We start from the raw sequence: 144,179 nt of genomic DNA on the forward strand, positions 1-144,179 counted from the left end.
CTTGTTGTTTGTTATTCTTATCATGAATTTAATTATAATTTAAAAGTTTGAATTGTGATTCATGTCTTAGTGAGAAAGATGTAACATTAAAAAAAAATGAAATACTCAAATTCATATTTATTGCTCGAATGTCTCAATTTTTTTTATTATAATCCTCTGCAATGACTTCAAACCAAAAAAAATTGAAATAAGGACAATTACATTACAAAAGATTTGTTTCAAATGTGAAGCATGTCTAAGCCCTGTGACGGCTGTGGAATTAAGAATCGTTTGCTATCCTTTAAGGCACATGTAGATGGAAAAAAGATATTTCAGCCTCTAGACAAATAATGATCTATGTCTTACATTGTACAAATTTCTTAATCAATGTATGAAGTTTCTACGATTTATATTGGTATGTTTGTTATTTTTCTAGATTTGTTTGTGTGAGTTTTTACATTGACAACATTTTAGATCAAACACCATGATTCATCATCAGAGCAAAAGAAAGTAAGAGAACAAAAGACCTATCCTCTATATGAAATGCACAGTCTAACTTTTGAAATCTACATGAATAAAACAAATGCAAGACAATCAGGAATATATTGCCCGTTGATCGCTTTGCCACAGACTTCCACTATTTTTGTTTTCTGTCACTTTTTCGCTTTCTCTAGAGTTGGCATCCCCTTACATACGGTCATTTTACATTTCCAATGCATTTATATACAATCTTTACTACTTTGAGATAATACTATAATAGCGAGTGTACATAATTATAATATAATTACAATAATATCTATAACTAATTCAAACCTTAATAATAACCTAATCATTATGATAATTTTTTTAGAATTATAATATAAATAAGAATTAAGATTAAAGTTATAATATAGTTAAGAATTATAAATTAAATTATAATCATTTATTTACATTATAACTGTAAAATTAATAATAATAATAATCTTAATTTCAATTTTAATATAATTATTAATAATAGATTATTATATTTTAGGTAATGTTATTATTAATAAATTATTTATTCACACCTTAATCTCAAACCTTAGTCACAATTTTTTTTTTTTTTTAATAAGTTAATATATTTAACCTTACTAATATATTATTATATATAATTTTATTATTCATTGATTATATATAACAAACATGTTTAGTTTTTATTTTCCTTTAATATAAAAAATGTATTTAATTCTTATATAATAATTTTAATTATATTATTGCACACACACACACACACACAATTAAAATTATTTATTTATTTTTTATTAATATTTAATTTAATTATATATTATATAGAAAATATATATTAATAATATTTATCAAAGATATATATTTATATTATCGAATTTTATGAGGATAACTAAAATAAATCTTTAAAAGATTTAAATATTTAAATAAAAAATTAAATAATTTAAAAAAAAATTAAAACATACTAAACATGATCCCGGAAATTTGTGCAAATCATTTGAGTCAATGAGATTGAGATGAAAAATGCAAATCATTTGAGCCAATGAGATGAAAAAAAATCAACCTATTGTAATAGTACTATCTAATGACAATGCATTGACCCTCCACATTCACCTAAGTTTTCCTTCAAAAGGGAGTCTATCACATTTTATCTTTCAATAATTATGTATTATATAATTAAAAATATTAGAAATCATGAATAGATAATACTAGCACTTGCACCAAAATGAAGTGCAAGGGGTAGGTAGATACTAAAATATATTTTGAATAATATATTAGACAATACAAAATAGCTTGGTGCATTTTTTCACAATTCAAATAAAAACAATGACAATGGAAGATAAATCACACAGAAATTTCTAAAAGATAAATGAATCTTTTCGCAATTTAGAGTCATTTCATTTCAATATTTGATTGATAAAATAGTTTATTAACATGTGTTTTTTTAGTCTAACAATTGTTGTATTGCTAAGAAAATTTATCCAATTGTAGGGTCAAGGAGAAATAGTAAATTATAAACCTTGAACCTTAATTATAAATGTGAAACATTCACATATAAACCTTACTTATAGCCAAACCCATAGATTCAATAAACAATGCATATACCACAAGTGTTAATTGTAAACCTTGAATCTTGTCTTCCATATAACTTAAACAATACATCATAGGATATAAACTTCCCCCTCTCTCTGTGTATATATAAGCTTAAACAATATGTAAATTCACTCTAACCTTAATTAATTTGTAATTTTATTTTAAACCTAATACTTACCCTTTATTCACCCTAGCATTGACCTTAAGAATAACCTTAATAAATTTAAATGTAACTCTAAAAATCATAATTGATAATTTCCAATTAATCGCAACATGCTAGGTACTATCATTTTAATCTTGATATTACTGCTAAATTATATTATTATTTAAGGATTATAATATTATTATATTATAATTAGTATTATTTTATTCTTATATTATTTTATAATATTATCTTAATATATTTATATTTTATATCATCATATATTAATTATATATTACTATACTAAACATATTGATGCTCAAATATTAGTTAAATATTAGGTAAAGTAATAATTTAATAAATTGCAATTTATTTTTTATATGAAAATATGTTATTCATCATTAAAAAATTAACAAATAAATATTTTTAAAAATTAACATGAAAATTAAAAGAATTAATTAAGATGACAATCTTTTGAAATTAAAATAGAATAACTATTTAATTAATGAATATTTTCTTTTTCTTTTTATTCAATAACATTTTAAAATTTATGAAAAAATTACATAATTAATATTTTTGTAAAACTTTTAATAAAATGAAAATTGATACTATTATTTTACATACTTATAACCTCTTTGCATGGCCTTCAAGATTTGTGCTTGTGTAGATAAAATCAAGATTAAGGTTTTCCTTTTTTTTCGCTTTTGGAAGAAGCAAACATTTGGCTTGTTGCTTGCATTTTTGAGCTCATTATGTCAAAAACTCACATGTCTTTTGTCTATTTAATAAAAAATATAATATATTTTATAAAATTAATATAAAATAAAAAAATTAAATAAGAATAAAACATAATGTGAACATTTTATGAATACAATGTAAAAACATTTGGATGCATGCAAAACCTAAATCATTTTGTTTTAGTTTATTTAATAAATAATTAAATACAATAATATCAATAAATTTATATTTTAGTAATCATTAAAATATATTAAATATAATAATACTTCAAATAATAATAATTCTTATCTCTCATACATATTTGTATCATTGAATTTTATATTTAGCAACAAATTTAATTTATTTATGTAGTATCTTTGCCCTAATCAGATTCTAATCTCGGTTTGACCTTGGTTAGTTTACCATGTTATGATGTTATAGTAAGATGTTATGATTATTGTGTGTACCTCTTAATGTGGTTTTTGCATCAATTCTTATGTAAGTTTATTTTCTCTCCTGATTCGTGTTATTAATCTCGGGCTAACACTTTCATTATATATATATATATATATATATATATATATATATATATATATATATATATTATGCATGTATGACTCTTGATTGCAGGATATTGCAGGTACAGTACCGCATAGGTACAAGGTTCGTCTCCACCTGGATTCGCAAGTTTGAGTGTCCTCTTTGGTCCTTATAAATTGGATTAGGTGGTTGTAAGACCCTCGTTTGACCCTAGTCATGCTCCAGTGAGTGTCATCAGTTGTCCGTCAGTATCCCCTTTGGTGGGGTATGCAGGTCGTCTGTCTGTTTGTCTTCCTTGGGTTACGTGTTTTGTGTGTGGTTAAATTGAGTACTTAATCCTTTATTTAATTTGATTAAATGTTGTTTACACATTAGTAATTAAGGGACTAAATTAAATAGGTTCCCTTTATGCGATTTATTGTTAATTAGAATTGTTCAATTCAAGTTGGTACCAAGTTCGATTAAATGGTTAAATTCTTTGACATTTTGGAAATAGAAAGGGTAATTTCAATTATTTGAGAAAATCAATTTTAATTAGAAAAGCAAGTTTAATATATATTTGATATAGTTTGAAAGAATGATTTTTGGGAATTAATTTTAAATGAAAATATTTTAAATCCCAAAAATGATATTTTGGTCAAACTTTTCCCATTTAACCTAGGTTTGGGAAATAATTTTGAGGGGTTTATTATTTTTGGAGGGCATTTTGGGGGAAAATATTTTGGGAGAAGATTTGGGCATTTTGGGGAAGAATGATTTCTTGAGCTACAGGTTGGGCTCTTCATCGGATCTTGCCAAGAATGCTAAATGAGGTAAGATTCTGGTTCATCTCTTTGATTTCTTGTTTTATTGAGATTGTATGGTGTTTGGAATGAAATCTGGTTGTGTTTGTAAATAATCTCTTATATTTTGTGGAAAATGGAAGAGTTGTCTTGAGATCACAAACTCAAACCCTCCTTGCTTTCTTATCAAATGTCCAGTTTAAAATCTTGGTTGTTCTCAATAAACTTTGTTAAAACTCCATGAATGTTCTCAGATTTAAGTTTTAATTTGGAGAAATTAGTTTGTTTTGGGCAAGATTGGTTGAATGAATTGGATAAATGGTGTAAATCCATCTTAGTTTGCCAAATCTGGTTTTCTGGTTGAGAAGATTTGCCTATTCTAGTTCTAGTTTTTTTTCTTCTAAATTTCAATATTTGTGAAAACCATGTAATTCTGAAAATTCCATTTTATTGCTAAGTCTCAGTCTGCGACTATATTTTTTTTACTGAGGTTTTTTTTATCTTTTCACAGTTTAAAAAATATATATATATAAATAAATAAATAAATAAAATATCCTACCCCACGTGGCAGGGAAACCCCCACCACGCAGGGAGGTAGCAGGCTACCAAAGCTAGCGGCTGCTACCAGTTGGTAGCAGCGCTACCAATGGTAGTGTGGGCTACCAAGAGGCCACGTGGGTACCCCCCCCTTTGGGTTTGTTTTTTTTGTATTTTTTTTAATTGTTAAAAAAAATATTATTATAATAATAAATATATTTTAAATAAAGTTTTAATTATTATTTAATTTAATCATTAAATAATAATTTATGATTAGTTTGTTATTAATTAATTGTATAATGGTAAATATACATTAATTAATATTCAAATTCTATTTTGTTAATTAATGTATATTTTTCTAAATATATACTAATTGTTGTTAAATTATGAATTTATTAGTTAAGGTATATATAGTTAGAGATATATATACTAATTAATATCTTAGATTTGTGGATTTGTTTAAATATACGCAAGGAAATATTTTTTTAATTTGAGAAATGTTTATCTATTTTTGGTTTTCTTGAATTTTTTTTGGATTCGATTGTGCGTATTTTTTTCCCATCAATGTTTTGAATCACACTCTGTGATTCATCATCAGGATGAAAAGAATTCCATAGACATGAAAGATGTTGAGTTGTAGATTTGAGACAAAATATAAAGAGATGAGAGGTATGGGAGGGCACGAGGATCGAGGAAAAAGAAAAAGAAAAAAGACCACCTAAAGTTTGGAAGACAAAAAACCCTAGGAATAACCACCTAGAGAAAAAAAGGAAATCCTAGCAACACAAACACACCTATTAAAAACAAGAAACAATAAAAGAAATAAAAACAATATATATATAAACACACACACACACACACACACACACACACACACATGTATGTGTGTGTGTGTGTGTGTGTGTGTAAAAATACATAAAACTAATACAAAAATGCAAATAAACCAAAAGAGGAAGCAGGAGATGCTCAAAGGAAAAAGATAAAAGAAAGAGGGAGAAGTCACGATGCGTGGCAGGGATGATACTGGAGGACAGAAAGCAATGGGTGCCACGAGATACTAAGGTTTAACCCATCATCGCGATTAAGATTGGAGGGGTGATGAAAAATAGCAATGGCATCTTGTTCTTTCCTTTTGAAAAAGTTGTTCTCCCTACACAATATCTTAGTATCCTCCAAACAAATATGATGCTTGGTGGTTGATGAATGCTCAAATAAGGCTGATTTGAGGGCACGTTCATGCTTAATGTTGGCACTATGCTCTTTTATTCTAGTCATGAACGAACAACCTGTTTCTCCAATGTATGGGGTTCCACATGAGCATACAATCTTGTAGACACCTTACTCTAAAAAGGCATCCCTAGTGTCCTTAAGTGTGGGAGCATGCCTCTTAATGGTGGAAACAGGTTTGAAGGCACAACGAAGACCTTTTTTCCGAAGGATTTTTGAAATCTTGTGTGATATGCCTTCAACATAAGGGAGAGAGACAAACTGGGCCAGAGAAGGAGGAGAGGGCAAGGGGTTAGAGATGGAGAGGAAATAAGATTTGGCTTGGAGGAAGGCCCTGGTGATCTGTTTGTTCGAATAGCCATTCCATCTGAAGACTTGATGAAGATGGCAGAGCTCTTGGTTTAAGTTATCCTCATCACAAATCCAATGGGCTCTTAAAGCAAGGGTTTTGAGGATCCCAACTTTCTGGCTAGGGTGGTGATGAGAATCCGAATGAAAATATAAGTCAATTTGGGTAGTTTTGCGAAACACCCGACGACCAAGGGATCCATCAGGTTTTTTACAGATTAAGACATCGAGAAAAGATAATTGGTTGTTAGATTCAAGCTCTTTGGTGAAGGCGATAGAAGGAGAAACGTTGTTGAGGTGAGCATGAAACTCCTCTAGCATGTCCAATTCGGGCAGCCAACAAATATTGGTGTCATCCATATATCGTTTCCACCACTTTGGCTTGAGGAGGAAAGAATGTAAGGCCACTTCCTCAAAATGTTCCATGAATAAGTTGGCTATAACCGGCGAGAGAGGGGAGCCCATGGCTACTCCATCAACCTGTTCATAAATAACGCCTTGGAAGGAGAAAAAGGTTGACCTTAAGCAAAGTTCCACCAAAGAAGTGATCTCCTCATTGACCTTATGCTTGACAATCTCAATGGAGTCAAGAATAGGGACCTTGGTGAAGAGGGACACCACATCGAGGCTCAAAAGAGTGTCTTAAGAGTCCAACTTGGTGTCCTTGATAAACTGGACAAAATGGTTGGAATCTTTGATGAATGAGTTGGAGTTACCAACAAGCGGAGAGATTAATTTGGCAAGAAAAGAGGCTAATTTGTAAGTCAGCGACCCAATGGTATCAACAATGGGTCTCAAAGGAATATTTTACTTGTGAATTTTTGGGATCCTATATATATGGAAACGATATATGGATGACACCAATATTTGTTGGCCGCATGGCTTGGACATGCTAGAGGAGTTTCATGCTCACCTCAACAACGTTTCTCCTTCTATCGCCTTCACCAAAGAGCTTGAATCTAACAACCGATTACCTTTTCTCGATGTCTTAATCTATAAAAAACTTGATGGATTCCTTGGTCATCGGGTGTTTCGCAAAACTATCCACACTGACTTATATCTTCATTTGGCTTCTCATCACCACCCTAGCCAGAAAGTTGGGATCCTCAAAACCCTTGCTTTAAGAGCCCATCGGATTTGTGACGAGGATAACTTAAACCAAGATCTCTCCCATCTTCGTCAAGTCTTCAAATGGAATGGCTATTCGAACAAACAGATCACCAGGGCCTTCCTCTAAGCCAAATCTTATTTCCTCTCCATCTCTAACCCCTCACCCTCTCCTCCTTCTCTGGCCCAATTTGTCTCTCTCCCTTATGTTGAAGGCATATCATATAAGATTTCAAAAATCCTTCGAAAAAAAGGTCCCCGTTGTGCCTTCAAACCTGTTTCCACCATTAAGAGGCATGCTCCCACGCTTAAGGACACTAGGGATGCCTTTTTAGAGTAAGGTGTCTACAAGATTGTATGCTCATGTGGAACCCCATACATTGGAAAAATAGGTTATTCGTTCATGACTAGAATAAAAGAGCATAGCGCCAATATTAAGCAAAAACGTGCCCTCAAATCAGCCTTAGCTGAGCATTCGTCAACCACCAAGCATCATATTTGTTTGGAGGATACTAAGATATTGTGTAGGGAGAACAACTTTTTCAAAAGGAAAGTTAAAGAGGCCATTGCTATTTTTCATCACCCCTCCAATCTTAATAGCGATGATGGGTTAAACCTTAGTATCTCGTGGCACCCATTGCTTTCTGTCCTCCAGTATCATCCCTACCACATGCCGTGACTTCTCCCTCTTTCTTTTATCTTTTTCCTTTGTGTTAGGGTTTCAAGCAGATCCGAAGCAAATATGAACTAACAATTATATGCAGATTTAAATACAAAAGATAAAGAAATAAAACAGGACACAGATAACACAGAGATTTAACGTGGTTCACCCAGAATGGGTTACATCCACCATACAGTCGTCCAGTCTTTCTTATTATCCAGCAAAAATAGTACATCGGCATTACAATGCCTTAAGCATCCCAGCCGCTTATAACATGCGTTTTTAGGGCAACAAATAAAGTCGGCCTTTTTAGGGTTTTATTACAATGTCAGTTTTCATCAACAAAAAAATGGCAAGGATACGTGCTGAGTGTATAGTACTTTGCTGATTAGTCGCCACATTTCAACAATCTCCCACTTGGAGAGTGATCAGGCTCCACACCGAACAATCTCCTACTTGGAGATTGAAACTACACGACACCACTGTACATGCAACATCTACTGGATAAAACACTAGGATTCGACTGGTATAAATTCCACAATTATCAATCAAGAAGACCAACAAAAACTGATGAAGAAATCAGCTTCTCCTGTGGAACTGCCTTTGTGAACATATCGGCAAGATTCTCACTTGTGTGAATCTTCTCAAGCCGTAACTGACCCTCCTCCAAAACAGTCTGAATGAAGTGGTACCTGAGCTGAATGTGCTTTGTCCTTGAATGAAAAGAAGAGTTATTTGCAAGATGAATGGCACTCTAGCTATCAGTATACAATGGGCTATCCTCTTGTGTCTAACCCAATTTCTTTAGAAAACATTGCAACCAAATCATCTCTTTGCTGGCTTCTGTAGTAGCAACATACTCAGCTTCAGTGGTTGAAAGTGCAACAACCTTTTGCAGCCTAGAAATCCAACTGACTGCAGTTCCCCCTATAGTAAAAACATACCCTGTAGTACTCCTCTGTGAATCAATATCACCCACCAGATCAGAGTCAACAAATCCACTCAAAGCAGCATTAGATCCTTTGAAACATAATGCCTTCATAGTAGTTCCTTTCAAATATCGAAGAATCCATTTCATAGCATTCCAATGTTCCATAATCGGATTACTCATAAACCTGCTCACAACTCCCACTGCATGTGCAATATCTGGCCTTGTGCATACCATTTCATACATCAGACTGCCAACAGCTGATGAATATGGGATGTTAGACATTTTATTAACGTCTTCCTATGCCTTTGGGCACATCTCCTTAGTCAATTTGAAATGACTAGCCAAAGGTGTACTAACTACTTTTGCATCCCGCATGTTAAATCTTTTCAACACCTTCTTTATATACTCACTTTGGGACAAATTCAAGGTTCTATTTTTCCTATCCCGTGTAATCCTCATACTGAGAATTTACTTAGCTGCACCCAAATCCTTCATAGCAAATGACCTGGCTAATTTCTATTTAAGATCATTTATATGTTGTATGTTAGACCTAGCAACAAGCATGTCATCAACATAAAGCAACAGGATAATATAACTACCATTATCAAATCTCTTAAAATATACACAATGATCAGAATGACATCTATGATAATCGTGTTCAGCCATGAAACTATCAAATTTTAAATACCATTGTCGGGGTGCTTGCTTTAGGCCATACATACTTTTCTTCAACCTGCACACCAAGTTCTCCTTACCTTTGACCTCATATCCCTATGGTTGCAACATGTAAATTTCCTCCTCCAAATCTCCATGGAGAAAAGTTGTTTTGACATCTAATTGTTCAAGATGTAAATCATCTGTAGCCACAAGACTAAGTACAGTTCTAATTGAAGTCATTTTTACAACTGGAGAAAATATTTCATCATAATCTATACCCTTTTTCTGTGCAAAACCTTTTACCACAAGTCTGGCCTTTTATCTTTTCTGACCTCCTTCCTCCTCCTTTAGTCGATAAACCCATTTGTTAGGCAAGGCTCTTTTTTCTACAGGTAAAGGGACTAAGTCCCAAGTCTTATTTTTCATCAAGGAGTCCATCTCCTCTTTCATGCCTAGCTCCCACTATTGTTTGGCATCTACCTGCATTGCTTCTTCATATTCTTCTGGTTCACCAGAATCCGTTAATAAAATAGAATAAAAAGAAGGAGAAAATATTTCAGGGGGTCCACTTGTCCTCGTAGAACATCTAACACTTGCAGGAGTTTGTGGGATAATTTGTTGTTGTTGAGCATCAGGTACCTGTGGTATTTCATTTTTAGGAATCTCATCCAACACCACATATTCTTGTTTGTCCTGTTCATGCTTCTTTTCCTACATTTGTTCTTTATACATAACCTTCTCATTGAATATAACATTTCTACTTCTAATTATTTTTTTATTTTCAAAATCCCATAACCGACAGCCATATTCATCTATCCCATATCCAATGAAGGTACATTTCTGAGATTTAGCATCAAGCTTGGTTCTGTTTTCTTTATCAACATGGACAAAAGCTTCACAACCAAAAGTTTTTAGAAAAGAATAATTTACCTTTTTACCAGTCCATGCCTCCTCTAGAATACCACCATCCAAAGGGGTTGAAGGTCCTCTATTTATCAAATAGATAGTAGTATGTACAACATCTGCCCAAAAATGTAAGGGCAATCCAGCATGCAATCTCATGCTCCTCGCACGTTCCATGATAGTCCTATTCATTCTCTCTGACACACCATTTTCCTGTGGAGTTCCTGGAACTATCTTCTGCTTTCGAATCCCATTTAAGGAATAGTAATCTTCAAATGCTTTGCTGCAATACTCACCTCCATTATCCGATCTGAGACACTTCAACTTTTTTCCTGTCTCATTCTCAACCAAAGCTTTCCATTTCTTAAAAGTTTCAAAAACATCTTATTTTTGTTTTAGGAAATATACACATGTTTTTCTGGTTGAGTCATCAATAAAAATAACATAATAACAAGAGCCACCAAGAGATGATACCTGAGCCAATCCCCATACATCTGAATGTACAAGCTCTAACTTCTCACTCTTCTTCTCTTTCCCAACCTTAAGAAATCTGACTCTTTTCTGTTTACCATAAACACAGTTTTCACAGAACTCTAAATCAATCTTCTTTAATCCTGGCAATAGATTTTTGGAGTGAAGGATTTTCATCCCTTTCTCACTCATGTGCCCAAGCCTATGGTGCCACATTATCGAATCTGTTCTTGCAATATTTATTGTTGTTGTCCCTAAAGTAACTTTATCTTTAGCAGTTAAGGTAGAGTAAGTGTTACCAATACATAGATATAATGTGCCTACCTTCGCACCTTTAGCTACTACTAATGATCCTTTAGTGACCTTCCACATACTGTCTGAGAAGGTAACTATGCAACCTTCACTACCTAGTTGCCCTGCAGAAATTAAATTTCTTCTTAAATTAGGAACATGTCTTACCTCCTGCAGAAACCAATCATTACCATTCTGCAACTTGATCTTTATCTTTCCTTTTCCAACAATTTGACAGGGCTCATCATCACCCAAATATACCTATCCAAAATCACCTTGAACATAATCTAGAAAATATTTTCTATGGGGTGTAGCATGAAATGAAGCCCCAAAATCTATTACCCAGGAATCATTAACATTATCCAAACATAAGATTAACGCATCTTGTAAAGTATTACTTGCAATATTAGCTTCCTTACTGTCATTTTCATTTTTGTCTCCTTCTTTGTTTTTCCGAGACCAACAGTCTTTCTTTAGATGACCAGGCCTTCCGCAGTACCAACAATCTTTCTTTCCTCTAGATTGAGAGTGTCCTTTCTTTGACTTCCCTCTTGACTTCTCATTCCCAGGGCCTTTTCCTCTTTCCTTTGATCTTCCTCTGTTCTCCACATTCAAAACACTACTCGATGATGTTGAAGTCTCACCTGTGCTTTTCCTTCGCATTTCCTCGCTTAGGATAACACCAACAATATCATCAAATACCAAAGTATTTTTACCAGAGACAGAGTTACTTACAGCCATAACCAAGCTACTCCAGCTTTCTGGCAAAGAACATAAAATCAAGAAAGCCCTAACCTCTTCTACAAAGGTAATTTTTAATGAAGACAATTGACTGGTAATTGTATTAAATTCATTTAAGTGCTCCGCTACAGATCCTCCCTCACTCATTTTCAAATTAAACAAATGCTTCATAAGAAATACTTTATTCGAAGCCGAGGGTTTCTCATACAACTTAGCCAATGTTGCCATCAAATCTATAGCCATTTTTTCTTCTGTTATATTGAATGCTACAGACGGTGCAAGGCACAATCGAATGGATCCCAGTGCCTTTCTATCGAAAATGTCCCACTCTTCATCTGACAATGTGGTCGGTTTCTTTGCCTTTCCTTCCAATGGCCGCCACAAATCCTTTTGATACAGGTAATCCCCCATCTGCATTTTCCATAACTGATAATTTTGGCCGTTAAACTTTTTGACCTTGAATTTGGAATCCTCCATTGCTCCCACTCAAATCTGAAAGTCCTGCCAATTTACAAAAAACCTCGCTCTGATACCAATTGTTAGGGTTTCAAGTAGATCCGAAGCAAATATGAACTAACAATTATATGCAGATTTAAATACAAAAGATAAAGAAATAAAACAGGACACATATAACACAGAGATTGAACGTGGTTCACCCAGAATGGGTTACGTCCACCATACACAACCGTCCAATCTTTCTTATTATCCAGCAAAAATAGTACATCAACATTACAATGCCTTAAGCATCCCAGCCGCTTATAACATGCATTTTTAGGGCAACAAACAAAGTCAGCCTTTTTAGGGTTTTATTACAATGTCGGTTTTCATCAACGAAAAAACAGCAAAAAAAAATTTCTCGAAGGTTTTCGCCCCAAACCCCCGCTTTTCTCGGGGGCTGCCGCCCCCGAACCCCTGCCCAGGGCCCAACCCAGCCCCGGACCCTAGCAAGGATACGTGCTGAGTGTACAGTACTTTGCTGATCAGTCGCCACATTTCAACACTTTGAGCATCTCCCACTTCCTCTTTTGGTTTATTTGCATTTTTGTATTATTTTTATGTATTTTTACATATATATGCATATGTGTGTGTGTATTTATATATATATTGTTTTTATTTCTTTTATTGTTTCTTGTTTTTAATAGGTGTGTTTGTGTTGCTAGGCTTTCCTTTTTTTCTTTGGGTGGTTATTCCTAGGGCTTTTTGCCTTCCAAACTTTAGGTGGTCTTTTTTCTTTTTCTTTTTTCCTCGATCCTCGTGCCCTCCCATACCCCTCATCTCTTTATATTTTGTCTCAAATCTGCAACTCAACATCTTTCATGTCTTTGGAATTCTTTTCATCCTGATGATGAATCATGGAGTGTGATTTGAAACGTTGATGGGAAAAAAATACACACAATCGAATCCAGAAAAAATTCAAGAATATAAGATGGATTGTGGAAATCTCATAGCTTTAATATTTTTGGTTTCTTTAAATATATATATCCTTAATTTGAAAAGTGTAACTTGGTTCTTAAAAAGATGGATTTTGAGAAATTATTTTCGAACCAGTATGAGAATGATGTTTTATTTGAAGAATAAATATCATATTTAGTTGGTTAATGTTTATTTAACTTTATTCATGTGAATTTGGTTTAAAAACTCATGATGATGTATTTATGTTATGTTTTGATGCAAACGAACTTAGTGAGTTAGAAAACCATGAATGACCTGTACCTAGATGAGGTAGGCAAACTGCAATCAAACTTAGATCCATTAGAAACTGGAATCATTTGTTGTGTGTAAACAATATGCAAGAAGATTGTCCTTTTCCAATCTATGCCTATGCATGTTTAATTTTCTATATTCGCATTTGCTTAAGAAATGGAAAGTCTTTGATTTTGTTTGTTGGACCCTATCGTATGATTGATTTGGGTACCTGCTTCTATCCTTGATCTCAATTTTTGACTATTTTCTTGTTATGGTGTTGTAACCGGTCATGTCCTTTAGGCGGGTGTCGAATGTTGGTATGTGGTTGACTATAGTTGGTCGGGTCTCGAGTTAGAGTACCATCAATCAGTGCATCTCGTATGAAGTCTTGTTTGACCAAGTGGATATTTCTACCATATTGAACTCCGTATGCTTGACCTTGTGTATTCCTAGGTTTTAGGAGTTTGTTGGTTTATGGTCTAGTGTCATATGGGAAAGTGTCTTTCGATTGGGGGCCGCGCCCAAAGTGGTTGCTAGGTAACCCATCGAAAGTGTGTCTAAATAAGTGATAACCTAATAGCATATTAGAGAGTTAACCTAATAGCATATTAGAGAGTTAGTTATTGAATCACTAATTAAGTTAATTGTGTCTCACATATGGGATGAGTGCTAGTGCAGACTCGACATGCAATGAGAAGGCCTGAAATGGAAAACCATAATCCTTGTCTTCACGAAAGGATGTGTGGGTCCACATGAGGTTTGGATGGGCCAGAGGTTCGGATTAGGTTGCCAGGGTAACCCAGTGGATGGGTTCGGAGCCTATGAAGACCTGTCATGGTAACCATACCAAGTTATGTGATGACACTTGTCCCTTATGTTCGCTAGTGTGTTGTTGAGTTGTCTTGATAGAAGCACTGTTGTGGAGTCGTCATGTTGCTTATGCCCTTATGAGAACCTGATATTCATGTTAGACCTTGGGTTACAAAGATTTAGTTTCACGGATGCTCCAATGGATCTTTTGTATTTGCTTCTTATTATGTTCAGTTGGATCCTTTCCTATTCAGGGATCATTCATGTATTTATTTGACCAATGTGGTCGCATGTATTATTGGTTATGATCGCCTTGATTGCAGGATTGTAAATGATGTGGACCTTATGTGTACTTCACTATTTTTAATTATCAAAGGGGTCTTGCAGTTGAGCAGACCCGAAGATGTAGCCCTCTAGGGGTGAACTTCGATATCATTTTGGTGTTATGTGATGTTTATGTTCTTATGTTTTATTTTTAACTTAGCATGTATGGATGGTATTATGTTAGAACGTATAATGTGGATTAGATGAAGGTAATCCTAAATACATGTATGTAGTCATCTTATTAAATGTAGTAATTTGGATCATGAAAGAATGTAGATTAGAATAATGGAATCTATTCAGTTATTGATAATGCAATTAAGTATGAATGGAAAGTATTCATTAGTTTATAATGAAATTAAAGTAGGTTATGAAATTAGATGCATGACATATGTTTAATGAAAAGTTTGAACGTAATGTATGGTTAAATTTTATTGGATGAACCTTATCATGTTATCTATATTTTTATCTTACCGAAAGAAATTATCCTTCGTTTAAGTATTATCTTGTCATTAAATTAATCATCTTAATTGGATTAATTAGTGTGAGTTGAGTTTAATGTTGAATTAAGTAATCACATTGGGAAACTCTTTAGGTGTTATTTAAGTCGTCCGTTGTGATATCTGAGCTTATGATAACTCGTTGTATCATTGTGTCGTGTTTAATTTTTTAAAAAAAATTATTTGCACTCTATTCTTGTGTTTTAGCTTAATCCCTTCAGAGTTTTCTACATAACATTACAATTTAATAATAACATCACTCCTCTCATAAATCTTAAACTTTTATTAAAATCATAAATAAACTATAATCAACAATATTTTCTTTTTATTAAAAATATTAAATACAATAATATCAATAAATTTATATTTTATTTATCATCAAAAGATATTAAATATAAGTACTATATTATTAATAATAGTCATAATAATCACATGAAAATTTTTAAATTGTAACTTACATTAAATTTAATAAATATTAAATATGAAATATAATTAAGATCTAATTTTAAATGAAATTGAAAGAAATATTCATTAACAAATATTAATTTTAAATATAGATAATTATTTAAATAATATATTCTAATTGAATACAGGAAATAAAAAGTTTATATTCTCCTATTCTTTCAACGTGAGTCCAACCTAGCTATGGTATTAACGTTGCCGTAAATGGGACGTGAAACGACAATCATGAACAAGACTCGCCACGAAACGAGAACGGAACGGAGAATGTGCCCTACACGGAAATCTGAATGGGGTTAAGGAAAGGCAACGGGAATCGGGAAATGCAGGTTAAATGGGCCCACACAGACACAACCATCTAAGCAGTGAGATGCTTAGTGTGCCCCGTTTAAAGCTGGCCGGTCATAGCATTGTTTTTTTTTATAATACAACCAATTTCTGGATGGACTTACCAGTTGCTCAGGCTGGACAGTTTGTTGTTTATTCTGTGTATATGTGAAGAGCATAAATAAACGTCTGTCATTGTAAAGTTTCTGTAATTATATCAAATATCGATTTGGTAAGGCCTGGCAGGATTGTAAAGTTTCTATAATTCAATGCATAAGTTTTTACAGTGGATTTGTTTGTGTGAGTTTTTAATGGTAAATATTTTGGATCAAATACTATGATTTATTATCAAATAAAAAAAAATTATTGCAATCAATTGCATATGATTTTTAAGTTTTCAAATTATTGAAATTGTTTTTCTTCAATCTAATTGTTTTTCTACCTGAATTGTTTTTCTTTTCAAATAATTTAGAATTGTTTCTAAATCTTCAAATCTTTTAAAACTTTATTTTAGTTATCTCATGTAATTTAATAATAAATCTAATTAATTGATCATTTAGAATTATTTCTAAATCTTTAAATCTTTTAAAACTTTATTTTACTTATCCTCATGCAATTTAATAATAAATCTAAACTTTTTTAATTTGATATATGTTACAACTACCATGACAAAAAAAAATTACCTTTTACATTAACAATATTTAGTATGTTTTAACTTTTTTTTTTAAATCATTTAGAATATAATATTGATAATAATATAATAAGTTAACAATATAATATATTAGTAATTAGAAATAATAAGTGATAATAATATAATAATTTTAACATTAATAATATAAAATTAACATTTCTATAATACAAATAAATTATAAGATTGGATCATGTTTAAAAAAATAATACAATGAATATTAGTGAAAAAATAATATAATGAATATTAATGCAATGTAATATAAATAAAAATCATTCTCACTTCCATCTCTTTTGCTAAATATTTAAATTGAAAATAAATAAATATTGTTTACATAAATTTATAAAATTAATAGGTTTACTAAGTCTCTCATTCATTATAACTAGCATATATGTCTTAAATTTTAATTTAATCTATATAACATATGCCGAGAGATATCCTTCTTGAGACACCTATTTTTAAACAATTTTGAACCCTAAATTGAAATAGGTGCCTCAAGAAGGATATCTCTCGGCGTATGTTATATGTGCGGCGCAAAATGGAAAACATAAAATAAATTAATATATAATTATATAGTATCTTTTTATTAAAACAAATTATATTATAGTATTATTATATTATTATATTATTTTATCGTTACAAATTTATATATCTATTTAGACTATTTTTATTAATATATATGTGTTGCAAGATCAAAGCAAATACTAAAAGATCTAAGATATATTAAACTTTGTTTAATGGCATGTATTGTGGTTATGGTTAGCGTTTGGGTTAAGGTTAGTGTTATGGTCGAGGATAAGGTTTGCATCATGGTTTGGATTAGGGTTATGATAATGGTTTGGGTTTATATCATTGTTAGGGTTAGCATGGTTAGGTTTAGGGCTAGCATAGTTTAGGGTTTATATCATGGTTAGGTTTAGGGCTAAGGATTATTGTTAGGGTTAGGATTTATGGTTATGGTTAGGTTAGGGTTAAGGTCTATAGTTATGGTTAGGATTATGGTTAGGGTTATGGTTTACATCATGGTTGGTGTTGAAGTTAGGGTTACAGTTATGGTTAGGATTATGGCTAGGGTTAGGGTTTACATCATGGTTAGGGTTAGGATTAAGGGTTAGTGTTAGGATTAATATTAGTATTTATATCATGGTTATGGCTAGGGTTAAGATTTACATCATGGTTAGTGTTAGGTTATTGCTTGGGTTAGGGTTTACGGTTTGGGTTATAGTTAAGTTTAGGATTATAATTATGGTTATGGTTATGGTTATGGTTAGGGTTAGGGTTAGGATTTACATCATGCTTAGGATTAGGGTTTACATCGTGGTTAGAATTATTGATAGGGTTAGGGTGTACACCATGGTTAGGGTTAGGTTTAAATTTATTTTTAGGCAAACAACTATCCAACCCTTTAGATGCAGCAAGATATTAATACCCTTCATATATTATTAATATATTATAATAGATGATTGGTGCATCCTAAGGATTGTAGAGCCATTCCCCATTTTTAGGGTTAGGGTTTAGGGTTATGATTAGTTTAGGTTGGGGTTAGGGTTATGATAAGGGTAATGGTTTAGAGTTGTGGTTAGGACTATGGTAAAGGTTATGGTTTACATCATGGTTCAATTACATTCAAGTTAGGGTTAAATTACAATTAAAGTTCAATTAGGATTAGGGTTTGGGCTAGATTAAGGTTAGGAATATATTAGAATTAAGGTTCAATTTGGGTTAGAGTTAAATTTAGGGTAAGATTATTGTTAATGTAAGGGTTTAGGATTATGGTTAGGTTAGCATAATGATTAGGGTTAGGGCAAGGATTATGATTAGGGTTATGGTTTGGGGTTCTGGTAAGTTTATTGTTTAGATAATGGTTGGGGTTAGGGTCATAGTTAGGATTATGTCTAGGGTGAGGGTTTACATCATAGTTAGGGTTAGGCTTAGGTTTGGGGTCATGATCAACATCTTTGTTTAAGGTTCTAGGGCCAGGGCTAATGATTATTATTAGGGTTAGGGTTTATGGTAATGGTTAGGTTAGGGTTAAGGTTTAGAGTTATGGTAATAATTATGGTTAGGGTTATGGTTTACATCATGGTTGGGTTTGGAGTTAAGGTTAGGCTTATGGTTAACCTTAGGGTTACATTTATGGTTAGGATTATGGCTAGGGTTAAGGTTTACATCATGGTTAGGGTTGGAGGTTAAGGGTTACTGTTAGGATTAATGTTGGTGTTTATATCATGGTTATTGCTAGGGTTAGGATTTACTTCATGGTTAGGGTTAGGTTTATTGCTTAGGTTAGGGTTTAGGGTCTAGGTGATAGTTAGGTTTATTAGTTAGGTCAAGGTTTATATCATGGTTAAGGTTAGGGTAACGATTATGGTTTAATATTAAAGTTATGGTCATGGTTAGGGTTTAATGTCATGGTTACAATTATGTTTAGGGTTTACATCAAAGGTAGGGTTAGGGTAAGCACAATCATAGTTACAGTTAGTATTAGAATTATAATTGGGGATATGGTTAGGATTGGGATTTGGTTTATGGTTGTGTTTTGGATTAAATTTAAGGTTAGCATTATGGTCAAGGTTAAGGTTTACATCATGGTTAGGGTTATGATTAGGGTTAGGGTTTAAGGTTAGGCTTATGATAATGGTTAGGGTGTATATCATGGTTAGGGTTTGGCTTTGGTTTAGGATTATGGTTAGGGTTAGGGTTTAGTTGTAAGGTTAAGTTTATGGCTTGGGTATAATGTCAAGGTTACAATTGCGTTTAGGGTTACATCAAAGTTAGGGTTAGAATTGGGGTTATGGTTCAATTACATTGAAGTTAGGATTAAATTAGTATTAAAGTTCAATCATGATTAGGGTTTGGGCTAGATTAAGGTTAGGAATAAATTAGGATTAAGGTTTAATTCAGGTTAGGGTAGGATTATTGTTAGGGTTAGGGTTTAGGATTATGATTAGGTTAGTGTTATGATTAGGGTTAGGGTAAGGATTATGATTAGGGTCATGGTTTGTGTTATGGTTAGGTTTATTATTTACATCATGGTTGGGGTTAGGGTCATAGTTAGGATGATGGCTAGGGTTAGGGTTAGGGTTATGGATAGGATTAGGTTTAGAGTTAGGGATAAGGATTATTGTTAGGGTTAGGGTTTATTTGTATGGTTAGATTAGGTTTAATGTTTAGAGTTATGGTAAGGATTATGGCTAGGGTTATGGTTTACATCATGGTTGGGGTTGGAGTTAGGGTTAGGTTTATGGTTAGGCTTAGGGTTACATTTATGGTTAAGATTATAGCTAGGGTTAAGGTTTACTTCATGGTTAGGTTTAGGGTTAAGGGTCATTATTAGGATTAATGTTCGTGTTTATATCATGGTTATTGTTAGGGTTAGGATTTACATCATGGTTAGTGTTAGGTTTATTACTTGGGTTAGGGTTTAGGGTTTGGGTTATTGTTAGGTTTAGAGTTATAAATATTGTTATAGTTATGATTAAGATTCACATCATGGTTAGGATTAGGGTTTACGTCTTGCTTAGAATTATGAATAGGCTTAGGGTGTACAACATCGTTAGGTTTAGGGTTGCTTTTAGGGAAACAACTATCCAACCCTTAGGATGCATCAAGATATCAATACCCTTCATATATTATTAATACATTGTAATATATGATTAATGCATCCTAAGGGCAGTAGAGCCATTCCATATTTTTAGAGTTAGGGTTTAGGGTTATGATTAGTTTAGGTTAGGATTAGTGTTACGGTAAGGGTTAGGGTTAAGGTTATGATTAAGGTAATGGTTTAGAGTTGTGGTTAGGACTATGGTAAAGGTTATGGTTTACATCATGGCTTGGGTTAGGGTTAGGGTTAACATTAGTATTATAGCTCTAGGGTTATGTTTTACATCATGGTTGGGGTTAAGGGTTAGTGTTAAGATTAATGGTAATGTTTACATCATGGTTAGGGTTAAGATTATAGTTAGCGTACACCATTATTAGTGTTATTGTTGGGATTATGGATAGAGTTAGGGCATAGGACTATTGTTAGGTTTAGGGTTTGAATCATGGTTAGGGTTAGGGTAATGGTTTTTGATAGGGTTTAAGATTAGGATTAGGATGATAGTTAGGGTTTACATCATTATTAGGATTACCTAGGTTAGTTTAGGGTTAGGTTATGGTCAGGGAATTGAGTCTAGATTAAGAATATTGGCAAGGCCAGGGTTTGATTATGATAAGTGGTTGATCATAGTTATGATTAGTATTAAATTTCAATTAGGGTTAGAATTATGATTATGATTCAATTACTTTAGGCTTATGGTTAAATTAGGGTAAGATTAAGTTTAGGGTTAAGATTATGCTACAATTAGGGTTAATATTGTAGGATTATGCATTCATAAAACTTATTATATACTTCTAATGAAATATTAATAAAATCTTTATTATTATTTACATTTATTCAATAATTCTATAAAATGAATCTCATTTGCTGGGATCATTGGATAGTCCAGGGATCAAAAATTTCTCTAACCCATTTCTCTTTATTTTTTTATCCATCTGGAATCACATTTAGCCATTACTTTTTCTTACCTGGAATAAGCTTTGAACAAGAAAGATATAAAACAAAATAGCACTAACTCTATATTAAAGGGAAAAAATACATAATGAAGTGGTTTTAAAGACTATGATCTGCTTTACATGGTCAGAAAACTAAAAACAGTTTTAAACTACTGTAGTCACATAAATCTGTCCATTTTAATTAAATGAATATTTCGTATTTATTTGATTAAAAATCCACTAGCCACCAGTTAATTAAATTAATATTTAATTAATTCATCCCCAAAACATTCTTCTATTAATTAAATAAATTATTCAATTTATTTTAATTCATTCATTAAATCCAATTCCAATCAATTAAATAAATAAAATCAATTTATTTAATTAAAATCCCCTTTTCCTCTTTTAAATAAATTAAATAAAACATTTATTTAAATCATTATCCCCACCCCACTTGCATTTTCCTACAAATGCAACTTGCACATATTTATTGAAATAAATGAATTTTTATTTTAAATAAAATCCTATTTTCCCTCACCCACCAAATCCACTTGCAAAATCTAATCCCCTTCTAGATTCTTCTAACCCCTTCCTAATTAGCCTAATCCATCCCCTAATTATTGTCACATTCCTAAGCAAAATGGAGTCACTTCTCAAAGTCTAAAAGTCTTTGATAACCATTAAAGGCTTTCAACCTTCAACCACTTAATTCCTCAAAGTCTTTGATAACCATTGAAGGCTTCCAACTTTCAACCACTTAATCCCCAAAGTCTCCAAAAACCATTAATGGTTAACCCAAACCCTTCCACATGGTTAAAACATTTGTTTTGACTCAACCTCTACCCAACCCAAGGGTCTCATAAAGCTTTTAATGCTTTGACCATGATTATCTCTTAATCATTTGCACAAAGGTTTATCCTTGGATTAACTCCTAAACCAGTGGGTAATCCTAATTTAGGCTTGACCCTTAGCCTTTAGATAACCATGAGGTCTTCTCAGGCCTTTAATGCCTCCAACCTCTTCTTTCAACCCAACCCTATGTTGACACTTGTCATCATTTCATTGGTGTCAATTATGCACATGGATCCCCAACTTTCAAGCTTGACCCTTGATTAAACCTTTCAATCCTGGCCATCCATTGCTCCATTTTTCCTATAAATAGAGCCCATTCCTTCATAATCCAGATCCTGAAAACTTGTATGCATTTAGACTATAGACATTTTAGAGAGCATTTTTAGCATAAACAATCTAACATCTTATCATTTTGGTTAAAATACATCATTTTAGCATTAGTATTAGCTTTTTATTCCACATTTAGAGCTATACTACAATCTCAATCCTCCATAAGCATCCATAGTGCAAAAAGCTGCTGAGAGCTACACTATTTTGGAACTTGGAGAGTAGAGGAACAAGGGAGAAGAAGCTAAGGCCATGCTAAGAGGCAGTTGGAGATGCCTCATAATCTTAGTTTTGTTTATTAGATATATTAGCATGTCTCTTTGTGTCTCTTTTGGTATGCCTTCATAGTTTAGTTTTAGATTGACTAACGCTAATGCTTTGTGTGTTTTTGTGTTCTTTGATCTTAGACTAACCTTGTGCCATTTAGGAGGGCATCATTTGGTGAACCCGACGTGAATCGAACACGCAACCTTCTGATCCTTTTTTTTGAAAATTAACATTTTTGCTTGTTGAAACTGCCACATAGGTCGCGCTTCGGCGCTAATGAACACGTTTTAGCGCTATCGAAACAATTTATTTTAGCGCTATTGTCCCTAAAATAGCGCTATTGAAAACATTTTAGCGCTACTAATTCTATTCTGGCGCTTTTGTCACAGTTCTAGCGCTATTGCAACTATTCTAGCGCTTTTGACCTCTCGGATTTTCCTATTATTTCAGCGCTACTGTGTAAATTAGCACTTCTGTAGCCCAGACTAGCGCTATTGTATAAATTAGCGCTTTTGTTTAAAAAGCAGAATAGCGCTATTGCGACAGAATGTTGTCCAATTCGCTTTGTAACCAAAATCAGAATTTAGGCTTGTGTAAGCCCACACTAACATTTGACCATTGACTGTGTGCAGGTTCTAATCTTTTTTGTGTGCAGGGGAAGGAGTTAGTTTAGATACCTTAAAAGAAAAAATTTTACTTTCTTTCAAAAGTTGGTTAAAAAGAATCCATTTTTCCTTCTTGCACAAGTTAAAATCAACCTCACATTTTATTTTGGAGTGCATAAAATGAACCTCAAACTTGTTTTTGGTGCTTAAAACAAAAATTCATCTTTCTTTATTGCAAGGTAAAAAGAACAACAACTTCAAACATTTGTTTTCTTGCAAGTTAGGAAACACACTTTATTTGGTGCTTAAAAACCAAACAATTCCATTTTCTTGCATCAAATCTAAAAATCACAAGCCACACTTCGAATTTTGGTGCAGTTAAAAACTTACAAAACCACTTGTTTTGATTTTTGCAAACAAAATTTCCTTCAAGCAAAACGTGTTTTTCATTAAGTTGACCAGGATTTCCAAATTCTAGATTACAAAACACATTGACTTTGAAGTTAAAACGAACACCATGACTGTTGGAGCAACATCTCCAAATAGTTAAATCATCTTTGCAAATGCTGGATTAAAAAGAACAAGTGTTTTATGTATCTAGCACGCTTGTGCACAAAAGTCAGTCGAGTGGACCTACTTCTAACACACACTATCCTCTCCCTTGGCTCTCGTGGTCTTAGGTGCAAGAGAAAAGTGTTAGTAACACTCAAATTTTATCTTTTTAAGAGAGGCCTGCCAAGGGATCGATACTCTTGGGAACGACCTCGAGCGGTAAATCCTTCGAGCCGCTATAGAAATCAGGTGAGAGCGAAAGCTGTAGCCTTGGGTATAGCTTTGTTTTCTTGTCAAAGAAAAATCAGAAAATCAATCCCAAAAACACAGTATTCATCCAACATTTCTCAAAAACAAACAAAAATACCAAAAACACAGTGCAAACAAAAAAAGAATCACATTTTATGACCATTCTTCACATCTTGCGAAAGAAGAAATGTCATCAGAATATCACCTTGAAAAGGAGACCACTAAGCTCAAAGGCTTTAATCAAAAGGAGGAAATTCTTCTATCTCAATAGACAAATTTTTGTCTCACATAGAGTCTTTCTACATCGCATGCGTCTATACCTTCAAGGAAAAACAAACAAGTTTGATTCAGAATCATTGAACCGCAGAGCTTTTATGCAATATAGAGCTCTGAGTTATCACAAAAATCAAGGAGGAAAGATTAATCCCAACTTCTTCCCAAACGTCTGTATCACCTACAACATAGCTCGAGAAGTGCCACCAACACCTGAAAGGGAAGAGGTAGAGTTTGTTCCCTTTGTAACACAAAATTTTTATTGAAGTTGAAAACAAAACATCCATCATCTTACTCATACATCATCATTTCATCATCAATCCATCCCAAAACTCTCAGAACATTAAGAGGTTCTTGTCCCAAATTCTCTTTTTAGATATTGCTTGAAATCAAAACACATCACATCACTTTTTAGATTGTTTCTACATCTAGGATAAGCTCATCCTAAGAGACACATCTACGCAGGTTAAAACTAGTTCATGAGTGAATCCTCTCATTACTAGGTAGTCAAAATCTGTAACACATCTCAGATTTCTCTACACCTTATCACATCCAAAAATCATCAAAACAAACAAGCAATTCAAAGAAGGAATTCTGGTTACATCTACCTTTAGAGTACTAGAGATCTACATACCATACAATCCACTAATCATCAATCTTTCATCAAACAAACTCATCATCATCTTCAATCAACTTCAAACAAACTTGCAAACAAAATGGCTCAAACCCGATCGCGATCAAGGCAACGAGAAATAGAAATTGAGAAAGAAGAGGACAACCTCAATGAATTTCAAGAAGCACTTGGAGGAACTGTAACTGATGAAAACCCAAGTACTCCCACTCCTTCAACAATCGAAAGGGCTCAGCATAACCCTCACTTCAACAGATTATTTGATGAAATACTAAGGAGCAATGCGGATGCTCACTTCTTAAAACTCGCTCAAGAAGGAGCCAAACTCCCCTCTGACTTTGATCTTGCCCAATTAAGGAAAGCATCAGAAAGACAAGGTCGCCATGAGGAGGAAAGAGGTAGAAATCACATCAGATATAACATTCCTCGAGGTAATCCACCACCTCCTCCTCCAAATGAAATGGAGATATTGCGGCAACAAGTCGAGAATCTCGTCCAACAACTTCATAGTGGTGTTAAGACCAATCAATTTTCACTTAACGACATCTGTCCCTATCCTTTTGATAGGAATCTTTATATGCCACCCTTTCCACGTGGGTTCGAAACACCAAAATTCAAAAAATATAGAGGAAAGGGAGATCCTCGTGATCATGTCCGAGAATTTCATTCCGCTTGTCTTGAAGTGGCTTATGAGGACACATACCTAATGTGCCTCTTTCCCCAAAGCTTGGGAGGAACAACCACATCATGGTTTTCCCGACTTCCAAGTGGCATTAGAACATTTGAGGAACTCATCCAGAAGTTCCTATCTCATTACTCTTATAACATTGAACGCGACATCACCATGGCTGATCTATGCAATACCAAACAAAAACCAGGTGAATTATTCTCAGTATTCCTGCAACGATGGCGCCAAATGTCTAGCAGACATTCTCTTCAGTTACCTAAACGAGAACTAGTGGAAATTTTCATTTCCAACTTAAACGAAGAAATGGAATTTCAGCTGGATGTCAAAGACACAGACTCTTTTAACGATATGATCACCAAGGGTATAAAATGTGAAAGGGCACTCATCAAAAAAGGACTCATCAAAATCTTTAATGAACCCAAAGATGGTCCTCGCCCGTGCTTCAATAGTGATAAACCAAACTTCTGGAACAAGAATAAGAATATCGTCAACGATGGGGTTGTGGATGCTCGAACTATCCAAAATGCACACCTGTGGTTCGATTTGCAGGACAAAATCCTCCGCCTCAAAATAACACAAATGTTCCTCCTAATCAAGGTCGCATCACATCTCATGATGAACCAAGACCTCATCCACAAAAACAAAAACGCACATACACTCCCTTAGGGGAACCCATTGAAACAGTGATGCGACAACTCATTTCTCAGAATTTGATCACTCTACCTAAGTTATCGAATTATGAGCCTCAAGTCAAACCAGCATGGTGGAGAGATATTGAACACTGTGAGTTCCATCAAGGAAGAGGACACAAGACAAGTAATTGTCACCGATTGAAAGATCTCATTCAAGATCTTATTGATCGAGGAGAAATTGAGATTGAAGGACATGACCCAAAAACAACAAATAATGATCATCTGATGTTCAAGAATCCACTTCCATCACAAGATCAAAGGGGTCCTTCCACTTCCCGGCGAGGCACTGATACCACTGATTATATGCAGGCTACGTATAACTACACTGTAAATCACCTATATGATGCCAGTGAACAAATTGCAACTATAACCTTCAAAAATCCCACCTCCAATTGCAATGTTGTTATGCGTCGCGGCAAAGTCACCATCAAGGCAGCTCCACAAGGCACCACCTCCGCCCCAAAGCAATATAATCTTGTGGAACAATTAGATAAAATGCCTGCGCTCATATCCATTTTAGAGCTATTACGCCTATCACCATCTCATAAAACAATCTTGGATCAAGCACTCCAAGAGGCGTCAGTCCCTGCAAACCTTAATACGGACCAGTTTCAAGCCATGGTTGGAAATCTAAAGTCATCACCTTGTCTCACTTTTTCCGAAAGTGACAACTCTTCTTTCCAACAACCTCATAATGCTTCGCTACACATTGAAGGCTTTATCAACCAACACAGGATCAAGCGAGTCTTGATAGATAATGGAGCAGTCCTAAACATCTGTACACTACAGTTGGTCACAGCATTGGGATATGCAATAGAATCAGTGGATCCTCGCAAGAAGATCACCATCAAGGCCTATGATGATGCAGAGCGTTCATCCAAAGGCGCTGTGGTACTACCAATCCGAGTGGGCCCTATGGTAAAACACATAATTTGTCAGGTTCTGGACCTTCCTCTGCCATATAATCTATTATTAGGGAGACCTTGGATACATGCCATGCAAGCCATTCCATCTACCTACCATCAATGTATCAAGTTCCCACATAACGGTGCAGAGATCACAATCCTGGGCGATGCAAATCCCTTCGCATTTTGCCATAATATCAGCCATCAACCGAAGATTACTATTCCTAATAATAGGGAAGCCATTTCCTCCACATCATATGTAAATCCCGCCTCTCTTACCAGTTCGAACACCCCTATACCCAAGCAAGAAAAGCTTAAGATGAAAGTCGCAGAGGAAGGTCCTGGAGAATACAACTTGAGTCAACTCTTTTGTGTAGGACAGATGCCCACTTCTCCTAGAACACATGGTAAACCACAGCAGTTACTCCAGCAACCACTAGTCATGCCCGCATGTCCTTTGACGCCTTTCATCCTTGGAAAAAGTCAAGAGGAAGAAACACAAGATGAGGACCTAGCGGAATGGATCTATAAAGATCCCATCACCACTGACAAACCACAAGTTACACTTCCTACGGAACAGTATGGTAAAGGCCTCCTCATTATGCAAAGAATGGGATATGATGGTCAGAGTGCTTTGGGATCCTGCCAACAAGGACGACATGAACCGCTACTGCCAGAGTTCAAGCCCAAAGGTAATACAGGCCTAGGCTTTGAAAAAGAGATCCTTCCTAAACTCAGATTCAAAGGAAAACCCAGCAAACCATTTTGCCCACCTACTACAAAGAGGACACCTTTCATAATCAAAGCACCATCAAGCATTATCCCCACTGCCCCATCAAGGCTCACAACTCCACCGCAACCATCACCAATGCCAAACATCCCACCAATCGAACCAGTAATCCCATCCACGACAGCCATCACATCAATAAAACCATTCGCAGCAACAACTGTATCCGAACTCGCAGCAACATCTATGGCACCAGTCGTTCCAATAGAAGCCACTAAGTCAACACTGCCGATACTTCCAGTAACAAATCCTTTAATCCCCATCAAAATTCCTGCAGCACCAATCACTACAAAGGTACATAAACCAATCATGCCTGCAGTATTCAACTCCAGCGACATCCCAGTATGGTATAGCAATCGGATGCTGGAAAGTGATTCAGAGACCGACTCACATGACTGGGAATTTGATTCTGTACAGCTTAACACTTCAGATGAGGAAGGCACATCACCACCTCCACCACGCAAAGACATCCCTATTTACGGAGAAGCATAGATAAAGACCACTTGGGTACCTAAGCTGGAAACATCTTCCACAGACCCTACGTCTCATCCTACGCCGGATTCTGACAGGGAGAGTACCATCAAGGACCTTCACCACACTGTCTTAACCCTCACTAATACATCTCCCGCACTAAACTTAATCGATGAAGTAATGCCCATTATCCACCCTGAACTCATCGAATGGAACCAACCAAATCCCCCATGTCTTGACCTCTTCCAAAACGATGAGGCTATCATTGACTTTTTGGAATTAAGGGATAATCTACCAAGCGGGGATCACAAAGCTGGATTCGCCATTCAACTTAATAGCGCAGCATACTTCGGGGCGGATGCCAAACCCTTCAGCTGCAAAAATATAACATTAAAACATGGATCTTCCAGTGAAAACCACACTGTGGCACTGTTTGATCCAACAAAAGTAAAAAGAAAGAGCGTATCCAACAGTGAAAACCTCTCTGAGGCACTTGAGGATGAAGGGTTTGACATTCTCCCTGCTAATACACAACAGGAACGATCAACAATTCTTATCGAGGAAACCAAAGAATACAATGTGGGGACTCCTGAAAACCCTCATATCGTACATCTGGCATCTCTTCTCACTCCAGAGGAACAGCCTCAATTCATAGAGTTCTTCCAGCAGCGTCAGATCAACTTTGCATGGTCATATGCAGACATGCCTGGGCTTGATCTGGATTTAGTTATGCATCATCTCACAGTAGCAAAAGGAGCCAAACCTGTCAAACAGAAGCTTCGTAAAATGCATCCTCAGATTGCCATGCTAGTCAAAACAGAACTCAAGAAACTCCTGGATGTTGGTTTCATTAGACCAATTGATTATGCAAAATGGATCTCCAACATTGTGCTTGTCGGCAAACCAAAAGGGGGCATCCGCATTTGTACAGACTTCAGAGATCTGAATAAAGCATGTCCTAAGGATGACTTCCCCTTACCAAATATCGACATCATAGTGGATTTGACAGCAGGACATGCCATGCTTTCACTCATGGATGGCTTTTCAAGATACAATCAAATAAAGATTGCACCAGAGGACCAACATAAGACAGCCTTCACATGTCCATGGGGCACATACTGCTAGAATGTAATGCCTTTTGGTCTAAAGAATGCAGGAGCGACCTATCAAAGAGCAATGACCACCATCTTCCATGACATGATGCATACTATGATGGAAGATTATGTGGATGATTTACTAGCAAAATCACTTACTAGAGAAGGACATCTTCACATCTTAGATAAAATCTTTGATAGACTGGAACAATACCATGTTCGACTCAACCCAAAGAAATGTGTCTTTGGAGTGACCTCCGGAAACTTCTAGGATACATTGTCTCAAGCAAAGGTATTGAGGTCGATCCAGCAAAGGTTAAGGCAATCATGGACATGCCACCTCCAAGGAATATCAGTCAGCTAAGGACACTACAAGGATGGCTTCAATCCATCCGAAGATTCATTGCACAATTGGCTGATAAGTGTCACCCATTCACACACCTGCTACACAAGAACATCTACTTTCAGTGGGATGACAAATGCCAACAAGCATTTCAAGCACTTAAAAACTATCTCATGAATCCACCCTTGTTGATGCCACCAGATCCAAGTAGACCGTTGTTACTTTATATCTCAGCAACAAGTACAGCACTGGGTGTGCTACTGGCACAACATAATGCAGAAGGTAAAGAGTGTGTTGTATACTACATCTCTCACACACTGGTTGGCTATGAACTCAGTTACACACCTATTGAGCGAGCTTGCCTAGCAGTAATCTTAGCAGCCACTAAATTGCGACACTATCTGTTGACACACAAGGTACAACTCATCGCAAAGATTGATCCACTCAATTACTTACTCAGCAAAGCAGCATTGACAGGTCGTTTGGCCAAATGGGTGATGATTCTAAGTGAATTTGACATTGAGTATGTAGATCGTAAAGCTATCAAAGGGCAAGTCATTGCAGATCAGTTGGCCGATGCACCACTCATAGGCGATCATCCTCTCATTTCCAATTTTCCAGATGAAGAGATATTCATGATCACAGAAGCACAACCATGGAAACTATATTTTGATGGTTCATACACTAGGCATGGCTCGGGGGCAGGCATTCTGTTTATCACACCTCAAGGTGATAGCATCCCGAAGTCTTACAGGCTCACATTTCCATGCACAAACAACATAGCAGAATATGAGGCTTTGATCACAGGACTCAGATTAGCCATACAATGGAAATTAAAAGAACTTCAAGTATATGGTGACTCACAACTGGTCATTCGACAAGTGACTGATGAATATCAGACCAAAGATGATAAACTCATGCCATACAAGCAAATGGTGGACAATTTGAAGACATCATTTACTACTATCACTTTTGAGCAGATACCAAGAGATCAAAATCAAGCTGCTGATGCTATGGCTACCATCGCATCTCTCCTAGATCTTCCACAGAATTCAACATGCTACGAGTTCTTGGTAGAACAGCTTTGGATCCCCGCTTATGATATCCCCGAATCCGAAATGATATGTCACCTTGTCGGTTCTGAATCCCCATGGTATGGTGAATTCTACACCTATCTCCGCGATCATACCCTTCCTCCCAACCAATCAAATAACCAACGAAAAACATTCATTTGCCAAACTGCTCGATATACCATTATTGCCGAAACCCTATACCGATGCAGTCTTGATGGTACTCTCCTTCGATGTCTGGAACAAGGTGAGATAACAAAGGTTTTGGAAGAGGTACATGAAGGAATTTGCGGGACTCACTCAAGTGGTCCATCACTAGCCAAGAAGATCATGCGAGCTGGATACTATTGGCCATCTATGGAAAAGGATTCCTACTACTTTGTCAGGAAATGCAAGAAATGTCAAATTCATGGTGACCTGATACATGCACCAGCCCAGGAACTGCAACCAATCACAACACCATGGCCTTTTTGTCAATGGGGCCTTGACCTTGTGGGTAAGATTCATCCATCTTCATCCAATGGCCATAAATTCATTATTACCGCTACCGAATATTTCACCAAGTGGATCGAAGCTGTTCCACTTACCCAAGTCACCGGCAAGCAGATCGCCTCATTCATCCTCAACTACATCATCTGCCGGTATGGTGTGCCCATGTCCATTGTCACAGATAACGGTCTTCCTTTCAAAAATTAGGATGTTCGTGAGCTTTGTGAGAAATTTAATATCCAACACCACTTTTCCACCCCCTATTACCCACAAGGCAATGGTCAGGTCGAAGCATCTAATAAAAACATATTGAGAATCCTAAAGAAGATAGTCAATGATGCCGGTCGTGATTGGCATGTTCAATTGAATCCAGCATTATGGGCATATCGAACTAGTATTCAAACCCCTACAGGTGCAACTCCTTATTCATTGGTCTATGGTGCTGAAGCTATCTTACCTATTGAGGTCGAGATACCATCCTTACGGGTGTCATTGCACAATCTCATCGATGATGAATCATACAGAGTATCCCATCTTCAGGACTTAGAATTACTTGATGAGAAGCGACAAGCTGCATACAATCATCTCAAAGCCTATCAGCAGCGCATGAGTAGAAACTACAATCACCGAGTTAGATCTCGTACATTTGAGGTAGGTGATCTTGTTCTTCGAGAAAATTCTCGCAACCAACCAAACAAAGAACATCAAGGCAAGTTTGAATCAAACTTGTTGGGCCCATATGTTGTCACTGCTGTATTTGGGTCCGGGGCATATCAGTTGGCTACATCAGATGGAGAACCACTCGCAGATCCAATCAATAGCATGCACCTCAAACGGTTTTATACTTAAGGTGTACAAAGCATCAGGCTCCCCTACATATCAGAAAAATACCAAAAACATTCAGAAAATGTCCTGAAGAAAATACAAAAACATTCAAAAAAGTAAAGAAAAATCATGCATCCAAACGGTGAACAACCACTCCGGTGGCACCTTGGGTAAGTACGATGGTGAAAACCTGGCAAACAGGCGCCACTCGTAAAGGCAATGGCTCCAGTATCTTTCAGGCTCGTTGCAATCACATTCATGCACACATACATCCATCCATCCCAACCATGGCTTGTTATTTGATCTACAATTAAGAAAGTACTCTATGTGTCTAGCATCCCACCTTTTTATAGTCAGGTCTACAAACTGGGGGCAATACCCTTATCCTAGTGATGGAAGTGGATTCTACATTGTCTTATGTGTCATTACGCTCTTCATTCAGACAATCATCGCAAAATCCAAAAACATTCAAAAAAGTCTCACAAAAATCCAAACAAACATTCAAAATCATTCCACAAAATCCAAAAACATCGAAAAACCACCAAAAATCACACAAAAACATGGCAACACCTTGTACATATTTATCCGATCAGATACAAAATAAACATTGACAACTACTCACACACTGACCATTTACCAATTAAACCAACACAATCGACTTCAACAATCCAAACCTGTCTTTAAACAAGGATGCATCCTTCCTTACCAAAACAAAGACAAGATGACATTTTCTTTGACAAGAAAATTCTGTTAGGCTATCAAATACTTGGTTGATTTGTGAGTACAATTGTTTGTTTATCTATATCGGAATCTTTTAGCATTGTTTTGTATCGTTTGCGCATTATTTCTGATGAAGTTCTGGGGCATGTACTAATGGTGTCTACGTGGGAAGTTCACCAAGCTACGTGATCTTATGCAAAATGCAGTCATAGATCACTACGGCTTGCTGACTACAGTGTATGCCTCGACCATATGGGCATGAATCATTACCAAGGTTTCTTATTCTTTATTCTTTATGTATATATACTGTTTGGTTGCAGATACAATGCTCATTCTTTGGTTCCTCTTCCTCCAAATTGGATAAAGGTTTTTATTTCTTAGTACGGTATGCACTTGTCTCAGGATGTGATCAGCCTAAGATCAAGGAGGACGATCCAAGTCATGCACGAAAGGAGATAATCCTTGTCTGTTCCGCAAGCAATACTCTGGTCGACTTGACCCTTATATCAAGTCGTTTGTATTAACTTGCTATATTAAAATCCATGAAAGAAATACTCAGGTCATCTTGAATCATTGTGTCAAGATGCTTGTATTTTCTTCCAACATTTTAAAGCTCAATGATGAAAATAGAGCACTATGGATCGTTATTTCACCTCATCTGTTTCTATCTTGCATTCCGTTGCATATCACCCATCCATTCATTCATTCATATGTAGGCTTTTACATGAATGACTAATAAAAGCTGGTCTTGGATACAAATCACGACCGAGTACTCTGATACATCATCAATGCATCATGCAAAGTCTTAAAAACCTTGCATTCCTCATGGTCATATCATCATTGCATTTAGGTGCATCTTGCATTGTGACCATTCATGTCATTTTTAAACTTAAAAATTGCATATAGTTCATTATTGACATTAGTTTTCATTAACAAAATCATTTTCATCATTGCATCAATCATAAATAATTAGATTCATTCATGGGATCAAATTGTCTTTGGTTGTTTTAAATCATTTACTAAGCATTTCATCCAGTGTAAATTATCCATTATTATTTTATTAAAAACTTTTCATCATTTATCATTTGCATTCATTTCTTTATAGTTAAAAGATGCATTCATTCATTACTAAGTATCTTATTATGCTCATTTTAGGATTCATTTCACATCGCATTCATTATCCTCTTTTTAATTGTATTAAGGTATAGTTATTACAAATATTAGTTATAGTATCATCCCACTTTCATATTTAATGCATTTTAGATTCATAAGACCATTTGTTTACAAAACATTGGTTCATACCATCTCATATATCCATTTTACGTATGCATTCATTTAAAACACATTATCATATAAACACTTGTACTTTACATTTGTTTATCCGTATGCATTCATTCTACACATTATCATGTAAACATTTGTACTTTACATTTGTTTATCCATTTGCGTTCATTGAGGCATCATCATATAAACATGTGTACTTTACATTTTGTTTATCCATATTACATTCATTTAAAAACATCTAGATGCATACTCATACATAACATCATTCATTTGACCATTGCATTAACATTATCTTATCATTACATCGCAATAGGAAACACCAAAAATCCTGTTCATAAATCATCATAAGCATATATCATCATGGCATTACATACATGAAGCATTACATCAAAAATCAAAAACAAATCATACATATATAAACCTGCATTCATATGTCAGTATCCAACATCATAAATCATCATAAAAACATGCATAGAAGAAACATCTCATCAAATGCATACATGTACACATATCCATCTACGCAAGTAAACATAATCATGCATAAACATCCATACATCATCACATGCATAATCATCACAAATATGGGATCTCCTCATATATATCAACTCATATATCAGAGTACAATGAAGTCTACAAAATCGGCTGCCAAGAGCCATCCAAGATACAGTCCAAAAATAGACAATGATACAATACATATATGCAAAAAATTCTCTCTCAAATGCCGCTCTGGCCAGATGCTGTACCACCACCACCACCCCTACCTACTCCACCGCTGGTACCTGCCCCACCTGATCCATCTCTCCGTGGAGGCCTCATCGAACCCCCACTCCCTCCTGCATCTCCTGATCTATCCCGCCTCAAAGGACCCATCACTCCCCCACTGCTCTGCATCCTCTGTGATCGCTCGGATCTCGTCTGCCGCATCTGGGATAACTGAGAGCTCGCTGATTGAGTGGCACCACCTGCTCATATAAACCTCGCCAGTACTCTATCTCAGCCTGTGCTTGCCCAAACTGCCTCATAATCTCCCCTGTAGGACCCTGTGCTCCTACTCCCACTCGGACTCTCTCCTGCAGCTCCGCCAATCTCTCCACCGCAGTATCTCTCTCCCGCAGCACCACTGTTAGCTCTGACTCACGTGCAAATAGCTGCACATCCCTAGCTGCTATCTCCTCCTCTAATCTCTCCACCCGGGTCTGCAAATAACCTATCATATGATCCCGCAGATCCTCAGTAGCTCCCTCCCCCATGTCCATGGCTGCCGCACCTGTCTCACCCCCTCCAGTAGGTCCCTCCCCTGCACCACCCTCTCCTGCACCTGTATCCATCGGGATCTCTCTCTCCATCTCCCTCCCACTCAGCTGCACTCCTCCCTGCATCAAAGGTCCCTGTGATATCTGAAGAGGTAGTCCACCTCTCCCTCTCCGCTGCCTCGGCATCCCCAAACCACCTCCACCTCCTCCACCACCTCCTCCTCCTCCACCCCCACCCCCACCCCCACCTCCTCCTCCTCCTCCTCCTCCTCCACCTCCACCTCCTCCTCCATCTCCTCCTCCTCCTCCTCCTCAGCCTCCTGCTCTCCGTCCTCGTCCTCGTCCTCTCTCCTCCTCAAAAGATGGGATCGGCTCTGCCGGGTCTGATATCCGTAGGATCGGGTGCGCCGCCCGATACTGTGTATACTCTGCTGTCACACCTGCATCAACGACCCTCGGTCGTAAGTCCCATGGCCTTGCCTGCAGTGTCTGAAACTCTGCCGGTGCCTAATCATATGGTAGCACTGGACCCCATGCATACCGCCCTCGGATCACTCGTGCATACTCCCCTGATCCACTAGGCAATCCCTGCTGCCGTCCAAACTGCCTCATCACCCGTCCCAGCACCTGTCTCTCTACATGATAAGAGGTCCTCCCAATGAGGAATCAGGTCATGAAGCAATACGGTAGTGCCTCTACATCATCCTCCCATGGCTCACACTCCAAGTATGGCCGCCAGATCACTGCATCCAGGTCATCCAATGCTCGCTGCCACCACTCTAACTTCCCCAAGTGGGGCTGACTCATCATGCCACTGTACATAAACATGTATGGCTGGTCCACGGCTTGGAATCTGAGACTCACTGGTCGAGTCACTGGTAAGTGCTCCCATGCCCACACATGCAGCAGCGTCATGCCCACTGCAAGAGAACCTCTCCCCCGGTACACTACCTCGTGTAGCTCCTGATACATGTGCGCTAACACGCACGGCCCCCAGGCAAATCGGGTCCCCTCAGTCATCATCATCTCTATAACCTGTCCCCATCCCACCGCCAATCCATGTGACCGCCTGTCTGGACACAGAAGTCCTCCCATGATCCCTGACAACACTGCTGGAAGGGGCTCATATAGTGCCGCTATATCCTCCCATGCGATCAAGCCATCATCAATGTATACATCCTCCTCAAAAATCCTCTGACAAGACATCGTCCCCCAGGATCTATCATATGTCACCAGCTCCCCTCGAATTGGAATCCAAAGGATACGCCACACGTCCTCTAAGGTCACCGTCATCTCTCCCTGGGCTAGATGAAACGTGCACGTCTCACTGTGCCATCGCTCTGCCAAGGTTGTAATCAGGCCGTGATTCATCCGAATCACGGGCATGTGCATCACCTCGTACAACCCAGTCGCGGCTATACAATCAACCTCTATCTGCGTCAACCGGTCCCGCAACCCCTGTGTCGCAGGGTGGCGCTCACGTAACTGTAACACGCGCAGATCCTCCTGCACATCGACATTCATCAAATCACCATCAGTTGTTTTGTTATCAAACTTTCTTAAGTTTAAACCTAGACTATCATCAGATACTTTGATCAAGTATCTTTGGGTCTCAACAGGTAAGCAATCATGGCCACGTAGACTTCAACAGGCATTTATCCTAACAAATGACCTAAGTCTCATCGGGCTGCTATGGTTCAAAACAACTCCCACTTCACCTCGCCATCCATCAATCATTAGCATCAGGAGATTTATTTTGTCCAAAACTGGGGCATCTTGTTATCCTAAGGCAAAAGCGCTATTTTATCTTCAATAGCGCTAATTCTACACAATAGCGCTACAACCACAGCAAAAGTGCTCAAAAAGCTCTACAATAGCGCTACAAAAACAAAAGCGCTAAACCCGCTATACAATAGCGCTATTACACAACAATAGCGCTCAATTAACCCTACCATAGCGCTACTTAATCTATAGCGCTAAAACTTGCCTACATTAGCGCTAATGAATACAAAAGCGCTCAAACCAGACCACAATAGCGCTATTGCGGCACAATAGCGCTAATTCATGGAGAAAAAACGCTAAAACCATAGTTTCAGCGCTCTTGCTCCGACTTGACTTCGACTCAGCTAAAAACCTATCAAAAATGCATCAAAAGTAAGTTTTTGAATTTGCGTACCGCTGGTCCGTAGTCGGCTGGGCGCTGGAACCGGCGGACTCGCTCGAATCTATGTTTGGTGATCAGAATCGGCATCGTAGCTCCTCCTTGCTCCTCCAAAAGTCACTGTCAGAGCTCTCGTTTTCAACTGGTCACGGTCACAAATGATCCTATTTTCCCCCCTTTCACCCCATTTATACCCCCCGCCGTCACCGTAACTTCGCCCCGCTCATCGTCGTGGTCCCCGTGAACTTCCCAAGCCCCCCATTTCTCCATGTTTCCCCCGTTTTCTTCTATTTTTCCCCAGTATGCCTAACTTCTTCTCTTCTACCACCCTGCCAATTTTCATTCTTTTTCGAGAGATCGCCCGATTTTTCGAAATTTTGTGGCCCATCTCTCGAGGGGGCATACCACCCATTAAATTTACATTTTATGGGGCATTTCTTCACACCAGTTTTTCTTTCTTTGAAACGATGCGATAAACTGCACCGTCTCAAAGAGGGGCAAATGTAGTCACATAAATCTGTCCATTTTAATTAAATGAATATTTCATATTTATTTGATTAAAAATCCACTAGCCACCAGTTAATTAAATTAATATTTAATTAATTCATCCCCAAAACATTCTTCTATTAATTAAATAAATTATTTAATTTATTTTAATTAATTCATTAAATCCAATTCCAATCAATTAAATAAATAAAATCAATTTATTTAATTAAAATCCCCTTTTCCTCTTTTAAATAAATTAAATAAAACATTTATTTAAATCATTATCCCCACCCCACTTGCATTTTCCTACAAATGCAACTTGCACATATTTATTGAAATAAATGAATTTTTATTTTAAATAAAATCCTATTTTCCCTCACCCACCAAATCCACTTGCAAAATCTAATCCCCTTCTAGATTCTTCTAACCCCTTCCTAATTAGCCTAATCCATCTCCTAATTATTGTCACATTCCTAAGCAAAATGGAGTCACTTCTCAAAGTCTAAAAGTCTTTGATAACCATTAAAGGCTTTCAACCTTCAACCACTTAATTCCTCAAAGTCTTTGATAACCATTGAAGGCTTCCAACTTTCAACCACTTAATCCCCAAAGTCTCCAAAAACCATTAATGGTTAACCCAAACCCTTCCACATGGTTAAAACATTTGTTTTGACTCAACCTCTACCCAACCCAAGGATCTCATCAAGCTTTTAATGCTTTGACCATGATTATCTCTTAATCATTTGCACAAAGGTTTATCCTTGGATTAACTCCTAAACCAGTGGGTAATCCTAATTTAGGCTTGACCCTTAGCCTTTAGATAACCATGAGGTCTTCCCAGGCCTTTAATGCCTCCAACCTCTTCTTTCAACCCAACCCTATGTTGACACTTGTCATCATTTCATTGGTGTCAATTATGCACATGGATCCCCAACTTTCAAGCTTGACCCTTGATTAAACCTTTCAATCCTGGCCATCCATTGCTCCATTTTTCCTATAAATAGAGCCCATTCCTTCATAATCTAGATCCTGAAAACTTGTATGCATTTAGACTATAGACATTTTAGAGAGCATTTTTAGCATAAACAATCTAACATCTTATCATTTTGGTTAAAATACATCATTTTAGCATTAGTATTAGCTTTTTATTCCACATTTAGAGCTATACTACAATCTCAATCCTCCATAAGCATCCATAGTGCAAAAAGCTGCTGAGAGCTACACTATTTTGGAACTTGGAGAGTAGAGGAACAAGGGAGAAGAAGCTAAGGCCATGCTAAGAGGCAGTTGGAGATGCCTCATAATCTTAGTTTTGTTTATTAGATATATTAGCATGTCTCTTTGTGTCTCTTTTGGTATGCCTTCATAGTTTAGTTTTAGATTGACTAACGCTAATGCTTTGTGTGTTTTTGTGTTCTTTGATCTTAGACTAACCTTGTGCCATTTAGGAGGGCATCAACTACAGTTTTTACAATACAACTACTACTGAGTCTAGGATGGGAGAATAGCGGGGAGTTTTGAAACCATTATCTTCAAAAGATGAACATTATGGAAGACAATTAATCTGTGAGGGATAGCAATGCCTGTACATTCAAAACTGCAAATGGTTATGGCATTGGAAACTTCTGATACAAAGGCATTAGAAGAGTAGATAATATGCGTGCGGTGAAGGTTTATTGTTTTCCAATCCTACACGCATGAAAAAGATAGATTAGATGGACACACGAAGATCACATGATTTTAGGGGCCAAGTGAACCAGTTCTTCTTCGTCGTCGGCTCTCTCTACCTTCCCTTGTGCGGGCGTTTAATGTCAGGCAATGGATGACTCTTCCGGAGGCGCTGCAAAAACCAACACCGATACCCCATTTAAAATGAAATCCTTCAAAGATGCGGTCACTTTGTCTTCTCCCACTATCGTCGAAGGTGCGAGGTTTGTCATGAACCCTAATGGTAGCTTCTGTGGAGAAGGTAAGGACCCTCACTTGACCCGGGAGTCTATCTCCATATCTCCTAATGAATTAATGTGTAAAGAAATCAATTTGGAAAAGGATAGACTTAGGGACACTGCAATTTTCTTTGCCACTGTGGATTTGGATAAATGCCCTGCTTGTAAATTCATTGATGATTGGATTAGGAATGTGTGGAATACTAAATTAGGGTATTTGGTTTCATTCTGTAGACTCATTCAAAAAGGATTGTTTGTTATTTTTTTTAAAGATCATAAAATGCAGAAAGAAGTGCTTAGTGAACAATACTGGTCTGTCAGGAAATGCACATTTCGTGCCCTAGAATGGACACTAGAGGCGGTTAATGAAGAAATTCTTGCACTCTCGTGCCCTAGATGGGTTTTAATTTGAGAAGTGCCTCCGCTATTATGGAAATTCTTACCCCAAGTTCTAGAACCAATAGGCAAAACTATTCGGATGGACAACTCATCCTCACTTATACCTCATTTAGATGCTAGAGTTTTGTTATCACTTAATCCTGGGCATGACTTCCCCAAAATGATTAATATTAATCTTGAAACTGGAATTGTGGTTTGCCCTATTGAAATCCTCGGTGGGGTGAACACGTTCTTTCTCTGCAGGAAAGAAGGGCATATCCGTAGGAATTGCCTGATTATTAATAAATCTAAGGGCTCAGATAGACCTTGCAGTCAATCCGATAACCCACTGCCTGTTAATGAAATGATCCCAAACATGGATAAACTTAACGACACTAGCAATAAAATCAAGAACTTGTTAAAAGGGGAAAATTCTAAAACCTTGGAGGGGGGGGAAGGTCTCGACTCTGAGAGATCTAGTGTTCCCCAAACCCCCCATTCTGCAATCTCAATTGCTCTTAAACAAATGAATGAAAATCCGCAAGAGGAATTTTAGAGTGTAGGGAAAAACCCGAAGAAGAGAAGGAGGAAAAATGCTCAGCAACTAGCATTGGAAAAAATTAGGGCAAATGGTCCTAGTAATTTAACTAATAAGACTAATCTGGACTGCGTGTTAACATCTCCTATGGAGGATGATGGTCTTGAGGTCCCCCTGGAGATGAAATTATCTAACCTAGTCCCTAATGGTGGTAATCCTAGTGCTCTTAACCCTAAGGATAGAGTCAAAGTGAGTAGTGTGTTGAGCTTGGGAGGGAGCCAGGTTGGGTTAGTGAATGCTACTTCTCACAGAAGCTCGGCAGACATGGATGTCTCATTTGAGGAGACTCTAACAAAGGATCCTCCTTTCACTACCGAGGCTGAACTCCCCTCTCAAACTGAACTCACTCCTGACTCGAGTTCTGTCATCCCCCCTAAGAAGTTTGTAGAACTTGAAGAGTCCTATGTTATTGAGGTCATTGTTGTTGACCCTAAGGCTGGTAGATCCAATCCAATATCTAGTGTTGGTGCTACTTTAGACCGTTCAGATAGTTTGATGACTTTGGCATCCTGTGCTGAGACCCCGGAGCCCCCTCAGGGGATTGCTAGGAAAGAGTCTGAGCTAGATGAAGAAGACCAGGGAGAGGAATGTCTAGGAGAAGAAGGAGATTGGACTTCAGATACTGAAAATCTCGAGGCAATCCCTAGAAGAAGAAGGGGTAGGCCTTTGGGATCCAAAAACAAGGGCACCATTAACAGAAAGAATAATGAGGAGAAGAAAGACCTCCCGAGATGCTTTAACAAGTTTAAAGCGTCCAAAGAATAAATCAATAATCTAAACCTATATGAAGTGCATCTCTTGGAATATCAAGGGTTTGGAATCTCCAGATAGGAAGCAAATGATTAGAAGGTTTGTTAACCAACATAAGAATGCAGACTTTATTATGCTTCAAGAACTCAAGGCTGTAAAATTTACCCTGGAAGTCACCCTAGAATTCATATGGAAAGATTCTATTAAAATCTCCTCAAACCATGACAGAGGTAGAGAAGGTGTTGGGATTCTTATCAACCCCATATGGAAAGAGTGTATTGTAAGCCAAGGATGCTCACCCTGTAATAGAGCAGTATGGGTATCCCTAGATGATAATGGATCCAGATTTGGAATTTGCTCCATTTATGCCCCTAACGATTACAGGGATAGAACTGCACTATGGGACTGGATCGTCACATTGCTAGACATCCCCTAGTTGGTGGGAGGTGATTTTAACATGATTGAAAACTGGGAGGACAAGTATGGAGGTATACCATTGGAATGGAAAGGGATGGAGAAAATTCACTGGGAAAGACTGAATAACCAGAAGAGACTGTTTGACCCTCTATTTTGCAAAAAGAAAGATGTCTCTGATATTTGGTACACATGGTGCAATTTCTAGAGTGGGAAACAAAGGATCTTTTGTAGGTTGGATAGGTTCTATGCTAATAAGGACCATTTCACCTTCAACCTAGGTGATAATGGCAGTCTTGTATCAGTTCTTCTGACCACTCTTTCAAACCACCATCCTATCATATGTCAAGTTATACTCAGGGACTACCCAGAGAAGCAGGGGACCCCAAAGGATAAATTCCTTCTGAATTCCAGCCTTCTCTTAGATAAAAATGTGTTGAGTGCGGTCAAGATTGTCAAAATGTTTAACAGAAGGAATAGATTATTGAACTCTTGTGTGGAAACATGGAACCAGAATGTGGATAGCTGGCAAGTGTTTCTCCAAACCATAGGACAAAAGAAAGAAAGGGATTTTAGATGGAAAGAAAAAACTCTAGCTAAAAATTTCCACTTGTGCGAAGCTAAGATTCAAGACAACCCAAGTAGTATTGAACTTACCCATGAAGTAGCCTTGGCTAGGGATAGACTCAGAAAACATCAGTAGGCTAAGACCAGAGGGGCCATAATCAGGGCTCGAGCACATAGGATGCAAGTTGGAGACAAAGGATCCAAATTTTTCTTTAATATGCCAAAACAGAAACAGTGTAGAGAGAAGATTGGTAGGATTTGGGTAGAAAATAGAGAAGTTAAAGAATTGGAGGATATCAAAGAGGCATTCTTCCATTTCTATAAAAGTCTCTTTGCATCTGAAGAATCTGCTACCTCCCGGGAAGCAAGAGAAAAGTGTAGAAAGATTATTCCTCCTAAAATCTCAGAGGTAGATGCTCAAACATTAAGAGGACCTATCACTCTACAAGAGGTAAAGAATGCCATCAAGACCCTGAATAATGACAAAGCTCCAGGCCCAGATGGGCTGACAATAGAATTCTACAAAGCCAATGAGGATTGGGTGAGTCATGACCTACATGAACTCTACACTGAAGCTTTTAACACTGGCTCTCTAGGAGAAAGAATTAACAGTGGGACTATCAAATTACTTCCCAAAGATGGGGACAAATCCCTAATCAAAAAATGGAGACTGATAACACTTCTTAATGTGTCCTACAAAATTTTGGCCAAAGCTCTAGCGATCAAACTGGAAAACATTCTCCCCAAATTCATCTGTTCTACACAAACAGGCTTCATCAAAGGAAGATATATACTAGAAAATTTAATTACCAGTTGGGAGGCCATGGAATGGGTGAGGACCTCGAAACAAAACGCAACCATGTTCCTCCTAGATTTCGAAAAAGCATATGACAGGGTAGAATGGGGCTTTATCATGACTATGTTAGAAGCTTTTGGTTTCCCAACAAAATTTTGCAAATGGATTATGGTCTTGCTCAAAGACGCCTCAGCTCAGGTTGAAGTTAACGGATCCTTGACTCAAAATATCTCTCTAGGTAGGTCCATTAGACAAGGATGCCCCTTAGCCCCTACTCTCTTCATTATTGCAGTCGATGCCCTATTCTACATTCTTAGAGACTCTACTATCTCTCCTAAAGTTCAGGGGATCCAACTTCCAAATGGAGAAGAGTTTATCAATGCACAACTTGCTGATGACACAACACTCTTTCTAGATATCAGTAAGCACAACTTGAATGCTTTAGAAGGAAAAATCAAGTTTCTAGGGGAGATTTCAGGAGCTAAAATCTCACAAAGCAAATCTATCATGCTTGGATGGGAGGAATAGCCTCCGGGTTTGTTGCAACGGTTGGGGATCCAATGGGGAGGACCTAACAAGATAGTTAGGTACTTAGGAATTCCATTTGCAATATCCCCTTCTCTTAAAGATATGTGGCAATGGGTTACAACCAAAATAGAAAATAAGGTCAACAGATGGGATAATAAATATCTTTCACTTGCCAAGAGAATGCAGGTTTGTCAGAAAATTCTTTCTTCCTACAATATTTATTACTCTTCAGTATGGATGTTCTCTAATTACCAAATCCTAGAAATACAGAAAACCATCAGGAACTTCCTGTGGTCTGATGGAAAAGGTAAAAAGAAAATGCACTCTGTTAAATGGGAGTGGTGCCATAAGGATAAGAGCCTGGGATGCCTTGGACTTAAGGACTTGAGACTCCAAGGAATTGCTCTTGCAGCAAAGTGGATTTTATAGGCTATAGATGGGAATGAACCGTGGAAAGTGCTGGTTAGGAATAATATTCTGAAAGTCGTGCCAAAGAAGGCCAAAACTTGGAAATCCCTCCCTTTCTGTGACCTTGTGGCTAGAGACTTTGAGGTCTCAGTTCAGGGGTCCAACATCTTCAAATCTATCTAGAAGGCCTGGAGTAGTGTGAAGCCCTTTATCATGAATTATAGAGTCAGCAACAATGATTTTATTTACGGGTCTAGATCCATTTGGTGGAACCTCCTACACTCATCCAAACCCTTGGCGCTTACTCAAGGGTGCTCTGCCGAAGCATGGGTGGCAAAAGGCATCTGTTGCTTTAAAGATATCATTGAGAATGATACGCTGCTAGATTGGGACACCCTTAGAGCTAAATTCAACCTGCTGAGTTCCCATAAGCACACATATACTTTGTTACAGAAAGCTTGTGAGAAGCTTTTGCCCAAAAAATGTAATAATGATGCAAACTACTGTAAGGACCTTTTGTGGAATAATACCATCCCAGTGTGTAATGTTAAAACTAGCGTTATTTATAAGACCCTAACTTATGATGAATCAATAATTTCCCATGCTAACAAGTTGTGGTTTGCAGATTTTACAGTTAAACGGTGGCAGAAGGTGTTCAATAGGCTCTGGAGTAGTCCTGTCGCTCCTAAGGAAAAATGTTTTAAATGGTTGCTGATTTTAAACAGGTTACCAATCAGAAAAGATCATAACAGCAATGACATCTGTAACATTTGTAGGGTTCCTGAATCAATTAGACATTTTTTTTTTGAGTGTAGCATTGCTAAAGAAATCTGGTTATTATTTGGTATTCAATTTCCTGTTCAATTTACTGTTTTAGATGTTATAATTGGATACATTAAAGATCTAAAAAATGACACTAACCTTTTCTGGTATGTTCTTACATCTAAGATTTTATGACACATTTGGAAATTAAGAAATGAAGATAAATTTTAGGGCTCAAGTAGGGCCCTTACTGAGTCTTTTCGTGGACTCACCCTTCATCGAATTCTCTTGCAGGTAGCAGTAAAAATGAATGTGGAAAAGAAAAAATTCTTCAGATTCATAAAGGATGGAAATGCAAGGATGTTCCTTCATGCGATGGAGAACGGGTATAAATGGAAAAAGACACTCAAAGGGAAGAAAGAAGTGGACCTGGCTTTGGAGACCTTGCAAGCAGAGGTAGCCAGAGCAAGAGACCCTATCAGAGACTAGATCCAGATTCTTACAGCGCTCCTTAACGGAAAACAAGTTGTTTGGATGGAGGGCCCCAGGGGTTGGACCGCATGGATGGAAGCTCCGCAGGATCAAATCCTTCAAGGATAAGTGACATGGATGGATGCACCCTTTTGTACCTCATGGATGGTTGTTCCATTTTTGGCATAAATACTATCGTACTATATGTATAAACTTCTATATCTCTGTTTATATTTTAGGTAAAACTGTTAAACTGGTGATGGCTGGACCTGCTGTCCAGATTGAGATATACTGGTGAATCTGTAACTGTTTTTTTGTAATAGTCTTATCCCCTTATATGCAATAAAAAATAATAATTCTATAAAATGAATCTTTTTAAACTTTGTTCTAATAAAATTAAGACATTTTTAAATAGCTTAAAGCTTTTTTTTAATTAAAATTATTTTCTTTTAACCTTTTAAATTTTTGATAAATTATTTTTGAGATTTCTAAATCAATCATAATATGTTATTTTTGAAATATTTTTAACTCAACTAAAATAGAAAAATCACATCTATATGATAAATAAGAAACTTTTAATAATAAATATTTTTATATCTTAAATATTATATAGTATTTTTAAAATATTTGTGCATGCACATAACTTTGATTTTTTGAATATAGAAAAATTATATTTTTATGATTGAAATTTAGAAACATATAAATTCTTTTTAATCTTTCCAAATTGAAAATTAAGATTTTTTCTTCTTCTTTTTTCATAAAAATATTACTTCTATTCAATATTCCAAGCCTTTTTAACCTTTCAAAATTGGATATTAGATTCTTTCCTTTCTTTTTAATATTTCTATCAAACATTCTATGTAGCCATTATAAACTTAAGAAGTTAAAATATAAATAGAATCTTTTAGAATTTTTTTGTAGATATATAAATTATATTTCTATTATATTTTTGCTTTCTCCATGCAAATCATTTCATGTTCTCTAGTAAAACTAAATTTTATTTATTTTTAATTTTTAATTGAATCACTAATCAATTTTAGAATAAATTAATTTTACAATTAATTTTTGAGATTTACAAATAATATTTAAAAAAATTTAAATAAATAAATTTGCATGGATTCTTATTTGGTAATAATTATTATAATATATTTAAATAACATGTATAAGTATAATTATGGTTAGGGTAACAAATACTAATCAGCCATACTATAATTATTATCTTAATATATTAGAGTATACTTAGGGTAATACATGCAAACTGACCTTTCGCCTTCATTGTGATTTATTTTTCAAAAAATCTCTAGACACTTCCATACTTTTGAGGATTCAAGATTACCTAGGTTAGTTTAGGGTTAGGTTATGGTCAGGGAATTGAGTTGAGATTAAGAATATTGGCAAGGTCAGGTTTTGATTATGATAAGTGGTTGATCATAGTTATGATTAGTATTAAATTTCAATTAGGGTTAGAATTATGATTATGATTCAATTACTTTAAGCTTATGGTTAAATTAGGGTAGGATTAAGTTTAGGGTTAAGATTATGCTACAATTAGGGTTAATATTGTTGGATTATGCATTCATAAAACTTATTATCTATTTTTTATGAAATATTAATAAAATCTTTATTATTATGTACATTTATTCAATAATTTTATAAAATCCTTTAAAAAGAGAAAACAGAAGATGAAATTGGTCTGCGAATAATACATGCGAATGACTGCGAAAGACTGTGAATGACTGCGAAAGACAGTGAATAGATGCGAATGACTGCGAATGACTACGAAAGACTGTGAATAACTATGAATGACTACAAATTTTTGGAGGATGCGGAACACTACAATTTAGGAGTCTGCAAAACTAGGTCAACGACGATTCTCAACTCGCCCCTGTCAATGTGGACACCCCCTACGCACGTAGACCAGTGAAGGTGGTGGAGGAGACCGCTCTCCTCCACGTGGTTTGAGCCTCCTAACTTAAATATCTTCTTTATTTCAGTTGCATTTTTTTGCTTACTAGATGTTTTACTAGCTGCTTGCGATCACATTTAAGACTGTACCGCCCTCACGTGAGCACTGCGCTCAGCCTTTAATGGAGCCTGAGGATGTTATTGTCCCAGACCCACCGCCTAACCCTAAACTTTCACCGCTAAAACCTAAGAGATCCTTCTTGGACGTCGTCGCAGGTCCTAGGGATGGCGTTACCTGCGATAGGAACGCTAAGTTCATGGTTGGCTTCACTCGACCTGACGGAGAAGGTAAGACCTCGGCCATCTCCATCGATCTCTCCTCAATTTTGCCTAATGATGCTATGTCTAAAGAAATCTTGAATGAGAAGAATAGATTAAGACATAGCAATTTTCTTTGCCGATGTAGATATTGAAAAATGCCCCCCCCCCCCCCCCGGCAAATTTTTGGAATTTAAAACTTGGATTCAGATTTTCGTTTTGTAGGCAAATTCAGAAGGGTTTATTTATCATTTTTTTCACCTCACTAGAAACACAGGCTGAGGTCCTTAAAAAACAATATTGGGCCATAGGAAACACTTCCTTTCGTGCCTTTGCTTGGTCGCCCGAAGCCATCAATGAGGAAATTATGGCTCTCTCATGCCCTAGGTAGCTCCTACTTAAAGATGTCCCACCATTCCTATGGTGCTTCCTACCCCAAATCATCGAACCTATGGGCAAGTTCGTCAGGATGGATGATTCTAACATACTTATCCCACATCTTGATGCACGAATGTTGGTTTCAATCAAACTAGGAATTGATATACCTGATACCCTAAATCTTAAGATAGAAAACAAGGTGTATTCATGCCCTTTAGAAACCCTAGGAGGGCTAAATGCTTGTTTTCTATGTAAAAAAGAAGGGCATCAGCATAAAAATTGTTCTATTATTAAAAAAAGAACTGCTAAAAACAAGGTCGATCCTTCCAAAGGTGACCCCCGTAATCCTAAAAACATTGACTCAATGTCATCGATGAATGGAATCGATACCAAACCTTTGCCTATTAACAACCCCCCTATAAATAGTATGAACAATCCACTTAATGCAATGGTTGGTTGTGGAAACTCTGCCTCGGGCCTGAGCAACGAATACCCTAGCTTGGGTTGCACCAATGTAAACCCCCTCCAACCTGTGCCCACCCCCCTATTGCCTTTGACATGGACACCACTAAAGCCCCCTCCGATGATGGCTTCCAATTAGCTATCAGCAAAAAATGACAAAGGAAAAATATGCAAGAATTGACAACCTTTAAAATGCGATCTGGAATTAAATAGAGCAACGCTAGGAAGAATACCTCCTCCCAGTCTTTGGACCACCCAAACATCAAATCTATGATTAAAAACCTTGAGGGCACCATCCTTTTTTGCACTGCTACAGACTCTGGTTCTGGTTCTGGTTCTGCTGAATTGACTGATAGACCTGGAAATCCTCTATGATTCCCACTCCAGCACCTCCCCTAGATCTTGATAACACTACTGACAAGTGTGGTGTCCCCAAGGTGTTTAATGAAATCGATGACTCTTGCGCGATCCAAATCATTCCTTCTAACACTACAACTGCCCCTGAGATGTTCCCTAGTGTGCTTTCCTCCTTCAAATTGACATCTGAGTCCTGCACAGGATACAGTAAATTGAGTCTTCTAGGACAGAATGGGGAAGGGATCTTGGATCCCCTAACTGGTTCCTCCCCAAGTGAGGAGCAGGAAGACTAGTTGGATCATGGCTCCATGACCAAGAAAAAAGGAAGGCCCTTTGGCTCAAAGATTAAGAAAAAGGGGACAATCCCCCCACACAATCCCCCCACAACTCCTGACACCCCTATGAATCCTTCCAGCTCTAAGGCTGGCAACTACTCCTTAACCCCCTCTCAGTAATGATGAAATTTATTTCTTGGAATGTGCGAGGGTTGGAGTCACCCGACAGAAAGTTTATCGTGAAAAGACTCCTTGACTTACATAAGGATACGGATTTTCTACTATTACAAGAACTAAAAGCTACTGAATTTACCCTTGAAACTACACTCAACTTTGTCTGGAAGGATGCCATTAAAATCTTCTCTAATCATCCTAGAGGCAAGGGAGGTGTTGGACTCCTTATCAACCCCAAATGGTCCAAACTCATTGCTGATAAGGGCATCTCCCCCTACAATAGGGCTATCTAGACCTCCATCAATCTGAAGGGCACTCACTTTGGGGTCTGCTCTGTGTATGCTGCTAATGATTATAGAGATAGGATTGTCCTATGGGATTGGCTTAGATCCCTCCCAGACATCCCCTAGATAATTGCAGGGGATTTCAATATGGTTGAAAATAGTTTTGACAAAACTGGTGGCCTACCCTTTACGTGGAATAGTTTGGAAAGGGAGCACTGGAATGGGCTGAAACTGCATAAATCCATGTTTGATCAATTGGAGGATCTTGGACATTCCCCCCTCGACCTCTGGCATACCTGGTACAACTATCAAAAGGGAGAGAGTAGGATCTACTCCAGGCTAGACCGATTCTACGCTAATAAAGAGAGTTTATCCTTCTCGCTTGATGCCCAAGGTAGGCCTATTTCTGTTTTCCCTACGGCCCTATCCGACCATCACCCTGTTATGGCTCTTATTAATATTAGAAATTCTATGAGTACCCAGGTCAACAAACCCTGTAAGTTTATGCTTAACACCTCCCTCCTCAAGGATCAGGATGTCCTGATCATCCTGCATCTCATAAGACTACTTAACTGTCGAAATAATCTCCTCTCCTCTCATATTGATAGATGGAACCTTAATGTGAACTCCTAGCAAAAAACCCTACAGACTATAGGGAAAAAAAAGGCAAAAGACTTCAGATTTGCTAAAAAATCACTTACTAGCTAGCTCCTTTCCTTAGAACTTGATGCCCAAAACAACTCTAGTTGCATTCATAGGGCTGCTAGTGTCACGCTTGCTAGAGAAGCTCTCAGAAAACACCAGCAAGTTAAGATCCATGGGGCTATGGCGAGGACTCACACCCACTAGCTACAATTTGGAGACAAGGGCTCCAAATTCTTCTTTAACCTTCTCAAGCACAAACAAGCCAAGGAAAAGATTCATAGGCTAATTATCGACAATAAAGAAATTATTGACTTCCCCAATATCAAAGATGCTTTTGAACTATTCTACAAAAACCTGTTCACCTCTGAAGACAATGCCAAGGCTAAGGACATTAGGGACAAGTGCAAAACCATGATCCCCACTAGGATATCCCTTGAGGACTCCATCCTCCTCAACCAAAGGGTATCTTTTGAGGAAATCACTGCTGCTATCAACTCCCTGAAACCTGACAAAGCACGGGGCCCGGATGGCCTCCCCATTGAATTCTACAAGGCCAATCTAGAATGGATTGCCATTGACCTACATGGTGTTTATTCTGAAGCTTTTTACAATGGCACCCTTGGTGCTAACATTAATAAGGGGACCATCAAACTGATACCCAAGGATGGGGATAAGGCCTTAATAAAGAACTGGAGGCCTATCACCCTCCTCAATGTCTCCTATAAAATTTTGGCCAAATTTATAGCCCTTCGACTTGAAAAGCTCCTCTTGAAGTTCATCTACCCCACCCAAATAGGCTTTATCAAGGGCAGATATATCCTCAAAAATCTCATTACAAGTTGGGAAGCCATGGATTAGGCTAGAGCCTCTAACCAAGACACTACTATGTTCCTACTAGACTTTGAAAAAGTATATGACCGGGTGGAATGGGACTTTGTCATCATGATGCTACAAGCCTTTGGGTTTTCGATTAACTTCTACAAATATGTTAAGGTCCTTCTCCAGGATGCCTCGGCTCAGATTGAGGTCAATGGATCCTTATCCCAGAACTTTCAACTTAGTAGATCTATCAGGCAAGGTTGCCCGCTTGCTCCTGCTCTATTTGTCATTGTGTCTAATGCTCTTTACTATCTTCTCAGGGACAACTCTCTATCCCCCTGTGTCAAAGGAATTAAGCTCCCTGACGACTCTAGCCTCCTCAACATCCAGTTTGTGGATGATACTACCCTTTTCCTTGAACTTTCACCCTAGAATATAGATAACCTTGTCCAAAAGCTTAAAAAATGTGGTATCATGTTCGGAGCTAAAATCTCCCTTGCCAAATCCACGCTCCTTGGCTAGAAAGAAAAACCCCCTGACTGGCTTATTCCCTACGGGTTTCAATGGGGGGGCCCCAACAAAATCATCTGGTACCTCGGCATCCCTTTCTCTATTTCTCCCTCTCTTAAAGATATGTGGCAATGGATAAAGAATAAGATCGACAAAAAGCTACATAGGTGGGATAATAGATTCCTCTCACTTGCTAGAAGAATCCAAGTTTGTCAGAAAATCCTCTCCTCTTACAGTGTCTACTACTCCTCTGCCTAGATGATCAATAACTACCAAATCCTTGATATCCAGAAAGCTATAAGGCAATACCTTTGGTCTGATGGCAAAGGTGGGAGAAAAATGCATGTGGTTAAGTGGAAATGGTGTCACATGACTAAAAAAAGGGGTGGCCTTGGGCTAAAGGATCTCAAGATCCAAGGTATTGCCCTTGCTGTGAAATGGATATTTCATGCCTTAGATGGCATGGAGCCCTAGAAATTCCTGATTAGAAACAATATTGAGAGAGGCATCCCTAAGAATGCTAAGTCCTGGAAAGCCCTTCCCTTGGTTGACCTAGTGACAGGTCATTTTCCTATTTCCATGCAAGGCTCATATGTTTTTAAATCCATTTGGAGGGCCTCGGAGCACATTAGACATCTTATTGACAACCCTAGTGTTAGCAGCAATGGAACCATCCATGAGGAAAGGTTGATTTAGTGGAATCTCTTCCATGCTAGTAAACCCTTAACCCTCACTCAAGGCTACTTGACCAAACTTTGGGCCAAATCTGACATTAGGGTATTTGAGGACTTATTTGAGAATGGTGTCCTAATGAACTGCAAAGAGCTCAACGTTACCTACAATCTCTCTCCCACCTAGAAAAGAACCTATCATATGATAAAGAATGCGTGCGCTTCTCTTGCCCTGCCCTCTTGTACTAATCTAGATTCCCACCGATTCTTGACCCTCAAATGGAAAGATGGCTCCCTCCTCCCCAATACTAATTGCCACACCATTTATGACCTGATCTCCAATGATGACTCCATTATTAATCATGTTAACATGTTGTCGTACTTGGATCTGCCTGACAACTCCTGGTATAAATGCTTTACTTGACTATGGAAAATCCTGATTCCCCCTAAAATACAATGCTTTAAATGGTAGCTTATTATTGATAGACTCCCAATAAGGAGAAACCCCTTTAGTACTAATATGTGTTCCATTTGCAGATTACCTGAGACCGGCAGACACATTCTTTTTTAGTGCTCCTTCGCTAGGGAGGTTTGGCTAATGTTTGGTTTTTGCATCCCTAATCATGTGGATACCCTTAACATTATTTATGGTTATATTGATGGATTAAAAAAGGATGCTAACTTATTCTGGTTTATCTTATCTTCTTATATCCTTTGGTTCATTTGGAAGATGCAAAATGAGGACAAGTTTAATGGCAATGGCAAGTGTCTTACTAAGTCTCTTTGTAGACTCACCTTTTTTGAAATTGCCTCGTAGGTCTCCTTTGTGATGAATTTCAAAAGGCATAAGCTCCTCCAGTTCTTGCAAGATGGGCACACAACTATGTTCGTACATGAGATGAAGGATGGCTACGAGTGGAGGAGGCTCGTGAAAAACCAGTCTTCCTTTGAAGAGGCTCTAAAGAAGCTGATTAAAGAGATCAACAACAATAGGATGCCCAAGGCTGATCACATTGTCATGCTGTCCCAGATCTAGGACTGAAAGAAGGTGATTTGGATGGAAGAGACCCAAGGGTGGACCACTTGGATCGATCCTTTTGATCACATCTTCCAGTAGTGCCTAGACTTCCTTTTTTTGCACTGTTCCTTTTTTTTTTGACATTGGACTACTCTCTAGTAATGTAACATAGATCCTCAGTGGTTTTGGTGGTTGAGGCGCAATCTCCCCTGTCTATAGTTGATTGTACTTTATTTACTCTCGATCTTTAAAAAAAAAAAATCTATAAAATGAATGACTTTAAACTTGATAGTTCTGATACTTAATATAGGTACAGATCTAATAGCCAACAAGATGAGAGGGGGGGGTGAATCATACAAACTTAATCATCAATGAAAACATCAGATTCAACCTCGATAACATATATCAATCATAGAATAAAAACTATCAAACATGCAAACTCAAAAGCATATGAACAATATAGGTCTCATAACACCAAATTTAACATGGAAACCCAAATAGGGAAAAACCACTATGGGATTTCAGACCCACTAAGAAATATACTCTTCTAGAGTATGCTTGGTTAAAAGCCAATCCTATTAAGATTACAAAACACATTGCTAGATGTGACCCGGTTAAGGGATTTCCCTCAGATCTGTTAGGATCTTCACTTCGTTAGAAGTGACCCTGTCAAAGGATTTCAAACACTCATTTAGAATGTCACCTTGTTAGAGGATTTACTTATAAGACTGTTAAGTCCACTCGGTTAAGAGATTTCTTGTTACTTTCACAAGCTAACAGTAATACAATCTATCTACAACTTTACATCTAAAATGCTAAAGTGGATTCTTATTTGTTCAATCACAATCTAGACATAGAACTAATCTTGTCTATCTGTTGGGCATCAATACTCTGTTATTCCAATAGGTCTTCAAGCTTTTGTGCTTAGTGATCACTATGTAGCATCCCTATGCATACACTTGCTCGCATACACTATTTATCAACAGTTCCTTATTTATAAACAATCATCTAACCGCTTAATCTCCTTGATCATATTTCCCGTGATCAATCATAGCCATTAGATCTTCAATCTTGTCCAGGTTCATTGTATCTTACGATCTGAAAAACATTTTACCTTGCCTCGAAACTTGTACAATCATCTTGGAACTTGTGTTAGGGTAATGCGGTTCAATCTGAGCTGTAGATCTTCTTGCCGACTTTCCATTGCCTTAGATTTGTTAACAAACTTCTTCCATGGCTTGCCAATCATTGATCCACTCCATCTTGTCAGCTTCTTTCATTAAATATCACATGTAAACATTTAATGCATTCTATTATAGCTCGGTTACAACTCGGTGAATACTAAACTTTACTCGGTAGACATTCTGTCTTCATTAACCGATTGCGATAACCTTAGGGTTTACCGACTAGGTTCTTTGGCTGATAACATAGTGTAGTATTAACCTTTACATTTTACAACATATGTATGATGTTAAAACAATCTAAAACATCAAGATCTCATCATTGTCTGACTCGGTAGAGTTGCCCATTGAATAACTTATCCCTTTATTCGTCATATTCTTTCCTGTGTCTTTACCGACTTCTTTATAATCTTCATATCATATTTCTTAAGATATGGCAACATCATACTAAATTAGAAAATCAATTTCTTGACATCAATGACAAAATAATAATATCAAGATAGTAAAACATCTTTAATCAGTTATGTCCATAATCATCAACAACCTTCTCAATATCCTTGTTATATTGCCAACAAAACTTTGTTCTCATAAAATTAAGATATTTTTAAATAGCTTAAAGCTTTTTTTTAATTAAAATTATTTTCTTTTAACCTTTTAAATTTTTGATAAATTATTTTTGAGATTTCTAAATCAATCATCATATGTTATTTTTGAAATATTTTTAACTCAACTAAAATAGAAAAATCACATCTATATGATAAATAAGAAACTTTTAATAATAAATATTTTTATATCTTAAATATTATATAGTATTTTTAAAATATTTGTGCATGCACATAACTTTGATTTTTTGAATATAGAAAATTTATATTTTTATGATTGAAATTTAGAAATATATAAATTCTTTTTGATCTTTCCAAATTGAAAATTAAGATTTTTTCTTCTTTTTTTTCATAAAAATAGTACTTCTATTCAGTATTCCAAACCTTTTTAACCTTTCTACATTGGACATTAGATTCTTTCCTTTATTTTTAATATTTCTATCAAACATTCTATGTAGCCATTATAAACTTAAGAAATTAAAATATAAATAGAATCTTTTAGAATTTTTTTGTAGATATATAAATAATATTTCTATTATATTTTTGCCTTCTCCATGCAAATCATTTCATGTTCTCCAATTAAACTAAATTTTGTTTATTTTTAATTTTTAATTGACTCACCAATCAATTTTAGAATAAATTAATTTTACAATTGATTTTTGAGATTTAAAAAAATTTAAATCAATAAATTTGCATGGATTAGTATTTGGTAATAATTATTATAATATATTTAAATAACATGTATAAGTATAATTATGCTTAGGGTAACAAATAATAATCAGCCATACCATAATTATTATCCTAATATATTAGAGTATACTTAGGGTAATACATGCAAACTGACCTTTCGCCTTCATTGTGATTTATTTTTCAAAAAATCTCTCCACACTTCCATACTTTTGAGGATTCAAGATTACCTAGGTTAGTTTAGGGTTAGGTTATGGTCTAGGAATTGAGTCAAGATTAAGAATATTGGCAAGGTCAGGGTTTGATTATGATAAGTGGTTGATCATAGTTATGATTAGTATTAAATTTCAATTAGGGTTAGAATTATGATTATGATTCAATTACTTTAAGCTTATGGTTAAATTAGGGTAAGATTAAGTTTAGGGTTAAGATTATGCTACAGTTAGGGTTAATATTGTAGGATTATGCATTCATAAAACTTATTATCTATTTTTTATGAAATATTAATAAAATCTTTATTATTATGTACATTTATTCAATAATTCTATAAAATGAATAACTTTAAGTTCTAATAAAATTAAGACATTTTTAAATAGCTTAAAGCTCTCTTTTAATTAAAATTATTTTCTTTTAACCTTTTAAATTTTTGATAAATTATTTTTGAGATTTCTAAATCAACCATCATATTTTATTTTTGAAATATTTTTAACTCAACTAAAATAGAAAAATCACATCTATATGATAAACAAGTGCCATGTAGTGGTGAGTACTTGCCTTATAATATAGATATAATAGAATAATTGTGAATATAAATTTTATATATTAATATAAAAATATAAGAAAATTAGCATTAATCATAACTAAATAAATCTAGTTAATTATTATAGAATTGATTTAATATTATGATATAACATTGATATAATATGATAATTATTAACAGTAATATTTAAAAATTAAAAAATAATAATTTAGCATTTATAATAAAATAAATAAATCTAATTAATTATTAATTAATTTAATATTTAATAATTAAGAATATATATCAATAATAAATAATAAATATAATTATATAATAAATTTATTAACATATAATATATATTATATAAATAAAAAATATGTCAATTTCAATTGATTATTAACAAATTAATATATAGATGAAATTATCAATTATAATTACATAATATTTTTTTATATTAAATATTGAGAGACCAAAATAAGGAGAGTTTATACAAAAACAAGCATGGGAGGCAGAGCCTCAGCGATCAACCAGAGAGATTATCCGACTGAACATAGACATCCTCCTATTGTAGAATCTCATCCTGGTTTTCCAACCATGTTGTCCATCCTTGTGGGCCTTCCATCCACACCACCTTCTTCCACTCCAGGACCTGGGTAGACATCTCAAACTTATCAAAGTAGGGATCTCTGTTGTCCCTGAGTTCCTTGACCAACTTCTTTACAACCTCATTGAATGCAGTCTGGTTCTCCGCAATTCTAGCCCATTCAAAGCCATCCTTCATCTCATACATGAACATGGTTGCCCAGCCATCCCTGAGGAAATGCAACAGCTTCTCCCTCGCAACATTCATAAAAAACAATACCTGCACAACAATTTTATAATGTGTGAGTTTCTTAAAAACCCCAGTAAGAGTCCTATCAGTACCTTGGAATTTTTCCTCATTTCTAAGTTTCCAAATAAATCAAAGCATGAAAGAAGAAAGAATTTGCCAGAATAGGTTAGCATCCTTCTTGAGGCCATGAATGAATCCAGTAATAATATCAAGAGTATAGACATGTTCAGTAATGGAGATTCCAAACATCAACCAGACCTCTCTAGCAAAAAGGCAATAAAAAAAGATGTGCCACATAGTCTCAGGCTTCCTACATATAGAGCATAGGTCGAAGGTAGAAAAGTTATTCCTAATAGGTAGTCTATCCAACATTAGTTGCCACCTAAAGCATTTGATTTTAGGGGGGATGGGGGACTTCCATAGTTTCTCAAATTTTTTCTGCCAAGAAGATGTATTAAGGTCAACATACCAGAGGGAGTTAACATGATCTATCACCGTGGTATCATGAGTGAGCAGTTTGTAAATAGATTTGGCTTTGACCTTGGAGAGGAGGGAGCCATCCTTCCATCGGAACGAGAGGTATCTGTGAGCATCTACATCAGTGTTCCTAAGAAGATCTAGACAAGCACAGTCATTTTTAATCATATTGTAGGTTCTCTTATGCGAGGTAGGGAGGCCAAACTTATTGCTAAGATCCTCCCAGCTGATGAGATTATCATGTTCCAAGATGTCCATGAGATATTTAATGCCCTTATTAGACCAACACCTAGCAGAGAATCCTTGGGTTAAAGCAAGGGGTTTAGAGTTATGGTAGAGGTTCCACCATATTGACCTTTCCCCATGCAAGGTGTTATTACAATCAATATTAGAGTTGGCAATAAGTTTATGCACATGCTTCCAGGCTTTCTAGATGGACTTAAACACCCAAGTTCCTTGAACAGACATAGAGAATTTGCCTACTACTAGATCACTAAAGGGGAGGGCTTTCCAAGATTTGGTAGACTTGGGGATGCCATTTTGCATGTTATTTCTGACAAGAATCTTCCAAGGTTCTTTTCCTTCCAAGGCATGAAATATCCACTTGGTAGCCAGAGAAATTCCTTGCCTTTTGAGATCCTTAAGTCCCAGCCCACCAAGTTTCTTATCTATGTGGCACCAAATCCATTTGACCGTGTGGGCCTTTCTTTTACCCTTACCATCAGACCATAGGAAGCGCCTGATAGATTTTTGGATCTCATAAATTTGGTAGTTGTTGAACATCCAGATAGAGGAGTAGTATAAACTATAGGAGGAGAGGATTTTCTAGCAGACTTGGATCCTACCAACCAAGGATAGAACCCTATTATCCCATTTGTTAAGTTTTTTGTCAATCTTTTCTTTGACCCAAATCCACATGTCTTTGAGAGAGGGAGAGATAGAAAAAGGGATACCAAGGTATCTGACTATTTTATTGGGTCCTCCCCATGAGTATCCAAACTTCTGAAGCTAGTCTGGGGGTTCCTCTTTCCACCCAAGTAGAATATATTTGGAATTGGAGATATGAGCACCAGAGGCTCTACCAAAGGTTGCAAGTTTTTGATTGAGGGAGTCAATGTTATGCCTAGAGAGCTCCAGGAAGAGTGCAGTGTCATCAGCAAACTGTATATTGAGCAATTCAGAGTCATTTGGCATCTTAATGCCATGAACTTTAGGGGATAGGGTATCATCTCTTAGGAGGTAAAAGAGGGCATCTGAGGCAATGACAAACAGAGCAGAGGCAAGAGGGCAGCCCTGTCTAATGGATCTAGAAAGAGGAATAGGCTGGGAGAGTGACCCATTAACTTCAACTAAGGTGGAGGCATCTTTGAGGATAATTTGAACATATTTACAGAACTTGCTAGGGAAACCAAAGGCTCTGAGCATCATGAGGATGAAGTCCCATTCCATCCTGTCATAGGCTTTCTCAAAGTCCACAAGGAACATGGCAGTATCTTGATTTGAGGTCTTGGCCCATTCCATAGATTCCCAGCTAGTGACAAGGTTCTCCAAGATATACCTACCTTTAATGAATCATGTTTGGGTAGAGCAGATGAACTTGGGAAGGATTTTCTCAAGGCGAGAGGCTAGAGCTTTGGCCAGGATTTTATAGGAAATGTTAAGGAGGGTAATTGGCCTCCAGTTTTTTTATGAGGGCTTTGTCCCCATCTTTTGGGATAAGTTCAACAATTCCCCTATTGATAGACTCCCCAAGGGTGCCATTATCAAATGCTTTGGTCTATATATCATATAAGTCTTTGGTGACCCACTCAATATTGGTTTTGTAAAACTCAACAAGAAGTCCATCAGGGCCTGGGCTCTTATCATCCTTGAGGGCTTTAATGGCATCTGCAATTTCTGTCATAGAGATTTTGGTCTTGAGAGGGAGAGCTTCATTCTCGAAGATTCTTATTGCGATAATGTTACTACACCTATTTCTAGCATGTTTTGAGGCTTCACTATCCTCCGAGGTAAAGAGGGTCTTAAAAAACATTTCAAAAGAATCTTTGATCTCATTGATGTTTAGGAGTTCCTTATCCTCAACTATGGTTTTGTCAATTTTTTCTCTATTTGGTTTTTGTTTAAAAAGATTGAAGAAGACTTTAGAGCCTTTGTCTCCGAATTTGAGCCAATGATTACGGGCTCTGATGAAGGCACCCCTGATTTTGACCTATTGATGTTTCCTAAGAATGTCTCTAGCCTGAGAAACTCATTCCGCCAGGACAGAGGAGGAAGGATGTAGTTGTATTTCATGCTCCAAGGAGTGGAGCCGACTAGTGAGAATTTTTTCCACAGACCTGAGATCCTTGGCTTTCTTTTGGCCAATAGTTTGGAATATTTTCTATTGGCATTTTTTATGTTTATGTTGTGATTGTCATTGATGGAAACACACTTGTATTGAGATCCCCTTTATATGTATGAGCTCATGCTCAACCGGTATTTGTTGCAACCGGTATATTGCATACTAGTCTCTAGACTAGTGATTTTGCAGAATGTGTTTCCCGGTCTGAAGCGGCATGTTGACCCCAAGCGGTTCATAGATCACAAGCGGTACGAGGGAGCAAAGTGGCATAACACATTCTTACCAGTCTTCATTTGTGACAAACCAGCAACCAGTATTTTGTATGAACCGGTAATACTCTGTGTTGAGTTACCAATCCACCGATTGTTTGACGGTGTCGACACATTGATGGTGATTCTTGTGTCGTGTTACTGAGTATGTCTAGATACATTGAACCTAGGAAATTTTAATGTAATCCTATTGGACTGACATGAAATCAGATTCCTTTAAAAGGACATCATGTCTAGGGTTTTCAAGTTGTTGCTGAAAAGGGTTAATATAGAGCTAGGGTTTGAGGTGGAAGTTAAGAAAGATCTTATCGGAGAAGATCAAGTTGTAACTATGAGAGAGAGAGAGAAGACTGAAGTAATGCTGGAATGCATTAGCTATGAGCAATACTGGATCTAACCAAGCAGTCTGTGCTATTAGATAGATCAAACACTTGTTGATTACCCACATCTTTGACAAGTTTGTAGCCCTTAGCCAGGTAGGCCTCAAAGCCTTTGTAAAATCCTCTAATGAGGTGGTTCACACATGTGAATCTAAAATCCTCAAGGTAGTCTTTAATCGGACTTATCTCCTAACAGAGATTGAGATTCCTAACAGGATCTATTCTGGTGAAGAACATTGTAAGACCTTAACCGGTCTGGTTTCTATTCTGCAGATAGTGACTTGTGAGTTCCATCTCACTGTGTTTTTTCCCAAATGGGTTTCCACGTCAAATATCCTGTGTTATGGTTGTATTGCTTTTGTGGGTGAATGTTTTATTTGCATTTTGGTTTGCATGTGTGGTAACCGGTTTGACTGTCAGACTGCTTTACTGGTTTATCTTTAGACTGTGTAAGTGTTTTAGTGCAGTAGTTTTTGGCATACTAATTCACCCTCCCCTCTTAGTATTCATCAATTGGTATCAAAGCCAACCTTTCTATAAGTTTAACCACTTGGAAAGAGATATGGGGGAATACACCTTGAGGGAACTTACTCAACAGCTCACTAAGTCTGAGCAAGCCTATGATGATCTTATGGTCAAATACAAGGCATCTCAAGCAAAAAGAAGAGAACATGCAGAGAGGCTGATGGAACTATCTGAAAGTAGTTCTGAAGATGAAGCTAACATGGAAGCCATGATTGCTAAAGTGAATAAGTTGAATGATTCAAACTCCAATATGAGAAAGGAGTTGGAAGGACTGACTATTCGGTTTAGCCAAGAGCTTGAGAACCGGAGAAAAGCGGAAGATCTGGTAAAGGACAGAGATCATGAGATCTCCAAGTTGAAACATGAGATTAGTGCACTAACTGCTTGCCTTCATGAGAGCAGAATGGAAAAAGAAGACATGCAAGGAGAACTAAACATTGCCATCTCTGAAAATGCAAGTCTTATGGAGACAAACACTTCTATTTCCAAAGAACTCTTTGAGTCAAAGGAAATACTTGCTAAGTTTGGCAAAAGTACAGTCAAGCTAGAGCAAAAGCTTGAGTCATCTAGACTGGCAAAGAATACCAATGGTCTTGGTTTTTCTAGACATGAGGAAGGAGAATCCTCAGGAACAAATGTTGAAGCATCAAAGAAGCAACTGACACTCAAAGGAAAAGGTAAGCAAAAATTCAAACCTGTTTTCTTTAACTGTCTTAAAGAAGGACACACTGCCAATGTATGTATGAGCAAAGCCTACAATAATTTTCCTTATTTTATCAACAATGTACCTAGATCCAATAAGTTCAATGGTCATTGTTATGCATGCAACAAGTTTGGGCATAGAGCATTTGAATGCAGGTCTGTAATGGATAACACTGGAAGATATCCTCAGAGGACCCAAGGAACTGGTCCTGAACCTTTTATGAACCGGAACCACAACCGGTTTAATGTCTTCAATCATTAGTCAAGAAGCGGTGGTCATCAAGCGGCAACCTGATGGAGAGAAAGTTGTATGATCTGTCATGGTCATGGTCACATTGTTGCAACATGCAGAAGGAAGAATGGAAACATGTACAATGGACCTTGGAGAGCACCTAGACTTGTTTGCTATCACTGCAACAAACCGGGTCACATTGCAAGATTTTGCAGAAGCAGAAAAAGTATATCTGATGATATACCGGTCACTCAGGAAGGAGTAATAGATGTTGAAAAAGTTCAAGGAGGCATGAAGAAAACATGGAAGAAGAAACCAATATTGTCGGAAGAGGAACCGATTTTTGCACCTAGTGTGGAAATATCGGTACCGGCAAACTAAGCCTCAAAGGCTTAGGGGGAGCAAATGGTGAAATGCTTTCGAACCCTCGGTTGACATCGGTAAAAGACCTTAACTGGTATGTTATACCTGTCGCTTGGCAGAAGACCGGAAACAGTAAAAAGGCAAATTAGGGTTTACGCCCTAATAGAGGAGCATTAATGATAGTAGGTGAGAGACATGTATGAATGCATTTTTCAAATCATTTCTCACTATTGGTTTTCAAGCAAAGAAAATTTTTCAAAGTGTAGAGCGAAGAAAAGGCGATTTGAGCTTAGATTTCAAGAAATTGGATAACCTTGAAAAAGATTCAAATCTAGTTTGCAAGCAGTAGTGGAGAACACAAAGTGATGATTTGGCATCCGACAAAGAGTGAAGTGAAGCAGAATCAGGAAGCCCTAAATTCACATTTGAAAGGTATTTTTTGTGTTCTTGAAATACTCTTCAATGGCTTCCGCATCTCATACCAATTCAAGTACATCCATTGAGTCAGAAAGTTTCATTCAGAGGAAGTCCAAGTATAATGCTTTGTCACAAGTTCCAGCTGGAGTCATAGTTGAAGAAGGAATTTCTAATTATATTGATTGCAAAATAGAAGACCTAGGGTCTTTAGCCATTCATACTCAGTTAGGTCTATTTTGCGAAAAGGACAAAAGGATCAAACCAGAATTTAGTGTCATAGAGAAGAAGAAATTCCACAACGTAGTATATTTCCTGGAAGACTTCACAGAGGATCACATCAGGATCATCTTGAGTAGAGTCCATGGTGACAAGATATACCTCGAGAGGATGCATGATATCACGCCTTAGACAATTCATGCAGTCACCGGTTTCTGCAACATAGGGGAAGTGCCAGCCCTGAGAAAAGTGAGCAAAATGGAAATGACCAAGCTCACCGGTTCAACAAGTGATTCACGAGGCATGATATTCAATCCTATCAAGGATGATCTGGTGAAATACGCCTGCATGGTGATTGGATACAGAACATTCTCAGCCAGCAGGATTAATTCTGTATCTGCTACAGCGGTAAATGTTGCTTACCGAATGATAAAAGAGGATGCATCTTTTGATTTATGCACCAGCATGTAGAGGCAACTCCTACTAAATCTTAAGACAATCAAGCAGGACAACTCACTGAGGTTTAAGTTTGGACAACTACTGGTAGGGATGTTCTTTTATTTCCAAGGCTACTTTCTGAGTGTAGGAGATGTCCAGTGGTCACCTGACCAACCGGTAACCAAGTAGATAAAGGAAAGCATGCAAGCCATTGGAACCAGCTACCCTGAGGTACTGAACAAATAATTTGATGAGTTCAGAAGAAAGATGAGTCAGAGGGTAAGAATCTCAGGTGACATAGTGAAGAAAAATGAAGATGACATCTGTTTCACTATTTAGGTGGACAAATGTTTAATGGAGGCTGTTAAGCCTAGAATGGAGGAAGTGGAGCCTATGGGATATGAGGTCATGTTTGACATGTTGGAAGGGTATGCTTCAACCCTTATTGCCTCGCCTCTTGATCCAAAGGCTAAGAGAACCGGAACCTACTTGGAGAGGATTGCACCGGTTGAAGAACCATCGATGAAGAAGGGAAAAGAACCGGCAGCTAAGAAAGCTAAGGTAGTGCCTGTAGCATCGGCATGGGCTACCACTGCGACTCCAAGAGTGACCAAGCAGTCACTGGCAAAGAAGAAACCAGAGGTAACACCGGTAAAAGTCTTTGAAAGAAAGAGGGAGACTAAGGCAAATGAATCAGACTCCGAAGAAACCGAGTCTGATGAACAGCCAAAGAAGGCTGGACAGACCAAGAAGATGAGGAAGAATGAACCGGCAACATCCACACCGGTAAATATAGATATCTCCTCTTACAAACCTTTGACACATTGTCAAAGAACAATAAAGAATATTAGGAGAAAGTTACTTCATGATTTAATAGATTATTATGATGAATTCAATAGTGAGGAAAAAGATGAAGTACTACAAGAAATCATTCTTTATTTATGTAAAAATGACTGGTCACCATCAGAGATTAAATCACAGACATCGGATTCATTATTTAAAGCATTGGATAACAAATGGCGCATTGCCATTGAAAAGGAATAGGAGAATAGGGAGAAATTTTTTGCACAGTACTTCCCCGAACTCTCAAATTCAGAATTGTTTGATGCCCTAGATCAAAATAAATGTCTCTTCTTCACAAGGAGAAGAAGACTTTGGTTGTTGGAGGGGAGAGTTGATGATGTAGAAAAAGATACACATCAGCACATGGCCCATGCTATCAGCTCTCACAAAGCACAAATGGCCAACCTCTAAGTGGAAAAGGAACCGGTTATTTCCAAACCGGATGAGGTCTTTGATGAAGAAGGAAACCTGGTGGAAGAACCAATCAACACCATTGATGTCGATGCTCTGGATGTAGATGATGTCACTCAGGACATACCTTCTGAGGGTACTAAACAGGGGCAACAGGCCAATTAGGGTGGTAAACAAGCTGTGGACACATAGCAAGCGGCAAAAGACCAGGAAGAGAAAAAGAAGAAGGATGAAGATGAGAAACAGAAGAAAGAGGAAGAGAAGAGAAAAGAGGAAGAGGAGAAATGGAAAGATGAAGAAAAGAAGAAGCAAGAGGATGAAAGGAAAAAGAAAGAAGAAGAGGATAAGGAAGAAAACAGAAAGAAGGAAGAAGAGGAGAAGAAAAAGAAGGAAGAGGAAGAATAGAAGAAGAAGGAAGTGGAAGAGAAGAAGAAGAAGGAAGAGGAAGCACAGAAGAAGAAGGAAGAAGAAGTAAAGAAGAAAGTAGAAGCAGAGAAGAAGAAAAAAGAAGAAGAAGACAAGAAGAAGATGGAAGAGGAAGAGAAGAAAAAGAGAGAGAAAGAAAAGGAAGAGAAGGAGAAGAAAAAGAAGGAAGAAGCAGACAAGACCATTGAAGCAATGAAGACCACACAGATGGAAAGTCCTAAGGCAACTGGTAGCCAAGCCAAACCGGCTTCTATCTCGAGCCCCATTGATCTCCAATCTGCAAGTGAGTTTGAGCTTATGCAGAGCATCAAGGTTTCCCAAGAGTGCCTTGAAGGCATTCGAAGGAAAAGAGAACAAGATATTATTCAGGCGGTTGTAAACACACTTACCGGTTTAATCCCTGGTACTAATCTTCCTGACACTGATTCATCACTAGCACAACTCAAACTTCTGTGTACTGTAGTGGATGATCGGGTGCAAAGTCTAGAAGCAGTAGAGGCCAATGTAAAGAAAGAGCACCAAAAGGCTCTTAATGCTACTCTAGTGAAGAAGTTGAATGAGCTTAGGACTGAACTACTAAAGGATCAAAAGGACATAAGGAATGCCTTGGATGAGGGAAACTTGCTATTCAGCAAAATCTGTCAACCTCATCTATTCTGTGATGATGTGCTAGCCAAGAAGCAACAACTTTAAATGGACTTATAGTCCTATTTGGGCACATTCAAGACTCCTTATGACTCCTTTGCAGCATATGGGCAAACCGTTCACCGGTTCCAGATCCAGTCAGCCAAGCTGGAGCAAGAGATTAGTACACGGTCTAGGGATTTGTAGGAGCTTCAACTAGTATTACTCCCACGACTACAAATTCTTCAGAAGTGTTATCTAAACCTGGAGGCCCTGACAGTCACACAAGAACTAAGCACCATAGATGCCATGGAGGAATAGGTATCATAGATGTAGACAGAGAAGGAAGTGGCAACCTCCTTACTTGAGTCTTGGTCCCTCTCCATGAAACAATTTTTGTAGGACTATAAAGCGGTTTTTGACAAGTATTATTCATTATTGTCATAAACTCTTTTATATATGGAAACAGGTTTTTTAGCGGTACTTTGTCATTGTTGGCAAAGGGGGAGAAGTATGGTTTTTGTTTTTACAATTTTGAAATTTTGATATATTAGGGGAGAAGTATATCTGGGGGAGAAGTATCTGTTTTGAAATTTTGATATATGCTATGATATATGTTATATGCTCTGATGATTATGCTCTGAATGCAAAATTGATATACACTCTGTTGATTAAGGGATAGTGTATATACTTAGGGGGAGCAATTTTGTTAATGGCAAGTTTTTTGTTGTAAAACACTTAGATGTCAAAATTTTATTTTCCTAAGTGTTGCCATCAATGCCAAAGGGGGAGATTGTTGGCATTTTTTATGTTTATGTTGTGATTGTCATTGATGGACACACACTTGTATTGAGATCCCCTTTATATGTATGAGCTCATGCTCAACCGGTATATTGCATACTAGTCTCTAGACTAGTGATTTTGCAGAATGTGTTTCCCGGACTGAAGTGGCATGTCAACCCCAAGCGGTTCACAGATCACAAGTGTTACAAGGGACCAAAGCAGCACAACACATTCTTACTAGTCTTCATTTGTGACAAACTGGCAACCGGTATTTTGTATGAACCGGTAATACTCTATGATGAGTTACCAACCAGCATTTTGTGATGAGTTACCAATCCACCGATTGTTTGACGGTGATTCTTGTGTCGTGTTACTGAGTATGTCTAGATTCATTGAACCTAGGAAATTGTAATGTAATCCTATTGGATTGACATGAAATCAGATTCCTTTAAAAGGACATCATGTCTAGGGTTTTCAAGTTGTTGCTGAAAAGGGTTAATGTAGAGCTAGGGTTTGAGGTGGAAGTTAAGAATGATCTTCTCAGAGAAGATCAAGTTGTAACTATGAGAGAGAGAGAGAAGACTGAAGTAATGCTGGAATGAATTAGCTGTGAGCAATACTGGATCTAACCAAGAAGTTCGTGCTATTAGATAGATAAAACACTTGTTGATTACTCACATCTTTGACAAGTCTGTAGCCCTTAACCGGGTAGGCCTCAAAGCCTTTGTAAAATCCTCTAACAAGGTGGTTCACACATGTGAATCTAAAATCCTCTAACAAGGTAGTCTTTAATCGGACTTATCTCCTAACAGAGATTGAGATTCCTAACAGGATCTATTCTAGTGAAGAACATTGTAAGACCTTAACCAGTCTGACCTTAACCGGTCTAGTTTCTATTCTATAGATAGTGACTTGTGAGTTCCATCTCACCGTGGTTTTTCCCAGTTGGGTTTCCACGCCAAATATCATGTGTTATGGTTGTATTGCTTTTGTGGGTGAATGTTTTATTCGCATTTTGGTTTGCATGTGTGGTAACCGGTTTGATTGTCAGATTGCTTTACCAGTTTATCTTTAGACTGTGTAAGTGTTTTAGTGCAGCAGTTTTTGGCATACTAATTCACCCCCCCCCCCCTTAGTATTCATCATTTTCTGCCAAGAGGAGACATTTCTATTCCATCTGAGGGTGCGGGATTAGGTATGTTGAGAGTGCATGTTAAAAAGTCTAACCATTTTAATGGAAGTTAGGGCATCCTTGTCATTTAGCAGGGAGGTATTTAGGATAAACTTCTTATTGAAAGGATTACTGTTAGGGATGGAGTTCCCAGTATTGATGATAGCAATGATAGGGAAATGGTCGGATAAGGTCATTGGCAAAATAGCCACCGAGTTCCCCAAGTGGTTAGGGGAGAAGGAGAAGAAATCTTTATTAACATAGAACCTGTCTAATCTAGAGTAGATTCGGCTGGGTCCTTGCTGAAAGTTGCACCAAGTGTACCATAGGGCAGAGGATTTAGATTTGCTACCCTCAAGGGGGTCAAATAACTGCATGTGTTGTTTAAACCTATCCCAGTGAGGTTTCTCTTGGCACTTCCATTCGAAAGGGATACCCTCGGCCTTGTCATCTTGGATTTCAATCATTCTAAAGTCTCTAGCCATGACCCAGGGGATACTCGGAAGGGCTGCCAGCCAATTCCAGAGGGACACTCTTTCCCTATGATCATTAGGTGCATATATAGAACATACCCCAGAACAGGAGCCTCTAATATCTAGGGAAGCCTAGGCCACTCTGTTACATGGGGAGATGCCCCTATCCCTAATGTGATTTTCCCACTTAGGGTTAATGAGGAGACCAACTCCACCCTTTCCCTTAGGATGATTGATGCATATTTTGATCGCATCTCTCCAAATAAAATCAAGTGCAGTGTCAAGGGAGAACTCAACGGATTTAAGCTCTTGAAGCATCAAAAATTCTAGATGTTTATGAAAATTTAGAAACCTTAACAAACTTCCTATAAGGTGACTCCAAGCCTCTAATATTCCATGAGATGTATTTCATGAGAAAAGGGGATTAAGAGGGACTATTTGGGAGACCATTTTGATCTCCAGACTTTTTCTTATTCTTGGAACCAACAGGTCTACCTTTCTTTTTAGCCATGGAGGAACCTTTCATGAGGTCATCATCTTCCTCACTAAGCTTAGTTAGCTCATTTTTGCCATCTACAGTTTCTACAATGTTTGACCCAAGCTTTTGGGAGTTTGGAAAGCCAAGGAGCATTGAGATCGACTTAATGTCTTCTAGACCCTTATTAGCATAGATAACTTCAATAATATGGTTTTCCTCTGTTTCATTTAGCATAGATTTTGTCACGGGGTTGGAGGTGTTAACATCAGGGATAACTTCTACAAATAATGAGAAATCAGATCATTTGGGGGTCCCAGACCTGAGCATCATTTTCGTAGGATTATCACTCATGCTAGCATCACCAGCACCGCAATTAGACTTCTCTAAATTTTTAACCATATTTTTAACCAAGGAGGTGGTCAGAGTTTGTGAAGCATTTATTATGTCATCATTCATCGTGATGGGGTATTTGCTAGTGGTTGTCAGCTGATTGACAATTTGATCACCAACTCGGATTTGATTCAAGGTGAGTTGTTGGGCATTCTTTCATCTTCACTTTCTTGATGTGACTATTTGAAAACAGTCAGAAGGTGAACCCTCAAAAATTTTGGTGGGAACAAAAGCAGGGTTGAGGGGTTCGGTAGTGGAGTCAACATTCATTGGATTTAGTTCAACAGGGATGAGGCCAAGAGTCAAGCTTAAGGTGGGATTATCTTTAGGGTTAGTATTTTTTCTAGCAGAATGAGGGTTGCTTGGGTTTGGGATTGACTCCTTATTGATGCTAGGGTTTTCAGATGCTCTTGCTAGGTTAGTGTTATTCTTTTGCTTCCTGTGGTTAATGATTGGGCAGTTCTTCCAAAGATGCCCTTCTTTTTTGCACAAAAAATAGGCGTTTAGTCCTCCAAGTATTTCAATAGGGCAAACAAATGTTTCCTCACCGATGTTAAGGTTTAGAAGTGGAGGGATGTTGACCCCAGGTTTGATGGAGATAAGTATTATTGCATCAAGGTTAGGGACTAAACGCGTTGTTTCATCAACCCGAATTATTCTCCCAAATGTTTCCAATACCTGGGGAATAAAATGCCAAAGGAAGGGAGGGACATCCTTAAGAATGACCCATCTAGGGCTTGATAACGCAAGAACTTCCTCATTGATGGCCTCTGAAGACCAAGCTAGGGCACGAAAGGAGGTGTTCCTGACAGTCCAGTATTGTCATTTAAGGATTTCAACCTGGGATTCATGAGTATTAAAAAATATAATATAAAGACCTTTCTGGACTTGCCTACAGAATGAAATCTTAAGCCCTAATTTCAAATTTCAGAGATTATGAAACCAATCTTCTACGAATTTCCTAGGCGGGCATTTGTCAATATTAACACAAGCAAAGAAAATGGTAGTATCGCTTAACCTAGATTTTTTGAAAACAATTTCTTTCAACATCTCATCATTTGGTGAAATGCAGAAAGAATTCGAGGGCATGGTAGGGCTCTTACCTTCCTCACTGGGTCGTTCGCCTCCAAGAGTCTTAAAAAATCTCGCACTAGGGTGGACTCCATGAGCAGACAGAGCAACGGTCTCGGTAAAGGTTTTTTTCAATTAGAATGGACCTGACCGGCAGGGCTAGAGGAATTAAAGGTGCCGCCATCTGACTCTAATTCCGTTAGAGGCCACAGATGGGTCACACGAGTGACTAGGGAGGTGCGATTAAGGGTTAGGTTGAGATGCGGATCGAGTACATTCGAATATCAGACAAAATTAAATCAAAGTAAATGCATATTAATGAAAGCACAGAAATAAGAATTAAATCAAAGTAAATGTAGATCAATGAAAGCATGGAGATAAGAAGGCAAACCGAATGGAGGAGATTATCTCCTCCACATCATCGCTGAGGTGTCCACATTACTCATCATAGGATTTTCACTTCTGCAAAAGCCTTACACAGGTTCACAATCCTGAAAAATTTGCAATCCTGATCGAGCTGCTCTCTGGAAAAAAGAACCTCGCCTCTACTTCTCCCATTCATCCACATCACAACCTCTGCTATGCACCTCCCGCTTCTTCGCTATCATCGCCTCTGCTCTGCACTTCTCACTCCTTCGTTATCACCTCTTATGTTTCACTCCTTCTATTCCTCCTTGTTCGTGCTTGGATTCTTTTTTGAATAAGGAATTGGGAGAAAAGGAACGAAATGCTCTGCTCTGCTATCACAAGCCCTTGACCTTCTGCTCTCGAAATGCAAATGCGAAATTCAGCAACGAAATGCTTTGCTCTGCTATCGCGAGCCCTTGACCTTCTACTCTCCTTATTTTTCTTACTTTGTCATCTATTCATGCTCAGTCACACATTCAACATTGAAATGACAACTGAATAGAATATGAATTCGCTAATGTTACCGCACTATGGAAGAGCAGACGTTCTTCTATCAGAGAGAAACTGCTAAAAGTAAAGACAACTGAAAAGATGGAACTAGATTCCATATCAGGATAACGCGTAGAGCCAAAAGCCCTTGTCCCGAGATTTTCCAATACATATAATTTAACTAGTGTCGTTGCTTGCAACCAATGAGGCACTGGCAATTCATTTCCTAGCGGCCATTGCTGCAGCGCTATCTTCCATTCCTTCCATTTTCGCTCTCGATCTTAAAATCATAATTACATAATATTAATAAGAAATATTTTTTAATATAAATATGATTTTTAGTTGAACAATTATTACAATATTGCCATGTTAGTATTTATAGAGAATAATGAAAAACAATTGAAAATTTATAATTTATAATTAAAATTATTTATATAATTTGAATTGTCATAAATATAGAGATAAAAAAAATATTATATTATTTTAAGAAATTTGTGTTGAAAAATTAATTATTATTCACTATATCAAATAATTTTTATTTTTTTTAATTTCATAATAATTAATATGTAATGTAGATTATAATTTAATTAACATATTATTTTAATATTTATAACAATTAATAATAATTTTTTAAATAAATATAATTATTAATATATTTATTATTTAACAATATAATGTAAATATTGATATTAATCTTATGATGATATTATTATAATAATTAAATTATAATTAAAAAATTATTTACCAAAATGGGTTTGAAATAGTTTTATTTGCAAGTAGTAGAAGATTGGAACCATGGGTCTTTATAAAATAGAGGATGGTATTTTTAATAAATAAATAAAAAATATAGCCACTCTTATGGGTAAATCATTGAAGTATGTAGTTCTCAAATTAATTGTCACATAACAATGTATCTTTCTCCACAATGTTGTTTTAACACTTGAAATTATTATTTGTATATTAAAATATCAAATAAAATTTATAATTAAAAAACTTAAACAACAATAAATCTTAATAAAATATTAGTGGCAGCATAAAAAACGGGAGTGTCCATGAAATTAGCAAGCCTCTGAAAAATCCGTCTATAACAAGTAAAACAATATTGTCCAATGGTTGATAAGAAAAATATTTTTTATAATTTGTAAACTTAAAAAATATGCATGTAGACTTTAAGAAAAGTAACAAAGTCTAAAAAAATAAAAAAATAAAAAAATACTTGTATACATTGGTCTAATTAATTTTTTTTAATAACCATTTAAGCATAGAAAAAAAAAATTCATTACAATAGTATTGCCTAATGGCAAGTACTAATAAGAAACTTTTAATAATAAATATTTTTATATCTTAAATATTATATAGTATTTTTAAAATATTTGTGCATGCATATAACTTTGAATTTTTTAATATAGAAAAATTATATTTTTATGATTGAAATTTAGAAACATATAAATTCTTTTTGATCTTTCCAAATTGAAAATTAAGATTTTATCTTTTTTTTTTTCATAAAAATATTACTTATATTCAGTATTGCAAGCCTTTTTAACCTTTATAAATTGGATATTAGATTATTTCCTTTATTTTTAATATTTCTATTAAACATTCTATGTAGCCATTATAAACTTATGAAATTAAAATATAAATAGAATCTTTTAGAATTTTTTTGTAGATATATAAATAATATTTCTATTATATTTTTGCTTTCTCCATGCAAATCATTTCATGTTCTCCAATTAAACTAAATTCTATTTATTTTTAATTTTTAATTGAATCACCAATCAATTTTAGAATTAATTAATTTTACAATTGATTTTTGAGATTTACAAATAATATTTTTAAAAATTTAAATAAATAAATTTGCATGGATTAGTATTTGGTAATAATTATTATAATATATTTAAATAACATGTATAAGTATAGTTATGGTTAGGATAACAAATACTAATCAGCCATACCATAATTATCATCCTAATATATTAGAGCATACTTAGGGTAATACATGCAAACTGACCTTTCGCCTTCATTGTGATTTATTTTTCAAAAATCTCTGCACACTTCCATACTTTTGGGGATTCAAGTGAAGGACCTCCTCTACCACTGAATATGATGTTGCCATCAGGAGTAAACTGTAGACAATTAGGAAAAATAAACAGAGACAGAACAAAAAAATTAGCCAAATCAATATGTAGCATTTCTGCAATTGTGAACAAAAATAACATATGGGTTGTGATTGTTATTCACCATGGCACAACTTCAGCAGGGGGCGTCACACTGAAGCCAAGTTAAATCACTGCCAGTAGCTACATCCAGAAAATATTCCTTGGCGGGGTTACCAATATACGCAATCACATAGTAAATCCTGCAATTCAATTTGCATATTCATGAGCTTTGAATTTGGAATCTAGAATGAAAATTAAAATTTGGGGGTTTTTCCTTCTTCCTTACCCATCTGGAAAAACATTGCCTTGCATGTTGAATATGGTAGTTTTTGCTGCTGCCTATAATCCCCTCCCAATTCTCTGAGTATCCTGTTCAACTAATGAGGAGACCTCAAATTGCTCATTCTTGGGATAAATTGGGAATACATCTACTACTCCTAAAGACACAGAGATCAATCCGCTAAAGATTGTCAACACAAAACCCACTGAAAACAAGAGCGTTTTTAAGACACCTATTTTTCGTTTTCTCTATCAGACAAATGTCTCTCAATCTTACAAACTCTTCTTGTCCCAAAGTTGAGTGTTTGTTGAATGAAAATGAATGAATACAAATGACGATGTTTGTGGTGAATGAATAACGATTTTTATTGTTAAAGGTGTGTAACTGCACCTTTAATCGTTTGACATTCTCCACTTTGCATTTTGCATTCGTAACTGCAGCTAAAGAAGTGTACACAGATGGCTAAGCAGTGGAATTTTTTTAGCTCCATTCTTCTTTTATCAGTTCTAATATACATAGCTAGAAGAATACAAACCACTTCTTTTTTCTTACACCGTTACTAGTGATGACCCCTATATGATGCCATTGTAGGTTATGCCTCTCTACGTAATTAATACAAAATAAATTATTAATCTCTTTTATTTGTTAATTGTTTGCAAAAAAAAATTAAAATCAATTGCTATTATAAATAGGGTTAAGATTCAAAGATGTTAGGAATGCAATACAATTAAGATTAGAGACAAGACTTTTATTAGAATTAAAACGATGTTAGGGTAAAGACTTTTATTAGAATTAAAACAAAAATATTCAATTGCTATTATAAATAGGGCTAGGATTCAAAGATGTTAGGAATGCAATACAATTAAGATTAGAGACAAGACTTTATTAGAATTAAAACAGGGTTAGGGTAAGGACTTTTATTAGAATTAAGATTAGTGTTCAATTTAGGTTAGGGATTATTATGTGTTAAATTTAGGATTTAATTAAATTCATAATTAATATTCAATTAGTATTATAGTTAATGTTCAAATAAGATTACAACTTAATTAGGGTTTAAATTTTTTTATTATGTTTGTATTCAGTTTTATAATAAATTTTTAGTTGTTAATATCACATTTTATCTTTTAATAATTATGTATTATATAATAAAAAATACTAGAAATCATGAATAGATAATACTAGCACTTGCACCAAAATGAGGTGCAAGGGTTAGGTCGATAGTAAACTATATTTTGAATAATATATTAGACAATACAAAATATCAAATATCAAATTCGGTAAGGCCTTGTGAAGTTTGTGTAATCCAATGCATGAAGTTTCTACCATCTCTATTAGTATGTTTGTTATTTTTCTAGATTTGTTTGTATGAGTTTTTACATTGTAAACATTTTGGATCAAACACCATGATCCATCATCAGAATAAAAGGAAGTAAGAGAACAAAAGACCTATCCTCTATATGAAATGCACAATCTAACTTTAGAAATCTACGGTGAAAAATGAATAAAACCAATGCAAGACGATCAGGAATATATTGTCTGTTGATCGCTTTGTCATACCGTTTTTATTTTCTGTTGCTTTTTAGCTTTCTCTTTTCTCTGTCAGCCATTTTACATTGTTTTCCTCCACAATTGAGGTAGGTTGGATAATAATTTGAGATAATATATTCTTACAATAGTATAATAGAAAGTGTACATAATTATAACATAGTTATAAAATTACAATAATATCTATAACTAATTTAAACCTTAATAATAACCTTAATTTTAACCTTAACATAATTTGTACCCTAGTCCAAATTTTTAATCTAATTCTAAATCTAAATCTAACATCAAATACAACCCTAATCTTTTTTTAAAAAAATTTAACCCTAGTTCTCAATCTAACTAAACCTAAATTTAATCTTAAGTTTGAAATAATTTGAACCTTATTTTTTACCCTAATCTAATTTTAATCCTAATCATTATGATAATTATTTTAGAATTATAATAATAAATAAGAATTAAGATTAAATTTATAATATAATTAAGAATTATAAATTAATTTATAATCATTTATTTACATTATAACTGTAAAATTTATACTAATAATCTTAATTTCAATTAATAATTATTTAATGAAAATTTTAATATAATTATTAATAATAGATTTTTTATTATTATATTTTAGGTAATGTTATTATTAATAATTTATTTATTCACACCTTAATCTCAAATTTTAATCACAAATTTTTTTATATTTTAATAATTTAATATATTTAACCTTAATAATATATTATTGTATAGATGGAAATTGATATGGAGCAGCGTAGGAGATTAGGGCTTCGGCCCAGGGAGTTGCAGGGTTTTCGATCACAGGGGGGGCATTTCCAAGAGTGAAGATATGAAGGTCAGGGAACGCAACAAGGTTTCAAGTAGATGTGAACTGGTAAACGTCCATGGCAAAAACCAAGCAAGGTTTGGAAGGATCATAATAGGTTTTTTTATCCCCAAAAGCAGTGGGGGGAGGAGGCTAAAGCCAAGGAGATCAACTTTTTCATAATTGAGAACTTTAGCAGCTCTAGGCATCATGATAAAGAATATGGACCTAAAACTATCTGGTAACATTTTCAAGAAAAAGAGTGCCAACCCAAAAAAAGAATGCAGAAGGTGACCAATGATCTGGAGAATAGAGAAGGTGTGAGGTCAGAGAAAGTCTCGCTGATGCTGGATAATCAAAGTTGGACCAGCTCAGTGTCTTTCTTCCGTGAGCGAGATCTTTTTATGAAATGCTTTGGAGACTAGCCGACCATGGGAAAATTGAAAGGTTGATGTGCCAAAAAATGGAACCGCAAAATCGACCTAAAAACCCTACCAAATGGCTTTTTCTTGGTGACCACTAATGATGGTAAGGGTAAGCAGTGGATTTTGAATAGTGGGCCCTTTTTAATGGGTGGTAGGGGACTGTATATTAGGGATTGGGAACCTAACTTCAATCCCTTGCTAATGTCGATTGAAGAGGTGCCCATCTAGTTACGATTATATAATCTCCCCAGAGAGTATTGGAAAGAGGAGTCCTTCCAAGAAATAGGTAACACTAGGGTTCTATATCAAAGTTGACGAGGCTATAGAATCAAAAGATTTAAGTATGTATGCATGAATCTGCATTAGTTGGAAGCCCCACCATCCACTTCCAGAACACATTGAGATTATTACCAATGCAGGGAAGTGGCTCCAAAAGATTGAGGTCAAGGAAACAAATGAAAGATGCAAATACTGCAAAAAAGATGGATACACATAGGATACATGTCTGATTGGCCCAAAAGGAAAAAATGTGGAGACAATGATTGAAGAAGAGGTAACTCTTTTTGTGAGCAAAGAAAATGAAATGGGTGGGAAGGAAATATAAAATGACACACCACATCCTCTGCAACAGCCTTACCTTCAAGGGGAGGTTTTGATGGCCACTAACAATAGGACCCCTAAGGTGGATGAAATAGCAACGGATGCCTCTCTCATAAATAAACATATGAAGGCTGCAGGTTGGGTATAAGAAGCTATAGTTAGAGTGGAGAAAGCAATAGAGATCCTGGAAAAATCAAAATCCAGAGCTTCACCTCCTATGGAAATGGGAAAAACTTCAGAGCTTGCCAAGAAGTCTGAGGAAGTTCAGGTTGACCCTAAGAAAGGATGGAACTAATGAAAGTAGAGAGTCTAAAGGTGATGATGATGATGATCAATGGGGATGGATGGATGAGGAAGACATCCTGGAGACAAGGACAGTAGAGAAAATAGAGCCTGTGTGGAACAAGGTGTGTCTGGGGGAAAAGAAATCTAGAGGTAGAAAGTCAAATCAAGTTAGAATTGCAATGGTCAGGAGTGCTAAGGGACAAAGAAAACTTACGGTAGGGAAGGGAGTTACCCTTCCTGAAGGACAATGAAAATCATAACTTGGAATGTTAGGGTTGTAATGCCCCTGACAAACGTCGATTGATCAAACGAGGTTTGGATCAATTAAGGCCGGATGTAGTACTTTTACAGAAAACTAAGCTTGATAAAGAGGAAGCTAGTTTTTCATGAGATCTTGGAAGCAGTGGGCGGGGGTCTTTGTAGAATTGGAGGGAGCCTCGGGAGGTTTGGGTATACTCTGGAACCTGACCAACCATAAGGTAGAGGTAATCGTTGGTTCCTATATGTGGCAGGTGTGTAAGATTCATTCCTTTCCCTTGAATGCCGATTTCATTCTGATTAATGTTTATGGACCGGCTAAACCAAATCAACAAGGAAACTTTTGGCAACCCCTCTCATCCCTCATTCAAGAATTGGAAGAAGGAGTTTTCATTATTGGAGGTGACTTTAATGCCATATTGGATTTAAATGATAAAGTGGGGGGCAAGAGAGGACCTTCTCCATCCCAAGTAAATTTTCAAAATTTTGTGATGTGCAATGGTCTTAGAGAAGTCAAATCCAAGGAAGGCCAATTCACATGGTCGAATCGTAGGATTTTGGGAAACCATGTAGCAGAAAAACTTGATGATTCTTCTTGGAAGGGTCCTGGGTGGAATCCCCTTTACTTTTTGTCTCAAATGTCCAACTGATGGTTGCTTCAGACCATTTACCGGTGGAACTCATCATAGCATTTGATGGTCCCCCCATAAGGTGCCCCTTTAAGTTTGAAAAGATGTGGTTGAGGGAAGGGAGTTTGAGAGACCTAATTATGGAATGGTGGTCTAGGGCCCCTAAGGTCTTAGGTAATATGGCTTTTATTTTTGTCAAGAAATTTCAATTTTTTAAGTCTAAAATCAAAGAGTGGAACCGCACTAAATTTGGTAACAACTCTGCCAATAATCAAGACTTAGAGGAGAGGCTAGCCACATTGCAAGAGGCAATCATGCAAAATGGAATGTCCTTGGAGACCTTTTTGCAAAAACAAGACCTCAAAAAATAGTACAATGAAATCCTAGCACGGGAAGAGATCTATTGGCGGCAAAAATCAAGGGAGTGTTGGCTTAAGGAAGGGGACAAAAATAATAAAAAAATCCATAACTCGGTCAAGGCGAGAAGGTCCTAGAACAAAATCACTTCCATTTATAACAATGAAAATGTCTTGCTGGACAATTTGGAGGATATCAATAGTGAGGCAGTTGATTTTTTTTCAGCCTTATTGTCCAAGGAGAGAAATACCATTCTAGAGTACCAACAAAATGGACTCAATGTTATTCTGGAGCTGATAATAGAAGCACAAAATTAGGCACTCATGAAACCCATCCAGTTTCAGGAGGTTCGAAAGGAGGTTTTTAGTATGGTGGGGGACAAAGCTCTAGGGCCAGATGCTTTCCCTTCTTTTTTCTATCAACCTTCTAGGATTTACTAGGAAAAGATGTTTGGGTTGTGGTGGAGGAGTCGCTGAGAAAGGTGAATGTAGAAAAGGAACTGAATTGTATGCTTCTAGCCCTTATCCCCAAGGTGGAACATCCTACATCTTTTAATGAATTTAGGCCAATTTCATTGTGTAATACCATTTATAATGTGGTAGCGAAAGTGATTTCAAATCATTTGAAGTCAATTCTAAATCACATTATTTTAGAAGAACAGAGTGGCTTTTTCCTAGGTAGATCGATTATTGAAGGAGTAATAATTACACGTGAAGCTATTCATACTATACCACAAGAAAAGGTGGATCGTATGCTAATCAAGCTGGATATTAGGAAAGCGTACGACATGGTGGACCGAGAATTTATGTTCCAGGTTTTGAACAGATTTGGTTTCTCAAAAGAGTGGATTAATTGGGTTTGTGCATGTATAGGGGGACTGTGGACTTTTGTTTTGGTTAATAGTAGTCCACAAGGTTTCTTTCAGACCTCCCATGGGATCAAGCAAGGTGATCCGCTATCACCCTTCCTTTTCATTATTTTGGCTGAAGTTTTGGGAAGATTAATTATCTTTCAAAAGAATCAAGGATCTTGGAAAGGAATTAAAATTGCGGAAGGAATGGATCCTGTAACCCATCAAAAATTTGTGGACGACACCCTTCTATGTGGACAGTCTTCACTTCAAGAGGCCAGAGTAATTAGAAGGACAATAGATACCTTTTGCAGGGCAACTGGTCAGCATGTCTATTGGGCAAAATCAGAAGTTATGTTTCTCAACACTAGGGGTAGTAGACAACAAGAAATTACCAACATCCTAGGAGTCAAAATGGGCACATTACCTAGGAAATTCCTGGGTACCCCCTTATTTGGTGGGCCAAACTACACGGATTTATGGAATAGTCTTATTGGCAATTGTGTCAACCATCTTGAAGGTTGGAAAATTAAATGGTTCACTTTGGCTGGATGAATTATCCTCCTTAAATTGGTTCTCCCTGCTCTTCCTATATATTCCATGACGGCTTTAAAGATACCGGAGAAAGTGATTAGCTACATAAACAGAGTAATGAAAAAATTTCTATGGAATGGCAAAGAGACGAGTGACAAAATCCCCTTGGTTGCGTGGGATAAAGTTTGCCAGTCCAAATAGGCAGGGGGTGTAGGTTTGCGGAACTGGACTTTTCTTAATGAGACAATGGGGGCAAAATTGTTATGGCAAATTTGCTCTCACCCAAATCAAAAGGTACAAATTTTAAAACACAAGTATCTTGATCAGATGAGAAGAGAACGTATTTTTACCATGAGTGTCCTAGCTAAAGGCTCTGCTATCTGGAACCTCCTTTTCTCCTGTAGACATGTTATTACTGAACATCTCACTTGGGAATTAGGTAAAGGGATAATGGCCATTTTTTGGACGGACTCCTGGGAGGGGAGACCAGCCCTCTTTGAGAGACAAGGTTTTGAGGAAATCAAACAGGTCACGGAAGAACAGTGGGGATTGAAGGCAAGGGATTTCCTTACGAAAAGTAGGATAAATGGGGTAGACCATTGGGAGTGGAAGAAGGTGGATAACCTTCCTCTGAAAACAAACCACAAAGATATATTGAAGACCATCATGCAGGAGTATACGCCACCCCTATCTAATAAGGAAGATACTCTCAGATGGTGTGGTTCAAAATCAGGGCAATACTTGGTCAAGATTGGTTATAGCATTTTAGAAAATCTAGAAGGAAGGACGGGCTAGCCAACTAAACTACTATGGAGGTCTCCTATCCTCTCGAAAGTAGGAGCTTTTTCTTGGCTAGTTTTGAAAAAATGAATCCAGACAGGGGAAAGATTGTGTAGATTGGGCTTCCTGGGTCCTTTTAGATGCATAATGTGCAAGAAGGTAGAAGAAACTTTGGATCATTTGCTACTACAATGTGAGGAGGCACAAAAGGTATGGAGTTTCCTTCTGGGTAAGCTAGGTTGGGTCATCCCGCTACCCAATTCAATTTTTGACCTTTTTTCAAGCTACAGACTACCTTGTCGTAAGTCTGTTTTCTCTAGCCTCTGGCTAGTAGCCCCCTCCCTTGTTGTGTGGGAGATTTGGAAGGAGAGAAACAAGATAATTTTTCAAGAAAAAGAGGAATTAGTGGGGAGCTTGTGTGCAAGGGTAGAAAGAGAAATAGTTGAAGTTGTATCTGTGGCGGCTAGGAATCATAATTTGGAAAAACACCCCTTTACAAATGAAATAAGAGACATTCAAGTGAACTGGTCTCTAGTGTACTACCAACCCGTTAATGGGTCTTTGGGGGTTGCTCCTTTGTCAGATATAGGGGAGGTCATATGGGAACCACCTAGTAAATAGTGGATAAAGGTCAATTTTGATGGTGCTTCTAGAGTAAATCCGAGAACCTCAAGTGTTGGGGTAGTTGGTGCAGGAGTGCCTAGGACTTAGGCTTATAGGTTTTTCTCAATTTTGGCTTGTACTGACCTTAGCCAAGTCAGGTATTTAATAAGGACTCCAGGAGGGAAAAAGATTGAGTGTTTTGAGACAAATGTAGGCCTGGTTGAGTTAGTTTCTTCATAGGTTTGCATTTTGTGCATAGGTAGTGGTTTGAGTAGGAAATTGACCTTCTTGATGGTCAAAAGTGGAAAAACTTGGTATAAGAATTATGGAGGGTTAAAATAGTCTTAGGAATGCTTTAAAACTCATGAGTAATTACTCATAATAGGTTTCATGGACTAGAAAAGCAAAAAGTGCAAAAAGTCCAAAGTTGCAAAAAGTTGTCATGACAATTTTTGTCCTAAATTGCTTAGCGATGGAGTTAGGGATATCCCAATGCCCTAGAATGCCTCCAAACATGGGGGGAGACTATAAAAACCTTATCTTGCATGGTTACCAAGTTTGGAGTTTTGTTTTTGTAAGATCAACAATCTGAAACTACTCATTTTCGAACTGTTTGACATCATTTTGGCTTATTTTGCTCTTATTGTGAATATAAATAGATTGAATCCATTGATCTAGTAATGGATTGAGTTTTTTTTGTTTTTTTGAGAGTTATTAGTTTCATTTCAAGCTTTTAAGTTAGGTTGTGTTAGTGTTTTTATTGCTTTGTTTGCAAACAACCAGTTTTGGCTTGTATATAGCAATTTTGTGTAAAATGGTTGCCCCATGAAATACCTTCGTCCTACCATCATGGCCTATTGGTACATGGAAGGAAACCACTTTTATAGTGTACATATGTAGGGAAAAGTTCTGAAGATGAATTTTTATATGACTTTGACCTTGTTCTAGGCAAGTCCAGGAGCAACCCGGCTAGACGAGACAGGGTGAATTTGGAGTGTGAAGTGCAGGGGTGAATGAAAAACCACAATATAACATTTTGGAGGGGTCCATGAATTTCACACAAATTTTCCTATTCAAGGAGAAGCCTTGGAAAGACCATTTAATTCCCATTTCACAAACTTGACCAGTCACTGCCGGTGAGGAGGCCTAGAAACCCTTCAAAACCCTCATTTATGGGTTAGGGCATTGTACAGTGGGTTGAGAAACCAAAACCACCTAAATCACTTTGGTATAGGTGTATCATTGAAGAATATAAAACCTTGTTTTAGGGTCTTTTGGACCATTTTCTTCCAAGCCCTAGAAAACCGGATTTTGGAGGCCTAATAGGGCTCATTTCCTTGTAGCCCTTTTCTAGGAAAAATGGTGAAATCGATAAGAAAGAAAATGGATGCAACCCTCAAATGGACCCAAAAGGTATTAAAATCATGTTAGAAGCCATCTCCACACCTCTACATCAACTCACAATAGTAGGAGGTCAAATTGACAAGTTAAAGCCAAGACAACCATAATGACAACATGGGAAACATTGTGAATTGGTAGGGTTCCTAGTTAAACACTTGAAGCAAACACCTTGAGATTGACAAGAAGTGAGCCCTAGAATAGAATGAGAAGGAATTGGAGGTATTATATCATAGCCAGGCCTAAAGAGTTGGTGTAATTGAGCAACACCAACTAGGTGAAGTGTGAGCAAGCTAGGTGAACCCCATCAAATTGGTATCAGAGCCTATAAGATTTGGGCTAGGTGAGTAGATGTCCTTAGTGGAATTTGTAGGAGACAACAGCATGGTGACCAATATAGATTTGGCAAAGAAAGTGGATGATCGGGAGGAAGAAAATAGACTTCTGAAGGAGAAGTTGCTTGAACTGGAGAGTAAGCTTGGTGAGGTTGAAACCAAGGCAGATGAAGTGTTGGTAAAGGTTGAAGGAGCAGAAGGGAAGGGTAAACAAGTGTCAGAGATTGACAAAGTACCTAAACCTGACCGTATCCTAGAACAAGAACCTTTCCTAAAGGAATTGAAGGCCTTAAGTGGTAAATCACTAGAAGGATTGGCATTTTTCACTGGTAAGATGGAGGCAAAAGTGGTCCTAGAATGGATAGAAGGCATGGAGAACCATTTTGAATGTGAAGGTATAACTGAAGCCCAAAGAATCAAAGTATCCAAGTCAAGGATGAGAGGATTTTCTCTCACATGGTGGAAATTTGTGCAAGATGAGAGAAAGAAAATGGGCAAAGCACTCATCTCTTCTTGGAAAGGGATGTTAGTCAAAATCAAAGAAGTCTATCTCCCTGATGACTATGAAGTACAAATTCATAGGAAGAGACAAAACTTAAGACAAAAATACCTTGATGTCAGTAGTTATATGGAGGAGTTTCACAAACTTATCCTTAGATCTCATGCGATGGAAGAAGAGAGTCTCAAAGTTGCTAGGTACCTAAATGGTCTATGGTGGAACATCCAAGAAGAAATTAGTTTAATGAGCCCAAAGACACTTCATCAAACCTATCAACTTGCCCTTAAAGTGGAAGAAAAACTGAAAAGAAGACATGACTCAAGTAGAAATAGGGGCAGAGGTAGAAGAAAAGACAATAGAGGCCATAGGGGAGGCTTTGGAGGAAGAAGTTCTAAACAAAGAACACAAGGTGAGTCTAAACTCACTAAGCAGTAAGAGAGTGGCACTAGTAAAGGAGGATTCAATAGAGGAAGGGGGTCAAATAGTGGTTTTAGAGGAAGATCTAGTGGACAAGGTAGAGGTTCCTCATATTTTGTAACAACTAAGTGTTACCATTGCAACCAACTTGGTCATCCAACATATAGGTGTCCAGAGAAGGGGTCATCATCACAAGGTGGTGAAAGGAGAGTGAACTATCTTCAAGAAGAGTCTTCAAGATGTAGCGTCGTAAATTGTACGCACTCGCTAGGGTGGTACAATTTCACACCTAGTTTAGCACCCGCCTTAGTGCATTTTACATTCTGCATTGCATTTCTCCTTTAGCACTTAATTAATCAAATTAATTAGGTCTAAGGTCCTATTTCATCATTCTCTACATCATAAAGTTGGGCCCTTTCACTAAAGCACGCCCTTCGCATTTTATTCCTCCAATACATCACTCAATCAAAAACCCTAATTAAGTCCTATTTCAAACTTGGGGGCTTGGTTTCGGGGTCAAAACATCTCGAAATCACCTGTAACTTCGGGATTCTCTCTAAAATCATCATATCCGACGGCCCTGAAAATTTGGTGAAAAGTTGTCGGGACCGTGGCGCCTGGAGTGCACATGGTCCCGGACATTTTTCTCGAAATTTTAGGAGCACGATCCAATCATAAAATAAAGCTTAACCCCAAGAAATTGGCAGGATATTCAATCTCTAGGTCGGCCAAAATACGAATTTGCGATCTAGGGTTTCCTACATAAGAGCTCTCTTTCTTCATTTGAAGGGATCCGATTTTTGTTTTCAGGAACTTCATATGTAGCGAAAGAGCAGATATTTGAAGACTTCAACAACATTCAACATCCTTCTATCACGCATCTATCAAATTCATTCATCCACTTAGGGCTTGGAAGACATTGAAGAACAATAGGAGATTACCGACTGAAGATTGGCTTGTACTCCTCCCTTGAGGGTTGGGTATGATTTCATGTTGTTTTCATGTCTTTGCATAAGCTTCAATACATCATTTATTCATGCTTTAGATCACATTGCATCTTGATTTAGAGCATTTACGTTGTCATTTACAAGCAATTAGGGTTTACTTTCTAGGTTACTCTAGTTTGCTTTCTTGCATTTTAGGACCTTGCACACACACTAGGTCTGCACACACAATACATTTTACAAAACAACTTGGCTATTCGTGGAGGTGGAAATCATCGAAGCGGGGGTTTGACTAAGGCAAAACCCTATATAGCCGCCCATACACCCTTTTTCAGATATCATTGCAGGTTTTGGGATTCGGACGATGCCGCGGGATACAGATCCGGAGAAAGAAGGTCGAGACAGCACTCTGTGTCAAGTTGCAGAGCAGAAGACTAGGATAGGGGCGCTGGGTGCCCTGGTCCCTAGGACAGAGGCGCTGGGTGCCCTGGTCCTCCGGACAGACAGCTTTCAGATAGCTTCCCGACAGTGTTTCAGAGTGCAGAACAGTGGTTTTCGATGCAGTTTTCAGGACAGTGGCGCCCGCGCTCCCGTCCCGAACATTTTCAGTCTGATTTTGACTCTGGGTACACATCTGCATTCTTATTTCATCCTTGTATTTACAGTTGTTCATTGTTTAATCTCAATTCTGCAATCTTGTTATTAGTTCATACTTGCATTTTGGGATTAGGATTTGAACTTGTATCATTTCAGCTTTCAATTTCAACAAGGGAATAGAAATCCTAATAGATATCCCGTGGCTCTCTCTTTCACCAAAAGAAGTAGCCAATTGTGCGATATCTCTAGGCTCTTTCGTATTCCGTAATGTGTGTCAAAAGGTAGGATTAGGGCATGTTAACCTAGTCTCGCTTTTTCCCCTACACATTTTGGTGAACCCGACGTGAAACTATCATTGCTTCCTCTTGCATTGCATTTGTTAGATCTAGATGTAGATTTAGTGTGTTTTCATTTCATTTTCATTTTTAAAAAAAAAAAAGGAAAAAAAAAAAGAAGAGTGTTTCTTTGCATTGTGTGTTTAAATTTTATGCAATCTTTTCAAAATGTCAGATTTTTATTTGCAAAATGTTCATGCTTTCGATGATTATTATGAGTATAGCCAAGATGAATTAGATGAAGCTTTAGATGAGTTTTTAAACCCTAAAGATGTTAAACCTTCATTTTATCAAAAACTCATAAACCTTGTTACTATGCCATTTAGGTGTGATGAGAAAGATAAGTCGAATGATTCCTCTCAAGGATACATTCCTATCCACTCTTCCCCTGAATCTAGTAACATGGTTGTTTTCAATAATCCCCTCTATGAGGAGATGTCTCCTTTTGAATCGAAAGACAAACCTTTTAACCGGTATGATCATGCTTTGTTGGATGATGCTCTTGATGACTTTGTGGCTTTGTCGAAATCTTTAAACAAGAACAAGACCTCTAAATTGGTTAACATGATAAACTTGAATGAATATAATAAGCCTCTCTTTGAATTCCAAGGTGCTTATCCTTCTCCCACCTTTCAAATTCCTAAATCACCTCTCCTTACTATTCAAGGAAGGTATGATCATGATTCCTTTCGCACCCCGAATAAACCAATCATCACTGTGCAAGGAAGAAAACCTATAAGTCCTTACAGTTATGCTAAGCAAATAACTAGAGAGAGTTATCATGCGGTTGCCCATACTTATCATACAAGAAATAATAGGCAACCTAATCCTCCTCCTGTTATTCCAGTTTCTCTTCCTAATCCTCAACCAATTCTTCCTCAAGCTCCCCGTATTTCGCAAGTTATGGGTAAGGAATATGATCTCATAGAACAACTTAAAGCTACCCCTGCTAAGATATCCCTTTGGGATTTGATTCAAACTTCTTCCGCTCATCATGGAATGTTACAAGATGCTTTGAAAGATTCGAATGTTCCTCCACCGAATACATCTAGTAATATAGCATCTTTTGTTAACTCTGTGATGAATCCTAAAGCTCAAATTGTGTTTACCCAAGATGAGTTGCCTACTAGTGAAATTCAACAACAATATGATCCCTTGATGATTGTGGTTATCATGAAAGACACTGCTATAAGACGAACACTAGTAGATAATGGCTCTGGCCTTAATGTGTGTAGCATTAATTTATTGCATAAGATGAATGTGGATACATCTCTTATTGAGCCTGACTCTCATCCCATTCGCGGCTTTGACAATGTGGCTAAAACTTCATTAGGTATCATCACCTTACCTCTCACAGTGGGACCTGTTACTTTGCCTACTCCTATCCATGTTATGCCAGGAAATTTAACATACAACTTGTTATTAGGGAGGCCTTGGATTCATAGCATGCAAGCTGTCCCCTCTACATTGCATAGACAAGTTAAATTCATTTATAAAAATAAGACATATACTTTGATAGGTGATACTAATTTTCAAGCTTGTCTACAAACATCTAATTCCAAAGGAGATTCTTCTAAACCATCCTCGTCTAGTGATGACTCTTTAAACAAGAAACCTATCGATGAGTCTTCGCTCTCTGATGATCAAAATCCTTCGGATGAATCTGGAACTCCTGAAGAAGATCCTTCTCGACTTGAAACTACACATAAAAAGGATTTTGATCCTGAGAAGGTTCTCGCAGAGGATGATTGGGGATCTCTTGATTTTAACCCTACCTTTGTAGGTGAATATAAGGTTCCTTCTAGAGAAATTAAAGTTGAAAAGAAGGAAGAAGCTGAAAATCACAAAGTTGAAAAGAAAGAAGAAACTAAAAATCAATCAACCTTACCTGAATCTATGAGTAATAATTTTGTGGCCACTTCTCAAACTTCTTCTCCCCACATCTATAATTATGAAGAGTTTGATTCTTTGTCTTATGAAAAACCACCTTCTCTTCCTGAAATGGCTGATCGTTATGGTCGTGGTTTTTGCATTTTTGCTAAGCATGGGTATCATGGAAAAGGTTGTGGTGCTAATGAACAAGGGATAAGAGTTCCTCTAGAGACTAATTTTCAACATTATGCCTTTGGACTTGGCTATAATCCCTGCAGACGTACTAAAGCTTCTAAAAGACCATGCATTAGTGTTAATGCTATATCTACATCTTTATCAATACAACACCCTGAGTATATTGATGGGGATCCTTCGGGTGATTGTGCTTTGGATATCTTCCCTACCGACGATGCTTTAGCTGAGTTCTTGGGAGCCTATGACACTCTTCCTCATTATCATCACAATAGGGGACTCCCTTATTGTTTGAACACTGAAGCCTATTTTGGAAAAGAGATTGATAACGATAAGATTGTGAAAGAATTCCCTCAGTTAAATGATACTCCTCAACAACGTAATCTTCTCATAAGTGATACCCTTGATGTTAAGATGGATCCTTGCAACAAAGAGAAAGTTATTAAAATTGGAAAATGTTTGGATGAAGAGGAACAAAAACAATATGAAGAACTATTGCATGAATTCCCTGAGATCTTTGCTTGGACATATTCTGACATGCCTGGTATAGATCCTAAGATTGTTACTCATAATATTGTCTTAGTTCCTGATGCTAAGCCCGTGAAATAAAAGATTCAAAAAATGAATCCCAAGGTGGCTCTGCTTGTTAAAGCTGAGATTGAAAAATTATTGGAGGCTGGATTTATCCACCCTATTGACTATTCCCCATGGATTTCAAATATTGTCGCTGTGGCTAAACCAGACAACAAAATAAGAATGTGTACTGATTTTTGGGATCTAAATAAGGCTTCTTTAAAAGATGATTTCCCTCTTCCAAACATTGACATGATAGTTGATTCTACGGCAGGACATGCCTTGTTATCCTTCATGGATGGTTTTTCAGGCTACAATCAAATTTTCATAAACCCTCAAGATCAATTCAAAACCGCTTTCACCACTCCCTGGGGTACGTTTTGTTGGATAATGATGCCTTTTGGACTTAAAAATGCCGGTGCAACTTATCAACGAGCGATGACCCTTATCTTTCATGATTATATGCATAATATTTTAGAGGATTATGCTGATGATATTTTAGCTAAATCCTTTCTTCGCATGGATCATGTTAAAATCCTCCGACAAATCTTTGAAAGAATTCGTAAATATCACATGCGCTTGAATCCTCGAAAATGTGTTTTTGGTGTGGATAGTGGAAAACTATTAGGATTCATAGTTTTGCATCGTGGGATTGAGGTGGACACTAAAAAAATAGATGCTATTGTTAACATGCCACCTCCTAGAAATGTGTCTCAACTTAAAAGCTTACAAGGAAAGATTCAAGCTATTCATAGGTTTGTGTCTCAACTTGCGGATCGTACCTTTCCTTTTACTCAACTTCTTAAAAAGGATATCACTTTTCAATGGAATGAAGATTGTCAGCAAGCATTTGAAGATTTAAAAGTGTATTTGGCTAGTCCTCCTATTCTTCAACCTGTCGAACCTTCTAAACCCTTTCTTCTGTATACAGCTGCTTCTTCTCATGCTCTTGCAGCATTGTTGGCACAACATGATAAAGATGGTAAGGAATGTCCAGTTTATTACATAAGTCATACTTTACTCGATTATGAGACCCGATATTTTGCGATAGAAAGACAATGCTTGGCCTTGGTGTTTGCGACTCAGAAATTGAGACATTATCTTTTAAATTCAGAAGTCCACGTCATGGTAAAGTTTGATCCTTTGAAGCATCTTTTCTCTAAAACTGATTTATCAGGACGTCTAGCTAAGTGGGTTATGATGTTAACTGAATTTGACCTTAAATTTGTTTCACAAAGAGCAATTAAAGGACAAGCATTGATCGATCACTTAGTTGAGGCCCCTTCGCCTTTCTCCTTCCCTAACCCTGAGTCCTTTCCTAATGACTTCATTCTTTCTATGGAGAAAGATGAAACTTGGGAGTTATACTTTGATGGCTCTAAATGTCGTATGGGATCGGGGGCAGGTGTTGTTCTGGTTTCTCCTACAAAGAAACCTATTCCCTTATCATATCGTCTAAATTTCCTGTGTACCAATAACATTGCTGAGTATGAGGCTCTTATAGCGAGAATAAAAGCAGCCTTAGCTCTGAATATAAAACACATACATATCTATGGAGATTCGCAATTGATTATAAGACAAGTAACAGGAATGTATCAAGCAAAACAAGACAAATTATCACAATATAAAGACCTTGCTATCTCTTTATTACAAAATTTTGATTCTTATACCATGGAACCCGTTCCTCGAAAAGATAATCGACATGCAGACGCAATGGCATGTGTGGCTTCTCTAGTATCTTTAGAGGACCCTATGGTTGATCTTAAGTTCGTTATTCACAATCTTATTTCTCCAGCTATTGAAGATGATTCTAGCTTGGTAACATGCTATGACTTTGTAGATTCAGATGAATGGTTCTCACATATCGTAAGATATTTGACCGATGGTACCTTTCCTGATTCTGCTAATAGGAACACTAGGGCTAGAATCCGCAAGCTGTCTGCTAGGTATATCATTCTTTCTAATGTCCTCTACCGAAGGGGTTATGATGGTCTTCTCCTTCGTTGTCTTAACAAGTTGGAAATCCCTGTTGCTCTTGAAGAGGTACATTCAGGTGCCTGTGGGGGGCATTTTGGGGGCAAATCCTTAGTTCATAGATTGCTTCGTATGGGATACTATTGGCAAACTATGCAGAAAGATTCCTTTTTATTTGTTAAGAAATGTCATCAATGCCAACAACACAATAATCTGATTCATGCTCCTACCCAAGAACTTCGTTCTCAAGTAGCTTCTTGGCCTTTCTCCGCATGGGGTTTGGATCTTATTGGAAAAATCTCCCCTCCTTCATCTCAAGGACACACCTTCATTATAACAGCAACAGATTACTTTACGAAGTGGGTAGAAGCTATTCCCCTTCGCTCTACTACTGCTGAAGTGATTTGTCAATTTCTTCTAGAAAACATTATTTCTCAATTTGGGATACCTTCCACTATAATCTCAGATAATGGGACATCATTTAAGAACAAGGACGTGAAGAAATTCCTCGAGAAGTATCATATCAAACATCGATTTTCTACACCATATTATCCTCAGTCAAATGGTCAAGCCGAATCATCCAATAAGATAATTGAACAAATTCTTTGTAAAACCGTGAATAAGCATGGTAAGGATTGGAGTAACCAGTTAATCTATGCTCTTTGGGCCTACCGAACGAGTGTATGAATTGCTACGGGAACTACTCCTTATAATCTTGTTTATGGTGATGATGCTATTATGCCCTTAGAATTAGAGATTCCATCACTTAGGGTTTCTTTCAAAGGTATAGTAGATGATGACTCTTATAGAGAACAACGACTTCAACAGCTTGAGATGCTTGATGAACAGCGTATAAATGCTCTTGAGCATATTCAAGCATATCACAAAACTCTACAACGAAGCTATAATGATAAGGTTATTCAACGTTCCTTCTCAGTAGGGGACTTAGTTCTTAATGAGAATCAGCGCAATGTGAATGCCTTACCTGCAGAAAAGGGAAAATTTAGTCCTAATTGGCTTGGACCATATATTGTTATTGAGGATTATGGATCAGGTGCTTACAAAATAGCGGATGTAGATGGTACGCCTCTTAAAGAACCTATCAATGCTATGCACTTGCGTAGATATTATGCTTAATTCTTCGTTCCTCATCTATCTTCTTTTCAATTCTTCAACATTGGATAATATGTTAGTGTCTCTTAATTAAAGAAAAATAGAATTAAATATTATATTGTTTAATCTATATTGCTTCGTTCCTGAGAAGCGTGTCTTCTTACTTTATAGTTTGTCTTGAATTCATTTATGTAAATTGTGAAAGATTTACATTCCATTATGCTAGCATATTATACAGTGTCATTATGTGTTAAGTAGAATCGTATCATGTTGTGTTTAAGTTCAAAATTAAATCACATTAGTTATATGATTCTTAGACTTAATGCATATTTTCCTTATCATCAATGTTGTACTTGATTAAATATTTTAATTAAGTCACACATGTATCAATTTAATCATGGAGTATTGAGAAATCAATCACATGGAAATTAAATTCTGAATATACATGTACATTTACCAAATGTATTAGATTTAATCAAAACAAAATATACATTGTTTTAAGCATTAAAGATAACACATTTGAGACAAAAGAGAAGCATGTATATATACATATATATATATATATATGTGTGTGTGTGTGTGTGTGTGTGGATCATATACAAATATAGGTCACTGTATATCCAAAATGTGACCTCTCCTACATCATAAAATCATCTCCTATCCCTAGGGCTAGTGGCTGGAGAGTGTCGACTGGATGCTCCCTCCTGGTCTGGCCGTGAAGGTGGACCCATGGGTGTGTAGCGCGATACAGATCGTGAGTGACTCCGAGAGGAACTCCTACGATCCCTATCCATAAGGATCGCGCGATAGGTGGTAGCCTCGGTCTGAGCCGCTGCTAGATCTCGCCGCGCCTGCTGGAGGTCCTCTGATAGGACTCTCTCTCTCTGTCACGCCTGCTGGAGGTCCTCCGATAGGACTCTCTCTCTCTCCCTCCATATATCTACCTGTACTCGGAATGGGAAAAATAAATCCTCATGCCGACCCGCGTTCCCCTGAGGCCTATAGGCAATCTGTGAGGAACTGGGGATCTGTGCTATCATGGAAATATCTGTCATTGCCTGCTGAATCACGGAACGCCATTCCTGCACATTAGCTATGGTAGTAGAACAGATTTTTGTTAGTACCATTCTATATCATCAAAACATCAATCAATCAATATAAACCTACTATACCTGGATCTCCCTCACGCCAGTAGGGATCATGATATGGTAGTATCTGTGCCTGGGAACCGCTAGGCTCCCCTCGCTCGAATAATCTATCCACGATGGGTGTAGACTGGACGGTACTAGGGACAGGCCTCCGTATCGCCTCATGTTCCCCCTGTTGGGGAATAAGAGGTGGATCTAGTGCTATGGTATCGTCTCCTGAATGGTGGGGAGCTGCATCCGACTCCTCCTCATCATCTCTATCCTCCTCCTCCTCATCCTCCTCTTCATCCTCATCCTCGTCCTCATCCGCATCATCACCTGCATCCTCCTCGTCCTCCTCTCTATCTGTATCCTCCTCCTCCTCCTCCTCGTCACTGGGCTGATCGCCTGTAGGTGGATCAGGATCTCCCACCTCCTCATGACCCTCTCCCTCCTCTGGCTCCTCCGACCTGGATCCCTGCTCCTCGTCTCGGTCTCCATGTCTCCATGGGCCTGGATAGCCTGTCGGATGATCTGGTGGAAAGATAGGACCTGGATATGATCTCATAAACCATGAGATGTACCTCCGCTGTGCTCCAAGCTCTGCAGAATAGTCAGTGACTACATCCTGATCAGATCCCTCTAGGTCTGTCGTCTCAATGCCATCTACCGTCGGTCTCACTACCGCTCTAGGTCTGGGAAGGACCCATGAGTGTCGAGTATAGATGGGCACATCGGCTGGAACACACTACTCTAGTCCGAACTGCCTCCGTACTCGGTCGAAGTAGAAAGGGACTATGATGTGTGAATATCGTCCCTGTAGTAGGTGGTTCCTCTATAGACATGCTAACTGTCTCTCCATACCATCCCATCTGTGCATCCGTAGGTAAGGTCTCCACACTGTCACCTCGGCTGTCAGTCTGTCAAAAATAACTCTCCAATATAACAAATCTCCAAATCTCCACTCGCTGGTAAGTGGATAAGCGAACACCCTAGGTCGCTCGCTCGCTGTACTCAGCGGAAAGCTGACGGGCCTGGTGCATGTGAAGTGCTCTAGAATCCACACCTGCAGAAGTGTGCATGTCATCAAACTGCAACCCTGTCCGAATACGTACTCCTCAAGGTCGTGATAGAGATGTGCAAGCATACTCTGACCCCAAGCATACACTCTCCTGTGTCTCTCCATCGCTCTGATACACCATGTGAGACCCCCATGCATGTGTGTCCCTCGCCCATTAGGGCAGACGGCTAATGCTATGATGGCTATCATCAGGCATCTCAGAAGTGGTACCTCCCCTGTAGGATGTAAGAGCCAGCTGACCATGATGCAACCTCTCGTCTCGCTCGGCATGACTCTCCCTATGCAATACACCTGCTCTCTCTGATGATCCTCCACTGACCGATCGGTCGCGTATGTAACTATCGCTCCTCTGATAGGAAGGCGAAGTATACGGTACACATCCTCGAGCGTGACCGTCAGCTCTCCTACTGGAAGGTGAAAAGTGCATGTGTCAGGATCCCATCGCTCCATCAAGGCCATCAGCATCGCAAGATGAAATCGAATGGCCGGCATGAGAATCACATACCACAATCCTACAATCGATAGTGTGTCTCTCTCTGACTGAGTCAGCCGCGGAATCTAATCTCGCAAAGTGCGAAGAATATGTCCCGCTGTATGCTCTCTCATGTACGGGAGACCCTGCAACACGAAAACATGACCGTAATCAGTACTCGATCATCAAAATCGCAAATGCAAACTGTCGCACATTGTATGCTAGCCTTGTAACCCCTCGCCAAGCCCTGATTGGGGACCATGGCGCCCCTGTCAGGGACCATGGCGCCCTGTCAGGGACCATGGTGCCCTGAGGGGACCATGGCGCCCTGAAGGGACCATGGCGCCCCTATCAGGGACCATGGCACCCTGGGGGGACCAGGGTGCCCCACAGGGACCATGGCACCCTGGGTGGGCCCCGGTTAGCCTTCAAGGCCCGCATATGATCACAAAAAAGTCAAACATGCGAAAAATCAAAAGTCAAATGTTTAGTCAACTCACCTCATCCAGTGCCTCGTCGTCGATCACGGCCTGGCGTAGGATCTCGATCCTCGTGGGATGCTCCGGTCGTCGTGAAGGCATGATGATGGCTATGTGGGCTCCGCTGCACTAAATAGTATTCTAAAATCAACAAAGTGACGAATACAAGTGTCACTTTCGAAGTATATACTCTCGTTTGTTTATTCTTACTTTTTGAAACCCTAATTTTCCTCTACCATTCATTTTATCATAACTTGGGTTTGGGAGATGCGATTTTCGAGCTGTTTGTTGCGTTGGAATCCTATTTTCCTTCCCCTACTCTCGGGATGTTCCAAAAAGTGCTCTGATGAAGCCTATTTAGTGAACACCCCTCATCAATACTACCTTACACAATTTGTTGCAAGTAAACATGCTACCCTGTTTCACCTCCCTAATAAGCAAGTCGAAACAGGGGGGGGCATATAGCTACTCACAGATTTCATCACTTTCCCTAGTAAGCATTAGGTGATTTTGTGATCTAACGTGTGTTTTGTAGGGTGCGGTTCCTAACTGTGTACTGTAGATACCGCTGGGGGCTTCATTCGACAACTTATGGATATATCCTTTTTCAAATAATGTTTACTTTTCTGTACTTTAGCTTGCATATGCACGTAGTACTCATATGACCACTAAAGTGGGGGCTAAATGTAGCATCGTAAATTGTACGCACTCGCTAGGGTGGTACAATTTCACACCTAGTTTAGCACCCACCTTAGTGCATTTTACATTCTGCATTGCATTTCTCCTTTAGCACTTAATTAATCAAATTAATTAGGTCTAAGGTCCTATTTCATCATTCTCTACATCATAAAGTTGGGCCCTTTCACTAAAGCGCGCCCTTCGCATTTTATTCCTCCAATACATCACTCAATCAAAAACCCTAATTAAGTCCTATTTCGAACTTGGGGGCTTGGTTTCGGGGTCAAAACATCTCGAAATCACCTGTAACTTCGGGATTCTCTCTAAAATCATCATATCCGACGGCCCTGAAAATTTGGTGAAAAGTTGTCAGGACCGTGGCGCCCGGAGTGCACATGGTCCCGGACATTTTTCTCGAAATTTTAGGAGCACGATCCAATCATAAAATAAAGCTTAACCCCAAGAAATTGCCGAGATATTCAATCTCTAGGTCGGCCAAAATACGAATTTGCGATCTAGGGTTTCCTACATAAGAGCTCTCTTTCTTCATTTGAAGGAATCCGATTTTTGTTTTCAGGAACTTCATATGCAGCGAAAGAGAAGATCTTTGAAGACTTCAACAACATTCAACATCCTTCTATCACGCATCTATCAAATTCATTCATCCACTTAGGGCTTGGAAGACATTGAAGAACAATAGGAGATTACCGACTGAAGATTGGCTTGTACTCCTCCCTTGAGGGTTGGGTATGATTTCATGTTGTTTTCATGTCTTTGCATAAGCTTCAATACATCATTTATTCATGCTTTAGATCACATTGCATCTTGATTTAGAGCATTTACGTTGTCATTTACAAGCAATTAGGGTTTACTTTCTAGGTTACTCTAGTTTGCTTTCTTGCATTTTAGGACCTTGCACACACACTAGGTCTGCACACACAATACATTTTACAAAACAACTTGGCTATTCGTGGAGGTGGAAATCACCAAAGCGGGGGTTTGACTAAGGCAAAACCCTATATAGCCGCCCATACACCCTTTTTTAGATATCATTGCAGGTTTCGGGATTCGGACGACGCCGCGGGATACAGATCCGGAGAAAGAAGGTCGAGACAGCACTCTATGTCAAGTTGCAGAGCAGAAGACTGGGACAGGGGCGCTGGGCGCCCTGGTCCTCCGGACAGACAGCTTTCGGACAGCTTCCCGACAGTGTTTCAGAGTGCAGAACAGTGGTTTCCGGTGCAGTTTTCAGGACAGTGGCGCCCGCGCTCCCGTCCCGAACATTTTCAGTCCGATTTTGACTCTGGGTACACATCTGCATTCTTATTTCATCCTTGTATTTACAGTTGTTCATTGTTTAATCTCAATTCTGCAATCTTGTTATTAGTTCATACTTGCATTTTGGGATTAGGATTTGAACTTGTATCATTTCAACTTTCAATTTCAACAAGGGAATAGAAATCCTAATAGATATCTCGTGGCTCTCTCTTTCACCAAAAGAAGTAGCCAATTGTGCGATATCTCTAGGCTCTTTCGTATTCCGTAATGTGTGTCAAAAGGTAGGATTAGGGCATGTTAACCCAGTCTCACTTTTTCCCCTACACACAAGCAGCAAGACTTCAGAGGTTGCCTTAGAATCTGAGGTAGGTGACAACTTGATGATAAGGAGAACTTTGATTAAAGAACTAGTCAGAGAAGAGCCAAGCCAAAGAAGGTCCTTATTTGGGATTAAATGCAAGATAATGGACAAAGTTTACAAGGTGATCATTGATTGATGTTCAACAAACAACATTGTGTCAAAAGAGATAGTGAGTAAGCTCAAATTGCAAAGGATACCTCACAACAACCCATATAGAGTCACTTGGTTGAACAAAGGCCAACATGTCCTAGTCAATGAGAAAGCATGGGTGGATTTCACCATTGGGAGGTATAAGGACAAAGTGTTATGTGATGTCCTACCCATGGATGCATGCCATCTTCTATTAGGAATACCATGGCAATTTGATAGACAAGCTATTCATGATGGAACGAAGAATGCATACTCATTCAAGAAAGATGGATTCACATTCAAGATCCAATCTATCCTTGTGTTAGGGTTTCAAGCAGATCCGAAGCAAATATGAACTAACAGTTATATGCAGATTTAAATACAAAAGATAAAGAAATAAAATAGGACACAGATAACATAGAGATTTAACGTGGTTCACCCAGAATGGTGAGGATACGTGCTGAGTGTACAGTACTTTGCTGATCAATCGCCACATTTCAACAATCTCCCACTTGGAGACTGATCAGGCTCCACACCGAACAATCTCCCACTTGGAGACTGATACTACACGACACCACTGTACATGCAACATCCGCTGGATAAAACACTAGGACTTGACTGGTATAAATTCCACAATTATTAATCAAGAAGACCAACAGAGACTGATGAAGAAATCAGCTTCTCTTGTGGAACTGCCTTTGTGAACATATCGGCAGGATTCTCACTTGTGTGAATCTTCTCAAGCCGTAACTGACCCTCCTCCAAAATAGTCCGAATGAAGTGGTACCTGAGCTGAATGTGCTTTGTCCTTGAATGAAAAGCAGAGTTCTTCACAAGATGAATGGCACTCTGGCTATCAGTATACAATGGGCTATCCTCTTGTGTCTGACCCAATTCCTTCAGAAAACATTGCAACCAAATCATCTCTTTGTTGGCTTCTGTAGCAGCAACATACTCAGCTTCAGTGGTTGAAAGTGCAACAACCTTTTGTAGCCTAGAAATCCAACTGACTGCAGTTCCCCCTATAGTAAAAACATACCCTGTAGTACTCCTCCATGAATCAATATCACCTGCCAAATCAGAGTCAACAAATCCACTTAGAGTAGCATTAGATCCTTTGAAACATAATGCCTTCGTAGTAGTTCCTTTCAAATACCGAAGAATCCATTTCACAGCATTCCAATGTTCCATACCCGGATTACTCATAAACCTGCTCACAACTCCCACTGCATATGCAATATCTGGCCTTGTGCATACCATTGCATACATCAGACTGCCAACAGCTGATGAATACGGGATGTTAGACATTTTATTAACCTCTTCCTGTGCCTTTGGACACATCTCCTTAGTCAATTTGAAATGACTAGCCAAAGGTGTACTAACTGCTTTTGCATCCTGCATGTTAAATCTTTTCAACACCTTCTTTATATACTCACTTTGGGACAAATTCAAGGTTCTATTTTTCCTGTCCCGTGTAATCCTCATACCGAGAATTTGCTTAGCTGCACCCAAATCCTTCATAGCAAATGACCTGGCTAATTGTTGTTTAAGATCATTTATATGTTGCATGTTAGACCCAGCAACAAGCATGTCATCAACATAAAGCAACAGGATAATATAACTGCCATTATCAAATCTCTTAAAATATACACAATGATCAGAATGACATCTATGATAACCGTGTTCAGCCATGAAACTATCAAATTTTAAATACCATTGTTGGGGTGCTTGCTTTAGGCCATACAGACTTTTCTTCAACCTGCACACCAAGTTCTCCTTACCTTTGACCTCATATCCCTGTGGTTGCAACATGTAAATTTCCTCCTCCAAATCTCCATGGAGAAAAGTTGTTTTGACATCTAATTGTTCAAGATGTAAATCATCTGCAGCCACAAGACTAAGTACAGTTCTGTTTGAAGTCATTTTTACAACTGGAGAAAATATTTCATCATAATCTATACCCTTTTTCTGTGCAAAACCTTTTACCACAAGTCTGGCCTTATATCTTTTCTGACCTCCTTCCTCCTCCTTCAGCTGATAAACCCATTTGTTAGGCAAGGCTCTTTTTTCTACAGGTAAAGGGACTAAGTCCCAAGTCTTATTTTTCATCAAGGAGTCCATCTCCTCTTTCATGCGTAGTTGCCACTGTTGTTTGGCATCCACCTGCATTGCTTCTTCATATTCTTCTGGTTCACCAGAATCTGTTAATAAAATAGAATACAAAGAAGGAGAAAATCTTTCAGGGGGTCTACTTGTCCTCGTAGAACGTCTAACACTTGCAGGAGTTTGTGGGACAATCTGTTGTTGCTGAGCATCAGGTACCTGTGGCATTTTATTTTCAAGAATCTCATCCAACACCACATATTCTTGTTTATCCTGTTCATGCTTCTTTTCCTGCATCTGTTCTTTATACATAACCTTCTCATTTAATATAACATCTCTACTTCTAATTATTTTCTTATTTTCAAAATCCCATAACCGATAGCCATATTCATCAATCCCATATCCAATGAAGGTACATTTCTGAGATTTAGCATCAAGCTTGGTTCTGTTTTCTTTATCAACATGGACAAAAGCTTCGCAACCAAAAGTTTTTAGAAAAGAATAATTTACCTTTTTACCAGTCCATGCCTCCTCTGGAATACCACCATCCAAAGGGGTTGAAGGTCCTCTATTTATCAAATAGACAGCAGTATGTACAGCATCTGCCCAAAAATGTAAGGGCAATCCAGCATGCAATCTCATGCTCCTCGCACGTTCCATGATGGTCCTATTCATTCTCTCTGACACACCATTTTCCTGTGGAGTTCCTGGAACTGTCTTCTGCTTTCGAATCACATTTAAGGAACAGTAATCTTCAAATGCTTTGCTGCAATACTCACCTCCATTATCCGATCTGAGACACTTCAACTTTTTTCCTGTCTCATTCTCAACCAGAGCTTTCCATTTCTTAAAAGTTTCAAAAACATCTGATTTTTGTTTTAGGAAATATACCCATGTTTTTCTAGTTGAGTCATCAATAAAAATAACATAATAACAAGAACCACCAAGAGATGATACCTGAGCCGGTCCCCATACATCTGAATGTACAAGCTCTAACTTCTCACTCTTCTTCTCTTTCCCAACCTTGAGAAATCTGACTCTTTTCTGTTTACCATAAACAGAGTTTTCACAGAACTCTAAATCAATCTTCTTTAGTCCTGGAAATAGATTTTTGGAGTGAAGGATTTTCATCCCTTTCTCACTCATGTGCCCAAGCCTATGGTGCCACATTATCGAATCTGTTCTTGCAACATTTATTGTTGTTGTCCCTGCAGTAACTTTATCTGTAGCAGCTAAGGTAGAGTAAGTGTTACCAGTACACAGATATAATGTGCCTACCTTCGCACCTTTAGCTACTACTAACGATCCTTTAGTGACCTTCCACATACTGTCTGAGAAGGTAACTATGCAACCTTCACTACCTAATTGCCCTGCAGAAATTAAATTTCTTCTTAAATTAGGAACATGTCTTACCTCCTGCAGAAACCAGTCATTACCATTCTGCAACTTGATCTTTATCTTTCCTTTTCCAACAATTTGACAGGGCTCATCATCACCCAAATATACCTGTCCAAAATCACCTTGAACATAATCTAGAAAATATTTTCTATGGGGTGTAGCATGAAATGAAGCCCCAGAATCTATTACCCAGGAATCATTAACATTATCCAAACATAAGATTAAAGCATCTTGTAGAGTATTACTTGCAATATTAGCTTCCTTACTGTCATTTTCATTTTTGTCTCCTTCTTTATTTTTCCGAGACCAACAGTCTTTCTTTAGATGACCAGGCTTTCCGCAGTACCAGCAATCTTTCTTTCCTCTAGATTGAGAGCGTCCTTTCTTTGACTTCCCTCGTGAATTCTCATTCCCAGGGCCTTTTCCTCTTTCCTTTGATCTTCCTCTGTTCTCCACATTCAAAACACTACCTGATGATGTTGGAGTCTCACCTGTGCTTTTCCTTCGCATTTCCTCGCTTAGGATAACACCAACAATATCATCAAATACCAAAGTATTTTTACCAGAGACAGAGTTACTTACAGCCATAACCAAGCTATTCCAGCTTTCTGGCAAAGAACATAAAATCAAGAGAGCCCTAACCTCTTCTACAAAGGTAATTTTTACCGAAGACAATTGACTGGTAATTGTATTAAATTCATTTAAGTGCTCCGCTACAGATCCTCCCTCACTCATTTTCAAATTAAACAAACGCTTCATAAGAAATACCTTATTCGAAGCCGAGGGTTTCTCATACAGCTTAGCCAATGTTGCCATCAAATCTACAGTCATTTTTGCTTCTGTTATATTGAATGCTACAGATGCCGCAAGGCACAATCGAATGGATCCCAGTGCCTTTCTATCTAAAATGTCCCACTCTTCATCTGATATTGTGGTCGGTTTCTTTGCCTTTCCTTCCAATGGTCGCCACAAATCCTTTTGATACAGGTAATCCTCCATCTGCATTTTCCATAACTGATAATTCTGGCCGTTAAACTTTTCGACCTTGAATTTGAAATCCTCCATTGCTCCCACTCAAATCTGAAAGTCCTGCCAATTTACAGAAAACCTCGCTCTGATACCAATTGTTAGGGTTTCAAGCAGATCCAAAGCAAATATGAACTAACAGTTATATGCAGATTTAAATACAAAAGATAAAGAAATAAAACAGGACACAGATAACACAGAGATTTAACGTGGTTCACCCAGAATGGGTTACGTCCACCATACACAGCCGTCCAATCTTTCTTATTATCCAGCAAAAATAGTACATCAACCTTACAATGCCTTAAGCATCCCAGCCACTTATAACATGCGTTTTTAGGGCAACAAACAAAGTCGGCCTTTTTAGGGTTTTATTACAATGTCGGTTTTCATCAACAAAAAACGGCAAAAAAAAAATTTCTCGAGGGCTGTCGCCCCCGAACCCCTGCCCGGGGCCCGGCCCGACCTCGGACCCCGGCGAGGATACGTGCTGAGTGTACAGTACTTTGCTGATCAGTCGCCACATTTCAACACCTTGAAGAAGGTGAAAAGAGTGCAATGGGTCCTAATGTTCTTTTGGTGAGTGAAAAACAATTCTTTAAGACACTAGAGGAAGGTGAAGGTATAGGGTTTGCACTAGTAATGAATCCTAAAGAGGAAGACAAGAAAGAGCAGCCAAATTTGCCAATAGAGGTTCAAGACTTGTTGAATAAGTTCAAAGGCATAGTGAGTGTTGGATAGCCAACCACCTTACCTCCAAAAAGAACCATAAGCCATCAAATAGACTTCATTCCCAGAGCATCCTTACCTAACAAGGTAGCTTACAAAATGACTCCCCAACAAAATGTTGAGATTGCCAAGCAAATCCAAGAGCTCTTAGACCAAGGCCTAATTAGGAAAAGCATTATCCCTTGTGTTATCCCTACCATGTTAGCCCCAAAGAAAGGTGGTACTTGGAGATTGTGTACTAATTATGGAGCTATAAATAGGATCACCATCAAATATAGGTTTCCAATTCCTATAATAGAAGACCTAATGGATTGTTTAGGAGAAGAAAAGTACTTTACCAAGATTGACCTTAAAAGTGGATACCACCAAATTAGGATTAAGGAGGGTGATGAGTGGAAAACTACATTCAAGACAATAGAGGGTCTTTATGAATGGCTTGTAATGCCATTTGGCTTATCCAATTCTCCAAGCACCTTCATGAGACTCATGAATGAGGTGATGAAGGACTTCATAGGTAAATTTTAGGTGGTATATCTAGATGATATTCTCATTTTCAGTAAGGATAGGGTAGATCATATTAATCATTTGCAAGATGTGCTACAAAGATTGTATGATGAAAAGCTAACCTTGAACTTGGACAAGTGTGAATTTGTTAAGCAGGAGTTGGTTTACCTTGGGTTTGTGTTGTCTCAAGGAAACCTTAAGATGGATCCCATCAAGGTTGAAGCCATAGTAAATTGGACCACTCCTAAGTCAGCAATAGAGGTGAGAAGCTTCCATGGACTAGCTCAATATTACAGGAAGTTCATTAGGCAATTCAGTTCTATATGTGCACCAATGTTAGAAACCATTAGAGGTGGAATGAAGGAAAAGTTTCAGTGGGCTGAACAAGCCAATAGAGGTTTTGAAACCTTGAAGGAGAAGATAGCTACTCAACAGGTGTTGGTATTGCCTAGTTTTGAGAAACTTTTCATAGTGGAATGTGATGCAAGCAATGTTGCAGTAGGTGTTGTCCTAAGCCAAGAAGAAACACCAGTAGCTTTCCATAGTGAGAAGCTAAGTGATGCAAAGAGAAAGTACTCCTCTTATGACTTAGAACTATATGCTTTAGTGTAGGCTTTGAAGAAGTGGAGACACCATCTCCTTCCTAAGGAATTTTTAGTCTATACGAACAATAAAGCATTGAGCTTTCTAAACTCACAAGAAAAACTCAGTCATAAAAACATGAAATGGGTGGAATACATGCAAGCCTACAAATTCACAATCAAGCACAAGAAAGGACAGCTAAACTGGGTTGCTGATGCATTAAGCAGGAGACTTTTGACAGTCCAATAAATCCAATTGAGGAGCATAGGAGTTGCAGTTTTAGAGACCTATACCTAGAGGATGAAGACTTCTCAAATGCCTACAAGGTGTGTAAGGAGTATCAAAATCATTTCCATAGTGAGTATTCTGATTTTACTTTGCAATATGGACTATTATTTAGAGGTGGGCAGCTTTGTGTGCCTAGAGGCTCAATGAGACAAAATCTCATACAAGAGAAGCATAATGGCAGCCTTAGTGGTCATTTTGGAGTCAATAAGACTCAAGAGTTGGTTCAGAGGTATTACTATTGGCCAAGGATGAATCAAGATGTGAAAAAGTATGTGGAGACTTGTATAGTTTGCTAAAAAGACAAGGGTACTTCTTCAAATGTCAGTTTATACGAACCTCTTCCTATACCAAATAGACCTTGGGAGTGCATTAGTATGGACTTTGTAGTAGGTTTACCAAGGACAAAGTAGGGAATTGAAATCATATATGTTATTGTGGATAGATTTAGTAAGATGGCCCACTTTGTACCTTGCAAGACTACTCATGATGCATGCCAAATAGCTCATGTGTTCTTCAAAGAAGTGATAAGGATACATGGTTTACCCATGTGCATTGTTTCAGATAGGGACTCAAAGTTCATGAGTCATTTTTGGAAGATGCTTTGGCAAAATATTGGCACCAACCTATCTTTTGGATCAGCCTACCATCCTCAAATAGATGGGCAGACCAAAGTGGTGAATAAGAGCTTGGGGAACTTATTGAGGTGCCTTACCAAAGAGTATGGTCAAACATGGGATCAAGTACTTTCACAAGCTGAATATGCATACAATGATACAATAAATAGGACTACTAGCAAGAGCCATTTTGAAGTGGTCTATGGTGTTCACCCAAGGGGTACTTTTGAGTTGAGATACTTAGGTAGTGCAGCAACAAGAAGTGGATATGTAGAAGACTTTGCTTAGTCAATGAAGGAAGTACATGAATCAGTCAAGCAAGCATTGATGGAGAACACAAGAAAACTCAAGCAAAAAGTTGATGAGAGAAGGAAGAACCTACAATTCCAAGTAGGAGATCTTGTCATGGTGCACCTAAACAAAGCAAGGCTACAACAAGGAGTGCCTAACAAGTTGCAAATGAGAAGATTGGGTCCATGTGCCATTCTAGCCAAGTATGGAGAAAATGCATACAAGGTGGACCTACCTAGTGACATAGGATTGTCACTGGTTTTCAACATAGCAGACTTAGTTGCCTACAAAGGACCAATTCAAGGTTCACATTGTAGTCACTCATATGTATCAGATGATGTGAACAACATTCAACTACCAAAAAAGCCAAATCCAAAGGCTGAGAAGGTGTTGAGTTCAAGGATCACCAAGAAGACAAGGCATCAAATCTATTGGGAGCACCTAATCAAGTGGTAGGGTATGGATGATTCTGAATCTACATGGGTTCTAGAGACAGAGTTTAAGAAGCTAGGCATTGATTAGAATCTTATTCCTAAGGAGGTGACATGATTTTCTTTTGTTTGGGTGAATGGTGCAGGAGGACCTAGGACTTAGGCTTATAGGTTTTTCTCAATTTTGGCTTGTACTAGCCTTATCCAAGTCAAGTATTTAATAAGGACTCCATAATCATCCAAGAGTGAGTGTTTTGAGTCAAATGTAGGCCTAGTTGAGTTAGTTTCTTCCTAGGTTTGCATTTTGTGCATAGGTAGTGGTTTGAGTAGGAAATTGACCTTCTTGATGGTCAAAAGTGGAAAAACTTGGTATAATCATTAGGGAGGGTTAAAATGGTCTTAGGAATTCTTTAAAATTCATGATTAATGACTTACAATAGGTTTCATGGATTAGAAAAGCAAAAAGTGCAAAAAGTGCAAAGTTGCAAAAAGTTGTCATGACAACTTTTGAAAGTTGTCATGATAATTTTTGTCCTAAATTGCTTAGCGATGGATTTAGGGATATCCCAATGCCATAGAATACCTCCACACATGGGGAAGACTATAAAAATATTCTCTTGCATGGTTACCAAGGTTGGAGTTTTGTTTTTATAAGATCAACAATCTGAAACTACTCATTTTCGGACTGTTTGACATCATTTTGGCTTATTTTGCTCTTATTGTGAATACAAATGGATTGAATCCATTGATCTAGTAATGGATTGAGTTTATTTGGTGTGTTTGAGAGTTATTAGTTTCATTTCAAGCTTTGAATTTAGGTTGTGTTAGTGTTTTTATTGCTTTGTTTACAAACAGCTAGTTTTGGCTTGTATATAGCAATTTTGTGTAAAATGGTTGCCCCATGAAATCCCTCTATGCTACCATCACATCCTATTGGAAAATTTAAGAAAACCACTTGTACAATGTACATATGTAGGGAAAATTTTTGAAGATGAAGTTTGATATGACTGTCACCTTGTTCTAGGCAAGTCCAGGAGCAACCCGGCTAGAGGAGACAGGGTGAATGCAAAACCACAATATAACCTTTTCGAGGGGTCCATGAAGTTCACACAGAGTTTCCAATGCAAGGATAAGCCTTGACAAGACTATTTAATTCCCATTTCACAAACTTGACCAGTCACTGCCAAGTAGGAGGCCTAGAAACCCTTCAAAACCCTCATTTTTGGGTTTGGGCATTATACGTTGGGTTGAGAAACCAAAACAACCTAAATCACTTGGGGATAGGTGTATCATTGAATAATATCAAACCTTGTTGTAGGGTCTTTTGGACCATTTTCTTCCAAGTCCTAGAAAATGGTGAAATCGGTAAGAAAGCAAATGGATGCAACCCTCAAATGGACCCAAAAGGTATTCAAATCATGTTAGAAGCCACCTCCACACCTATGCATCAACTCACAATAGTAGGAGGTCAATATTGACAAGTTAAAGCCAAGACAACCATAATGAGCACATAGGAAACATTGTAAATTGGTAGGGTTCCTAGTTAAACACTTGAAGCAAACACCTTCAAATTGAAAAGAAGCAAGCCCTAGAAGATATTGAGAAGGACTTGGAGGTCTTAGAGCATAGCTAGGCTTGAAGAGTTGGTGGAATTGAGAAACACCAACTAGGTGAAGTGTGGGCAAGCTAAGTGAACCCCATCAGTAGTGGCGAGGGGTGATAACGGATCTATCCTCTTCAAAGGAGCACAATGCTTGCAGGATGGTATGAATAATGAAGTGGAGGCTCGGGCAGCACTTCTGGCAACTGAGTTGGCTTTAAATATGAAAGTCCAATGGCTGCATTTGGAAGGAGACTCTCAGGTAGTCATTAATGCAATTTCTAAAGGCAACACTCCATGCTGGAAATTAAACCGTTGGGTGTCTATAATCTGAGAGAAACTCAAATCATTTGTGGAATTTTGTGTCTCCCATGTCAGGTGAGGAGCAAATGCAGTGGCAGATTTTCTCTGTAATATTGGTTGTGATATGGATAGTTATATGGCCAAGTGGTGGAAAGGAGATGGAAGACTGTGGAGGTGGTCTTAAATGCAGTCTTAGGAATTCACAGCCTACAATATGTAAGAAAAGGAAATTTTTGGCAAGTACACCATGCAAGCTGGTGCTTTCTCTTTGAAAGTGGTAGTTATCCATGGCAGGTCGCACGTTTTAGAGAGGGTGGTGGATGGCAACAAATCTTCCGTGCAATCTCATGGCTTTTACACCATCACTCCTACATTTATTGCTCATCCCAAACGACGACGGAGGAATTTATTTCCTTTTGGTTTGCAAGCTAGGGGATGTGTGTTTTTTAAATTGCTGCAATACTTTGTGGCTTTTATGACACTCTCATTGCAGAAGCTGGAGCGATTTCATTCTGCAGGTGACCATGGAAGCAAACTTCACCCTGCGCACAGATAAGAAGTTGGTGCCATTCCTAGGAAAAGTGACAGAGAAGAGTATGCAGGGACTCTTCCATTACAAGGCAGAGAAGTTGTGGAGTGCAGCTTGCCTCATGCTTGCAAAAGAAGTGGTGTATATCCATTATCGCTACCGGATGAATATGGAGGTGTACTCCTTGATTATGGAATGGGCATGCAAGTTTGAGCTAGAGGTGGAGAAAATCAGACTCACATTGACCAAACTGATCGATGGGGAGTACTTGATCAACCTCAACTCACTTCTGGAGTGGGTTGTGCCCCTAGTAGGTATTTGCATCAAGGAGGGAGATGACCAGGAGGAGCTATTGCCTTTTGTCCGTGGGTCAGAGGATGACATAAAGGAACAATATCATGAACGTTCTCGCATTGGATGGGAAGCTATGAAGCTATGTGTAAAATTAATTAGGGTGGATGAAGTCTTGAAGGCTTTAAAGGTGGTTGCACGGATGGAGGTCAATAGGGAGCTGAGAGACAGGTTTGAGGAAGGTCGGTTTGTTCAGTTGTTGGCAAGCTTGGAAGGTGACCCCGACTTCAGATGTCTGGATTTCATCCCAAAGATGAAATGTGAAGTGGCAAGGGGTAAAGCTCCCGTCGACAAGGTGGATGGGGAGAAGGAGAACCAGAGCGAGAGAGAGTGAGTGGCCATCTGGCCATTATTTTTTTATGCTTTACTAAATCACTATTAATAGTAGCTTTTAAAACTATATTTCTGTAATATTTGGTTGGCAGGAGAAGCACTGGACTAGTTCATTTTTTGGCTTGCATAGGTTGTATGGTTGTGGGTAGTATGGAGGTTATTGTTTAAAACATGTAAATGGTTTATGGGAGATGGTATCTATGTAATTTTTTAATTTCTACCTTAATATAATACAAAAACTATTACCAATCAAATATATATATATATATAGATATATATACATATATACATACATATATATACATATATATATATACATATATATATGTATATATATATGTATGTATATATGTATATATATATGGATATATATTATATATAATTTTATTATTCATTGCTTATATATAACAAACATGTTTAATTTTTATTTTATTTTAATATCAAAAATGTATTTAATCCTAATATAATAATTTTAATTATATTATTGCATATATATATATAGAATTAAATATATTTATAATATTTAAATTATTTATTTATCTTTTATCTAATATTTAATTTAATTATATATATATATATATATATCGATAAAAGGTCGAGGCCAAAGAATTTTATTAATTTTTAAAAAATAGATAGAATTACATTTACACCTCCATTTGGTGTGGGCACCGGTAGGAAAGAATGGAGGGAAGAAAACCTCTGGTCTAGCCCAGATCCCTCAAGGATCAGAAAAAATTAAGAATGTGATACAAAATGGAGATACAGGATCACAAAGGGAACTTGTCCATAATAATGAAGATTGTCAGTAGAAATCCTCTGTGTAAGGATGAGCATCAGATTGCCCATTTCTTGGGGTGTTGCTGCCATTTGTGGGCAAAAGTTCTTGCTATTCCTAAAACACGGGGTTAAGCATGCTCTACTCCATATTCTGCACAAAATCTTGAGAAAATCTCTCACCAGAATGTTAGGAAAAGGAAAACCGAACAGGTCAACTTATACAATATATCATACTTGCCTGGATGGTAACCCTGTTAGGATACACAGCTCAAAATATTAGTCTCAAAAAATCTACAGAACATAATGCAAGAGTGATTACCCATCGGAGAGCATAAACTCAATAAATATTAATGAGGAAAATTCCATAAGTATGCATGCAAAGAGATCACGGGGAGCTACCATCTTCAAGAATATCATTAGCTTAATAGGATTACAAAGCTAAGTTAAAGCAACCTAGAGACATTGAAGCCTGAAAGCTTCTTAAGAACAAAACAAGAGACAAAACATCAAGAATATAGGGGACCGAAAAAGGTAAAATAGAGATGAGGCTAGCGCAGTAAGTGTTAGTCCTAAAAGAAGGCAATATCTACATAAATAATAATACCTATATATCCGTGATCACATATATTCGAGAGAGATATGCCAACACGTTTATATACCTATGCTCATTAATGTAAGGTCTTTCCTCCTTCTAGTCTTAAAACTTACCCTGGAAGAGCAATGATGAACCTCAGAAAAGACTCATCAAAGACAGAAATTCCATCGTCAAAAGATAACGAGGAGAGCGAAGATGGTTTTCATCGACGGGAGAAGGTCTTCGAGGAGATAATACCATCGATGTAACATAAAAAGGGCTCACCAAAAGGAACATTCTCATCGAAAGAAAAATGTCGATCAGACAAAAGGAAGCTACATCGATAAAGATATCAATGAGGAAATAGGTATTGAGGACACTAAAAGGCATGCCTCTGATACGCATGGTTTCACCGAAGCACCTATATTGGTGGAAGATGATAAGGGAGGATAAAGGAAGACTTTAGTGAGACAATAGATCCATTCATCGATAGGGCATGATGATTTGATGGAAGGAGTGTTTCATTGGAAAAAAGGTCACCGGAGCCCAGGGTTACTTCGACATAAAAACCTAAAGGATATCAGATAGGTATCAGTGGGGAAACAGCCATAGTGACTGAATATAGCATATTGATGAAGAAGGATTATCTGAGAAGTTAAATTAAAAAGACCCCTATTGTTAAAAGAAATATTCATTTTCATTAATACCAAGGTACCCATAAGTCATCAAGCGGGAGAAATAGCATCCTAATTAAGAGATCCGGGTTCAAATAATATCAATGGGACCCAACGATGTCTCATCGTTATAGAAGGCCATCGAAGAAAGGAAGCACCAATGAACTTCAGAAAAAACTCATCGATGACAATAATTTCATTGATAAAAGATATCGAGGAAAGCAGAGATGGTTTTTATCGACGGGAAACGGGCTTCGAGGGGATAGAACCATCAGTGAAACATAATCACCGAAAGGAATTCTCTCATCAAAATAAAAAGTCGATCAGACAAAAGGAAGCTACATTGACAAAAGATATCAATGAGAAAATAGGTTTCAAGGAAGCAGAAAGGCATGCCTCCGATACGCAAGGTTTCAACAATGTGACTTTATCGGTGAAGGATGATAAGGGAGGGTGATAAAATCAATAAGACCCAATAATGTCTTCATCCATATAGAAGGGCCATCGAAGAAAGGAAGTGTTGATGAACTTCAGAAAAGACTCATCGAAGACAGAAGTTCCATTGACAAAAGATATCGAGGAAAGCGGAGATGGTTTTCATCGATGGGAGAAGGATTACGAGGAGATAATACCATCGGTGTGACTTCTCACCAAAAGGAATTTTCTCATCAAAAGAATAAAGTCGATCAAAAAAAAGGAGGATACCTCGATAAAAGATATCAATGAGGAAATAGGTTTTGAGGAGGCTAAAAGGAAAGCTTCTGAAACGCATGGTTTCATCGAAGCGGCTTAAAGCGACAATAAAGAAAGGCTACGCTGAGGCAAAAGATCCAATCACCGATAGGGCTTAACGATGGAAGAAGAATTTTGGAGGAGAAAATAAAGGAGGTCACCGAAGCCTTCAATTTCTTCGACATAAAAACCCACTGGATATCAGATAGGTATCAGTGAGGAGATAGCCATTAGCCCACAACTCATCAAGCAGGTAAAATAGTATCTTATTTAAGATATCCGGGTTCAAAAAATATCAATGAGACCCAATGATGTCTCATCGATATAGAAGGTCCATCGAAGAAAGGAAGCACCGATGAACTTTAGAAAAGACTCATCGAGGATAGAAATTCCATCGATAAAGGATACAAAGGAAAGCAAAGATGGTATTCATTGACGGGAAGGTCTACGAGGAGATAGTACCATCAGTGTAACATAAAAAGGACTCACCAAAAGGAATGTTCTCATCGAAAGAAAAATGTCGATTAGACAAAAGAAGGCTACATCGATAAAAGATATCGATGAGGAAATAGGTTTCGAGGAGGAAAAAAGGCATGCCTCCGATACGCAAGGTTACACCGATGCAACTTTATCGGTGGAAGATGATAAGGGAAGAAAAAGAAAGGCTATGGTGAGACAATAGAGCCATTCACCGACAAGGCATGATGATTGTGATGGAAGAAGAGTTTCGGTGGAGAAAATAGAGGAGGTCACCAAAGCCTATGGTTTCTTTGACATAAAAACCCAATGGACATCGGATAGGTGTCGGTGAGGAAACAACCATAGTGATCGAAAAATAGATACCATGGTAGCCCACAAGTTATCAAGCGGGTGTAAAAGCATCCTATTTAAGATATTTGGGTTCAAAAATATTGATGAGACCCAATGGTGTCTCATCGATATAGAAGCTCCATCGAAGAAAGGAAGCACCGATGAACTTCAGAAAAGACTCATCGAAGACAGTAATTCCATCGACAAAAGATAGCGAGGAGAGCGGAGATGGTTTTAATCGACAGGAAAAGGTCTACGAGGAGATAGTACCCTTGGTGTAAATAAAAAGGACTCACCGAAAGGAATGTTCTCATCAAAAAAATAAAGTCGATCAGACCAAGGGAATCTACATCGATAAAAGGTATCGATGAGGAAATAGGTTTCGAGGAAGCGAAAAGGCATGCCTCTGATACGGAAGATTTCACCGATGCGACTTTATCGGTGGGGGATGATAAGGGAGGATAAAGAAAGGCTTCGGTGAGACAAAAGACCCATTCACCGACAGGGCATGATGATTTCGATGGAAGAAGTGTTTCAGTGGAAAAATAAAGGAGGTCACCGAAGCTCGAGGTTTCATCAAAATAAAAACCAATGGATAACAGATAGGTATCAGTGAGGAAACAGCCATAATGACTGGATACAGTATTTCGATGAAAGAAGGATACATGCATTGAGAGTGCTTATATGTCCCAGCTAATTCATGAAAGGGTCCTGGGCTGCAAGAATGAAAGATAAAACTTGCAAGTATGTATGTATATATATATATATATACATATATATGTATATACATATATATGTAGATATACATATATATGTAGATATACATATATATGTATATGTATATATATGTAGATATACATACATATATATATATATACATATGTATATATATATATATATATACATATGTATATATATGTATATATATATATGTATATATATGTATATATATATATGTATATATATATGTATATATATATGTGTGTGTGTGTGTGCCAATGAGAGGCTGAATATGAGGATGGATGACTGAATCAAGGTGAGGGTCTGAAAAATGAAAGCTCCCAAATAAGTATATACAAAAATATTAGACAAGGGGCCTCTCCTTGGGAAAAAGGATGGAAAACTAAATGGGTATGAAGGAAAGGAATAAAATCTATGATTGAGATTTGTGTTTAAATGATTATATCCGACCATGGATTGAGCCTAACTACCTGACTTAAAGTTTGAGAGAACAAATATATGGGCATATTTAAACTGATGTTTGTCTGAGTATCTATACGTAAATACAGGGAGCAGGATGAGGAATAAATAAGGGGCTTAAAACAGAGTCTGGGCAAGAGAAACATAAGGGGATGAAAGGGGGAACATGCTAATGACCACTTAGGACATGAAAACAAAAGAGGGGGTTGCCTTAAGGAGGCACAGATAGGAGATTGATGCCATCGGCTCCCAAGTTGGCCAACTCATCCACTCTTTAATTGCCCTCCCTATAAATATGATTGGTTGTGAACCTATCAAAATCTATGCATAAGTCAAGAGCTTTTGATAGTAGAGTATTTAGTCTCCAATTAGGCATACTACCTTTCCTCAGAGCATTGACAATTATAGCCGAATCTCCTTCAATTTCCAAGTTCTTAACTCCTAGTTTCCTGCATAAATGTAGACCCTCCACCAGGGCCATAAGTTCTACCCAATTGTTGGTGTTGATGCCAACCAGAGAGGCAAGGGTTGCTAATTCCTTGCCTTCCCAATTATGAACAACACAACCTATCCCTGCTTTCCCTGGGTTGTTAGGGGATGCCCCATCAAAGTTTAGCTTCACCCAACCTTCGACTGGGGGCTGCCATCTACATGCAACCCTTGATCGAAGACTTGCAATAGGACCATCACCTTCAAAGGGAGGAAAGGATAAGCCTTCCCATCATTTTTTCATCTTTTCATCCTAATAAGTGATAGAGGAATTCTTCAATGTGCCTAATGACAATCAGTTGTTCATGAGCTCAATGATAGTTGACTCTATCCTGTTAATGATTTTGGGAACCTCTAGTTTTTCATTTTTAAAGAGACGTCTATTTCACTCCTTCCATAGTTCCCACATAATGGAAGAAGGAAGAGTTGTCCATAAACCTTCAAAGAGGCAGCCACACCTGAGGAGAGGCCAAGCCTTGAGCATTCCAAAGATGGTGTGGGGAAAGGTCGTGGACCATTCAAGTTTGTTGGTGAACCAGATCCAACATTTGTGAGCAAAGGGACAGTTAAGGAGGATATGATTAGTGTCTTCCTCGTTTGCCTTGCAAAGAGGACATCTACTAGGGCCCTCATACCCCATTCTTCTAAATTTGTTTGTAGTTAGGAGCTTGTTCTAAACCATAAGCCAGGAGAAGATACTTGCCTTAGGCAGACAGTATTTATCCCAGCAAAGTTTCAAGGGAAGCTCGGTCATAGGTCCTATAAACGATTTGGAGATGAGAGAGTACCCATCCTTGGAGTTGTATTCTCCTCTTAGAGAGCCATCCCAGACGAGCTTGTCCTCATTCTGACCTAGGGCAATGTTCCTTGATTTAAGAATTTCCATAAGTTTTTGTTTATCCCTTACTGGGATATCCTCATCTTCCTTCTCGATCCACTGCCAACCAGCCCCATCCTCTGAAGGGGAGATATAGTCATTTAACAGGGGACCTCTATGAGATTCAAGAAGGATATGAGTAGTACCAAAGTCATGGATATTATCAATAGCCTTATATCCACCCCATGAATCTGACTAGAAAAGAGCTTTATCCCCGGACCCTAGGTTCCAAGTCCATCATAAAATTCCATAGGCAGGACCCTCTGGGAGGGTTGGTTTCTCTGAATATTTGGATAGGATTCCCTCCATTAAGGTATTTGTGGTGCAGAAAGCGAGCCCATTTGAGGTGGGGGGTTCTGAACATCCTCCAGAGCAACTTGGCACCCAAGGCTTTGCCCTAATCACAAAGGTTTTTAATGCCAACTCCTCCTTCTTCTTTAGGTTTGCATATCTTGTCCCAGGATATGAGTGATATTTTATGATTGTCATTAGAACCTTGCCAAAAGAAAGTCCTGAGATACTTATTGAGCTCTATAAGTTTAGAAGAAGATAAATGTTGACAGGAGAGCTGGTAAATGGGCATAGCTGACAAGACCAATCTAACCAAGGTTGCTCTACCTGCAGATGAGAGCCATTTTCCTTTCCAAGTGATAATCCTAGACTTAATTTTATCCACCAAGTTGTCCCATAATTATGAGGGTCTTCTACCCTTGTCAAGGGGAATGCCTAGGTATTTGCAAGGAAGAGTTCCTTCACTAATCTCCAGGACATTGCTGATCACTTTTCCTAAGGAGGGGTCTATGTTGAACAAAAAAACTGCAGACTTGGCCAGATTCACCTCTTGACCCAAGGCTAGCATATAGGAATTAAGGATGCCTTTGAAGGCTCTCGCTTCCTTTACACTTCCCTGCCCAAAAAGCATCGTGTCGTCGACAAATTGCTGGTGTGTAAAGGGAGGGAGGCCACATGTAATGGGGATTCCTTGGATCCCACCTTCCTCTTTGGCATTAGAGATGGATCTACCTAGGGCTTCAGCCATGATGATGAAGAGGAAGGGAGACATAGGATCTCCTTGCCTGAGCCCTCTTGAGTTGTTGAAGAAACCTTTTAGGGAACCATTAACCAAGACTGAGAATTTGGGGGTGGATATTCATTCAAAGATTAGGTTGATCCAAGATTTGGAAAATCCAAAGGCCTCCAAGAATTTGCATAGGAAGCGCCAATCAACTTTGTCACAAGCTTTGCTTATGTCTAATTTGGCTAGCATACTAGGGGCCCTGTTGAGCTGGACCAAATGAATGGCTTCTTGGGCTATAATAACCCCATCATAGATTGATCTATCTGCTACGAAGCTGGTTTGTTCTTCACTAATGACAATGGGGAGAAGATTATGGAGTCTAGTTGCTAGGGTTTTGGTTAAGAGTTTGTACAGAGTGTTGCAAAGGGCAATTGGTCTAAAGTCATTAAAGCTTTCAGGATTCTCTTTTTTGGGGATGAGAGCTAAGAAGGTATTGTTGATTTCTTTGAGAATCTTACCAGAGTTCCTAATACATTCTAAGGCATCTGTGATCTCTGTCCCCATAAAACCCCAACATTTTTGGAAAAAGCTAGTGGGAAAGCCATCCGGGCCGGGGGCCTTATCAGGATTCATCTTCATAAGGACAGATTTAACCTCCTCCTTAAAGAATTTCTTTGACAAGATTTTGTTGTGGTCATCGTTAATGAGTTTTGGAAGATTCTTGATAATATTGAGTTGGCCTCTGAGGCTGGAGCCTTCAATATTGTTTAAGATTTTATTAAAAAACCTTGTTGCCTCAAAGGCAACATCATCTAGTTCAAACAAGGTGGAACCCTACCAATTCTTAATTTTAGAGATTTGATTGACCCATCACCTTTGCTTAGTAATATTGTGGAAAAACTTAGTATTTCGGTCTCCGTCACTCAACCAAGCCTCATCGATTTTTGTTTCCAAAAGATCTCTTCATTTGAGAGTGTCTTTTCATACTCAGAGAGTAGAGCCTTTTCTTTGAGGAAGAGATGTTCATCCATCCCCTTCTCAAGAACCTCAATGTTAACATTTTTAAGATCATTTTCTATTAGGAGTTTTTTATCGAAAATATTTCCAAAATTAGTCCTGTTCCATTCTAAGAGCTTCCTTTTGATAAGATTTAACTTGCTTGTGATAATAAAAATCTTCGAACCAGAGAAAATAGAGCTTTTCCACCAGTTCTCAATTAAGTTTAAAAAGTTATCATCTCAAAACCACGTGCTCTCAAATTTGAAGGGACATTTTTTAGGGGAGTGGACAAATAATAAGATTAGTTGGAGTGGGAAATAGTCAAATCCTGCTAAAGGGAGGGGTTCTGCATTCAGGGTAAAGTTAAGCTCTGAGATCCCTCCATGGATAAAGAACCTATCTAGTTTATCAGCAATGTTACAGAAACCAAGCCTTTTGTTGTTCCAGGTGAAGGCATTATCTGTCGTCTGGATTTCCAACAGGGAGTTCCTATTGATCCAATGATTGAAATCTACAATCGTTGGAGGAAGTTTGTTGCTACCTCCTTTTTTGTCCGCTACCTTAGTGATAGCATTGAAATCTCCCCCAATGATGTATACATCATTTGGGAAGCTTCTAAGGAAAGACTCCAATTCCACCCACACCCTAGCCTTATCCCTATTTTAAATAGGACCATAAATGTTAATCAATTTGAATCTTAGGTCATTTTCATTACTTACTACTTCTCCTCCCATCCAGTTTTGCTTAATCTCTAAAGGTGTAAACGAGATGAATCTAGAGTCCCAAATGATGGCTAGACCCCCTGAGGCCCCTGATGCAAGGGAGTATTTTAGCTGTCTAACACCTAGTTTTTTCTCTAAAAGGGCTATATCTGAGGAGTTCATTTTGGTTTCTTGGATTAAAATTATATTTGGTTTAGAATCAGAGATGCAATGCTTTAAGATGCGATGTTTGTTAGGGGCATTCAGACCCCTAACATTCCAAGTAATGATTTTCATGGCTCTGTGGGGAGGAACTTCCCCTCCCCTGCATTAAAAAGAGTAGATATTTTAGACTGACCCTTGGCTTCTCCATCCTTTGATCTTAGTTAAGAAAGGGATCTCCTACCTCTTATCTTACTATGTTTAGCACAGTCAGGAGAGTCTTTGCTTCTATCACAGCTAAGAATGCCTAGAATATTTGGGTTATCATTTTCTAAGTTATCTAATGCCAGAAAGAGTTCATCTGTTTCTAAGTTGACTCTAGTAACATCCACAAGATTTTTGACCAAGAAATCATTTTGTCTTTCCAACTCCTCATCATCATAGATTTCATCAATCAATAGGTCCATGAGGTCATTTACTACTTCTTCCCCTACAAAATTGGCAATGATTTTAACTTCCCTAGCCACTCGATCATTCTCAGATTCTACGATTGGATCAGAAACAACCTTCAGGGATGGAGGGCAAACCTCTGCCTCCTCAAATCCCTCCATACTTGAGACTAGAGAGATTGGTTGACCCTGCAAGGATGCCAATCCTGGATCCGGGGAAAGCCTATCCAACTCTGCTGATTGCTCAGAGGCAATTTTTTCCATTAAAGGGGAAGACCCGAAGGGACTCAGCCTCTCTAGAGGAATGAGAGAGCTAGATGATGAAAAATTTGTCAGGTCGAGCTTCTCTTTTTGGGGGATAACCTCATTGATTTCACCATCTTCCAGATTTCGATCCCCCAGAAGAGAGTCAGCTATAGGTGAATTTATAGTTAGTAGTGAAGGAAGAGGGGAGCGAGAGAGCTTAACAGGGGATCTATGAGGGTATAGGTTAGAGGTAAGATGATTAGGGTTAATATCAGTCTTATAGCCCTCTAGGGTAAAACCCTCTCCTTCCATGAATCTGAATGGAGCGCCATTAGACTTGAGCAATGATACAGGGAAAGGTTTCTCGGAGGGGATCTTCCTTGGCATAGAATCTTCGAAGGGGCCATTATAAAAGGGTAATTCTAGGGTTAAATAAGATTTATCACATTTCAGAGTTATAGGCTCTAAAGATTTAATATTAATATTCATTTTAACGATTAAGAGCTGGTTAAAGAAGCTTAGGGCTGATTTTTTGACTTCTACAAATTTACCTATTTTGTTGCCTATTATTCTTAAAAATTCATTATTGTGCAATTCTACAAGGAATTTATCAAGTGAAATTTCTCTATTAACCATGCAGGATTTGAATTGAGATGGGAGAAAGAGAGGTTGCCATTCCTAGCAATCAAACCCTAGACCTTTAAATTTTAATATATCCTCATTAAGAAATGAATTTCTAAGATTCTGATTACCACATTCAATAGCTAAGAAATTATCAGGAAGGATGTCAATTCTTACCTGGTTATTGAAGGAGGATGACACCCAGTTAGCAATTTGTTCCAATGGGATCCCCTAGCCTTTCCACCGAGCAAAGATCATTCTATCACTGCAATGCATTTGATACCTAGCCTGAGTATAATTATCAATTTCAATGACCAACCTGTTAGGAGTAGCTGGGGAATTTGAAGGTAGAACCAACATAGGGTGCTTAATTTCCTTAGAATTGTGATGGCCAGAGGTTTCCATCTCCTCTGATTTTGGGTTATATCCTTCCTTGCATAGATGTTGGACCATTGACTTTGAGCTTATTGTGGTGGGTTTTCTTAACCCTAATTTTATTCTGTTTGCCCCTGATGCAACATCGTTTTGAGCTTGAGAGAATCTCTCCACACGAATGTATGGTGAATATGAAACACTGCCTTTGTTAGGCTAACTTTTATCCAGAGAGGCCTTCGGGATGGTAAGAAAATCCACTCTCTGTTGTGATAAAGGATTTTCCTGTCTCTTTAATGGTGCCCTAGGGTTCCGTTGTGTCCTTCTCCAAGCCGGGTTAGCTATCATAATTGAGGAAGATGCCAATTCACCTATATTTATTTGGCCAAATGGGGGGCACCTTGGAATCCCGGCAACCCTTTTGCATATATCATTAAGTTGTAAATTAATCAAATTTGCTCCTGTAGCGCATGATTGAGAGGCATTCAGAGCTGCAAATTGGTTTGAGGTGCCCACAGCATTTTTATGGACCTTATGAAAATTTGTTCCACTATGTCGATCGCCATTAATCCTCCCCTGCTTTCGAGGATGTTTCAAGGGTATTGCAGAAATGAATCTGCTTTTCGCATAGATATCTGCTATTTGCATTTTCGCATATATATTAGGATTGTATTTTGATATTGTTTTTTAATTTAATTATATATTATATAGAAAATATATATTAATATATTTATCAAAGATATATATTTATATTATAGAATTTTATGAGGATAACTAAAATAAATCTTTAAAAGATTTAAATATTTAAATAAATAAAAAATTAAATAATTTGAAAAGAAAATTAAAACATACTAAACATGAACTTAAAATTTGCCTAAAAAAATGATGTAGAAAGTGGATCCGGGAAATCCGGTAATAAGATGCAAATCATTTGAGCCAATCAGATTCAAGAAAAATATTTTTTGCAATTTGAAAACTATTTAAATTCGTAAATATGATTGGTAGAAAAGAAATTGAATAATCGCCAGTTAATGAAAATTGTTTGCAATCGATTGCAATAGTACTAGCGTAACGACGAGTACTAATAATATATATATTGTACGTACTCTATATTCACCTAAGTTTTCCCTTCAAAATGAAGTCTATCAATGTTCCTGTTGTAAGTTATAATCGAGCAAAGAAAGATTAATACAAAACAGCAGAAAGCCAATTACATAAACACAAAACACAATTTTAACATGGTTCACCACTAAGTGGCTACGTCCACCAAAAACGCATGGAATTTTTCTATCAATCAATAACACAATACAATATGATACAATCTTATCAAGCATGGATTGTATTTATAATCATATAGAGCCTTCAAGTGAAGAGTCTCTAGAAGACGAATGGTCATGACCGTTGGGCTTCACATCCCAACAATCTCCCACTTAAAGCTCAATCGGCACAGTCATGCTCTCAACATTCCCTACATTTCCAATTATTCACACCGCAATCAGGCACATCAAAGATTTCAATTTCGCCAAAGTTTGCTCATAGACACTATGGATAAGCCTTTACCAAGTCAAATCGGAGTTAAATATATCATCTCCTCCTACGAAAGACTCTGGCACAAATCCACTTTTTAGAGGTTCAAAAAACACTCCATCACAATCACCTACTCATATGCTCCTCTTCTACTCATATGCTCCTCTTCTTTGCAATTCCCCATTCCATGGACCACAAAGTTGTCTCAATTTCTGGATCACTAAGATTCCCCACAATGTGTAGAGCATTATTTTCAAAACTTTGAGCCAGGTAGCCCCTTTTCTCATTCAAATCCTCAAGCCTTAAAAACAGACCTCTCGCAAATATATTAATTCTACTTAAAGCACATACACAGGTTTCAACCCGGAGATGACCAGAGCCAATCACAAAAGCCTGTCGTGGCATATAATCCCTTCCATTTAGACTTTTAAAATATTCACGGAGACTTGGCATCACAAATCACACAGTTGCCTCATGTTTATGACCACTCGACTATTTCATTTCTTCCACTTTACACCCTAGCTTATGCAATCGACACTTAATACCAAGGTTTCTATGCTGACACTGGCAATCAGTAGCATCCACAGCCAAAATCAAACATTCGCCTTTATACATGTCGGGTTCACAAACTTCACAAGCACCATAAGTTGTAGTACTCTCTACACTCCAATCATCCACCTCATCTGCCCTTTTGCAAGCATAATTTTTCCTTGATAAGAGGTTCGAAGACTTTTTGAAGCATTGCGAGACCTTCAGCTCTTCCATCGCTATTGTCTCCGACTGCTCCACCACATATTGCGCTAGAAGCCTATCACCAAAAGCACGAGAAACAATATTCTTCATATGAGAATTAGACGGCAATGTAGAAGCTTCTTCCTTAATAGAAAGTGTGCCTGCAACGCAGTCCAAAACTCCATCTGTCACCACGGGAAACTTAACACTCTTGCACTCCTCCACAGACATCGCTTCTTGTTCCTCAACAAATTCGCCATCACAATAGTTCCCCTCACGACCATCAGGAGGGTTTTCTTTGTCAAGCAGTTCTTTAATTGGCAAATATTTAAAAACATTTTCTTGGCCAATATACAGGCCTTTCTTCTCGACCACGTTGAATTTCTCACCCTCTATAGCTTCCATCACTGGTTGACTCTGTATTACTTTGTCCAGCCATTTGTGATCAAGTGTTTCAAACCGGATTTGCTTGTCTAGCTGCTCATTCACCTTTTCGACTTCCAAAATTTGGACTCGGCACACGGTGTCCTTGTCCTCTGTATTCATTTCTGCTGCTGGCATGTCCACAGGACCTTTGTCTAACATGGTAAAAATTGTATTGAGGGCAGCCAATTCCTTTTTTATCTCTTCATTTATTTTTTTCTACAGAAAACTCCCACTCTTTCATAAATTGCTCTCTCAATTCTGCCATTTCCTTCTGCAGTTTCTCAATTCGTTAATTTGTTCATATAGGTAAACTTTCGATATGTAGGCCTCACCTTATTCAGGTTCATCTTCATTCACCAGTTCCAAGACTGCATCCTCCTCACCCCGGGAGGCAACTTCCTCATCTTGGAAGGCAAACAACCCAGTCTCTTCCTCTTCAAAAAGCGAATACAACAAACCCTCTTCCTCTTTAGATGAAGACTCATTCGTTTTCCAGCCATCTCACCAATGACGTTTGGTTTCAGCCTCCACTTGGACATCACTCTCTATCGAGTCTAGACTGCCAAGAAATTTTTTGATGACTGATTCGACTTCATCATCTGATTCGGCCTTATCATTTGAATCTTTAGCCTGTTTGTCGATAACATAAAAGCACCCATCTTTGGGATCAAACACAAAGTAAGGACACCCATCTCCAGGAACAACTACCCAATCGGATCCCATCTCTTCTCAACATTTCACCATAGCTTTGATACCAATTGTAAGTTATAATTGAGCAAATAAATATTAATACAAAACAACACAAAGCCAATAACATAAACTGGTTCATCATGTTAATAAATAGTTGTAACTCTAATAATAATTAATCTTTTGTAATTAATCTCAACATGGTAGGTACTATCATTTTAGAGTAAATTTATTTTACCTCGTCATTTGCTCACATTTAAATGGTGTTAAAAATATGTAAATCCACTCTAACACTAATTAAATTGTAATTTTATTTTAAATCTAATACTTACCTTTTATTCACCCTAACATTGACCCTAAGAATAACCTTAATAAATTTAAATGTAACTATAAGAATCATAATTGATATTTTCTAATTAATCTCAACATGGTATGCACTATCATTTTTAAGTATTTTTTAAATGGTGTTAAAAATGATTTTGTACCATTGTTTGATTTTTTAATCTGATTTATTGATGCTCAAATATTAGTTAAAGTAATAATTTAATAAAATGTAATTTATTTTTTATATGAAAATATGTTATTTATCATTAAAAAATTAACAAACAAATATTTTTTAAAAATCAACATGAAAATTTAAAAAAATAATTAAGATGATAATCTTTTGAAATTAAAATAGAATAACTATTTAATTAATGAATATTTTATTTTTCTTTTTATTCAATAACATTTTAAAATTTATGAAAAAATTACATAATTAATATTTTTGTAAAAATTTTGATAAAAAGAAAATTGATATTATTATTTTACACACCTATAACCTCTTTGCATGGCCTTCAAGATTTGTGCTTGTGTAAATAAAATCGATATTAAGGTTTTCGTTTTTTCTTTTTCTTTTAAAAGAAGCAAACATTTGGCTTGTTGCTTGCATTTATGGGCTCATTCTGTCAAAAACTCACATGCCTTTTGTCTTCTTCCACATATTGTATTATTTAAATATCAAATAGTTTAATTCTTATACAATAGATAATAATTTTGTATTTAATTCAAACAAAAAATAGTAAATAATTATTTTATTTTTATTAATAACATGTATAAATTCTTTAAGATAAAAACTTTATATAATAAATTATATCAAATAAATATAGTACAGTTAAATATTAAAGTATATATTGATTAAATTAAAAAAATGTGGTGTGATATGTTAGGGATGATTTTCTCTTAAGAATATTGTTTAAACATTATTTGATTCAATGGTCAATTAGTCGCAATTTTACACATTATCATCATCAAAAAGTGGTAAATTAGTCAACCTATTTTTCATTTTTAGCCATTGAATTGAATGCAATCAACAATATCCTTTTGTGAGTGCATTTTTTAATTTATAAGAACTCACAAAGTTGAATTTATTGTGCATCTTTTCTTTTATTTAATACAATATTCTCAAGAATTTAATTTTACTTCTAAAGAAACTTAAATATAACCATATAATCATAAATAACATTATAATATGTATATGTTAACCTTTTCAACTATAAAATAAAATAAAATAAAAAATATATAACAAAATTACCATTAAAATATTTTTATTTTTAATAATTATTTATCACTAATATTTTCAATGATAGCGATAGTTGTAGCACCAACAGGATTAGATGCGCATAATATATGTTTGCTTTGTTGCAATCTCATTTGTTCAAATGGTGCAAATTAATCATTACACTAATTGAAAATGATTTTGTTCCCTTTTTGCCATTAATTAACACATAAATTTCTTAAATTGCTACTTCAAGTTTCCATGATTTCCCTTACAGCTTTCGAAGTATAGTAGAAGTTTAAGTAAAACATTACTAATGGATTCTCATGATAGAGGCGTGAAGATGGGAAACTACAGAGATGAGTCATCATGGAAATGGTAATCTCCTACTAGTGTTGCACCATCTAATAGCTTGAGATTTTCTCCATAAAAATAGTAAATGAGAGTTGATTTAATTGCATCAATTAAAATCTTAGAAAGTACAAATTTGAAGAGAGTAGAAATTACACATTAGTTTGTAATGTCAGTGCTGCAAACTTAAAAAATCAACGTGATCAAGATATAATACATCCCTCCCATACAATACTTAAATTTGATGGTGAAATGCACAATAAATGGGTAGCAAGAAATGTAAAAGTTGTAGAATACAATCTCACTTATATGCAAATAACATGTCACAACAATGGAAGATTCACAAAACACAAAGATTGCTTTGCAAACCTAGAGTAAAAGAATGCAATAATGATAATCGGACAATTAATTACAAAAGGGATCAAACCTTATAAAAGGAGATCAAACCTAAAAAGGGAAAACCCTAAAAGCAATTAATAATTAATATTAAATTAATTATTAATATTCCTAAGTTTGGCTTCCTAAATTTAGCTTAAGTGAAATAGAGAAAAGGTGACTTAATTATTAAATCAATATGATTTAATTAATTAAGTAAACTAATACCTTTTACTCTAACACCCCCCCCCCCCCCTTAAGATTAAGTTAGGGAGAAGCTAAAAAAACTAAGAACTAGATGCTCGAAAGATAAAAATGAGTCCCGACAACAAGGCCTGATGAGGTACCCAAGTACAATGAAATCTCTATAAAATGGAGAAAACCCAGTGGAAGAAACTCAAACCTAGCGGAAGAAACTCCTCTCCTAAAAGAGATGAAAGCATGCTAAAAAAAATGAAGGAAGGAAGGCCTCACAAAGACCCCCAAGGACGACTTCCTTCACCTCGAGCATAGAGCACAACTAAAGATAGCATGACGATGCCAAAGATTTCATGAAGATGTCAACAACCTGTTCCTTTGTAGGAATGTACTCCAAGGTGAGTGAACCATTCTGAATCAACTTCCTAATGAAGTGCATGTGGATCTCAATGTGCTTCATCAGTTGATGCTCCACTGGATTACAGGAAATGTGTATAGCACTCTGATTGTCGCACCAAAGAAGTGTGGGACTATTAGGAGAAAAATTGAACTCTGTCAACAACTGTCGAAGCCATAAAATCTTGTGGCTGGCTAACATCACTACTCAGTACTCAACCTTTGTAGATGATAATGCAATAGAAAATTACTTCTTGCAAGACCATGTGATAGGACCAGAACCAAAACAGAAAACAAAGCCAGAAGTAGACTTATGATCATCAACATCACCAACCCAATCTGATTCAGTGAAGCCAACTATGCGAGGAGTCCCTATTATGTAGTGAATGCCATACTATAAAGTTCCCTGAATGTACAGGTCAAAATATGTTTGGCAACTTGCTAATGGCTCTCATGTGGATCATGTGAGAACCTAGAGACAAGGCCAACTTTAAAGGAAAGATCAGGACGTGAATGTGTCAGGTACAACAAACTACCAACCAACTGCCTATATAATGTAGAATCTATTGAAGGTGTACATCAAGTAGAGGATAGAACAACACCCAACTGAAATGGTGTGGCGGCAGGCTTGCAATCAAACATGCAAAATCTATGGAGCATGTCAAGAGCATACTTTTTCTGATATATGGAAATCCCATCCGAAGACTGAACAACCTGTAGACCAAGAAAATAGTGTAGAAGACCGAGATTTTTCATCTCAAACTACTCCATCAAAGCTCTTTGAACACTCTAAATCATGGAGGATGAGCTACCTGTAATAATGAGATCGTTAACGTATAGCACAAGAATCAAAAGATCACCCTCTAGACGCTAAATGTAAACTGTGGGATCGGAATGACAGCGAGAGAAGTGAGAGGAGAGAAAAAAAGAGTCCATCTTCTCATACCAAGCCCGAGGGGCTTGTTTGAGACCATATAATGAATGCCTAAGTCTACAAACCAAAGAAGTGTCCTAAACAAACCCCTGAGGCCACTCCATATAGATCTCCCCATGTAAGTCTCCATGCAAGAAAGCACTCTTCACATCCATCTGAAAAAATGGCCATCCCTATGACGTTGCAAGGGATAGTGCAAAATGAATATAATTCATCTTGGAAATAGTAGCAAGGTCTCGAAGTAATCAATACCCTCAAGTTGAGAAAACCCCTTTACAACAAGATGTGCTTTGTACTTATCTATTGAACCATCGATAGCATACTTGGTATAGTACACCCACTTGCACCGAACCAACTTTATTCCCTTAGGAAGATAACAAAGATCCCAAGTATGATTCTCCATCAAAAAAGAATACTCCTCATCCATAGCACTATCCCACTCAAGCTGACCTTATGCCTCTGAAAACCTGTAAGGATCATCCAAAATGGCATGACTCAAGGGACTAGAACCTGAAGTATGTGATCATGTACGACGGGTATCTGAAGGATCACCTGCCATAGAACCAACTGCCTCTATAGTAAAGTGGGCCCACTTGGGTAAATGTTGTGGATCCGGTGGTGGGGGGATGGTGGATCAACATCTACATCATCCTCAAGAGATAAACAATCTTCAAGAGATGAAGAGGGAGGAGTAGGTAGTGAGGGAGAAGCTGGTGAAGGACAATTTGGCAGAGTGAAGTGCTCATCAAACTAGACATCCCGTCAAAACAAGACCTCTCTGAAATCAAGATCAAACAGCTTGTATACATTCACATCTTCATAGTAGACAAAAAATATGAGTGGTCGACTCTTCCTCTCCATGACTTTGCTCTGAGCATCAAGAATAAATGCCCAAGCCTCATAACCAAATACTCAAAATGTAAAAAGATTAGGCTTCACATGGGTCCTAGCCTCCTCAGGACTCATATGTCGTAATCCCTTATGAGGCATCTGATTCTGAATATAAGTGGCACAATTGACTACCACAATCCAAAAAGAAGAATCCATAGATCATGATTAAATCAAACAATTGTCCATCTCTTGTAAAGTCCTATTCTTTCTCTCAGCAACACCATTATGTTGACGGGTATAGAGAACTGTAAACTGATGCTGCAAACCATGCTCAGTGCAAAAATCTCTGAAGGATTGATTGACATACTCCCCCCCATTATATGTGTGTATCCTCCTGATAGAAAGTCCAGATAGGTTCTCCACAAATGTCTTAAAGATTTGAAATGTATCAAAGACATCAGACTTGTACTTAAGAAAGTACACCCATGTACGTCTCGAGAAGTCATCAATAAATGTGAGCACATATCTAACCCTTGAAAAAGAAGGAGTTGGAAATGACATGAGGTCGGTATGTACCAACTTCAAGGGTGCCATAGCACGTGGAGACTAATAGGATAAAAATCCCAATGATGTTTTCAAAGTACACAACCTCAACAAACACCATCAGTACAGGAAATCTGTGGGATCCCAATCACTAGTGCTTGTGTTCTCATCTGTTGTAGATATTTGTAATTGACATGGCCAAAACACTCATGCCAAATTCTACTCACCGTGTCTGCATGTGCTATAAGAGATGAAGAATCACCAACTACAATCTGTGAAGTGTCACAATGGGCAAGTGCGGTGACAAACTCTTGAGTGTGTTTCATATGGTGAGAAGCACCAAAATCTAGGATCCAACTGGATCTTAATGTTCTTCACCGACCAACAAGCAATGGGGTTCATCTACCGGTTCACTAACCCTATCAATTATACCCTAACTGGTCAACCTTCAAGTCTGTTCTTCTGGTGGAACACCTTAACTGGTCACTTCATATGCCAAAGCATAGCATTCTCTACTTCATCAAACAAGATCCTTCCATTTTTGTTCTTTTTTTTTGCTCGCCAACTTTCCTACATACCAGTAATAACCCTAATGACACCATGCCATCAATCTGCAACTGTCCCCATCTGTATTTGCACTTCGGTTGTTTTCTCTTTCTGTAGTTGCTTAACATTTCCTTTATCTTTATCAACCCAGACACCATCTCAACCGGTTTGTCAAAATGACAAACCCATCACTTCTTTAATCTTCCTCCTCTATCTTGGTGGCACAACATGCCAACCTAGCTGATCCGGTGTATATCTCTGATTTCATGCACCCGAGGCACCCTTGTGATTCACCAGATCATCCGGTGTGAGCCTTCAATCACCTGCCTTTAATTCTTGTCTTACCTTGGAGGATTGAGATGCATTCCATGCATACTAGGAGATAAGCTCCACTTACTGGTTGGGGTGGATCCTTGTCATCTCATTATGCTTTCAGCATTGTATCAACATTCCTTAGCTGACATTAAGGATAAACATCTTCATTCAGACACACATGATCCGTTTGGGCACACTCACTGTCAGTGTTTTCTTCATCTAATGGGAGTCTTACAGATTGACATCAAACTGCATACCAGTGGCTTGTACATACTTCACCTCCAGTATTGATGTGATTCTTGTAACATTATGTCTCTTCATCACAATCAACATCCCAACATCTTTATCTCTTACCGATGTCATCATTTTGCTTCTTCATCAATTTTGATGCCATATTTTTGTATCGATTTCATGCATTACATGTTTTCATCACTACGCCTTCTTCAACCATCAACATGTCACTTCACTAGTGGGCACTTCATGCATACCAGTTGACATCAAAGACTTCATATCAACTATTCTCCCATACCGGTTGTCCTGCTATACTGGTTGACATCAATGACAACACAATGCCAACAATCTCCCCCTTAGGCATTGATGTTAACACATGTGGTTTCCGGCATACCACAAACTCTCTCTCCCTCTTTGACAACAATGGAAAAGGTTCTTGACGTCTGGTATACTGCAAACACTCTCTCTCCATTTTTTATGTGTGTTGAAATATTATGTCCCCCCCTGTGCAGGTAATCCTCCCACTTTTTCTCACAACCAGTTAAAAGAACACTTTTCTTTTACTTTGCAGGTTGTTCTGTCAATAAACCAAATAGAACTTCCTATCATTTGGTGATCCAAATTGTGATATCAATCAACACAAATTTGATTGACCTTACTAGAAGCCTCTGACAATGCCTGATGAGCACAATCTTGTCTTTTTCAACTATTCTTCTAGGAAAACCGATTGTGACTTTGATAGATAAACAAGTTGAATAGATACCTTCCCAAATTCAATAACATACCAGTATTGTCAACCATTTGCCTGATCTTCCACTATGTTCAGTATGTCTAATACCAATCAGGAAATATGGCAATGAACTCCTCTTGAACCACAAATCTCAGCTCTTCTTTACCGGTCAAGACCAACACTGGAGCTTCAATCAGCACCTTATATCAGTTGAGTTGTGCATATATGTCGTGCAGATAATCTTTCACTTCCATGGTGTCGATCACACCTCTATGATAAGTTCTTGCATGACCACAATGCCAACTATCATCTACATAATGTTACTTATCCATCCGGTTGACTCACTAGGATGAATGCACATGAGATTTGCTACTGTTATTCAGGACTTCTCTAATATCACTGGAGACATAATTTCATCTATTCAAGGCACATAAGCCCCTACACTGATCCCTAAATCCATTTCCTCTCATAATCTGCAGTTCTGGTTAACATCCATACCGGTAACATACTACACATACTGGTTTACTCTACCAATCCATCATCTCCACCAAGACACTTTCCTCTAACTCCGGACTTCTTGTGTCAAGTGCCTCTGATTCCAATGGCAATTTAAATCATCCATTGACACACGCGACAGTAATCCTTCTCTCATTTGTAGATGTGTAGCCACGGCAGCAACTACACATGCTACCATCTCATCTTAAACTTTCCTGCCAATAGTCCCAACATAGCAACCTATATTGACACTAGTCCCTTAAATTTTAGGACTTCCAAATTGAGTGCAAAATAAAAAAAATTAAATGATCGACATGTTAGGATTATAAGGTTGAGACACCTTAATCCCAACACATTGATGGGATATATTCTTGGTTTGCTTCAACATCAAGGATTTTGAAGCACCATATTTGGGAGAAATAAAATACGGTCAATTAAAATTTTCCATAAAATAAAATGTTTAGTGGCATACAAACATTGGTCTACCTCAACTCTTTATTTCTTTTACACTTTGAAAAGGATATTCTCTATGGTACTTTTTCTATAATTTATGTTTTTCTACAAATCTTAGATGATATATATATAAATATAACTGCGTACCTTTTCTTTGTAACAAACTAGAGGAATGCAAATCCTTTGCAACTAATTGTTCCCAAAGGTCGGTGGTTACTATCCAAAAAATTATCCATTTGAAGCACAAAACTACATTTAATTTTAATAATATTGTACTTATAATATCTGGGATTGGAAGATAATCATGATTACTCCAAAATTAAAACAAGCCTGACATATTTCACCTTGTTGATTTGACTTAGAAATAAACGATTTAAGTTGAACAAACTTGTGAGCAGTTCAATGAATTATGAGTCAAATTTTGAGCTTAAACTACATGAGAGTTAAACCCCAAACTTATATCTTTTGTATTTTTTTCTATTTATGAACTTCTTATTTTTTATAGGTAATGGGTCGAAGCCAATAAGGTGTACATACCCTACCCCCTTTGTGGGATTTGAACTTGTGACCTTTATTTCAAGAGCACAATTTGTCCACCAGTAGGCCAACTCGGGTTGTACTCTGTTTATGAACTTTAATTCTTATGAAAAATACCTAAATTTTTTGAATTTTCCCATTTTAAATTCAAGTAGTTTCAAGAAACTTGCATACTATGAATGTCATGTCATTTCTTTCTAAGTTTTAAGTGTGCTCACAAAAACCACTTCTCATCACTCATGTGGATAATGGGAGCTATTAAGCTCTTTTATAAAAATGTTGCACATCCATATCACTAGATTTTATCTTAAAACCAATGAAGAAATTAAGAAAACATGAAAAAAATGAGGAGTTTGAAGACTTTGGTAGTATGCCAATTTCTATAGCATTGTTATCACATCGTTCCACATTTTTAAGTGTTCGATTATATTCTTTCTTAGGCTTCTATGGTCTAGACATGAATAATTTGATGCTATGGAACCATATTCATGCCAGCCATGATATATAGCTTTATTAAGTTAGTTCAAGGATACTTAGGACCTAACATCACTATAATTATGTCTTTTGGGATGATTCCAATTAGATATAGTTTCCTATCCAAATATCTCTTACTAGTAATATCATATGGGGAAGCCTCTTGTCTAATGCAACACACCACATTTTTTAATCTTATTATCCAATATCTCAAAATATTGCCTTCATCAAGGTAAAGTACCAATAATAATGATAATTAATTTTATTTTACTTCTATATGTGCATTGCTGAAAATACATATTTTTTAAGCTAATTTATGCTTGAAGCTCAATCTTGCTAGTGAGAAAAGGACACAATAGTTAACAATACTTACATAATATAATAAGTAAGGTCATACAAAACCAAAAATAATTAATTTTAAAGACTATGACAATGCATTGTTTCTCATGGATCAAACTTTAATCAATTTTTTGAAATGCATAGTGTCATAGAAGAGTAGCAAAATTTCTTTTGTGGCAATTGATTTCTTCTCAAATTTTGTTTTACAATATAATCATATGCAATGCACATACAACTTATGGTGGCTATGTTCGCATTGTCTTCTCATATTTTGATCTTGTAGTTTGTCTAATCATTTTTTTACTTTTTCCCATGTCTTCTCTCTAGTATTACGCTTACATTCAATTTATATGCTCTATCCCAATGATCAATTAGTTTCATCAATGATCCTTCTGATTTTTAAATGCTACTTTAGATTTCTTGACAATCACAACTTTGCTCAAAATGTTCAATTTTATTCTCATCTTGACTTCTCATAAAGTCAATGCACTTGAGTTCTACATTCATATTATAATCTTTTGATGAGTAAAGTTTTCATTTTAACCCATAATCGCATGCCCCTTTCCAAGATATTTCTCAATCAATTTAATGGTATCATGTATGGTTGGGAACATAATTTCTCGACATATTCCAATGGTAGTATATTTAAGTCAACTTGTAAACAAACAACCAAAGGATGTTAGTTATAATTGATGAGTGTAGTTTCATACCTATTAATTGCATTTTCCTCACACTTATCCATGTAGCCTTTGGCAGGGACTTTAGCTACACTACAACCCTTGTTGATCATTCTATTTGATAAAAATCTTCCAACTTGGGTAAATGTTATAAGATAACAATAAAGCATCTTGAATGTATTATGATGTTTACACAACCATACTTATCATTGGATAGCTATTATTATATCTAATTGAAACTTTTTCAAACTATATGCTCATCAATCATTCTCATTTCATTTCTAGTTGGAACACATATTTATTGAACAATTTATGAACCATATTATCAATTGTGTATGAAGTTTAGTATTTGTTCTATCATCGAGTTCTTGCACAAAGTCTTGTTGACCCATACATTACTTATGATTGTATTTATGGGATTGCCATTTGGCTTACACCATTCTCAATAGATTGAGTCATGTGAGAATATAAACATGCACACATTTGCAAGGGCAAATGGTGTGAAAGAGACTTTGCCATACAAATAACACTAAGAAATAAAGTGAGATAAATATTTATCAAAACCAAAAAGATAACAAAAATGTAAATCAATGAATAATCATGAAAACAATTCAATAAAACAATAGACAAATTTGATATGACAGATGCTTCAATTTTATTTTATTTTTAAATGATCTAATATTCAATAAAGAAAGAAGAAAACCTTAAAGAAATCCTATAAAAAAATTAGATTCACCACACATATAATGGACTTAAATCTAACATCTATCCTAAATTAATCAAAGGAGAGGACGAGGGATACATATCTCTAAAACCAAAGATGCAAAGATGACACCAAATCTTTGCATAATTGATTTGGTGTTGTCACGACTCTGATATTTTAACCTAATTCATTATAATATACTACATTATTAGGCCGACAAAATCTTTAGTAGGTAATTGTCCCACGCAAAAATAATTGATAGCGAGGTTGAATGATTGAAACGGAGCATGCAAAACTTAAGGATTCCCTTACACTTTGCTTTTATCGCACAGTTTTGAGTTTTAGCTTCCATTCCATTGTATTCTCAGAATCATAATCAGAATGGAGAAAGTTGGGCCAAAAGAGTTGAAGGTAAAGAGGTTTGAGCCAGTCATGGTGGCTCCATCTCTGCCTTCACCCAAAACTATTCTCCCCCTCTCCTCCATTGACAACAGACCAATTTTAAGAAGAAACATCTTTAATTCATTATTAGTCTACAATGGTCGTGACAATATTTCTGCTGAACCTTCAAATATAATTCGAGAGGCTCTGTCAAGAGTGTTGGTGTATTATTTTCCTTTCGCTGGGCGCCTCAGAAGCAAAGAAAATGGGGAAGTTGAAGTGGAGTGCACAGGCGAGGGAGCTCTGTTTGTGGAAGCAATGGCGGATAACAGCCTTTCAGTCCTTGGAGATTTGGATGACGTCACACCATCATTTCAACGGCTCCTTTTTTCACTCCCACTTACTACTACTCCTATTGAGAACTTCCATCTTCTGGTTGTTCAGGTAATTTTCTTACAGTGGGTGATGGTTTCCTGTTTCTTTAAATTATTTCTTCCAATTTCCATACTCAGCAGTATTCCTTTCAATTTCTATACTCAGCAGTATTCTTAATCTTTTAGTTTCTTCAATTTATTTTTGCTATCAAATTTCATTTCATTGTCATTTCTTGTTTGGATTGTGTGCATTTTTTTTGCGACATTTCAGATCAAACTCAAACTCAATGATCTTTTATTATATTTGTTAGATCTGTAATTATTTATTGTAATTGTTTCTCGATTAAATTGTGTCAAAGAATTTTTAGTATCAACATTTCAGATATCCATCATCAAGATGATAATAGACAGCTCAACAGAATAAAAATGGTTTGATATATGATTTGTTTTGTTTTATAATAATAGTTTAATATATGACCTTTTTATATATGCTTTGTTTTGTTGTTCTTGTCTTGTATTTGTTTCATATAGGTAACTCGTTTTACATGTGGTGGTTTTGTCGTAGGAGTGAGTTTTCACCATAGCATATGTGATGGATGAGGAGCAGGTCAATTTCTCAAATGCTTTGGAGAGATGGCAAGGGGAGAGGTTAAGCCCTCTCTAGAACCAAGATGGAATAGAAAGTTATTGAAGAAAAAAGATTTGATACACCTCCAATCTCATCACACTGAATCTATTTTAGATAACATATGCAAAATACATCAAGCTCCAATAGTAGGTGAATGGGTTCAAGCCTCTATAACTATAAGTTCTGATATAATAAAATATATCAAAAAAGATTTTATGGAAGAGAGTAAAGAATTCTTCTCTGCATTTGAAGTTGTTGCAGCTTTGGCTTGGCAAGCAAGGACAAAGGCTCGTCAAATTCTAAATGATCAAAATGTGAAGCTTCTCTTTCCAATGGATATAAGGAGATTGATTAATCCTCCACTTCCACAAGGATACTATGGTAATGCAATTGGTATGGCATGTGCATTAGATACTGCACAAGACCTCATAAATGGATCTATTTTGCAAGCTGCAAAGATTATAAAAAAGTCAAAGTTATCTTTAAATGATACATATTTAATGCCAAGTATTGTGACATACCCATCCACATTAAACATAACCACAAAACAAGACAACTTGCTTGCATTAGGTGATTGGAGGTGGTTGGGATTTAATGAAGTGGACTTTGGTTGGGGAGATGCAGAAAATGTAAGTTCTCTATTATTATTGGAGAAAGAGTTAGCACCAACAGATTATATTATCTTTGTCCAGCCTCCTAAACACATGCCTAATGGAATCAAAATGGTAATGTGCATGCCCATGTCAATATTCAAATCATTCAAAATAGAAGTGGACTCTATAATAAACCAATATATGTAAAAAGAATCATCACAACAACTTAGACCTTGCATGCTCAAAATAAACATTGTTTAGTATTTTAGGTAAGTTATAGAGGAAAGCATTTCTTTGCATAAATGCATACTTGCTCATAGATTTGTGTCTATGTAAATGTATATGTTGTTAGTTTTTTAATCCAATTCCTTGTTATAGTTAAAAAAAAATCGATGGCCCTTTATGTTATGAATAGGCTAGTAAAGCTATTGCAATTTTGTTGTAATTCATTGAATGCTCTTTTGTAAAAGATGGAGCCCCTTTCAAAGTCTCTCTTTTACTAATAATAAAAAGTGTACTTATTGTGATAATCAAAAAAATAGTAATATATTTATTTTGATTTCTAAAATAACATGTGTATTGTATTTATTGTATATATAATCTAAAAAGGGGTGTTTCTTGTATTCCAAGTAATTCTATTTATTTATAGTGCTTGATTCATGCATATTAACTTAAAAGCCTATATGTTTGTGCTTGGGGCTCTATGGATTCAATAAAGTTTGAATGTTAGTTGAAAGGGTTTCAAATCTAATTTGAAGTGATTAGCATGTGTTGAAAGGAATGCCACAATATCACTTAATTTTCTTTTATTTTCTAAGATATCTTATGAAGCAATCAAATTCAATGTTATATTATTTTTTAATATGTTATTGTAATTATCTTTAATGAGATAAAATGCTTCACATGGATTGTACACACTAATTAAATAGATGCAATCAAATATGCATAAATTGACCTAGATCAATCAAAGATAGGGTTGTTGTTCAAATAAATATATACAAACTAAATAAGAAGCTTAGGAGTAGTAAGCTCTCAAACTATGGTGAAAAAATGTTGACAATGTCATATTAATGCATTTTTTATTATCCAAAAATCAATGTGCATAGTTTGATCAATGGGTGACTGTGAGACCATGTTGGGTCAAATCTAGTGGTAATGGAAAAATGAAACCATATTGTAGGGAAATGTTCTAAAATTTAGATTCTAATTTCAAATTCGATTGAAAAAGTGTTAATATTTCTAGCTCAAATTTCAGTTACTTTTCATAAACGAATTCGATGAACATTATTACTATCAAGGTAACAAATTGAAGCACATTATTAGAGTGAAATTTCAAGATTATAAAAATATTATTCCTTCCTCATTTTACTTTTAACAAATAAATATTATTTATTCTATGCATACACCATGGTCAAATTCCTAATAGATACATGTGTTGAAAAATACATAAATTTGAAATCACATGTCGTTTTTTGAATTTAGAAGTTGTATCACACACTAGGCTTTATTGGTTATAGATCAAACAGGAAATTTTGAATTCCATATTTTCTAGACAATGTTAGACTAGTCAATTTTTTTAATGTTTAAGATTTGAAATAAATATAACAATTAACTTAAAAATCAAGGTTCCGCCTTCTCCCTTATGCAACACTTCTAGGGTTTCCACTTCACCCCCAAAATTCTCTACTATAATGCTCACCCTTATGGTTAGGGAGAACCAATTGGTACAAGAGTTGGTTTACAAGGGCCTACCTTTGTAGCTTTGGGAATACAATGTTGTTGTTGGTTTTCTATAAGCCATCTCACTTTTTCTTTGTATACTTTTAGGAATAAGGCTCAAGAATCAATTTCATGGTAGAAAAAGTTCCACCCTCAACACTTTACTATAGGTAGATCTCCTCCTAAATCTCCTTAATCCTTAGATATGAGGATGGACTAATGCTAATCATTTTACTTCTATATGTTTCATTTTTGGATGATCATGCTCCAATTGGAGATAATGTTGCAATGACGCTCCCTCTAGAGAGACAATTGGTAGGGAATCATGGAATGGGTTCTCATTGTCTCTCCATATATTATTCTCTAGAGGCTTCTTGTCCAACTTCTTTTTCTATCAATTTTTTGGTAGTGGCTCATTCTACTCTTATAAACTTCTCGATGGAAATTCCCTCTTAATTTTTTGTTTTTTGTTTTTTGTTTTATCTTCATCAAGTTGGTTGATGGTAATATTAATCTAGGATGTTCCCTTTAAGTAATATTTTTTTATTCCTGGAATATGGTTCAAAAGAGGATACGAGGTTCTACTCTAATTATTAGATTATCATATTAAATTATTGTCTTAGATATTCCTAATTATGGTAATGTGTCAATGTGCCCATCTGAGTTATTTCCTTATTTGCAATATGTAAAGTTGTTAGCTCTCCAAGGCATTTGCACAAGATGTCATGACTAGGTCATAGACTAAAATGTACCAATTTGGGATCAATCCCACCGAGGTCGAGCTCATTTTGAAGGTGAATTGAAGAAGGTAGGAGAGAATCGAGATGGATTTTTCTCCATTTGTAATGTCCACTATTCTGCATATGCATGCTCAATGAGGTAGTGGTTATGCTTTAGTGCCCATCTTCAACCCTATCCTTTTGTGGAATAAATATTTAGTTTGATTTTATTTTGTGGTGTCATCATATCTACACCAAATTAGCTTGTATCAAATGCCCATCTCTTCAAAGGGTTTAACTATATAGCATGTGTAACGTTATAAATTGCACCCCATGAAAATTCATGTGACATAAGCGCCTTCACTTTAAGTTGATTGGAGAACCCCTTTCATCTTTTGTCCCTTTTTCCTCTTGGCTTGCCTTGTCACCCTTGCTTTTTTCCTTTTTTGACTCTATTGACTATCTGACTTGTGGAGAACTGTGTGCCACGCAGACGTTCAATCACCATGCTAGAATGCCATAAAATGTATTCTAAAGGTGGTTATTGGAGTGTTATGCATGTGATTATGAAGGCATGTAACACAACCTATAGTGTGCACTGACGTTGGATTCACTTCTTGGTTGTTTATCTTGTCTTTCAAGGCATCGGTTTTCTCTCTCTACCTCTCTCTAACAATCTAATCACTCTTTATAGCATTATAATTGATCTCTCTCACAATCTCCAAGATTCTAAGCAATCTTTGAAGCATTCTTGGCTCTCGTTGTTACTCTACACTTGAGACTCCATTGTCGTCGCTTCATGCTTCAAGAGGACTTTGTGTTTCTTCTTCTCTCTAGCAAGCTCTCCACTTCTTGGTGTGGAAGGGGATTCTCTTTTGTCTTGTTTCATTCTCCATAGCATATCTATCATTGTTTTTTCTTTCTATCTTATTTTATCCATTTTATCTATCATCTATCTTGGTTGTCTGTGGAGGTGAAAACACCAAAAGCAAGGGTCTGACTATGGCAAACCTCTAAAACACAACCCCAATATTTTTCATCTTTTCTTTGTTGTTGTAGGTTCATCAGAGAAGAACTAAGCTAGATTGAGGCTTCAATTTTTGGACCATTGTGAGCTTCTTTCCTTAAATTTCATTCCTTTCGTTTCTTGTTTGTACTATTAGTTTGTCCATTGTCATGTTTTAAGCTTTTCATATCATTAAGAATATAAGAAACCCAAAATTTGGTAACTTTATATTTTTTGTGTGGAACTTTGTACTCTATCCATATAGGACACCAACACGTCGTGATGTCCTCCACAACCTGTGCATGCATCCTTGGGAAGAGAGTTAGCAAAGGTCACCAAAAGATATATATGACGTCCTCTTTTAGATTTTGTAACCAAGACTATAATATCTACAAGCACTTGACAGTTATCATGATTTGTGCTTATCCTAAGTGGAGAGGTACATAGAGTGAATACTTGAGAGGTTGCTAAAGGCCTTTCGGTGCAGTTTACTTTTTTCCCCTCTACATTTTAATGAATCCGATGTGAACACTTGTATTTTTTTTTCAATTTATTTCAAAACACTTTAAAAATTTCTTCAGTGATCATTTTAATACTTGTGTTGAGTTCCTATCTTGTACTCTTTTAGAGTAGTCCAAGTATTGTAGAGCTTTTCTATGATCTTTATGACCCAAACTACCTTTGTGGTTGTTGTGAGGAGAACTTCTAGACTGGTTATCTCTCTGAATCGTTATAGCCCTACTCAGCCTGCCCCAGTGTTCTTGGCTATAGGGGATCTAAATAATCCTTTTACTTGATCATCCTCTTAAGAGTGTTAGTGTTGGTGGCTCTTCTACAAGTGGTTTGCAAAAAAAACTCAAAATAATACCCCAATGAACACTCACCTGGGGTCCCCTCCTGTCTTCAATCATGAGTCTGCTCTTGCAATTACATTTGACCAAATTCACTCTCTAGAGGAGAAAAATTTCCTCCCTCGAGTCATCTCAGTCATTCATAATCTAAGATATGCTTATCTTGGATAAGAAAGGCTTAGAGGTGTTAAGGGATATCTCTATGATTGTTAAAAATCATGAGCCACTTGTTGAGGCCTACACCTAGGATGATCAATCCAATGCCATTGGTACATAGATTGGTGTCAATATCCCTATAGTGTTGGTCCACATGGTATATATTAGACCTACTATTGACCCATTTATCAATGGTACTTTATATAGCACCAATGTTTCACAAACGTAATTGGGATATATTGGTATGGCTACTACTTCCACTACATAGGTTGCTTCTGCTATCATTGGTGCATGTGTTAGTACTGGTCCTAGTGCTAGTGTTGGTTTTGGTTTCCATTCTTGTGTCTCTAATACCTCACCTCCACCACTTCCACCAAACAACCCTATTTTAGAAATACTATTTTATAGAATATGGGACAATTGCAGCAACAACTTACCACCCTTGCATTTTTTGCTAATCAATCTATACTTCCTTCTTACTACCATAGTAGCACACCTAATCTAACCATCTTAACCACCATCACCTCCCAAGGATAAAAATCATTCACTACAATACCTTTGAATTTATTCTTAAGGGACCGAGAGAATACCTTCAGTAGTAGCCCACCTAATTCTTTCATGATTGTTTGTAGTGATTACCACAATTTGGACTTTGTACTATTGAATCTATTCTCTCGGTCTTTTAAGGGAACCACATTAGAGTGGTATAAATTTTTTGCCTAATTATTTTATTAAATCATCCAATCAGCTTATGGATGCCTTTCGTATGCAATTTTAGGAAAACATTGAAAGTAAGGTCACTATAGTAGACCTTGTTCGCTACAAGCAAAAACCTAACTAAAGGATTAAAGACTTTATCTCTCAATATCAATAAATTTATACAAACATCCCATTTGCCCTGTCAGATAGTGATTTACAGAGAATCTTTATCAGAAATCTACAACTAACACTAAGGGAAAATTTGGCTCTTAATTGTTATTCTAACTTCACTAATTCCTATGTTCCATGCTCACTAAATATCAACACATGTTGACTCGGTTTAGAGAATCTTCTTTAAATTCTCATTCTAATAATTTTTTAGGTGTGTCTTCTAAATGAGGCTCCAAAAGGATTAAAGTTATGGTGAATGTCATAAGTATGCCTCAGGCAACTTAGATATCTACATAGGAAGTCTCTACCAAATTGTTTGATTCTTACCTAAGTATATTGAAAAAACTCTTAAAGGATAATCTTGTGACCCATCTTGAAATCAAATTGTTGCCCAACAATAAACCATACCCTCGATGGTATGATGGATCCAAATTTTGTCATTATCATTGTGTGCCTGGACATAACACCAAGAACTGTATTTGTCTTAAACATATAGTCCAAGATCATATAGATAGTAGTACTATCTAGGTTGGTGAATGTAAATAGAAATATAACAAGTATGTTGACAAAACTAACAGTGAGCTTCAGATTTACACTAATCCTTTCCTACCTCATTCCTCAAACTTTATTTCTACATCATCAGACCCTGCACTAAATGGTGGCCCATATGTTATTATGGTCACTATGAGTCTCATCTCACCTCCTAGCCAAAGTAAAAAGACTAATGACATATCTTTTACACCTTTGGATTCCCCTTACAGTGGGGAGACTACTCCTTTATACATCTCAACAAAGATAAATGGTCATACTATTACAAGTATGATGGTTGATCCCACATGTTGATTTAATGATATTATGAAGGAGACTCTATTCATTAATGGTTTACATGGAGAGATATGGCGAGTATCATGCCTTTGATCATGTGTATGATGGGTTCTTTGTTCCTCCTCTAGGTAACCTTAACGATCGTTGTGGGACCCAAATCAATGTCGAGTACCATTATTGTTATTTGCAAGTCGAACCTGTTTCGAGTTAAGCTGGTTGTTCCTTGGCTGATCACCATGGAAGCAATCCCCTAGGTTATTCATAAGTGCTTGAAGTTCCCTTACGAAAGCACAGTGCATGTTGTCCAAGACACTGGATTTCAATTGTTGGTTTCCTATGGGGGATTTTCGTTAATTCATTTCTAACCTTCTCTAATTGGGCCTATTCTTCCCCATGGAGACTTGTTGTATAAATCTTATTACAAGTATAAAATGGGGGAGTTGGAAACTAAGTTGATTCAGCCTGCAACTTCTTTATCTCCTCATGCATCAATTTTCACTCATCCTTCCCTGTCTACTCCTATGTCACTGAAGGTCACACCCTTTGCCCCTTCTTCACCAAGGGATAAGAATAATCTTGTTCCTTGAGTAGACCTCCTAGCCCACCTAGGACTACACAACCCCTAACAGTGGTTGTTATTTATATGTATGCACCTAGTGCAAGCAAAGGAAACACACCTATGTTTTCCACATCCACAACCCTCCCTCCCTTTGAGCTTCCAATCATTGCAGTTATCCCTCATCCTACAAATATGATAAGGGTAGGCATTTGTGCACTGAACTTATCCTTCACCTCTGGCTCAAGTACATCACAGCCTATGAGGGTAGCCCCTATTCCTCTAACTTCTCCTAGAGAAAAAAAAGGGTGCCTACAACTGCACTAGCCCTTATTCCTCTAACTGCTCCTATAGAAAAACAAGGGTGCCTACAGCTGCACCTATAGAGCCCATTTTAACAATACCTCTTTCCTCATTAGGTGGACCTTCTCCTCTACCAACAATGGCTTAGGAGGCCTCTCCCATAGAGAATGATGCTTTTGAGCCTTCTCAGACTTTCATTTTTGGTCCTCAGTTATGCTGCAACTACCTTTTGTGCAAGCATAAGCATTAGCGCTGGGTGATGGCTTGGGAACGTGAGGCCACTTTGAAGGTTCAAGGTGTGTCACTAGTGTTCGCCCTTGTTCTTACTGTCTCTATGGTGGCAAGAGATGTTGTTTCGGTAAGGATTTATGCATGAGAAATTATTAGGAGTTGTCATTGATGACAAATCAGTTCAGAAATCATATCTGGTATGCGCAAATTTGATTTACCAGAAGTTGTATGATCATTTGGCATAAGTCTGGAAGGTGGAATACAGTAATCGGTAGAGTATGAGTAAAGTGTGCATATCTTGATTTTGGTTGCATTATTTTGGTCATGTTAATAGAGGCAGATGATTCAAGGTTCGAGGTAGCTTATTATATAATCTTGATATCTGATGTTGATTCATGAGTGAGATTGAAGGTTTGGTATCTAGTAACTCGGGAAGAACAAAGCTATTTTGGTGTAATGTGTGGTCTGAAATCTTTGGGATGATTTCGGTGATTGGTTTCAAGTTCAAAGTGATTGGGCTGACATGTGTGAATCTTTTTATCATCTTGTGTAGGTTTGCATATTGGTTTGTGGATGGATTGAGCTGACTAGTTGGTTACACGTTTCATGTTGTGTGTTATGCAATTTTTGGAAGTCGACATGAGAAATGATTTGTTTTCTTGATTTGGATATATAAGATTGACTTGTATGATCATTTTGGTATGGAAAATGTGTGGTATAAGTACGAATGTTGATGTGTGATAATAAAATGAGCATCAGTATGTTGATTTGGTGCTCTGGTATATGACTGTGCAGCAGAATAGGGAAGATAAGCAGAATAGAGGAAGATGATTAGATTGTGCTTAACCAGAACTGCTATTTGGTATTAGTTGATGCTATTCTTCAGTTCAAATACTATTGTAATCATTTGTAGGATAGTGAGTCCTTTGGGTTGTAGCCCTATTTTATATTTGAGCAGTGAACTCTAGGAAGTGAGCTCGAATGCAAGTGGATTCCCTTTTTGTAATATTATTATACTCCTGATCAAAGTATAATAATATTGTGGGTTCAAATCCTACCATAGCTTTTCCCTTTCCGGGTTTCCACGTAAAAATTCTAGTGTTATGGTTTTGTAGCATTATGTGAACCAACATGAAGACATAATGATATTGTATGTTGTCATTGATGTCAATATGTGACATGATGTGAACCGGCACATGTGATAGGTGAGTGATAGGTGAGAAGAGAGAATCGGCATATGTATGAACTGGTATATATACCAAAGTGAAGCGGCATATTTGTTCAAGATGAACCGGCATGTAGTTATGGGAACCGGCACAT

General features: G+C 37.2%; 1 pseudogene; it reads left to right on the top strand.

Moving 5' to 3' along the window:
• The first annotated feature begins 134,028 nt into the window (after positions 1 to 134,028).
• Positions 134,029 to 135,830, top strand: LOC131071228 (3'-N-debenzoyl-2'-deoxytaxol N-benzoyltransferase-like; annotated as a pseudogene).
• Positions 135,831 to 144,179: the final 8,349 nt, after the last annotated feature.

The sequence above is a fragment of the Cryptomeria japonica genome, chromosome 8 (assembly GCF_030272615.1).
Source record: "Cryptomeria japonica chromosome 8, Sugi_1.0, whole genome shotgun sequence".
Taxonomy (NCBI): domain Eukaryota; kingdom Viridiplantae; phylum Streptophyta; class Pinopsida; order Cupressales; family Cupressaceae; genus Cryptomeria; species Cryptomeria japonica.